Here is a 121,896-nt window from a genome sequence, read left to right as displayed (position 1 = left end):
GTCCCTTTAATGAATAAGCCGAGTTATTGCTCATCACAGCTGATTATAACAGAGACACGTAATAGGTACATGCGTGGTTGTAGAACGACAGATGTATATGATCGTGGTAAAGATCTTTGACTGACTCTTACTTATGTAGGTGAATAACACCGATGTACACTTATCACTGCATTCGTATATGTACACGAATTTGACCCCTACACCTATCGTCTTTATGGCATTCTATTTTCTATTTACTTTCGCTTCATATTGAACTAATCAAATGGATGCTAACTAATATAGATTTACACAGTGATGTTTTATTAGGATGTGTTGCACAAGGTTATTTTAATAGAGTATTTTAATAGGGTATTTTTACACTGGCGTACAGTGTCAAAATCGAAATAGCAGCAAGATAACTTCCTACGAAATTTAAGACTGAGTTAGACGTGGCTCTGAGCAGATTAAAATTTCAATTTACAATTTGTTAGAATCCGCACGAAGTACACTACCGTATGTATAAATCCCGAGGGAAATTCCTACCTCAACCGCGAGTTGTAATAACAAAATTAATTTACGTGACTAAATAATGTTAGTTTGGAACTGTGCCCAATTAAAGGCGATAGATCTTCCAATCGCTTTGGAAAATAGTGCCGGCGCTGAATCGCGACGACGAACGGCAGTCTTCAGTGCAATCTATCTAACTAGGCGGAAATACAGGATAACTTTGAATGCAATTGCTTCCTTTAACTTCGACAGTTTATGCAGGTACTAGTTACGGTAGCTTGTTTTATGAATACGAATGAAATAATTACATTTCTTGCATGGTACTTGCTGGCAGAGTATGAAATATTGTCGAAATTAATAAATGATAAAACAAGAAATAATGGCTGAAAACCAATGAAATGAGTGCGTTACTGCACAAAACAAAATAATGACTTTTTAAACGCACCACAGTCAATTTCCAAAATAAACTAAACTTTAGGTCAGTGACCTTTCAAAGAGATCTGAATACGTCAGTACTGTTTATCCCAAACTAAGTTTATAAAACTAGCTTCCCGTAACTCCAACGTTGCAAGAATTGATTAAAACTAATAGGTTTCTTTTGAACAACTTAGAGTGATACATGCTAAGAAATCGAGTTCGCTAAATAAGTAAATACATATTACTGTTTAACAAGAAATAAAACTGTACGGAAGGATTTCTGTACGGTTCAAAGGCAAGTTAAACTAAAGGCGAAAGTAGAAAACTAAGTTAGTGAAATCTACAGAGTTTTTCTAGCCTTTCAGTAACATGTTACAAAAGAAATTGAGATCATGAATATAATACTTAGGAAACGTGAATGAAAACTATATTTTATTTATCAGTTGCATTTTAAGTGGCATAGTAAATCACATCTGTGATAGGCTTATTATATTCATCAGACTAAATACACTGAAATAATATGTGTTCAAATCAGCAGCTCTTTTAATTTTTCTCATTAAATAAAGACAAATATAATCTTTGAAAAGAAGTAACGTTAAAATGCACAAACAAATTCTAGAGAATACTAAAAAGTAGTTTCAGTTGTCAGTTCAAAGACCTGTGGAAGGTGAAACACTTTTAGAATAAACCTGCATTTTAATTGATGTTTTTAGCTTTTCTAAGATTACAAAGAGAAGTAAAATATTGTTCCGAGTTAAATTCCTCAAGTACAAATGCAAGCAATGTCGTCTCAGAAGTTACTTTAATATTCCACTGTTTCATTTTCTAGACATTTTATAATAACGACATGTTTCAAGTTAACAATATTTTTAACTTTTGACCGTGGCTCGTAAATCTTAGAATGTGAACTCTTGGGAACAATATGAACTTCTCGTGGTCTCAAACGAAATTTTGGAACTTTAACCAAATGCAATCAGTCTTAAGGAGTTTTCAGACAATACACTTGATGGATAGCCATAGTTTTGGCGTTTTCACCATGTTATTCATTGTGCAAGTTTCCAAGCGCTCTGGCTTGCTTTTAAATAAAATCTTTGAAATAAGAAGTTCTGAAGTTAGGTCCGTATTAATAGACTGGTACTTATTTCAGAGCACGGTTTCAAGAACTTATTAATTCTACATACTTAAAATATTTCTTTTAAAACCGTGTTTCTAAGTTGATAAAATACTAATAGGTAATAAGAAACTTAGCTTCCGATCATGATCAGAATTTGGCAGGAACGTCAAGCATATTAAAGTGACCAATGTTTCATTGTTTTTATCCATGTTTAATAACGGATAATAGTCATGAAATGCAAAAGACTACAGTTACTAAAATTCTTAGGTTCCTAGATTTTCGTCAACTACAATTTCGGTAAAAGCATAGTTATAAATAAAAAATGCTTTCTTTGTTTTGAATTTCTGTCATGCAGATAAGTTGTAGAATGAAAATGTAACAAGAGTGGTGGAGTATAAATAATTTAAGATTTTATCATTTAATCTCACGAGACGAGTAGTGCTCATGATTTATAATGACTATGACTCTTGTCAAGTTTTAAATTTGAATTGCATTGTTTTTTACTATCTTATAGATCTCTCTTGCAAAACGGTGCCAAGAGTATTTACATAAAAGATAAAACATGAAATTAATTTGCAAAATACAATAAATAAATTCCCACGCAATTTTTGGCAGTGTTTGTGTGTTTGTAGCAGTCCCCAAAACGCTAGAGCTATTCTTGATGCGGGAGTTGTCTTTCTTTTTAATAAAAAAATGAGTATAAACTTAGGATAACAAAAAAAGTTAGTACGAACACTTTCTTGTTCAAACATCTAGAAGAAAAAAAAACACGTAACCACGTCACCTCTGTTCACCAAAAATAAATAGCTCAACACACTTAAACCCTAACATTCCAAGTAGCCAGTCTAATTTTAAAGCCGAATAGTACTTCCGTATGTTCCGCACACGTTTACAGCAGTAGCTCAAAGAGAGTGGTTCCCGAGAGAGACCGGCTTTTACACCGGTCCCTCGGCACCGGCGACTGCTGACCGTGATGTATTATGAACATTACGTGTCTAACTAACTGAACGATGTTGAATGTTCAGTGTTATAAGTTTTTTAATCTTTTGAATATATGGCAGAAGTTTTAACTTAGTTGTTGAATACAGAATAGTGCTATTAACTTTAATACTGTTTAGTACGAATGTGAACGTTGTTTTAATTTATGCTCACGTCTAACATGCCTGTTCTGAAGCAAGAACTAGCTAAGCTGACTAACTACGCGGCTATGCATCAAAAAATGTCCACACTAACTCTACTACAGCGACTTAACGGCTGTGTAATAGATAAAAACAGATTATCACGTATTATATCACAAACATTAGTTCTGTCCGCAAAATATCATAACATTGAAAATCCTGGATATTTCTAAAGACGGCCATGTTTTCGCAGAAATAATGTACTCAACTACGCTAAAGAAAATTCTACAAAAGTTTGGTAGTTTGAATACCTCTTTACAATATTAGTACACATAAAATAAATGTAGCGAACATCAGTAAGTACGTAGATGTGGCAAGATACATTTAGTATCGTGTTATCGAGCTGTTAGTTCACCTATCGCGTTTCTCAGATCATTACGCGTATACACGCATTTATACGCATTTGTGAGGTTATTGTTATGTTCCCAGTGCCGTAATGCTTTGTTTCTACCTATGTATTGTTACAAATATGTGCTTTTAAACTATGTTTCGTATTAGTTGTGTAAAAGTTTATGAACTGATAAGGCTAGATCAATATCCATTAGTATAAAAGTTATTGGACATTAGATGAACATATATGCCTTGATGTATCGTTTTCATTTTAATAAGATACCTGTATTTGTGAGTAGCAGTAAATTTGGCTTACTTATTTAGTACATATTCTTCGTATAACATACTAACGGATTTATGATCTATATTTAGAAAGCTTGTCAAAATAACGTCTCTAAATTGAGGACATCATTATTAAGTTATCATTACCAAATTTGACCGTAATTCGTTAATAGTTTATTCATTCCGAATTGGTACAATATCAAATCTCAAATTCATCCGCAAAAGCAACGTGCTCGAAAACGAAAACAAACATTTTCTTTCATCTATTACCATAAAAATTGATTGGATTATCTTCAAGTTCACAATAAATAAGCAATAAGCAGAATACTTAGAAGTTCTAAAAAAGTAAACAGAAACAAAGACATCGCCACCGTTGACTTTTAAACTTTGACTTGGCGCTACATTTCACTAATTACTCTTCGATTATCCTCACTGTAGACATTCTAATTTAAGAACAGCTTGTTTAACATAAAAAAAGGAAAACATTACCCAGATTTCAGTTACTTTGCTTGTTAGGAATCCGGTGAAAAAGCCTGAATAATTAATCTTCCTCGTTCGTAAACAAACGCGGTTGCTAATGAAGACGTTTTAAATTCAACTATCAGGTGTGTTGTGCGATTTTACTTTAACATTTCCAGGCTTTTTGGTTTCAAATATACCTCTAGAGAAACGAATCAACAAACGTTTTTTTTAACTATAGGGCATTTTCCATTTCTTTCGACACCGTCAACCGACTATTTATCAACTCTATAAAAAATTGATCAGCGCCTTTAGAGGGTGCCGTTGGAACTAATTTTTACGAACATTTTAAACCTTAAACTGTCAGTATTCGATGGACTTTTTATGCATAGTAGTATAAGTCACACAAAATGGTAAATTTGCGAATCAACATTGTGTATAATTTCGTCATATCCATGTGATTACACATTGGCCTAAACACGGGTCCATTGAGCCTTATATAACGGCGGCTATCGACAGGGTCATCTAACATTCCACGCCAAACACATTCGGTGAGTTGTCACCGACTGTCGATGCCATGTCCGAAGATTTATTCATTTGGTCGGGCATGCGATGCCAACGTGACGTCACACTGTAATCTATCAATTTTAAACGAACCGCATTTGCTGTGAAAGAATTGATGATTAATGCGCAAATCTGTGTGTGTATTTTAGAGGTTCGATCGTTAGTCTTGCTTTGTTGGTTCAGGGGTAATGTCCACATGTGAACCTGTATTTATATGGGTTTCATTTTAAAGCTGGTCATTGTTATTACATTTTTTCCATTAAGGTAATTAAGAAATGCAATATCTCACATACTAAGTGGCAATAGAAATGGGAATGCAGCTATTATTCACGACAAAGTGTCCAAAATTAATTTCAACAAAAAAGTGCGAACTATTAAATATGCAAAAGTAAATTATCGGTAAAACTCGTGAACATTCTTCTCACATTTGGGACGCCCGTAAATCTTATTTATCAATCTCCTTTGCTACTTACCGCGTGGCCGAAATCATCTCAATACACTTTCTTTGTTTCTTTTCCTACTCATGTATTGAATGAATAATTTAAAGACCCATTTACATTAAATGTAAATGTAATTCAATGAAAGGGATAGAGGCGGCAGAGGTGTCCATTCACAGTTCGACGATAACGGGGTTAGGTTTGAATTGAGAATTGTAGTCGCCTCTGAAACTGTCTAGCTCTGTGCTAGAATAAATTGAAACTCCTTTTATTTGTTTCTTTCGTAGTTGCTTTATTTAGTAAGATACACAGCGTGATATGTTATTTATCAACGGAATAGTGCTGGTAAATGGGCATAAAACTGGTTTGGTATTTATTCAATGCTTCGAATATTCGGCTTATAAAATTAGAACAGTAGGTGTGTGGGTTTTCTGCTACACTGAAGATTAATCCGTCCAGTAGTACCGTCAATGTTTTGATTGATACAGTAATTATATCACAACTCAAAAATTCTAACATACAAAAATCTAATTAGGATACCAGAAACTTATAATGATTAATAGGGTTAAAGAATATTTCAAGAAATCTGATTTTCGTGGAATCAAATCCTGTTTTCTTAAACTTTAACAATAAAACCAAATTGCAAACAAAACAAAGGCTGCCTAATGCATCGGAACACACGTAAGATGCAAGATAGTAGCAACTGAATGGACCATTCGGAACGCCCCTTGCTCAGCGGAAGCCCCGGGCGCAATCACCGGGTCCCATAATACCGGCTTGCCAATTCAGATACAAAGGTAATATATACCACGAATATGCAGGAAGGAAAGACTTTGCTATTGGGCAATGCTATCAATACGACTTTTATTGTTTGAGAATGCAACGTTCATTTTAAATCGCAATTAGAACTTTTGTTTGAAACTGTTTGAACTGTTGTTTTTCTTTGTAGCTAGTTAAAATTGTAACAAGCAATTAAACGAGAAAGAATACACATTAATGAAGTGAAAATATCTGTAGGAAATAACATCTTATATATCCTCTCCTAAAACCATGAATTTTGAAAAATATTTTGAAGACATTATTTTCAAGTTTTAAAGCAACATAGTTTTGTTTTTATGCGAAATGTTGAAAAGTAAAAACTACCTCTGCTTTCACGAGGAATGCTTTTATAATGCTAAAATTGTTTGCAGCGGGAAGCTGTGAAATACAACGGTATATTTAATCTTTCAATTGCGTATTTTACGTTTTAGCACATACCAAGTTTGTCCGTATATTTTTAGTTTAGAACCGGACGTGTGCTTTTAGACGAAAAAATAAACATTTAAATACGGTGCGCCACAAGCCCCTTTTTCGTTTCGCCGCAAACTCGACAGCTTTGAAAGAGAGGAACAAAAATTTCCACACCTACGCACGCACTCGGCGAAATAAATGTTTGTCACACGAAGTGAAATATTCAGAAACACATAACTATACTGAATAATGTTTGTAAGCGACGTTTTGTTCTTCTGCTAAAGCTGGGACCTTCACAATATTTTTATACCTTGTCTAAGCCTTTTAAAACGGCTTCCCTTCATGATTTGAAACAAATCGTACTGAAATAAACCGAAACGTTATTGGAAAACGTTTAATTTTAACCTAACGAGTAAAATTGAATAAGTAATACCAATTAGAGGGGATCGAACCAATTAAGAACATCTTGGACCGTTAGTAGATCGAGAAGAAAGGCTTTGACGATCAAGTGGTCACCGACGCGAATCTGTAGCGTCTAAGTACCTTCAATATTAAGACATCGGTACAAGGGTTTATGTAAGGCATTTTTATTGGGGCAAAAAATATAGCAAAGCGTCTGAATTTCAGTATTTTTTGTGTCATTGAAAAAAATCTGCAGCGTTTTCGTTTCTAGTGTAGCTAACGGAAAACAATTATTTCATGTACTCATTAATGCGTTCAGGAGGATTAACTTCACCTCAATGAATACACCAACACACAAAACTCCTAACTAAAACTTGAAGTCGTTAATTTAAGGAGATCTAAATACATTACAAAGATACATTGAGCACAGAAGCAAGGTAAGTTGTTTATTAACTCGAAACAAGAAAGGGGTGAGTTTCTATTAGCCATAATTCAAGGATTATTGTTCGTAATGGAAAGGAAATTGAACACAAAACTCGATTATCATAAATAATTCCCAATAGACTTGCCTCGGATGAAATCAATTGACTTGATTTGTCTGAGAGGGAGAGGATTAATTTTCAACTCAAAATACAAGCTCTACGTAAATTGACATGGATCAATTTATACAAGTTATTATAAGAACCAATTTGGTCTACGAGACGAAGTAAATAAAGTATCACAAGTAATATCGGAGTGAATATTTCTGATCTGATCTGGATATGGAAAAAGTAATCCCTCGCATAGGCAACTCGTGGAAATCTCGAGTACTAGATTCCCGTATGTTGTGTGTACAGGCTGTCCTGAAAATCAAAAGGCTTTCGGGTAAAGATTCTTGTTTATGTTTATTCTTGTTCAACAAAAATATTCCTGCTGTGTAAGCCTCATATTTTTTTTATTTATCGATAGCTAACAATTTGAAAATCAGCAAATTTACTACAGACAGGAAATAAACACGTATATGTCGGTCATTATTGGCCTTACAACAACCTGTATCTATGTTGTGTAATCATCTGGGGGCACGGAAGTGCCCCCGCAAGTCGAGCAAAAAAAAAGCGGCACGGCCGTAACATCCTTTTCTCGAAGCAATTCGGGCTATTTTTGACACCCCTATAATTTCGTTGTGGATAAAACAAGAAGCCTGGATTTTCAGCAACTAATCAGTCATTGTATAAACACAGTATATTTAAAATTTCAGTCTATTTGAACCAGTAGTTTAAGAATGACAAATTGTTAAAATTTTGAATTTTGTCACTCACTGATTCACTGACTCACTGACTCACTGACTCACCGATCATCAAAAGTCTAAGGTACTTCTAGCAGACTTAGAAGCTTAAAATTTAGAATACAAATAGGGTTTAGTGTCTTAATCATGGGAAAAATTTAATATTTTCTAATTTCGGTCCAGTTTTCTAAATACACCAACTGCAACAATAACTGTGTAATTCCATATAAATGTATAAGATTACAAGGTTACATTTGCAGTTAATGAATTATTATTACTGTAGAAAATAAAATAAATAGGTGTAAATAGGTACCTACTATATGAGGCATAACGGGAGGGGGTAAAGGGTGGGTAAGGGTGTTTAGCCCATGAAACTGAACAACATTCCCATAAGAAAATATGTTGATTTATGAAAAAAAAAACGTCTTTCCATACAAATTGGACTTATGTTCGCTCTACAAAAAGAAGTGAGATGCTATCAAAAACATTCTGTAAAAACCTCAAGTCTCGCCGTAAAAAGTTGTGAGATCTATATAATACCAAGTCGATTAATCTATTTAGTCTCTACTTAAAGGACCTTCTGTCTTAAGTTATTATGTATGTTATTATCATGCCAATTAAAAAAAAATACCTTTAAAACAAATAGATCGACTTGGTCATCGCAAGAAAACACAAATTCGCCATTATTAACATTGCAGGAGCATTAACTTCTTGTCGTGCTGTGTAGTGTGATACATACTAATAATCAAATCATGCGATGGCCAAGTCGGTCTATTTGTTTTAGAGGTATTTTTTTGAAATTGGCATGATAATAACATACGTAATAACTTAAGACAGAAGGTCCTTTAAGTAGAGACTAAATAGATTAATCGACTTGGTATTATATAGATCTCACAACTTTTTACGGCGAGACTTGAGGTTTTTACAGAATGTTTTTGATAGCATATATATATCAATAGTAAGTTGGCGACAGTATTAGGTCGCTCCGTTCGAGGAAAAGTCCATTTCCTAGATACACTTTGATCTAGAGTTTTCTTAGCCGCGGAATGTGGCAGTAAATAAAAGTGAACTTTATTATATAGTTCAATATTAACACTACGTAGCAAAAGTAGAGCTGATAATTGATAAACCTGGATAAAAAGTCGTTGGCAATATAACTTGTGTCCAGTATATGCGGACTTCTATATAATATAAGATAAAGATAAAGATAAAAGTTTTATTTCCAGAAAAAGTACAAAGTTACATAAGATTAACAATAGGTCCCAAACTAGGCTAGGCCTGTATCTTGGGCACCTGTACACAAATAAACTGACAAAATAAAATAAAAATCATTATCATAAGTATGTTATGTAAACTTAAGAATAAACAAAATAAAACGTTACAGCAAGTATTTCGTCAAGGTAAGTATAGTATACATTATTAATACACTGTGTGTGTGTGTATGTGTTTGTGTGTGTGTGTGCGTGCTTGTGTGTGCGTGTGTGTGTGTGTGAGTGTGTGTGTGTGTGTGTGTGTGTGTGTGTGTGTGCGTGTGTGTGTGTGTGTGTGTGTGTGTGTGTGTGTGTGTATGTGTGTGTGTGTGTGTGTGCGTGTGTGCGTGTGTGCGTGTGTGCGTGTGTGTGTGTGTGTGTGTGCGTGTGTGTGTGCATGTTCGTGTGCTCTATTTAATTACAGTTACAAAATCTTCCGCGTCATCGTACGATGTTTGTAGTAGGTTGGCTTTAAGTTCCTTTTTTGCTTTAGGTCTTTCAAAATTATGAATGTTGAATTTCGTTTTCTGTTTGTTATATACATGTATGTGGAGAAAGTTTGGTAACCTTTGTGCGAAAGAGGAGAGTACGGGAACTGGTGGTATTTTGTTTGTGCGACTGTTTGGCGTGAAGTCTATGAGCCTTGTCAATAACTTTAGGTGTGTTTGACATGAAACTTTGAATATATATAATTTGCGTACGCTTAGGATATCAGCTTCGATGTAGAGATGATGGGTGGGGTACTGGTAGGGTTTATGATGCATTACTTTCAAAACTACGCGCTGGGCCCTTTCTAGGGGTAGCATGAATGATTTGGCTGCTCCACCCCAGACTCCTATGCAATATGACAAAATTGACTGACAGAGAGCTATGTACACTAATTTAATTGTTTGCAGAGATGAGCATTCTCTCAGCAATTTCATCACATATATTATTTTCCTAACGCGTTTGGTTAACCCTTCTATGTGTTGTTTAAATGAGAGATGTTGGTCAATAATTACACCCAGGTATTTAATACTGTCAACTCTTTCTATCTCCTCGCATGAACACGTTAGCCTAACTGAAACGTGAGCTGTGCATGCCTCTGTATGTAATTTTACAGTAAGACCCGGTAATTTGGTGGCTAGGGTTTTGCGAAAGATGATATATTTCGTTTTTTTAATATTTAATGTAAGTAGGTTTGAGTCAAGCCAAGTAGCTACCTTGTGCATACCCAGTCGTGCTTTGGAGTAGACATCATCCCAGGTTGAGCCATTAAATATGATGGCCGTGTCGTCAGCGTAACAAATTAAATCAGCGTTATTGATAGAGGTTTTAAGGATGCCATCCATGTAAATGGTGAAAAGGGTTGGCCCTAAAATACTACCTTGTGGCACTCCGAAACATACGTTTTGTTCTTCACTAAAGTTATTATTTATCCTTACACACTGCCTTCGATTAGTGAGATAACTTTGAAACCAACTAAGTGGTATCCCCCGAAATCCTATTGACTCCATTTTGCTGAGAAGGATTGAGCTTGAGACTGTATCGAATGCTTTGGCAAGGTCTATAAAAATACCTAGGCAACGACGACCGTTGTCTACATGTCCGGACACAATATTAGTGAGTAGCTCCACGGCGTGTTCTGTGCTTCTACCCCGGCGAAACCCGTACTGTCTATCGGATAGTAGCGATTTGTTTTCTAAGTAGTCTATGACGCGTCTATTAATTACTTTCTCAAGAATTTTAGAGAGTGTGTTCAGCAAAGAAATAGGTCTATAATTGTCAGGACAGTCCTTAGGGCCAGCTTTATGAATGGGTGTAACGGATGCTAATTTCCATTTTTCTGGAAAAACTCCGGTGGTCATGCTTAAGTTGAAGATGAATGTGAGAGGGTCTAGAATTGAAAGTTTTATATATTTGATGAGACGAACATTGTAACCATCCGGTCCCGGGGCACTGTCATTTTTGAGATTGCTTATAATAGATCCGATTTCGTTAGCATCTGTTGGCGCAAAGAACATGGACTCTTTAACATTTATACTCTTGTCAACCCTGGCAGCGAGCGCTTCTTCGGTAGTGTTTAATCTTTTGAGGATTGTGTTTGAGAGATTCTTTCCAACGGTTGCAAAGTGATTGTTACAGTAGTTAAGAGAATTTTGAATAGTGTTTTGAGTGTTTAGGAGTTCATGTGAGTGACTTTTTTTACGTGACATATGAGTGATATTCTTGATGGATTCCCAGAGTTTTTTGGGGTTGTTCTGATTGTCTTGCAGCATTTTACTGTTGTAGTTGTTTTTAACTTTACGAAGTAGTTCAGAGAAAAAATTTCTATATCTTATATAGGATACCTTAAAAATCTCGTTGTCAGGGTTCCTTTTTACCTGCAAATGCAGTTTGTCACGAAACCGCATACATTTTAAAAGTCCTGGGGTAATCCACGGTTTCATAATGTTATTTTTGCGGCCACAGATAATAGTTTTTGAGTTTTTGGATATTGCCGAGTTAAGTATGTTGTTAAAGTTGTTTAACGCGTCATCTACATTTTCGCAGGAGGAAACAGGGGACCAGTTGATATTATCTAAGTCGTTTTTCAGCTGTTCAAGATCGGTTTTTACAAGTGATGTCCTATTTTTGTGTGTTATGGCCTTGTCGGTGGTGTTAAGACCTACCATAACAGCATCGTGGTCGGAGATGGCACATTTAGCGACCACACCGACTACAGTTCCCTTGCACCGAACAAATGCGTGGTCTAGACAAGAGCTACCTCGTGTCGGCACTGTGATCGTAGGTAGGAGACCGTGTTGGGCCATCAAGCATTGATATTCTTCGTTGTCTCCGTTGGGATTTTCCGTAAGAAGATCAATGTTCAGGTCGCCAGTTATTATAACAGTGGAGTTCGATGTAAATTTACTAAGATTCTCGTCCAAAGTGCACAAAAAGTTATGTAATCTAGTAAACGAGGGAGATCTATATATTCCTATAACGTTGATAGAGCCAATGTTAATTAAGAGAGAGTTTGCATCTCGTATCTCGGGCTCGGACACTGTAGCAGTTGCGTCAAGTGTTTCCTTAATATAAACAACAACGCCACCTGCTTTATTAATAAATTTGGTTGTATGATACTCATTGTATCCGTCTAGGAGTCTTATTATGGAATGTTCGTGCAGCCAACACTCTGTAAGTACGATTACGTCAAAGTCAACATCCATGCGTTTGAGAGCTAGTACTAAGCTGTCGAAGTTGTGTTGAATGCTTCGGATGTTAAGTGTCAGGATCTTAAAGTTGGGAACTGATAGATAGTTTTTACAAGTCTCTAAGTCGTCTAGCGAGTGACAATTGACAGTGAGAGATTGCTCGATATTTTCAAAAAGTTCTAGGTTATCCAGAGTAAATAAATTAACAAAAACAATAAATTATGATACTGTACGTCACTCGGACTTAGAGATCTATCATGTAAAATTAGGTGTTTAAACTTTAAGATGGATGTGATGTGTGTGTGTTTGTAGTGACTGATGTGTGTTGTGAGTGTGGTGAGTGTTGTGAGTATGCTTGGCAGTGTATGTAGATTTGGATCAGACCGATGTAGTGGTAGTTTGTGTGTGATTGATTGTGTATATTGTTTAGTATAGGAGTTCAGAGGGAGAGTCAATGGACGGAGTTGTATTATAGTTATGTAGCTTACGATTAACATATTGTATATAGAAAAAGTTGTCTTACACAAAGCTATCATACAAGTTATTGCAATACAATAGATTTGGTGTTTAAAATTATTTATTGATATTCCATTTACACACAGAAATATCGAATCAATTTTATGTGATAATTCGTGACAAGCTAAAAAATAAATGTTTTTTAAAACTAAGTTAAGGTTATAATATATGACTAAGTTATGATATTTTCTAAAAATAGTTTGAGTTAAAATAAAATTAAAATTGCACAGCAAGTAAAGTATTTGGAAAAGGGAGTAATTATTATTTTTACATTTAAAGTTCACCTTGGTATCACTAGGCGGGGCGACTGTCATGGTTGTCATCTCTCCGCGGTGACAGCGTGGCGAAGGCGGGTTTCCCTTGTGGATGACTGGCGCCCGGAGTGTTAAAGTAATGCTCCAGGTCCGAAAGATTCCTGATTGTGATAGCGGCCCTCCCTTCCAATTGACGCACGTATATGTTACCATGTTTGATCCAGCAATATTTAAAATTAGCTTCCTTTGCGCACACTCGTGCAGCTCGAAATAACTGCCTGTTGAACTTAGTAAGGTGTTCGTTTATGAAAAGTCTCCTTTTGGGCCCCTGAACCTCGATGTCGGATGAGATAAGGTCTTTCCTTGTTTTGGCAGACTTGAGAAACTCGTCACGTTTGGCACTACGCGTAAATCTCACAATTACAGGTCGTGGTAGGTTGCCGTCGTGGGATTTCTTGTTGTTGTCCGGACGGTTTCCCGGGCGTTTCACCCAGTCGATGTCGTCGTGAGTTAGCTTAACGCCGACCTTTGCCCCCGTGAGCTGCACTATATGAGTGAGGTTTTCGTTGACGTTTTCGTTGATACCGATGAGTTCGACTTCATTACGTAGCGCCGCTTGGGCCTGAGCGTGGACTAGCTCCTGCAGAGAGTTGAGTGTGGTCTTAAGCTCGTCGATGTTAGTGTTGGATTGATTGGCTTCCAAGGACAACGTTTTCTCTTCATTGCGAGTCATTCTGCTTTCGAGGGTGTCTACTCTGGTTGTGACGGCCGTTAGCTCGGAAGAAATTGTGTTTACCAAGCTTTTTACGTCGGATACCTCCTCTCTCAGGAAGCGTATTTCAGTGATCAAGGAGGTGAGGTTGATGTTCATTTGCGACAGAGAAATGTCTTGAGTGTTGAGGGTCGAAGTTGCTTCGAGCGCTTTTCTACTAGAAGATCTAGTTTTTAGGCCGGGTTTTTCGGAGCTTACTGTGTGGATAGGGGTGTTAGTAGTGTCGCTCTTGGGCTCTTTGCATAAGCAGTTAGGACATAGCCAACTCATCAAGTACTCATCAGAAAACGACTTGTATTTATCTTCATTCGTATTAACACATAGCAAATGGTATTTAGCGCAACATTTATAGCATTTCATAAAAGCTGAGAAATTATTGATGTTAGATAAGCATGCTCCACAATTGTTAGCCATGATGAAAAACAAGCTCCAACACCAGTAGTATAAGGTTCCAAATTGCCAAGCTAATTCTCAGTCCAAAAATGTAGAATTATTTTTTATTTATTTTATTTTATGATTTATCGATGCAGGTGCACCGATGACTCACGGTCGTTGACACGTACGAGTGTGTGCGTGAGCGTTCCTATTGGTCAGCCGGTCACTTCGCGCGTTGAGTGTTTGGATTTTGTACACTTTTTAGAAATTCGTTAGCACAAAGTTTTGTAATATTTTAGAAACTACAGAGTTCTTTGAGTAAAAGTAAAGTCACTATTGTAGGTTTATACGTTGCACTTATATTGGTATAAGTTTCAGTTAATGGAAATCACATTTACCACACTAAATGAATTAATAACTACACCGCGCACGGCAGCGTGTCTGCACTGTTTCGTGGTCCCGCGCGAACTTATATATGTAGGTAAGTATAGGTAATAATATATGTAGTAATAATAATAATAATATATGTAGGTAAGTATAGGTTAAAAAGCAACAGTCCATCATGTTGTCGAAAAACGCTTTTGTCGGTTTTTATCTTAGAAGTAATAAAATAAATCGCAAAAAGTAAAACGCAAGCTCGTAATAAAAATTCACCCTCAGTATAATTACACAGTTAAAATTTTAACAACACGTAACAGTCGCTGCGATAATAAAGAATAAAAAATGATGACTCGTTATCAGAATACGACGGTCAAGTAACCTAATATTGAGAGATTCCAAATAATGTCTATTGTGCATAAAATTTTCCCCTCTGTAAGATTACGCCTAAAAAATTTCACGGAACATTAAGCGTCGGCCACAAAGGAAAGCTTGCGTGTCAGATCATGTGCACCCCGCCCTACAGTAACATCAATTTATTTGACACTTTTTTGCTGTTATCACGAATGTTACCGTTTCTTTTTCATTGTGTTTTAGTATTCAACATTTAAAATTATTGTTATTTTGTTAAGTACGATGTTAGGTAAGAACATCTGTACATCATGTACTGAATATATACTTTTCTACAAAAGTGCCCATATATTTGAAGACAGTCTCTACTGAGTTAAACATACGTGTAGTTTTACGAATACATGAATAAATATGACACGTACGTTGGCGCATCTGCCAAAATTCTTAGCAACGTGCTCGTACAAGACGTAAAAGCACGCTAACCACGTGACCGACTTTGAAATAACAGCGAACATTCAGTAGATATCAATCTTCATAATACGCAAACGTTTGTACATTTTCAATTCTTTAAAAGCAATTTTGCCGACCAACTTTGTCTGCGATCCGCCCACATTGAGAACCAAAATGATTTCGGTGAAAACTGCTTAGACGTGCATGGCGGACTAAGTAAGGTAACTTTTCGGTCTGGCTAGCGGCCAATGTTTGTAAGAAGTTCTACGGAACCAGGACTCCTACAAAGGTACTATAAGTTTTACAAAACTGTCCTGCCTTTGTGTTTGTAACGCTTCGAATTTCAGACTTTATGTCACTATGTAAACTTAGACTTAACAGCTTTATGAGTTTGTTTCAGTTTAAACCCTAAACTTAGATACTTCGATGAAATGAATGTTGTACAATTTTCATATCTAGAAGTTTGCGACAAAACAAATATTAGGACTAGTAATCCGGGGTTCTGAGTATTTGGACGATTAACTCAAGCAAGATTATTTAGGCATTATAATATAGCTACTATTAACACGGACATGTACATAGTATATGCCATACGATACATATTGAAAGGCACTTGAGAGAATACGTAATGGGCACTTAGATAACACGACGTTGGCCAGGACTATTGGAGAATTATCTAGAATACAGTAGCCTCCGTTTAATGTCGCACATTAAGGCTTTCCACTACTTCCTACAAAACCCTTAATATAATTAAATCCCGATCTCCCAACTCATTATGTGTCGCAGACAACGAAAACGATATAACTCGAGACCCAAAATAATTACTCGTGGATATCTTAATATTTGTGCGCTGTGGGTATCAAACCCTATTATCAAGACTTCTGTACGCTAGTAGCAGCTAAATCAAGCATAGTGCGACGAACACAGCCATATTATAGTTTTAAAACCATAGCTGTTTTGATTCTGACTTCTTTATTCAAATTACAATAAAACTTGATTTATTTACAGCCAGTGTTCCAGCTTTCAATCACATTGGATAGTGACGTCACAATTCTTGTCAAGCACCCGTCTGCTTAAGGATTTCACGTTTACATTCCCCATAGGGACGATAAACACTGCATGGAAATCGACTGCGAAGAACAGACACATAAAATATATCGGAGATGTACTAGTGATGTAACAAATACAAAGAACGATGGTAATTGTGAGCGAATTCGTTCTAGAGAAAACGAATTAATTTTCTTAAATATTTTGAACTAAAAGTATTTTAATGACCAAGTTTCAATGATTTTTAGGGTTTCTTCCAAAAGACATAGTGAACTATAACTTTGATTTAACGATAATGTTACTAAGTTAGTGAAATATTTTATTATTAAAATTTATTATTCTATTTTTATATCCAGACTTTTTCAATTATTACCTCTTATAAAACAATATATTTTATAAAGTTTAATGATTCCATTAAACGAGTCTGATATAATTTAGATATGTAGACTGTATTTGAGTTTTTATTCACCAAATAATTTAGACATCTATCTACAAAAAAGCTGGCACATCACTTCGTCCTAGATATCGAATCTCCGGCACATATTCGGCTTATAATAAGAAACAGCGCGATTGATGCTTCACCGATACCTGTGGACGATAACAAAATGATAAATGTACGATGAAGGAAGCTGTCAACAACATATTGTATGGCTTAAGAAGATCCGAAATTGGATCAAAACATTTTGAGGATTTTTTTAGAAGATTTTTCGAGCTTTGGTACACTATACAATTGCTATTCAGGGTTTTATTTTTTATTTTATTAGAAAATTTTATGCATACAAATAAAATTATTGCAGGTAAGCGTCAAGATTACTGCCAATTGATATTATTGTTAGAATTAGACTAAAGTTGATATTTTCGGTCCGAATTTGGTAAACCAACAAGGTTGGTTGGCGCGATGCTTTTCAAAAACATAAACCTGATTCTCGTAAAATACGCTAACATTCAGTATTTTTGCGGTACTAACAATTAAATAATTCGAAGTGAGTACTATCTAAAAACAATGCTTTTTGGGAGCCTAAACATAAAAATCATAAAAACTTATGATTCCACAATGCAATTATATCCAACATTGGTATAAAAATGTCTCACCTAACAAGAGTTATATATCGTAGATCTATTCCCAAGACACCAAACAACTGTAATCGAAGTCTAAAACTTTAGCACCAATACCTCGGGGACATGAAACTTCGCTTTAAATGGATTAGCTCGCGACACAATTTCTTTAACACCTTCCGATCACACGTTTGTGTGGAAATGCTTTTGATTTTACGCGACTTTCAAATGTATTTTGAAATGTAATGTAATGTTATTTATCGTATCGTTTTGTACGGCTGTGAATGAGGCAAGGGATGTTTGGAAGGATCGCTCTTAATGGTGTTCGATGGTCGCTGCCTACCGTTATATTTGATTGTAGTCAACATTTTTTATTTTATTTATGTCTCGTTTGAGTGATATCTAATAAAATGTTTCAAAGAATTTTCGCTTTGATTAAGAGATTCATGGAACTATCTTCTGTTATTAAAGTCGTTTTTTTCAAGAATACTTAAAATGTCTAGTCTATTTAATATAATGTAAATCAATTTAGAAACAGTGACTCGAAAAAATATAATGAGGCAACTTTTATAACAAGTTTAGCGATGTATCAACAAATAGTCAAATTAATGCATCATAACGAATTAATAAAGTTTATTAACTTTTAAAGTAGTGATATACAAAACATATAAAATAAACTTATTATTATTAATATCCAAACTCATATTTCTCTGCCTATGATTAAGGCTAAACTACTGACTCGTTTTATATTAAAATTCGAGCAATCGTTTTAACGATAGATACTATAAACTTTACGGTAGCAAAGCAGCAGGCAAGAGCTATAATATAACTTCAAAATATGTCAGTAAACATACGTCGTTGTTCAAGAGAATACCGCTTTGAGATTTTAATAGCTTCGTCAGGGAAATAATGAGTGGAATGAATATTAATACGTCGACTTGAATGGCAATTCATCTTTGCATTGCAAAGAGATTCGCCTACTGTCGACAGAGGGCGGCTCGGTTCATGTATGCTTGTCGATGTGTGTGTGCCTTTGATTGTGTAAAGAATAGTCTTTCCTCCTTTCATATCAACTGTTTTAAAGTATCTTTCTTTACCCTTCTGTAATTAGAAATCTGGGGGCACGGAAGTGCCCCCGCAAGTCGAGCAAAAAAAAAGCGGCACGGCCGTAACATCCTTTTCTCGAAGCAATTCGGGCTACTTTTGACACCCCTGTAATTTCGTTGTGGATAAAACAAGAAGCCTGGATTTTCAGCAACTAATCAGTCATTGTATAAACACGGTATATTTCAAATTTCAGTCAATTTGAACCAGTAGTTTAAGAATGACAACTTGTTAAAATTTTGAATTTTGTCACTCACTGATTCACTGACTCACTGACTCACCGATCATCAAAAGTCTAAGGTACTTTTAGCAGACTTAGAAGCTTAAAATTTAGAATACAAATAGGGTTTAGTGTCTTAATCATGGGAAAAATTTAATATTTTCTAATTTCGGTCCAGTTTTCTAAATACACCAACTGCAACAATAACTTTGTAATCCCATATAAATGTATAAGATTACAAGGTTACATTTGCAGTTAATGAATTATTATTACAGTAGAAAATAAAATAAATAGGTGTAAATAGGTAACTACTATATGAGGCATAACGGGAGGGGGTATAGGGTGGGTAAGGGTGTTTAGCCCATGAAACTGAACAACATTCCCATAAGAAAATATGTTGATTTATGAAAAAAAAACGTCTTTCCATACAAATTGGACCTATGTTCGCTCTACAAAAAGAAGTGAGATGCCATCAAAAACATTCTGTAAAAACCTCAAGTCTCGCCGTAAAAAGTTGTAAGATCTATATAATACCAAGTCGATTAATCTATTTAGTCTCTACTTAAAAGACCTTCTGTCTTAAGTTATTACGTATGTTATTATCATGCCAATTAAAAAAAAAATACCTCTAAAACAAATAGATCGACTTGGTCATCGCAAGAAAATACAAATTCGCCATTAACATTTCAGGAGCATTAACTTCTCGCCATGCTGTGTAGTGTGATACATACTAATAATAATCAAATCATGCGATGGCCAGGTCGGTCTATTTGTTTTAGAGGGTTTTTTTTTAATTAGCATGATAATAACATACGTAATAACTTAAGACAGAAGGTCTTTTAAGTAGAGACTAAATAGATTAATCGACTTGGTATTATATAGATCTTACAACTTTTTACGGCGAGACTTGAGGTTTTTAAAGAATGTTTTTGATGGCATAATCCTTTTTAGGGGACTAGTCACCTGAAATTAAAATTTGTATTTCAGCTAAATCCAATCGGTCCAGAGGAATTATTCTTATTATTCGAAAAAAATGTATGAAAGTCTGATCAGCGTCTATGTATAAAGTGGGGGCTGTCGGATTTTTTAGAGTATACTCTAAATGTCAAAATATCGAAACTCGATAGCAACGCCTATAGAGGATAGCCCTACAGAATCTGTAGGGCTATCCTCTATAGGCATCTGATGCTAGTCTTTACAAGAATATCAGGAAGATAAAAGATTTAAAACTATATACTAGAATATAGACGTAAAGAAATTCAGTAACCATCTATCTTGATAAATTGATACACACACAAGTTATATAGCTACCTTTATTAATTTCCACAAATATATAATATATGTACGAAGGATATTTTTCTAAGAAAAGTAAAATAAAAATTTTCCCCGACTCAAGAGTATAATCCTTATTACATGCGGATTGCTTAATGCGTAAAATACATAACGTGAATATTTAGAATATAAAGATTAATCTCTCACACGTCTTACGGGTATTTAATTCCTCGAAACCAAATTATATGATCGATTAGGAATGGAATACATGTTTTCAGAAGACTTAGGCATATTACACAGGAACGGTTTCGAAAACTGGCTATTTATCGACAATTTTTATATGAAAGTTGATGATGGGTGCCGTAGGAATTAATATTATAGTACATTTTATGTGTCAATGTCTTAATACTCGATTGTTTCGAGTATAGGAAATCCCGTACAGTAGCTTGATTCTCTACTGCTATCGAGAAATTTGCACGAAAACTTGAAAGTTTGTTGATGAAACCAAAATAAACAAAATACATCAAATCTAAAATAAACTCTTCTTAAATTCTTATTGAAAGATCATAATATGGTTGAATTTCGAGTAGAAGATAATACGAATACATCAAGATTTATTATAAACTTAAAAGTTTCTTGATGAGACTCTAATCAAAAACTAAATGAACTCTTTTTATAGTGCCTTTACAAAATATGTACAACAAGTAAAATAAAACTAATCCAATGAAAAGATTCTCTTAAAAAGTGTAATAAATGTTAATGTAGGAGCAATAACATTATGCTGGAGCTCTTATGGCGACCACCAATTACTGTCAATCTGGTTATTATACCAGTTTACAGACATTGTTAGTGCAGACTGCATATTCTTATTAAGTCTATTACCATTTATATGCATAATAACCTTAGGAGTTAAAGCACTAAGCCGATGGCTATTAGAAATGATATTTACTGAGGTCAATGTTCGAGATATTTTGTAACTATTTTGAACAGAGCCAAGAATATTATCTTAGTTTTTTTTAATCGAAATAATACAAAGAACCAGTCATTTTTTCTACTTCACATACTTCAGTATATGTACAGTGCAGGTCCACATGTAAGTCACACAGAATGACTCTATGTGGAAATCTGACAAGTTACTCAGTGTGATATAGCAGTTTAACGACTGATAAAAAAATGTCTCTACACTCAACACATCAGAAAGAATAAAAAAGAAATTGTTGAAGGTAAATAATGACAAAATTAATGACTCTTTAAACATTTGGTTATTAGGAAACTAGATTGGGCACCAAAATGAGCTGACAATAATTTACAAGTTACCTTAAGATTACCATATGATGCTTGCATATGTAACCTCTGCATATACACCAGTGCCTCAATTCTCTACTACTATCGACTACCGACAACCGAACTGTCATCGAGAAATTTTGTATGAAAATCTGATCAGCGCCTCTGGCGGGTGTCGTAGGAAACATTGTGGCAGTACATTCTAAATGTCAAAATTTCGATAGCTAGCCGGTTGTCGGTACTCGATAGTTGTACAGAATCGAGGTACAGTTATACATAGTTATACTAAAGAGGCGGTAACTGCAGCCAGATTACGGTAACTGTCGAGATAATGATAGCTGTGGGGGCTGTTGTACGCTGCACAAAATGATATGCTAATGGACAGTCCTTCCCAACGTCTCGAGTTGCACTTGTTGGGTACAATCGCCTGTATCTACTTAAAGAAAATCCCGTGTAAGGAGTTTATAGGAGTGGAGACTTTGTTACGTAGAATGATTAAATTACTGAATTTGGTTTATCGATTTTATTATAATGTTTGATTATGTTCATAAAAATGTAAGCAACATTACTAATACAATTGAAGTGTGGTTGCTAAACCTAATTTTAAAAGGTAGCATACTTATTAAGAGTCCGCGACTTCAAACTAAAAGTCTGTGTGACAAGGTTTAAAATAACGTCATTGCTAAAGATCTAAAGAAACAGGATTTTTCTTAAACCTAGCCAGGTTTTACATAAAGCATATGAATTATCGATTCATCCATTCTAAATACAGGTGTAAAATATATCCATATTTACGATAACCATCACTCACGATAGATCACGTTTCTATTTTAGTTGGCAGCTAAAATAAACCTGTGATCCATTTCGCTGTACACCTGTAACCAGCTATCAATCTTTCACTCTATTGTTATATATTATAAGAAAACACCAGGTGTACAAAACGGAATAATAAAATTAGTGGCCAGAGACGTCTTCGCAAATAAACTAAGGCTATATTTCCGTACAAAAATCCAGTGTTTCGTTAGACAATGTTGCGAGATCATACATAATAAATGAGAACCGGCCGGTCGGCAATGAATAATGGCTGGAATAAATCCTAATTCAGTGCATTACATCAGTAAGGCTGTAACAGTCCATGATAATACAGATTTATGAACAAAATATAAACAGTTTACTGAAAATCCCCGATTTCATGCGTTGCGATTGCGATGTAATGTTTTGATTATATTGTATTCTGTGAAATATGAGCCGATTTTACATTATTTTATTTTGTACCGGCTCGTATTAAAGTTGGGTTTAAGCGTGATTCGAATATTTTGGTCTATTCAAGTTAGCGTAATGTAGTACAATACTTAAATCTTCGTAAAATGCAAAGTTCAGATAATCATCTTATGAAGACATAATACGCCAAGTACTTTTTATATAACAATATACCTTAAAAATGATTATAACAAAACTTCCAAACATTGACCCTCAGAGCAAAATCCAATTACACCAACATTTTCAACTTTGAACTATGCAGATATTGTCAAAATATTCGTAGCGAGACAGTTATCACCATCTACTTAAAACTACTTTCGAAGATCTTGGAAGATTCCTCCTGTGGTTCAGTCAGACGGCTTAGACGTAACTTGGAGTTCACAAAGTCTCAATACAAAGACATTGCTTATTAAGTTTCAAACTAAAATTACGTTGCCGATTGTAAGATTATGAATTCCGTTAGTTAAAGTTTTGAGACCTCTCAGGCTTATTAATATTAAGCCTCTTACACGTAAAGTGGTCGAGGATTTTATTTGAACAGTTTTACTACTTTGACGATCTTTGTTTTAAAAAGCTTCATTGGAGAATACTGCACACTAAAAAAGCAATTGCATCGTTTTTTTACGAGACGTTTTGGTTGTTACAGCTTTTAAAATATGTATATTGTCCACACTTTGAAAACCGGTAATATTTCATGCTAGTGTTTTAAATGGTTGGTAAACCGTCGAAATCGACCGTTATTCTTTTGACAGGAGGTGTTGTTAAGGGTACCCATGTAAAATACGTATTTATATTTTATCACCAATTATATCTAAAACTGTAACAAGATAAGTTTATAAATAAATTCGCACAGCGTGAAGGTTTAGATAAAAACCTTGAATGGTGGACTGAAACCATCCATACTCGTTAGCGCAGAGTGACGGTGACAGCGCCATCTATTGCTTTTTTCAATTTCTCGGAACTACTCGTATAAGTCGCATGAAAAATAACTAACTTTTTTTGATATTTTTTTACCTTTTATAAGGTTTTATAGTTATGAAAGTTAAACTGGTCAAGGGAATTAATTTGACCAATTATAAATAAAGATTGATTGGTATATCATTTTTTTAAAGTTTAAATAAATAAAAAAATATAAGTTAATAATACTTTAATCTTTAATTTAAACACTTCTGACTATCTTTTAGACTATTAAGACAGTGATGATAAAGATAGATTAGATTTAATAATTGAACATTATAATATTATATTATAGTTGATTTAATCTAACAAAAACATAAAAGTTAATAGTCTAACTTTATTTATTTCCTAGAGCATTTCAGTCTAATGCCCTTTAGCTGGATGTCCACAAATATATTCTCAAAGTTGTTAGTACCAACAACAGCATCAGTCAGTAACTATTCCTGACATGTCGTCAAACATGAGCGAGCTCGTGGTTTGCATTTAAACTTTATCGATCAAACTTTATCAATTGTCCGTCCGATCTTTAACGTGCTTGTACTAATAGTTGTGCTCTATGAAGACGTACTGGACAGCTCGTGTAGAGCACTGATGATAGAGAGAGAGATGGAAAGCCGGTATTTCGGAACAAATGAAAGAGATGGCATGATAGGTTTTCAGTAATGAGTAAGCGCTGTTGCATTGTGTGTTATAATTCAAAGGAATCTTCTACTTGATATTTAAATATTTATTCCATCTATAAAATATAATTTTAGACAGTTTAAATTAAGAATCTAATTATAATGTCTGCATTTAGCTCACAAATGATATCTAATTCTTCAAAGACCCTCATTTGTATTTGACAAAATGTAACTAAAATTATTTTACATTTCAGAAGAAACGTTTCAAATAAATAACGATTTATCAAGATTAAAACGCGCTTAACCGGTCTTAGGTTCCAGAAAAACATTTTGAAACTACCCACATTTAAACTAACATCGAATAAATCACTTTAAAACGGGTACCGCGATAAATAAACAAAAATAATTCCGCAGGTTATTTTGTTACCGGTGGTTATAATTCACCGTGTTTCGCCATCTAATCTCATAATACACTTTATAATCTCTACGGACCCTTATTCATAATGAGAAGATTAAAAATTCTCTGTTAGTAATTGCTTAGGCACTTAAACCAGATTCCCTTTAGGGGCATCCCAAAATTTTGTTCGGCTTTGACTGTTTGGACAGATCGTCTGATTATTAATTTATTGAATATAATATGAATACAATCATTCCGGTGGTCTTGACAAGAATGTTATTCAAAAGAAGAAATTGAAGGATAATTATTATCTTAATTACCATATAAACACTCCTCAATGTTACTTACGTCTAATTATCTTTTTTAAGGATCGCTGCACACAGGGCAACGAATACACGCCGACATCGGCATATATGTATCTTGTATTTTCATATATTTTGTATAGGCTTATCAAATGTGGTGGTCGCCACACTCTATAGATCGTAGCAAAGGAAATATACCGGTGGTGGCGTTTTGTAGTTGCAGGCCTATATGCGACGAACATTAGCTTCCTTGTTAAACTCATCATGCTCGTATAATAAATCACGAGCAATTGAGATTGCAATCCTTTCGAAATGTGATTGCAAGAGCAGTCTTTTATTATAGCAAAACATAACAGTCTATATATCAATTTGAAATATATTATTAGCTAAATAAATATCTTATCAAATAAATATCCCTTGCATTGCAATATTGCAATGTAATCTCTATTTTATCGATAGCTTTCAGAGCTTGTTAACGATATTGTGTTCAATTGTTTTTCCTTTATTCTGTGACACAAAGAGTATACTTATAATGGAATGTTTTATATGAACACTGAATATTCAGTTCGTCGAGACAGTGCAGTAGTATCGCCTCTAGGCAAGTATGAAACACTGGAAGAAAAGTTTTGTTTAATAAAGATATGTAGTAGAAATGTATTTAACACTACGAAAGGTTTATACTTATTCTACTAATATTATAACGGAAACGGGAAAGTTTGTAATTATAGATGGATGTATGTTTATTAATCTTTCACGTAGAAATTTCTGGACTTATTTGAATGAAATTTGTACTGATAGCTTGTAACATGGACTAACACAAATGATACTTTTTACCACGGGAAATCCTTTTATGCGGACGAAGTCGCGGCTAGAAGTTAGTCATTCATATTAATTCTATTTAAGTGTTTCGTGTTTCAGAAGACTCAAGTAGCAATTCTTGAATACGGATAGAAATACGCTTTACTTTTATAGAATTCCGATGCTTATCATAATTTTTTAACTCTAAGCGAGCTAAAAAATATTATAATTTAAAACATGTCTTTGTCAAATAAATAAAGGTGTTTTCATTTATAAAATGGTCTTTTTGAAAATATACAAATCACATTATATCTCTTTGATACGCCAGACGTGTTATGCAAAAGGATTTTTTTTGTTAATCTTAGAATTCATTACTTAGCAAAGTACGTGCGTAATTTAATTTTATCTAAATTTGATATCGCGTATAAAAGATATCTCAGCATTTACTTGGAATGTGAATTTATAAAACTTTCGAATAAACGTTTCTTTAAAAAGTAATGCAATTCATTGAAACGAAACATGTTTTCAAAATACGTTTTGATGTTGTAATTTAGCGTAAGCGTTGTAAAGCGTTCACGTGAATTGAAGTTTAAATTTGAATATTAGAAATGTTTTAAGACAGATTTAATTAAATTAATTCTTTAAGTATAATTTGGTATGCTTTTTACAAGGTCTTACTTAAAGATAGGTTAAAGGATTTATTTAAGATTATATTCTATCAAAAGTCTATCACCGTATTTATTCTAAAATTTCATGTTTAAAGTTTACAATTGTTAAACAAGGACTACCGAGTCTAACAAACACAGCTTAAGGCTACAGTTCAATAACCTATAAAACTTAACAAGCGAGAACATCGCGAAACGCCTAAAACATTTCAACAAGTAATTACAGTAATTGTAAACAGAAATATACATTAAAAAAAAACTGTGAGTACGAAGTTAATAGGGTAGATACTTACGACCGCAATTTCGTGGCGCCTAAAATTTAAAGTGGTGTTAAATTTAACTCATTTTCCGCCTCCAAGAGACGTCCAACTAAAATTTTGTTGAATGCCCAGTCGTGAACACATCAGGGTTTTCAAAAGTTTCACAACTAATTTGACCATCCGGTTTGTTATAAGTCTTGTTAATGTAGGTGTTCGATCGCCGTTTTGGGTGACTGCGGTGATCGTAGGAAATTAGGCAAAATGAAAAAGATAACATACAAAAAAATCTTCTCGATTTTATTGAAAAACGGGAAACATAGATGCGCAGGAAAATGGATATCAGCATTATTACTTGCTTTACATTGCTTTTACTTCCGCTGCAAGTTGTAGGTAGTATTTAGTATGAGCCACCAATCAAATGTCATTTTTTATATTTAATTATTCCCAGAGTTTATACGGAAATAAATAGGATTTTCATTTTTATTTTATCAAATTGTGAGATCTGATTTGCTGTAATTTATATGCAACTATTCCTTTGTTGTGCTTACGCTTTGTGAACATGTTCCTGAAATAATGCCTCTGCAATTTCCATTCTTTGTTGTTAGCTAACAGCAGTTCATATTATTATTGCAAATATTACATTAATAAAATGTTGATTATTCAATTATTTCCAAAGTCTCAATATAATATTGAGCATTGATATTTAGTTCCTCCTGGCAACTGATAGTAGTAGAACAATTTCGTGGAAGTGAGGATTACCTTCTCATACGACATTGGTAGTTATTGAAATTGCTAATTAGAATAGTTGTATTCAAGGAAACCGCTGATATGTTCTATATAATAAACATAGATAGTGTTAATTGGGTACGGAATATATCGTTGCTTAATTTGCCAGATAATCATATTATGCAGTGCTCATTAAATATATCATATAAAATAGGCTTTATCTACCGAATGCTTCGCGACAGATGGGCTGTTAATGCATAACATAGTGGTCGGTGGTGACCTTCTTAAAAAGATGACCAGAGAAACAAGTGAAGTCCACAGCGTAATCTTTGCAAATTCCTCACACAAAATTTATGAAAATTGGTTGCAAATACATTTTTTCTGCAACGGCTACGGACCGGTTGGGGTTTTTCGCCGAAATACCCCAACCTTCAAGTATGTAATGTCATTGCAGTGAGCAACGAGACAGGCGTCACATTACTAAAATTTACCTCACTCATTGCTAGTTCAAATTTAACGTTATTCTTTGGGAGTTTGCTTGTTTGTTTGTTCTATATAAACCTCAAAATTACTGTACGGATTTAATTGTTAAGTTTTTCATTCGAAAGAGAACTCATCTAATCATGTGTATCCGAAAACTTTACGAGCATAAAAATCACGAACACCATATACTATACGACTCTGGACATAAATCGAATTATAGATCTGATCATCATGACAGATTTGCTGTACGTTGTCAAACGAAGCAGTTTAAGCACAAGAAGAAGGAACAGTAGATCTGTGTAATAATATCGTATGTTAGTACATTCATACATTGTCAGTGTTTCCACCGGGAATAGTCACGGGTGTCAACTAGTTGTCTCATATTACTGGAGGCGCACTCGTACAAAGGCAACACAGCGCATTAATTCTGTTAATGAACTGCACTGACGCTGTTGTGGTGAGCAAACGTGAACATTACTGCGCCATCCACTTCCGTCTTATTATCGCTAATGACGTCATTTAGTCTTTTGTCGCCGCACAATAGAATGCGGTTGTCGCGACAAATGTAATGTTAATAATCAAATGTGTACTACGTAAGTACCTGATTAAGTCAGTACATTATTACACGTGCCTGTCATATATGGGGAAAGGGATAAACTTTATTAAAGTCGGTTAAAAGTGTTCGTGATATGAAGTTTTCTATTATATGTCTTGATTTAAAATGTAACTTTTTTATGTTTTAAAGCCGACTCAGACTTTTCCGCTTGTATGGAAGACACACGCCACTCGAGTGAGTGATATAGTTGAATACAAATTGTCTTAAATTTGATGTATGGGTAATGGATTTCTCCCTATTGTCAGTCGCTATTTATACAAAACTGCTTCAAACTTCATAAATAATACTAGTTCTACGAATTATTTATCTATTTCATGTACCATTCCTGACGTGAAAGGATTATATAAAACGTATTTCTTCAAATTATAGAGAGATTTAGTTATAGTCTACTCAAATTGAATAAAAATATAATGTAAAGGAAAAAATATATTTGATCTTTTATTACATGTAGACGCCTTTGTAACCGAGTGAAACCTTATTTTCAACAAACAGAATACGCGGAAGTAATAAAACGCGATTCCTAGAAGAACTAATATGCATGCCGCCGCGTCGTCATGTGATACAAACAGGCTCATCATACTAAAAGCATTCATTCAATTTGCTTCGCGAATCACTGTAGAAAGGAGTAAGGATATGATATGTACTCAAATGTACTGGTTTTTGTAACGATACGCGGGTGTATTAAAAGTGGAACGCGAGAGCGCGGGTCACTCCCCCGGCGCACAAAGTTGTGTGTCGTTGGTAAGTTTACGCGGCCTGTTCCCACAGGCGACGCCATTGAAACTTGTTATGAGATAAAATTGTTCTGTTTTATGCTCTTAGCGGTTTCGAAACGCGAAATGTGTAAATAAAACTTTAGTTTTTTGTGGAGTAGTTTTGTTGCAGTTGTGTTGCTTGGTTAAAAGTTTTATTGTGTTTTATTAACCGCTGTAACTCGATGCCCCGCCAGGGCCGCTAGATGTTAGTTTGACAGACATAGTTGTAACTTTGTTTTTTTGTTCAGTGCAGTATTATCCAGGTTAAATCTGGAACAAGTAAGAGTGGTAGAAAGCTATGATTTACTATTGTGAAAATGAGCTACAATGTTTATCATGATTGCTAGCAGGCTAGTTTTAAACGCTATTCAATACCTGTAATGTATTGAACTTGAACGCTGATGATCCGACAATCTAATTATACCACAAAATCATGGTCCACACGACCTCAAAGCTCTCATAATATCCATACATCCCACGTTTCTGCAAACTTAATTTTCAGAAGCTTTGCTTCAACCGGCGGCCAGCTCACAAAGCAATCAAAGTGGTTAATTTATGACGTAAACAGTCACAATATCCCGTTGGGAGTCCGTTTGGTGAGTTTTGCACAAACGAAGTAAATTGCTTTAGGCAACAAACAGGATTGTAACTGAGGGCTGCATGCAGGTACTATTCACTGATACTGATCGACGTGCACTGATCAACTTGTTTTGTAGTGATGAAGTGAGGAAATCCCGAACATGGAAAGTAAACTGGTTGGTAGCGTTCGTAATTGTACTGCGTATTTGGTAGATGTTTTGATAAAGTGAAAGTTGAGATGGATTTTTTTACAAGCTGCTTACAGGTGCAAAATAATCGATCTACAAACTTTTCATTATAATTCAACTGTAAACAAATGGAATTATAATATTATAAATACAATTTATATAAACTCTATCAGTAAAGCTAACAAAAATAGTAATACTATAGAGTTGCGGATCATTTTCTTTAAAGCTAGTAAGTAGCTACTAACAGATTCAAATAATGGCTAGACGTGGTTGTATTTTACACACCTTTGTCATTTTGTCTATACTTTTGTGTATAACAGTCGTTATAATATGCATGTATAAGAAACACGCACACTAATATAGCTTTGATAATAAACATATCGCCTCAACTAATTAAAAACAATGCAAACAAAACACAAAAATGTTAAACATTATAAAGTTTTTCTTACAAAAGCTTGCATTATCACAACTAATATTGGTACAAAAGTTGAGTCTAACAACGGTGTGCACGCGGGTTCTCCCGCGGGGATACCTCTAATTACTCGTTATGTCTGTTGTCAGTTCTGTATGACGAAACATTGTTTTTTGAAAACGACTTTCCCTTTTGGGAATAATCCCTGTACTGTAGCTTTGTAGATGTTAAAAATCAGGAACATTGAGGAAAAGAAGGGGAATATAAGCTGAATGATGAGAGATATTGCAAACATACTTGACTTCTTAGTAGGAAGTACTTGAAACATTTTAAAAGAAGATTTTGTTTCGATTTATTAAGTGCTTTACCATCTTCTTAAATCTGCTTTACTCAGGAATACCTAATAATAGGTATACTTAACAGCATTTATTAAGTCCAATACAATTTGGTTTAGTCATTTAGGGGGATAATTTGTTACAAACCTTGTAAAAATCTCTTAAAATTCAAATAAAATATTTGCAAGTGGTTACTATGTAATACGTTTTTATCTTGAAGATAAGTGTTTGTCGTATGGTTAGTGGTCAAAGTTGTTCAAGCCGCCCGAGGGGCCTTTGACGTGGCTTAACGACTGTTATCTTAGTAGACAACAACCGGGACCGACTTTTAACGTGCCCTCCAAAGCACGGAGACGCCCAGTTCAAATACCACTATGCGGTCACCCATCTATGGAATGAACGCGCCAATGGTTGCTTAACCCACAGATCGTTTACCGACCGGTGAGCGCAACTGGCTATGGGCGCCTCAGTGAAAGAGGTATTACATTTTTGTTGCATTAAACTAGATTAATATATTCGAACTGAACTTGTCGAACTACAGACATCTGTATACATACATAATTGAATTATGATCTTAGCGACATTTAGTACTAATTCCACTTTACAATATCATTCATTATTTGATACAAGTCTAGTTGAATGAACGCTATTACTTGGAACTTTGTCAACTTGATACCTTGCACGACTCCACTTGACAGTCATGTCACACTTCAAGTGATATCTTTGAAGTAACGATATCAATATTAACCATAAGTTTTATTCTGGGAAATTATCGGTAACCTTAGAAATGATTAATTAGATCTCAAATGCAGACAATAACCAAATAAATGATACATATGTATTTCGTGTTATTTCTATACACACAGTGTAGTACGATATATTATGATCCATGATTTATGGTTTTAGCTCATATACGTGTTTTTGTATTTGGGAAGTCAGTAATATAAAAAATAATGTTTCTTACATATTACTTATGACCGAAGAAACTTACCATAATAAGATTTTTTTGAAAACACAACATTACCGTTTTCAACCGACAATTTACAGGGAATCTTTAACTCTCGTATAAAATCATATTATCGGAAATGTCGACTTTTGCCAACCGAATTTGTTATTTATTATAAATTGCAAAAAACTTAATATATATACTAAACTTAACAGTAAACTAGATATTGTTTACTTTTATCATTAATTTGCTTTGCACTGTTAGTTCGAAGACATAAAGTCGACAAACATTTCATTCGCTCGGGAACTTTACCGATTTATTGACAGTCGTTCGATATGGATTCCGTAATGCAATATCGAAATGTACTAGGACTATAAATAGTATCTAAGCATATTAATGTATTTTAGAAAAACGATTGCTACCATGTTTAATGCTTGTGATTGTGTTAAGTTAAATGGTAAACAATTGCTTCGATTATCTATTGCTCTAAGTGGCAAGCTCAATTCTTTCACAAAACTAATAAGGAAGATATATTTTCCTGTTAAGTGAAATGTAATCTCAAATGAATAACTTACATGCATGAGTTATTTGTTTTGTGTTTATAAATAATCAGGTCAAGAAACTTTTTATAACACTGCACTTATTATGAGAACTCATTGCGTTTAAGACACGTTTAAAAAATTATGTGTACCTACAATACGCGATAGTTTAAAATCTTTAATATCAGTCATAAAGTTGGAGACTCACACTTTTTAATGTGACATATCAAATAGTAAGCTACGCACTAATATTAAATCAACATTCAGAACAACAGAAGCAGTTTCCTTAAAATCTACTTTTCTCAAAGACAGATCTAAAAAGCTTGTTCCAAGATAAATACTATCAAACAGCAAGTTACGTAAGATGCACAGTCCTTCGTTGTGTACGACCATCCATTTTCCTTTCACCTAAAACGATCTTCTCGCCTGTAACTATTGAAAAAGGAAAAGTGAAAAGGTGGCAAATAAAACGGAGACCTTTAATGTCGTAAAAGGAAGGTGCTTTAACACAACTATTTCTTAATATTGTTAGGTATTTATTGTATCATTGTGCCCTAAATAAAAAGAATAAAGTGAACTGGAAGGATATTTTGCTAAAGAATTTATTTAAGTAGCTTTATAGCTTCAATTAAACTCATGTTAATCAGATGATTTAGATTTAAATTCAATGGAGAAAGTAGAGACGATTCTCAACGTCTCTGAAGCCCGTAAAATAAACAAACATTCCTTTTCTCTGCCCGTTAACATAACTCTACAACATACTTTGAATATTACTACAACTATAGTTCGCAACGTTACTCTACATCATTAAACCATACACAACACAATAACTGCACCCAACATCTAAATGTTGAAATATCTAAGCCAAGAATATAATCTGGACAAACAAATCATTTCCATAAAGGAAGGCGGCGGCGGTGGCGGTAAGGCGAAGTGGGCCGAGCTTCGAGTTATATTGCGCTGGCTCAGTGCAACGATATGCCGGCCGCAAGCTACACAGGAATGCACAAACTATGCCCGGATGCTCACAGGAATTTCTTCGCCTTGAGAAAGATATTTTAAGTATAAAAATGTCTTTGAGACTTCTTACTGAGCGGATAATGTATGAAAAATAGGTTTTCGCTTTGAATTAAGTATTCGAATTCCTAGTGTTTTTTAATTTATTTTCTTATAGATGGTGCAAAGAGAGCTTCATTTGTAAATTTTGTGTAGTTAGTTTATAAAAAGGAAATATAATAAATTTGCACCGTTTAAATGCACTGAAAGATAAGGTAACATATTATGTCAGGTTACTTAAATAATGCTTTGTGAAGCTGACGTAGATACTGAATCAATGGTCTACAGTATATACAGTATTTTATAAATATACTAGCTAACCCGGCAAATGTTGCTTTGCCATATTAAAAAAAAAATTGTGTCACTTAGGTATATGAAAAATAGATGTTGGCCGATTCTCAGACCTAGTCAATATGCTCACAAAATTTCATGAGAATCGGTCAAGCCGTTCGGAGGAGTATGGCAACGAAAACTGTGACGCGAGAATTTTATATATTAGATTTAAATTACAATGCCAAACAATATTCTAAGCTATTCAATCTAAAAATATTAGCACACAAATTCTAGAACAGTACATCTGTCGTACAAATTAATACAGGGGCGACGAATTAGTGCGCCTTCAGACGAGACTTGCAAATAAGCTACTTACACATTAACCTAGCGAGTGTGCGTTGGCACTAATAGTGATAAAGGTGCATGCACACACATTAGTTACGAGTATTACAATGTGCAGTAGGAGCGCGTAAGGTATGCTAACTTTAAGATGGTAATAGTTTTAACAAGATTTATGAGTGAGTGGTCACGTTTATAAGTGCACTGCGCGTATTACATGAAAATGATTGCTTGATGTAATAATATAAATATATCTATCATAAATAATCTACTAATAAAAAAAAATCTTCTGGTTATAATAATAATTGGTGGCCATGTTAGCAAGATTCACGGCAAATGTACGACTAATGTATTTAACAACTTTTCTTAATGGTCATTCTCTTCGAAATACTTGCTGTGTTTTGCCAGCGACTATATATGTGTACATATACCTTTAATAGGTCTAAAGTTGTAGTGTACATAAAATGTAGCTCAGACGTTGAATGCTTTAATTCTGGGTGCTAAATAAGCTCGACGTCTTTACCAAATGACAAGCTTTCAACAACCTGCCGCACTGAGTCTTTACCGCGTTAATTAACTTTCCTTTAAAATAGGAGATAGTCATTTTCATAGAAAAGTTCATAAAACGTACAATATTAAGGAGTCGGGAGATTGTCAGGTATTCATTTTTTACGTTGCGTTTCGTGGAAGCTATTGGTACGTACTTTTTCCTAAGAAAAGTTGTTACGCTTATCAGTTTATCGCCTTTCTGACATTTAAGTTTCCATTTAAATCATAGTGACGAGTTTAATTAAAGTTTTAAGAAAAGTTCTTTTAGTGAATGAAATATGGGACAGCTGAGTCAAATGGTGATTTTAAAGTGGAGTAAAGAATCACAAACATCCTTAAACTTTCACCATTTGTTACTCAAATTCCCGCGTCTCCGATTCTTATTCTGCACTTGTTCGAACATTATGTTGATTGCATTTTCTACAAAATGAGTTTTCTCAAGAGTTTGGCTTAGTTTTCAAACAATGAGTATCGAAATTTGCTTAACAATTTAACGTCGATTTCCTTACGGCAAGCAGACATAGTGTCGGGTGAGAAGACGTTTCTTATACAAACCAGTTTAATTAATTGCTTTTCCGCTCAGGCGAGAGATTTAACTTCTGTTTCAACTGCTTTTATTGTAGCCTCGATATCAGTCGTTCTGAATTAAATTCAATATTGTGATTTAACACTGATTCGAACGTGCAAACTTCGGAAGCGTACTTCAAATTAATTTGTAAAATATTTATTAAACTCGTTGAACTTGAGTGTAATGTTGATTAATAGATTTCCTATTGTTCTCTGGTTGCTAGGGATATAATTCTGTAGAACAATTGAGACATGGTTTAATTTTGACAACTTACTTTGAGATTTACAATATGAAAGAGCGGAATATCGCAATGGTCCAAAGTAAGGAGCACTTCCATTTAATAAACCGTTTACATTCAAATTTAAAGTTTACTTGATTCGTTTTGGAAGTTTTTAGATGTCAAGGAAGGTGCCCGCGAATAAATTGGCAGATGATTGAAGGCTACAAATCCGAGGGACGTAATAATTGTGATTCGTATTTTTTACGAAAGAATTACAGAGAATCCGTGATCATTGAACTTGGAACTAGTTAAAAAGTTATTTCTTAAATAACGCATGGACGCGTAGCTTTATAGAAATTAGTTTTTCCGAGTATCTAATAGCCGTCTTTGTGTGGCAACATGAGAATCACAAAAAAATAATGTCTGGCAATAATCGACGAGAGAGCATTATACGTGGCTGTAAACAATAAAAAAAGGTAAAATTTCTTTTGTACAATCCCAATTAGCTAAATATATCATTAGAAGGTTTCATCAACGAGACGAATTGTTTCACAAAACACAAATGTTTACAATAAAAGCGGTGGTTGTTCGTTTAGCAGTTGCAATAATAGGGCGGCGGTCGGGTCGATGGGCCGTCCGTCAACACGCTGCCTCTCGACACGAGATCCACATTCAATCGATGGTTTATTCATGCCCCCGTGAGCCTCTCAAGCCTAAAGTAAGTGCAAGCCACGATCGTTCGCCTCAAACTGCCTACAACTATGTATTAGTAGTATTCTTATTTTTTATCTTTCAAACTATTGTCAGTGTTAATATTGCGTTTTATATAGGAGTTTTGATAGTTTTTTTAACTACCATTGATTTTTTTAACATCAATTCTTACAAAGAGTTCGGTTGTTATTTGTGCTAAATACGCATATAGTAATATATGAGTTTAGTAGTAATATCATCTATGTCTATGAAAAAAGCTCAGTGGAAAACATAATAAAACATTTAGTAAGTTTTATTGCCATGGCGAACCTTCAACATTCAATTAAAGCTATCAAGATACCTGAAATTTCCATGAAATCCATTTTTATTGTAAATAACAAGTTCTTTTCTCTTAAAATGTGATCTAACATTTTCTTGAAAGGCTTATTTGCGCAGGCCTTTTATTTCCAACCGGAGCTTCCGGCGTCTATTTAACCAATTAGGAAAATTACGTTACTCCGCAATATAAGGGGAAAATTAATAAATATGACAGTAGTAGGGAAAATTTAGCATTGTTTGTGGAAGCAACTAACCTCTGGCGCGAGAATGGGTAATGTTAAACATAGCTGCTAATTTGTTGATTGTTCAACGTCCAGTTACTAAATTAACTGTTATAATCAAGTGCTCTGAATTGGTTCACTGTGTGCAGAGTTGATTGGATGGACGGGATTGTATAGAATAGATTTTGGAAATCAAATAATTATATTCAGTACAAAATTTGCTTTTATTATTGCTCATTTAGTTTCACTATAGAAACCTAGTGTGTGCACTACTAGTTAAGTAGCGGTCGGAAAAAGGTTGACTGCAACGTGATTTGTCGTCACGGGGCACGGTAACCGATAACGTCTAATATATGGCTCTCCCATTTTATCGTCAAGGCAAATCGTACCATACCATGAGGTGCAATAAACCATAAAAATGCCCATCAATGTGTTAGCACCTCCTATTTGAACCGCAAAAGGCGTTAACGGAACAATACGGAACCTAAATGTATTCTGGTCAGATCATAAATCGACGCAGCGGTAATTACACAAACTGCCACATAAAGCCTCACTATCACTGGACTCTGATTCAATTGTCCGTTTGAATGGATGCTTTTTAGGGTTTCATATTAGACTACCGTAATTTAGGCCGTTTGTCCTTTGAGGCTGTTCTGCAGTTAGAGGACTGTTTAATGTTAAGCTGTAGAGTTAAGTCTTTTGTAAATTGTTAATTGATATACGTTATTTTGTTTAGGAACTTGAGAATAGTACGTGTAATCTTCGTTTATGATTATATACACAGTCAAATGTTGCACTTAAGTATGCATGTATCCACAGATACGCTATCAAAGCACAAAATAAAAAATATATGATTATGTTAGTTTGTAATCTGCTAATGTAATGTGCCTATAGTTGCAGCATTTACCGAATTAGATTTTCACTCAAAATTATTTGGTATTCATAAATGAGATTTAAACTTCCACCATAACGGTTTCAAATTGTGCCTGATTAGATTCAACGTATTTAGCATACGGTTTAATGAGTAGGATGGTCATTATGTCAGTTGATTTACCAAACTGCCTCGCGTGTGACTAACAAACCGGAGTTTTGATAAATCATTCCCTGATTAACAAACGCACATTGTCGCACATATATAAAGTCACTGTTGTTATACTCAAAGATCTGCATCTTTCACATTTACATCAGGCAAAGGTGAATGGAATACACCCCTCGAATACGTTGCCTTATACTAGGCACGTTACCAAACTAATGACTACCAGCGAGAATAATCTAATTTAGATTAGAAAAAATCTAATAGCTCTTTGTCCGATCTGGGATCCGAACACGGGACCTAGTTATTTGTATGTTTGTAACGCGACACGAATTTAGGCGTAAGTATAACAAAAAAAATCTTAAAAAGAAAACATAATGGTGTTTCTTTTATTCACTAAATTGATGTTTCATATTGTGTAAGCTTTTTGAATAGAACACAAAACACTTTTACAAAAGCACATTTGTTTAAAATAGAATACGTAAAGGAAAAATAAAAGTCACAATAAGAATGAAGGCGGAAACATTATGAACGCATAATTTTTGGGTTTACACTTTGAGATTTTGTGTTCAAAGTTGTTTGAAAGTCGTCCCGTAATGTTTATCGTCTGGCTTTTATTATTTTTGTGGCTGAGAGAAACTTCCTTGAGATATTATTTGTTAGCATACTTACAAAGGTAAACGTTGTAAACTAAGAAACTCTGAAATACACTTTTGTTGGTTCAATTTAAACCCTTAGTTATAGGAGGAAAGATGACTAGATTTTGCCACAGCGCCTTTTGTTAGTAAAGGTACTTTTATTTTTCTACATAAATCGTTTACATAATATTGAAATTGTTGAAATATTTACTACAATTTCGGCAAAAAAATGGGTACTGCGGAGACTACTACTAACTTTACTTGTTACTCATAACGCTTAAGTTTACAGTTCGATTTTATTTTTATAATACACTAGATACAACGATTTATCTTCGCAAATAGTATTAGAGTTAGCATATAAGTATTCATAAAACTTTCACATAACAACATTAATGAAACCTTCGCCCGCTTCAAATGAGTTTTAATTTATAAATTCAATTATACTTTTTGAATTAAATACTACAGCGACACCTGTGTTTAGCCACAAGTTTAATATTCTGGGACCGAAACTAGTTAACGTAGAATATTCTAACAAGTTGCTGTCCGTATATCTAGAACATCTTGTACCACAAAAATGTCGGTACCCTACATTTTCGCTTTCGATTTACACATTCCTGAGGCAGATATAAGTATTGAGGTCTAAGAATTATTTATGGATAGTAAATAATTCTTAGCTTTGAATGGGGAATACAAAATTATTATTAAAGATAAAAAAATGGAGTAGGCAATATATTTACATATAATAAATATATAAAGATAACAGAAGTTACAAAAATTTGTCTTTTTACAATTTATAAAACCTATTTTTAAACAGAACCGTCTTGGAATATCCTTTTAAAGCAATCTGAATTACTTCTCTAAGCACGAAATTAATAACGTAACTATACTTAAACGCTCATCTAATACTGTTATAAAATGAAATCATACGTACATATATTTTTGTACATTATAGTAGAATAGTTGCCTCGTAAATGCGTGTTGTATGTCCGATTGAGGCCCACAACCCTCTCGTGGTCGACGTACACTGAAATCAAATTAGCCGAATCCCTTTGACGAAGTTCAAGTTTGTCCTACTGTCTGCTACTGTGATATTATTAACTAACTAGGTGATGCTTAATTTAGATACACGTATTTATTTAGGTGTCATATGCTACGAAGGTTTTATTTTGTAAATGACTAATGAAGATTTTATTTTGTAAAAACTATGACTTTGTTTTGTAAATCAAGCGTCTACTAATAGCCAAAGGGTTAGAGCTCTAGTAAAGTTTTTTTTTATATATACATACATATTATATTATACAAAAAACCCTATGCCATTTTGCCATACGGGTAATCAGAGACCATAGAACACAAACGACAAATATAAAACTGGTATTTATTTTTATTCTAGTGATAGTAATATGAAACTTGGCTTTGCATTGCAGTTAGCAATGTTTTTTATCCTGACTACCAAAAAGTTTACATAAGTAACGGTTTGTAGCTAATGTCACAGATTTTTGCGGTCGCCATTATTCACATTCCCCTTCCAAACAAAAAGTCCTTAACGAACATAATGAAAATATGCAACACAAAGTGATATAAATAAGGGAGTAAGTGAAAAATGAATGGCACCGACCTCGTCACACTCCGTCGAGTTTGGTAGCAGTCCAGCAAACTTTTAAATTTACGTTTTGTAAATTAATTAAACTGTCTGCTGCAACTTGTACACTAATGAATTAATTTTTGTTCCCTACTGAACCCCCCTTTTAATGCAAACACTTTGTAATTAATGAGTGCTATTCATTATTTATTAATTAAAATAGTTGACTTGCGCTGATCTGCTTATTTATCAATGTTTGCTGCTTACTCATTTTGATCGTCCCTTTTTGATATTATGTTGTATTTAAAGCAAGTTTTTGGGGATATTAACATATAATAATGCTTAACTTGTTTAAGATAAAAATATTACAACGAAGTGAGATAAGATAGGCCGACTTTTATGTCACAGAATATATTAACCAATCATTCAAAATGAAGAATGCACAATGCAATCTGACGGCTGAAAGTGTCAAAATAACTTTGTGGGGTTTCGTTTATAAAAGCAGACGCTTTCACGTATCGCACTTGGACCAAGCCAAACCGTTGCAAGTTCAATAATCTTATTTAATATTTATTGTTAACGCGCGATGCAGGTACCATATTGCATTTCAAACGGCACCACAAAGTTAGTCGGGGCACGTATTAGATAGAAATGTGAAATACTTCTAATATTTCTGATTATATTATTGTCACTGTCTGAAAAATGAACATGTTTTAGATAAAAGTGGATTTAAGCTTCACTACAGTTTGAAGATTTTGCTTCTTTATGAAATGCAATTCGTTCTTAATCTTTATATAAGTGTTTTATATACATACTTTTAGATGTAAAACTGAAAAATAATAACCAAAATCAATGTAGGCTAAGTATACTGAGCAGTTGGGTCTTATTTTTTTTTATTGAGTTGTTCTGTACAGTAGCAACGTAACGGTGGGATGATTTTGTCTAGATCTAAAATGAAATCAAAGAATGTTCATAAAGGACAAGCATAACTTGCTACAATAACAAATGAAACTTTCAAACAACTAAAAGTCCATAAATACTGTTCATCATTTATTTATGAAACTTGTAATAGCCGATATCTTTACACGTTAATTGGGGCGTGCTAATTGCTACACGCAGTGACCACAGACCTCAACTCACGTAAACCATTATGTGTCTGATAAAGTATTGACGCTTGTTATACTCTCACTTTTGTTAAAGGAGCATATTACCAGACTAAAATATATATATTTTTTTATTTAAAAAAGCCCAGACTAGTGACAGACGCGGCAAACCCTACTAGACTAATAATGTCCTATGGTACGATGTACGATACAATGATATACTTTATTTTTGCATTCCAAAAGTCCCTTGGCCGAAAACACTATGGGTCTAGTAGAATAGGTCCAAAGCTGCAGTTATATAGAGTGAAACTGTACGTCTGCAAACAAACTGTACAGAGCGGCGACGTCAAAGGTCGAAAGGCGAGGACTGGCCCCACAATACGCGTTCGTGCGAGATGCCCAGTCTGGCTTGGACGTAACTACTAGTAGTTACAAGAAGAACAAGCAAACAGACTAAACGTAATATATAGTAACAAATCCTTAGCTTTAATTAACAAAGGAATTCAATAGAGCTAATAAGGCAAGAGCGTATGGAATCAAGTTGTTGTCGAGTTTCAGGTGAAACTCGCGAGCAACCGACGCGTAGACGGCAGACCAACTTGCAACTTGTTGTTACTGCGAACAAACTACTGGAGGCGAACTGTAAATTAAGATTAGAACTAACCGGGTGCACTGGTAAAGTTCTACGAAAATATTTGTCGTCTCCAACGTGTTCCTACTTCCTACAAATGTACATAGCGCGCTTGGAATTTTGCTGCACCCCAAACTTGTTACATTTGTTGAAAACTTCGTGTCATGCTTTCAAGTTTATACTTATTAATTGTTTTAGGTTCGCTTTGGGTTATTAAATTTTAAAATCAAATTAGGTTACTCGTGTACGTAGTTTGGTGTCTTTTCATCTAGATATTTCTTTGAATGAGTTGCTACTATATCAGCTATTGTCTTTACTGCTAATGTTTGTGAGAGTGAAATAGTAGTTGCAAGTATGATAATAGTTTAACGCTAGTTTAGAAAGTGATATGTCCTTAGAAATAGCGCCTTATTCAAGATATAAATAACTTTTATCTCGTTGAATTTTGATAGAAAACTATTCGCATATGTAAACAAACTAAAGTCCACCAAAACATAGAATAAAACTGAACTTTCGTTGCACAAAAACCCTTCGCAAAGAGAATCGGGAATATTCGAAACGTCGTCACATTCCAAATATTTTTATTCAATGAAAGGCAAAGTTGCAGTTTGCATAAGGCTATACATATTCATGAAGTGACAAGCATGGCGCGGCTGGTGCATGTAAATTCAATAGGGAGAGGTGGCTCACGAAAATAACACAACGGAATACAGAACTGTGACGAATCCGTTTTATATTAAACAGTTGAATGATTTCAGTGTACCTGCCAATACACGCTACACTGACACAGTTATAAATTGTTTTAAAATTTTCATTATAATACCAGAGAAAGGTGAAATTGGAAACGCTCAATTTACGATTGCAAACACGACTGGACAATTGATGCATTTCAAATTATTGAATGAAACGGTTAAAAGTTCCGAATTTTAATGACATTTACGTGTTTACGTTAATTCGTTTGTCGCTTTGACCGACTTAAATCAAGCAGAAGAGTTGGAAACAGTAAGTGGTATCGAATTATATAGTTCACTGAACATATTTAATGATGATGAAGTGAAAACCACCAATCATAATCAAAAATAAAATATTACGTCAGTGTCAATACTGAAGCTAATTAATAAACATTATTGTATTTACCAAATATTACACGTTTGACTTTAGAAAATAATAGTATGCTAATAATAAGATGGAATGTAAGAACACGAACGTTGTCTCGCCTAGGTAATATTATTATTGTCCTTCTTCAAGTGCCTCTCCAAACTACTAAATACAATTATGTATATTAAGCTCAGGTCGTAGTTAGCATTTCTAGTTTTGCGGCGCTAAAACTTACTCCCTAAAGTTATGTAGGACGACAATTTCCATACTTAATCGTCAATTGACCTCAAAATTTCAAACACATAAGCGATAAACTTTGCGCGCCCTCACTTTGTCATTTGCAGAAAAAGCCCACAGACGCAACCGACCGCTTTGTTCCTCCACAATGCCCAAATGTTTCATCTCAAAGAAAGGTTTCAGACCTTTGATGTTGCTCGTTGTGAAAATGACCTTTTTTAAGTAAATCCTTTCACGCTACGACATTGATCTGAAAATTTATACATACAGGAAAACATCAATCGCTATCTTAAATGTATGCAAAACCCTCCCGATATTGACTTTGACATATCAACCCTATACGCGCATATTTTTGAAAGACTATAATCCATTGGCTTTTCGGCTTTCGATCTGAACCTATCTGAAAAAATCAGATTAAAATACACGCCAGTTACGAATGCTGAAATAGATTCGCGTGTCCCAATCGAATGGGGACGAATGAGCCAAAACAAACCCATCAATCAAGAACTTTTACATTTTGATTTTTAACCCGCTTCGATTTCGCTTCTCGTTTTGGTTAATTGCAACGATTGAATACATAAAAAGAACATTCAGGAATTCCCAATTGGCCATTTGACAATTACATTGCAGTTTTAAAGTAATGAAGTTGGACTTTTTCGAGTTTTTTGTTAAGTTTGTTTTTGGGCCACAGTATAATGAAACACCAGTACGGTATATAGTGTCTTTAGACGAACGGTTATTCTGACGAAATTTGAGATTGAAGCCTTATTTTTCGTCTTTGATGAAAAAGTCTTGATTAGATTTTGAAAATGCGAATCTCCGTGATATTTCCATTCCATATTTCTAAAACAGGTGAGGTTACGGATTATGAGGCATGAGCTAGAGAGCCAGTATCTAGACTTTGTTAGTAAAAAATACATATGTGAAAGTCTATATAAAGTCGACGGGTATGAGCGTGCCATAATGCATCTATGTGGAGTAACGAATCGTAATACTGCTCGTATGAAGCATCGGGTAACGGAGTTAGATAGGGGTGCCGCATGCAAATGGCCGGCTGTCTGCCAACCTGTTATACAGCGTGTTGACAAATGAGCGTGGCCGTGTCACTGACAGCCCTGCGGCCGTCCGTACGCCCATTTAATTATTTATCGAACTTACATCACTGGACTAGTGCACTACTCAGAGTGTATACGACATTGTCGACATTCTTCTTTGAGTTTGAGCTTCACTTTAAATGTTACGCTACAGCATTGTACACAGTGAGATAGTCAAGAATTATAGCTTTTCGAAAATAATTTTTAGCGTCCTAACATTTTTAGTACATCCGTTCCAATGGTTCAACAAACTCATGAGCGTTTAAAACAAGTGAAAAAACTGTATTAAAATATGACAGAGAAAGTACAGTCTTTCTCAAAACAAACCTTAAATCATCTAGATCACATTTTCCCCTTGCCCTCCTCAATCACATATCAGATTTGCAAACAATCGTCTCCCGTCGCACGTTGATTACTTTCCGGTCTGTCAGACCACAACTCAGTCATGTGTTACTTCACCTATTAGTCTATTAGTCTATCAACAGGGTCCGGTAGACTCCCTATTTTCCTCCCAATATTACCAACCAAACTCGATTTCGCTAACGAATTAGTTCCTCAGTGAACAAGTTTGTCCCGAGAGTACATTCTGTTAGTACGAATGTAAGACTAACTGTTTCACCTGAATAGTTTGAGATCGTATGTTTGAATAATTAATTTATAATGTTTGGCGAATGAAAGTCTTCAAAGCACCAACGAGGTATAACACTGATGTTTGAGGCACAGGAGAGACGATATAATAGAGTCACTTAAAATTATTTTGCAACAAACAATGATTATTGTTTATTTTGAATTTTACCGGATATCATATCAATGTCCCATTATTACCATTTTATACTCTTCAGACGTATTGATCTAGACGTACCTACTAGCCACCAATTTAACTCTGGCTAAATCTGGGATAAAGTCGAAATGGCTTTTTCAGATGGATAGCACAAATGCGTACCTAAGCGATATTAGCTAGTCATAAATTCGCACGAATATCGAACTCGTACAAAACACCCTTGGGCATATCGTTTGAATATTATCGCAGTATGAGGCAGCGATTATCACTGATATTTGACCAGACGCGTACTTAGATATTTCCTCTCTTTCACACATTACTTAAGTGTTAAAGTGCGAGCAAGATAAAAAGTTGTCGTATTAAGAGTCGTTTTGACTGTTATGAAAAAGCTTCGCGAAGGGTCAGGGCCCCATTAGTGTTCCCTCGGGTGTCAAATGTTGCTTGTTCATAGTAACACCTCACCATTTGGACGTTCTCATTACTTCAGTACAGTTTCGTATATTTTAATGGGCATTTTGACCCTGAACAAACAAAGGTTCAATGTCAGAAGTAGACTTGTAATACTTAGGGAGTTTAGAACAGTTGGGCAGTATTTAGAGAAATTACGTTTATGCCTATTATGTTTATTTGTATTATTTATATGATACGTTTACGATAATTAGTAAATAATAAAATGGGAGCATATTATGTTATTGTTTTGTCGGGATAAAAAATTAAACAAGTTTATTTCTAAACAACTTTACAAAGCGTATAAAATAAACTGCAGTGCATAAATAGTTGTAAAATTGCTCTTTAAAATGTATACGGAAGCATTATAATTTAAATGTTTAAAATAACTGTAACAACATTAAAATATCGTTTATTTCAACAGCATCTCAGTCGTTAAGTCTTTAAATAAAACGTGAACACTTTAAACAGTTTTCTTCGGCTCTCGCAACATAAAATAATTGAAATGGAGTGCCTACGTACACCAGTATTTCTCCTTAAGCCTTTAGCGGCGTTCCAGCACGATTCACTCGGTAAGTCCAACGTAAATAAGGCGGTAATACACTGCAGCTAGCCGGGCTTATGTGACAATGGATATTACTGTATCACAAGCTGGTGTCATATCGCGGGAAATGGATTCGATGTGTTTCGGTGTTTATTTATATTGATAGAATAGTGAATCGGGTTCTCTTTGTATATCCGACTATAGATCAGTCGAAGTGAACGTTTTTTTCCATTCCAAATGGTTAGTTCCTTAAAAGTAATTAACTATTTATATTCGGGCAGCCTAAGACCGGAAGTTGTGGTGTTCCATGAAGAATACCTATGTTCAGCAGCGGATGATTTTGAGCAACTGATTATGGTAAAAACTGTAACAATTGATGACAGAAATGATAAAGTGTAGTTTACGATAGCACTTGTTTTGTTTCATATTTTGGCTAGAAAAGATGATCTAAGTCTTGAAACATCGACACACAAAACTTTGTAAAAAAATGCCCAAAACAAGCAAAGTTACTGTTACAAAACATCACATCTAATAATATCGTATTTTCTCATTAACCGTGCCGCTCCTACAGTTTATATCAAAAGATTATCCGACGGTCCACATGAACTGGGCGGAGGATAAGTGGAAAGATGAATCTCTCGTTAATTGTCTTTTCTTTGATTTGTTGAAAGCAAACATTAATTGTGTGAGTCTGCACCATTCTGTTACTGTTTGCAGTTGGATCTAGAAAATTAGTTAACAAGATTTAAGTAGATTGCAAGCTTAGTTAGATAACTTCTTGGTGAGCGCAAATATATCGTTTCGTTTGTCTAGATCTTATCTTTTAAGCTAAAGTTAAAAGTTACGCTTTTAATATACACTATTTTTGAACTCAACTTATATAATACGTTAACACATGTGCGGTTATTTATTTATTTTTATATTGTATCACTGTACCTACATATCTATCGTTAAACACCAATAGTTTGATACAATGTCCGTAAAAAGGTGGTTACAACTGCGTCCAGGGGTGGTAGCGTCCTAGGTTTGATTCTCACACTTGAGGAAAGGTGATTTCTGTAGTAAATATTAGTTATTTGTTATTTGCGTCTGTGTCTACAGTAAATATATCCTCTCGTCACAAGATTTCTATACATCTTTTTGTAACAAAATTGACTAGTTTTTCCCGGATATCATAAAAAAACTATTAACACGATATAAAAACTTAAAACTCCAGTTGCGAATGTGCCACGACAATATCGAAAGTTCGCAAAAGCGCTATACGCTATCGGATTTACGGTTTGTTTATTGGTCAAGCTGTTCGTAGCAACAGTATTTCTTTCACTTTAGCATTCGTATTTTCTATACATATTGAAATTGGTTGCACTCTAAGATTGCAGGAAGCGCATTGCACCTCGCCAGGGGAGGTCGAGCGTAGAGCGTCCATAGTAAAATGTGGATGCTTTGCGTATTGAATAGATTGTAAAAAGTAACTTAGCAGACCAGTAGCGCAATTTTCTATAGTCGGTGCTGTCGATTATCGATTTTTTGACATTTAAAATTTACTGCTCAAATAGTTCCTATGGAGTCCGCTAGAGGCGCTGATCTGATTTTCGAGCAAAATGTATCTTCAGCTAGCCTGCTGTCGGTAGTCGATAGCAGTAGAAATTCGGGCTACAGCGCCGAATGTATAATGTGTGCTGTTTTACCACCACAGGGTTTAGTTTATCGTGTAAGAAATAAAATGAAAGTGTTCTTCAAACATTCTTACGATTACACACAGCATTTATTTTTTTGTTTTTTATTGATAAATGTTCAATTATGTTCCAAGGGACGCACTTTACAACATTTAAGAAAAAAACATTTTAACTACCCTTCTATTGAGTCTATCGTCTACTACGAAGTAGCTGTAGTGTTTCCGAGTTACTAACACTGTTAAATTTCTTCAAATAAGCTGAAAATTGTATTTAGTGAACAGACAGAAACCACCCAAATAACAAGACTAGGCCATATTTTATCAGTTTTCAATCCAACCTGACGCAGCAAGCGATTCCTTTTACCCGTTCAACAATACTTTGATCCCTGATTGTACCAAAAACGACTCCAACTCGTAGTAAACGCAAATGGCCTCTCTTTATGACCCTCGGGACATCACAGCCGTCTGGCTGCTGACTCAGAACCTTCATAATTTCTACTATACAAGGAACATGTATGCCAGAAATAAAATTTAAATTAGATATTTCATTTCCTATCGTAAGCAGTCGGGACCGTTACGAGTGCTGGAAGTTTTAAAGGTCAAACTGATTCATTTTAATTTAAATTAAAGCTTTGTTGAGCAATATTTCTGGTCGGATGTTTAATGTATTTTTCGTTTAATTTTATTTTAATTTGCCAGAATATAAACGTCTGTGTTAGCTAGGTATAGAGACTTAGACTCTTAAAGTGAAGGGATTAAATTGACCTGAATACATAAATTTTATCACCTAAATATTTAAACGCCAATGCTTTATTATTCCTTTGGGAAAAAAACTACTTTAAAATATATGAATTAAAAAAATCATTAGAGTAGTAATTACTACTATAGAACGACAACTTAGAAGAAAGCCTTGGTAGATTTTGCTAGATTATAATAAAGAATTCTGTGTATTTCTAGAATAAAATAGCTGTAACAAACAGGCCACCGACTACTGCATAAGTATTCGGGACACCGATGTTCTTAAGTCAGAATTTTGGATACCTTCGCCAGCCGCGAACCTTGCATGCATCTCTACTAAGTTGTTAGACTATACAGGCACAGTTTTTAAGAACACTGATTTTACCTATTTAACAGAGGCGCCCATAGCCAGTTGCGCTCACCGGTCGGTAAACGATCTGTGGGTTAAGCAACCATTGGCGCGGTCATTCCATAGATGGGTGACCGCATAGTGGTATTTGAACTGGGCGTCTCCGTGCTTCGGAGGGCACGTTAAAAGTCGGTCCCGGTTGTTGTCTACTAAGATGACAGTCGTTAAGCCACGTCAAAGGCCTCTCGGGCGGCTTGAACAACTTTGACACTAGGTTGACCACTAACCATACGACAAACAAAAAAACCTATTTAACAAGTAACACTTATCAAAGATTATATTTTGTTTAATTATAATTTAAGTAAAAATTAATTACTTATTATATTCCTAAGTTCCTGTGTTAGACGTTTCGAGAAGGGTTTCTGTGCCCATAATTAATATCGTACAATTTTCACTCCCTCACAATGTGGGTCACAGAGCGTTGTAGAAGAAAACCTTGCAATTTCCTCCACATTAAGAACGCTGAGGTTTTTATTTTAAACTCAAGTTGTTTGGGAGAAACACTGGTTTTGAAAGGGAGTTAAAACTTATAGACCAAGTGAAATCGGGAACTTTCAGAAGCGTAGTCTTTTTTAGATCATTCAGTTAATTATTATTTATTTTACTTAGTTTCAGTGTAGGAAAATATCTATTGAAGCGTATAACGGTTACATCTATTTTCGTAGTTAAATATTCTTGTGATAATGTATTTTGTACTTCTTTATTATTCGTATATTCCAGTTCTACCCTTCTTGGAAAAACCCGAGTAATGTTATTCAATACAAAACTTTACCTTCAGTCCAAGTTTATAATTTCTATTATCCTATTATCCAACATTTATATACGAAACTCTTAATCCCTAATAAATAAACTTTCCACTCTAAATTAATACGATGATACTTCCATTAATTGTTCTTATAATTAATCCCGCGCGTATAAACAACACGCTGTGTATTCTCATTTATTCACAGGGTGTGTAAAAACAATATTTCAACTCATTAATTTTATCCTAACATGGTTAATTACGTTAATTAAATTTAATCACATTACCCGCCAATAAGAGGGTTCCCGCGATACATTTAATTACTCGCGACATCAGTAGGACTACGCTCAGCCCGACAGATTTATATTAATATGAACAAATGATTTAATGCATTGCGATATACTTGTGGTTGATGCTGATTGTACTTTTCGAATATGTTTTATCAATTTTACTAACATATTCCACAAACTTGTGCCCTGAACTTCATGTACGGAATCCACATTATTTATATATTACTACATAACCATAAAATAATATTCTGATTTTTGGAGGCTAATTACTTTTAGGCCCGCTAAGTATTTTTTGCGTCAACGACCTCACAAACTTAACGCATTTGATAAATAATTGTAGTCAGTAGGATTATCTTATATTATTGTTGTCTGTTTAAAGCATCTAGCTTATGGAAATTCGGATAAATAAACTAAATTCGAATTGGTCCCAGCGTTCAATGACCTATACATTGTCTGAACAAAGCGCCAGTGAAAATTTGGCTCGAGACTGCCAAATACATATTCTATCATGAAATAAATTTTGTTCAATAAAGATAAATTTCTACGCGATTTAATATTTCCGGGAACATTATAGTGTTTTCAAGTCATGATATAAATTTTTAGATTATATGTTTATGTAAAGGAAACAGATAAGTATAAAGCACAGTCATAATTCTTCTCTTTTCTTTTACACTCGTGTTACAAGATTCATAGACAATCGTCATTAATGTGAGCGATGCGTCGACGCAACGCAGTATTGTAGTCTAGCCCATAGTTTGCCACTGTAGTGTTTCTTCGGCAATGTGGTCAAGCTCTTTCCACCAACTTTAACGACGGGTTCGGAAGGGTTTCTTTATACAGTCCAACTGGATGTCCTTTTGTGGAATTCTCATTTGGAAGAATCTACTTCAGCAAGAAGAATATTAAAGATAAAAATATGGTGTCATATAATTTCATTAAGCAACAAATTGAATTATGTATCCAAATATAATAAAGCGGTTCCTTGCTTTAACAGGATATTCTTACTATCTCCTTAGTTACACAAGTCTACTAACTACTCGTCTAAGTCAAGAACATTATTAATGATAAATTATTCATATCACAACATCCCTGGCCCTTCTTGTACTGTTAATTCCGGCATAATTAGTTTTGTTGTACCCTTGGTACAATGTCTAGAATTATATTAGACTCTGTAGCCTTTACAGGGAGTTTTTCATTTGTCTAAATAAGCATATTTTAACAGAAATTGTGATAACACTAGATTTGGTTGTAAATAATTTCAAATAAATAGAAAAGTATGATACATTATGTTGAATTATTAACAATCTTCTTTTCAAGTAACCAATATTGATATGGTTACATTGAACCCGATATGTCCTTGGCCTGAAAGTAATAGGTTTTATCCGATACAATAGTAACGTTAATACTGAGAACATAAACAAATAACTGGGAAGGTATATGACAACACAAAGGGTCTTTGTTAACCAAGGATAAAAGGGAACCTAAAAGCCTGTTTTATTATTTAGGCCTCAGATAGCCATCGATTTTCCGAACCTTGTCACTACGAACGAGCTTATTTGATCTGCCGTGTTAAGGGCTCATTAGGGCGAACAAAAACGGCGAAGACTCGCAACTCGCATTCAGGAAAGGATTTCTCAAAGACAATCCCTCATCTTGTTGCGAAAAGAAGCGATAACAATAGAACATTTTATTTCGAACGCTACCGAATGATATCTGTAACAAGGTTCTTGAGAACCTATTGTGAGTTCGTGTATCGAAATTGCATTTTTGTATCGAACCTGTTTGTGTATTGCGATCTTTTTGTTAGTTGTGCACTTTCTTTGAATACATGCTTTATTGTTCCAATTTGGAAATAGATTGAAACGTTTATTGCTATTGTGTATTTGGTCTATTGAAATGTTCAAATAGCGTTATATTTTGCTGGCAACTTGCTGACGTGGGACTTTATTGCTTCATTGAGTTGATAGCGGAGAGGGTTGAGTTGTTGGTAACCGTCGCTAGCAAAACTGATAATAATTATAGAAGTTATCTATTAGCCGACGCACCGTGAGGATTAATGCTGATACACAGGCTCCAATATACGAAGAGCAAGGCAAGAGTTATTGCATTACACCGACGAAGACCAGTATGATGGAAACATTTGAGTGAGTCAATACTACGTGTATCGTAGATTTACTCACTCAGTCATGTTTAAGGAAAGGGCTGAAAAAGTTACAAACCTATGTTAACAACTCTTTTAAAAGCGTGACCAATTTTTTATAATCAGTGAGTGTCTATCCCCAAAATGTGATTATTTTTCAGTTTTGACAGCACGGCAACAAGAAAGACGGTCAGAGATTTTCGCATAATATTAGACTAAATTGCGTTTCAAATTATTCCTTACGATCTCACATATAAATCTAAGAAATCAACCTCAAAACATCACTTGCAGGGTTTGAAGAATTATTAAACTCATCGAAGCGAGTAAACGTCAAGCGGACCGAAACCAAAAGCGGGGCTGGACCGGTGAAATATTGCGATCAAAGTCTGATCATGCCGCAAGAACAAACCCGTAGCTCGTATAGTCCGCACTTGCGAGCAGGTTGCGACCCCGTTTTAATTTCTTTACAAATGATGCCAGATTTTTTTACTTCTTTTAGATATCAGTTTTCTTCAGGTTGGCAATTAGATCTTGTTGGTAGTAAGGCATTGTGAGTAGGCAGTACGTGTAGTTGTTGAATTCTACATTATTTATCTAGAAGCTCTACGCTCGCTGTATTAAACGAACTAGGGAAATGGTGTGAACCTAAGATATTGTATTAAAGGTCATAAAGACTAAAAAGGTTTTTCTATTACTGACAATACATGGAACAGTAGATTTTAAATATCCTTTAAGTAAATAAAAAACAATCGCTCCAGCCCGACTTTCACTGACAGAAACTTATTACAAAAATAATTTGACGTTAACTACTTGCTTGCATTGTTAGTTGTTTTAAATCGTCTGAATATTGATTTTTCTGAGTACATTCCATAAACAAGACTTTAGTCTGTAAAGTTCTTGAACTTATAATGATTTTAAAAGACAATGCAAGTTTTGTTATTCGCAATAGTGTCTGCCAAATTGGATGAATATAACGTTACGACATCATTTGTTTCAATTCGTTAAACTTTTGCTTTGATAAAAAATATTTTGTGCAAATATATTCTGGAATCGAGTTTATTCGCGTTCAACGATATCAAATATGACGCGATGATTAATCGTCTTAACACTTTGGATCTAAAATTCTATGCGGCTCTAAAACTCAAATACACGTTATAAGGGTCTTATCCAGTAAGTGTGAAGTTCCTTCCATTCTGTCTGTCTAATAAGCCTACTTGAGTCCACTCATGAGTTGCCTTCGCCTTATTTTCTCGTTCCTTCGGCGTTGTAATTCGGTCCTGTCTTGACTAGTGTTGTCTAATGACAATCTCAAAAGCCAATCACGAACCTAATAGAATAAGGAATAAAGTGACATAAAAAGTACGAACTTGCTGAGACGCTTAGCGACCTAATATAGTTACCTGTACAAAAACTTCAATCATAATGTAAAAGGGTAAATCAGTAAACGTTTAAAATTCACTGCCATCGCCGTACACAAGTATAGTAAAGCAATATTTTCTGTCAAAACGAAAATCGTTCCCTCAGGTAGAGAAAGAATATGATTGATTCCATTTCCGCCTCCCGGCGTTACAACTCAAACAGATGGCTCAAGCTATTTTCTCCGAACAATTGATAAGTATATCAAGGAAATTAACTATTACTGTAGGGCAGGAAATAATAGCTTTATGTTCTACTGTATTTAGTAAAAATGTACCGGAATGTTAGTAGAGTAAAACTATTTCGTTCTCTCATAACTGATCATAGTGGTATTTGGTCTTGTAATTTAGAAATCGATCTTTGGCTTAAGTTGTTATTACACTAGGCTCTCTACTTTGTTCTTAGGCTGATGTTATAAGCCAAGTCATATTTAAAGTCAATTGATAAAAATTAACCGTCAATTTTAAGGAAGGCAAATAAAAGTGTAATACTTTTGTTTATAAGCCACTTCACCTCGAGTAAGGATATACTTTGTATCCAACAAATATTCTTACGGAAACGCTAACTAAGTAAGAGCTCTTACACTAATTAGCACCTGCTTACGCTTTTAAGCACAACTATAAAAGTCTTAGTTCATAACTTCATTCATAGTTATTTATTAAAACAACGTACTTAATACATTTTTAATATGAAGTAGCAGCAAACGAGTGTTGCGCCGAGCAAGAAGCGCTAGTGGCGTGGAAATGTATCTTTATGCAGTAGTGCACTTCGTGGAAAGCATAAAGTGGTCTTAAGTCTGCCATCTTCTGTTTCAAGCGCTTCACTGGCTTACTGTATCGTGCTCTGGCTTAGAGGCGAGAGAAAATACACTCAGTAAAAATAAAAATATATAAGAAAAATATGATTCGGAAGTTTGCCGACGCTGGTTCGGATACAATGGTTTATGGCGACCGAGGGAGGTAAGTACCTGATTTTCGAACGAGGATTATTGAGCAAGCTTGTTTGAATTTCTTCTATTGCTGACGACTTGTTCAAGACTCGAGAGCCATCGCCGATAAGCCACGGTGACGCGGTGATTATCCCGCTCCGGATTACTTCGCGGCTACAAATTCTTTCTGAAGTTTGCCAATCTTGTTAAGCCCTTATCGACTTAATTATTACTTAGATATCTTGACTTTTGACGACGCTCTCGAATATTAAAGATTACTTATTCTTCAGGTATTATGAAGACTCTCGGTTCCAAAAATATTTTGGTGTGAAATGAAATTTGTAAAACTTTAACCAAGTTTGGGAAGTAGTTAAGAAACTCAAGACGTTTGAATATTTTATTAAAGTGTGTTATTCTTGTTATGGTTTATTTTATGTGTTAGTAGAAAACTTTATGTTTTCTTTGGTGTGGTTGGTGGTAAGTTGGAACTTTATTCTTTTTCTGAAAGCAAATGTAAAATGGGAATTTAAATATATTAAAGGATCAGTATTAGTAGTTATTGTATAATAACTTCTAAGAATAGAATAAGAATAAGAATTATTTATTTGTAAAACATAGGTATATAAAAAATGTGGTGTTACAATAATTTATGTTGTGCGCTATGTCTTGCCAAGTAGGCATACAAATATTCAAATGTAGTGTCAGAAGTATACATAAAAGTTTATTATTTAATCACAATTCATTACAAGTTTAAATAATTAATTAGATAATGAGATTTCATGCATTAGGTCATAAATTAAATTAACAAATAAAAACAAAATGGTACCAATTAATTATGTCAAATCATCATTTAAGAAATCATCAATATTTTAATAACATTTATCAACAAGTTTTTTTTTTAGGGTATTTTTGAGTTGGGGTAAGGGCATATTCTTTATATTATCAGGTATTTTATTAAAGACTCGTGGAGCGATACCAAAAAAACTTTTCCACATAAGAGATGTGGAAAAGTTTTTTTCTCCACTCAACAGCCGGCTTCGAATGCATAACGGTATAATTGCTAACCATTTCCTACATTAAATACTACCACTTACAAAAATATTAGTCTGTTCATTTCTACAAGTAAATACTTTTATTTGAACAAAACTTGCCATATTATAGTCCTTAACGGACAACGGTCCACTCCTATAATAACTGCGAGAAATGAAGGAGAAAAACTGGACTAAACATAAAACAAAAATAATATGCTTTCTAGAAATATAATGGCAAGGAATTTCCGTAGTTCTTGATTGTAAGATTACGGGACATGGAACAATAGGTTTGATTCCTCAGCCGTCCAACATCTAACCGATTTATTAGGTGATCCTTTAAACTTTCATTATGTATTTCGAAAAAATGTCATGAACTATCCGAAGAATCTGTTATTAAGACCTCCTGTAGTACTTTAACAAATAATTCTACGGAATTCTTAATTAAAGCCGTGTTAAATTCGGTATTTAAGGAGATTGTTCGTACAAATGTAAACAAGGTAAAGCAGATGTTTTAGTTTCGAAACAATGTTTTCTTTAACAGGTGTACCTACATTCTATCTCTTTAAGTGAATGAATTTCTTACGCGAACATTTTTTACACGATTTACATTTGTATTGTCAGTAAAAAAAGTCTCCGACGAAATTACATTGCTTTTAAAATAAATACACAAAGGTTCTGCATGTTTTCATTTCGGTTGTAGCCATAAAGTTGTAAGCAACGAGACAGAACTATCATTGTCGAGAGTGCTATTGCGCGCAAATCTCAGATTGTACCCACGAATTCGTGACTTGTACTTTTTCTCTCGGGAATATTCAGAGCAAAGCTAGATAAAGACAACGCTAATCGAGGTGGTGACAGTCTGAATATTATGAAATATTTCTTCGTCAATATGAGATAAGGCTAAGTATTTCTTGTCGAGGCTTCCTTTTACGGGCGCGTTATCAGTCCGGCGATAAGGAGTAAACGAGGCTTCTCGGAGAAAACCGCTATCATTTTTTATAACGCAATATGCCGGTCGTAAATAGTCTGTGGCCCTTCCTCGAGGTTATTTGCTTTTGTCTTAGGGGAGACGAGCGAGTGGCAAATGTATTTGATTGTTTATTCAGAAGGATTGTGTTCTGATGCTAAATGATGATGATTAGTCGTAGGGCGGTTGTAAAGATTTATGTTGCTGATAAGTGTGTATAGTTTTGTTTACGCTGAACAACACACACGTCATATGAACGAGCTTTGAATAGCGCCCAGCGCGAATTCATAAAGGTATGTACATTTTATTTCACTTAATTTTTTTGTGTTTTTTGTGAGAAATATATTGTAATTGAAACCTCATGAGTTCTGATGAAATAAACAAAACACATTTCTCAAGAAGCTTTCTTGTTTAAAATTATAATTACTAAACAATTTCGATCTTAAATTCGTGCGTAGTTTAAGTGATTAAATTTTTGTGGTATAATTTTCTGGTTTTGTCTTTTCTTTACATTACATCTAAATTTTCAATTTGTTCAGTCTTCTTACAACAGTTGCGTTATTTTAGCTTCAGTTGTTTTCTGTTTATATCTTACAGCTATAATATATTGTCCCTAGAGCCTATAAAGTACAATACATTTCTAAATAGACATACAATTGCAATTAATTGGTACAAATAACACAGCACAGTACAGTGGGTGAGTGCGCTTGATACAATTAATTAGAGCTATTATGATTACCAACAGTCAATAACAAACATTACACATTGTAATTATGTACTAATTGTTTGTTAACCAGAATTCATTGTTGGGATGCATTTGTTTTATTGTGGTACTTACTTGAACTTTCAAATTAAATCATAATATTTGATTATGGCGATTCAATAAGTCATGAAGCGTCATTTTGTTATAATTTAAATAATTTGTTAGTAATTATTTTTGTGAAATTTAAGAAAAATAATGAAATATTTATGTTAGTTTAATATATTATTTAAGTAACGTTAGTTAGTAAGTAAAGTTTCCGCAAGTACATAAAGTTCGGAGAAGTTAATCAAATATATTTCTTAACATACATTGTAAAAAAAAGTATCAAAAAATTGTGAACGGCGAATCACGAAGAAAAATAAAGTATGATATAATGTACTATTTCTACATTACGTAAATCCAGTTACACTGGACGTGCCTACGTAGGGCATTCACGGTCCGCTGACTCCTAAATAATAATCATGACCTTTACAATCCTGGTGGAAACGGAAATTGTGGTCGCCATAATAGTAATTCAAAGTCATATTTTTATTTTATTAAACAATAAATTCTTCCTTTATTTACGAGTTATATGTGCTGATGTTAAAAACATTTATAAAGAGAAAAAATATTACACGTTAATGTTTTTGCGGTGAACGTTAAAAATGTGTTCATAATAAATTATTTTATTACACAGGGCTATGTCAGGATGTTTGTGAGAAATAAAATAAAAGTTTTATTTTAGCTACTAAATATTTAAGAGCATCTTAGGAAGATCCCTGTTTTAGAGCCTTATTTTCATTCAAATTTCTTAATAATACTACTTTATTTCTTTTTGTTTTTTATTTTATTTATGGGTCCTAAAGGAATATGCTATTTAACTACGACGGATTTTTAAACATAATACATAATATCGTTACTATCATAAAAATAAGTATTTTATTCATACTATCCAATACAATAAAAGCACGTATATAAGCCAAAATCATGAACGTAGCTGTACTAACAAACCGAATTTACTATGAATACGTTATGTTGTTATTTAATAAACATCGTTACCCCACATTTTCTGGCTCACGTTGCACGCTTATTTACAAAAATATTTTTGTTCAAAATATCGTCTTTAAAATTATCCCTGCGCCATACACTAAACTTTTGTCTTGGCAGCATAAAAACCACACTTACAAACTTTGTTGACCAAGTTTCTTTGCATGAGAGCTCCGAACTTGGCCTGCGAAAGGATTTTTCCTGTATCCGGCTATATTTTAAAGCTTATATGGCACGCTCGGCTTCATCTCGAATATCCTTCCGTTTCATCTCCATTTTACTTTCGGCTTATCTGAGCTTCTAAGATTTTTTTCCTAGACAAATGAGATACGTTGCGGTCCGTGAGAAGTTAATTTTTTCCTTTCTTGTTTATCGTCTTTGTATCGTTTTTGTCCCTTAAACCTTTTTTTCTAGAATTCAGGTCATGTATTGTACGGGGAATATGAATACAGCGGTTACACTGCGCCATAAGACTTTGTTACGCGGTTTCGGTAGAATGAGAAATGAGATTGGATTTCATGTTCATGAACCACGTAACTTTCTGTCGTAATAAAATTCTGGCTTAGCAACGTAACACGTGTTATTGCTTGTTCCCTGTCGGGCTGTCATACAGTGACGGATCACATGGGTGTATGGCCCGCCTAGTTTGCGCACTTTAACAATCTTTTTGGATATTCCCCGGGCGACGTTTCTCTCGCAGATATTTTCAGGTTTGTAATAAAATTGTTCATTATTGTAGATGTGTTTTGACGCGAGGTTTTGAAATGTTCATTACGAATGTTGTTACATGTCTACGTGTTTGTCTAAGAATATATAATTTTATTCCATCCACAATTCTCGGCGTTATTCTCAGTGTTTACTCGACAAAATTTACCAAGAGATAGAATCGGTCTAGGTACTTTCTAATTACTAGGGAGTTTTAGAAGACAGTTGACAGAGACATCAGGGAATTAATAAAGTTTCTAATATTGTGCCTGGGGCGTCGGCTGCAACACAAACATCACGCTGAACGTCGATCCTCGGAGACGAAACTTGGTCGGAGCTAATATTATAACTAGTCAACTTTCCATAAAGGAATTCCGTTATTTGATTTGTCTTATTCCGTGATTGGTTTAGACGTAAATCAAATTACATTTCTCGTGTGTATGCCTGAGGGATTTAGCAGAACTCCACGTGTATCGGTTAGTTTTGTAAAATGAATAGGCGAGATATTTACATTACCGAGGTATGGAAGATAAACTAATAAAAAACTACTCTTTAGTAAGCTCAGACAAACCTCGAACAAAATCTACAACTTGCTACGAGATAGCAAAAACTCGTAGCTACTCGTAACATACGTAGCAAAATGCGTAGCAACATAATTTATCGTAGCGACAGTTAGCGTTGCTACGAGATGTTGGACAAATGGTGCAACTAATCATCGAAGGAAAGTACAAAGCTATTCAATCTTAACAGTGTCTCAAAAACCTATTCGTCAAATATCTTATAAGACGCAGTAATACTTTTTCAACAATAGCCACCATATTATTGTCGGTGTGCGAAGGCTATCGTAATCTATTTGGGAAGAAGTTAGATCCGTAGGGAAACAAGTTTTTACTTGTGAAGGTACTTTTATTAGTGTTATGAACTCCGGGGAAATCTACACTTATACTGTTCACGACCTTTTGGAGTAACATACGAGTGGATAACTATATGTAGGTGTGTTGATAAGTCACCTTCTTTAGTTTTATAAAGAGCTGATTTTATTCGAGCTTGAATTTAAGAATTTTGTGACATTAGGTGATGCTTTTCAGAAAATATAACATTAGTTATGCAGAGTGAACATGTAGAGTTGTTTTGAATTTGCCTACTTTTTCGAGCATTAGACCTAATACTATAATACTTCAACTATGGCTTTTTTATGCATGCATATGTACACGCATGTATCCCGGGGTTTGGTAACGTGCCCGGTAGATGACATTAGACTCGCCTTCTATTATATGGGAGTTGATAGCGAAACGTGGCTGTATTTTACACCTTCGAGTATAACAGGCGTAATATAACGTATGTAAGTAACCAGCAAACCGAAAGTTTCGTAATCTAAGTTCAAGTAATTTAGCAAGTAAAACAAATAATTTAGCAAGTACATGTATTGCTCATATTATTTGCAGCATGTACTACGCGTTTAATAAAGCCAATTTAGTTGCAATTTACGATTACAGCACTTTCCACTACAATTTGCGTGTGTCACAACGAACACTCAGTCTCTATTTAACAAGTCTACGAGATAACTCGCTTCTTTGGATTTTATACTTTATTAACTAAGGCATAAAGTTGATTTTGTTTTATTGGGTATAAGTAAGCGGGAGGTAAAATAACTTTGAGCACAATGGGTGGCCTTATATTGCACAGCACGCGTTGTGTTTATAGATATTCTAGTAAACGTGATGACAAGAATATTTTTGTAGAGGTAATAAGTAATATATAAGTTCGTGATGGATTGAGTAAAGGAAAAAATCTGGACTGAGAGGAAAATTGTAGCAAATAATAGTTTGTTATATAAAATAACAGTGATAAGAAGTGTCTGAAGATAAAGTCGAATTGTAAAAATACACAAACGAAATGAATTCTTAAAAATTGACTCAAGTTAAAAGTACTGAAACAAAAATAAAGCACACCAATAAAAATGCTTTACACAACTTTTATTTAATATCTTAAATACTTCAATGTTAAATGAATTGTAAAGAATATAATGATATAAAGTTTTTTTTACGTGATTAGCCCTTCTTAAATAACCCATTGTTTTATCCAGAGGAGACAAAATAAAGAAGCGAGTGTACAACGTACTACTTACGTAGAGTAAGTTTATAACACTAAAATGCATTATCATAACGTAGGTACAAAATATGCTCCTGCGGTAGCGTCTTAATTCATGGTAATTGCTTATTAGGTATATACTATTTTAATAACATATTATTAATGTTTACGAGATGTGTTTATAAAGATTATGGGACGATGTTGAGAGTTGTGTTCGGTTTGATTCCAAAAATACGTAGTGGCGTGACTATTGCTGGCACTAGATTTAATCATTACGACCTTCATAACTTTTAAACTCTCGCGTTGCATGTTTAATATATCATATACACGAAGTCCTGTCATCGCTGCTTCAGTCAGCCTGCGACCACGGCGAGTGCTACCTGCGCCGAAACGTTAGGCATTTCAAGGTAAAATTACGACCTTGAGGCTAGACTGACCCTGGTATCAAGACTTTCATTCATTTGTGATAAGATAAGCAGCCGAAATGCGACTGACACAAGCTATCTGTTTATTTTTTTATTATATAATATCATAGTCTAATAATATATTCAAGACGCTTAGGAGGAAATTTCAAGCTTAGCAAAAAAATTTAGAACGTAGTATACATTCAGTGATATTAAGTATCGCTCCTCATAAAACTACAAGCTTTATATCACAACGAACAATTATTTTAGATACAGTATACGTTTGCAAGGAGCATATAATATTTTACAAAGCTAGTTATTTGTACTGTTACTGTTGTACAGTTAGCTACTAAAAACATAACGTTAGCTGTACTTTATAGCCAGTATATTTTGTCATAGGAGCACAAAATTAAAACTTAATTAAAGCACTTTGAAAATGTAGGGATACTGCTTTTTGAATGTTTTAAGGACAGTGGCGCAGTGGCAAAAGTTGTCACGTCGCTATCATTGCGTCGGGAGGACTAAGACATAATTTTTTAGTTTTAATTTAATCTCACACATTAGAAAAGCTTTAGCCTAAATATACATACTTTTTGCTTAGTGACAAAATGGTATTTAATTACTAAAGTAATTCAGTGACGTGGAAGACATCAAATAACAAACGTAAGCGGTCAGTTCCTTTGATGATCGCCGACGTACAAGTGAGCCATTTTGCAGCTCATTGGGTTATTTTCACTCTTTAGTATCCTAACATTACTCCGTACAAAAATCGACCGTATGCGTCATATGATAAGGTTTGTTTTATAATGTTCTGTTCCCTGTGACTAAATAGCTTTAATAAATTGTTAAAATTGAACAGAAACCTGGTGGCACGAGTTACCATCTACGTTTTGGTACTTCCTGCAGAAAGTGGTATTAAAATAGTTGTTAATTAACTTACGTTGTAGAACATTGTTATGGAAGCAACTTTTCACATAATTTCTTATCATTTTTTCACACAGGTTTGGTTATGTCCCCTGTTCGCTATTAGGGAAAAAATATGTAAGTGCCTGTTTAAAAGTGAATCGGTAAACTTTTAACGTCCTAGGGGCATCGAGGCAGTCATGCAAATACGCTGCTACTTACGATGGCAGCATAAGCATCGTTATGCACCATATTAATATAAACCAAGAAACTATAGAACGTAAAGTCAATTTCACATAGAATGCAATATTCATCAGTGAGTGAGCGATTTAGTCGTTGCACGCAGACAATTTAAACTTATTCAACCGTAACTGCTGTTGGGTGTAAACGAATTAAAATAGGCGTCGTTGTTTCAGCGCGCACTAGACACGTGCATAAGTTGGCCGACTTGATGGTTTCACACAAGTTACTCGACGGAGGCGAGCGCGCACTGCATAACTAAGCGGCTCAACTAAACTTATGCCACTGAAACTTAGCTTCTTGCTTCCTGTGTCGCGCTTTCATTTGTTCCATTAAGAGCTGCCTCTGTCGCCTCGGCTCGCGGTGCACTTCGAAACGCCGTCAATTCCAACCATTGTTTAGCTTTGTTTCTTTCCCAACTCATTGTTCAGTCATAACGTTTCTATACTCCCACAACAAACACAAACTTCAACCTTCATTACGTAGCTTTCTCTTCAGATTACACAATCAAAAGTAACAAAAAGTAAAGACCGACGAGTAATGAATTGAGACACCTGCCAGCTACATTCACCACCGAAAGGAATCCATTTTATCGTGCCAAGTGTTAACATCCGGGTCGAAATTGCTCTCAAGAAAGTCTGAGTAAACATCCGGCGAAGATCAGATAGAAAATGAAAATGAAATACACTGCATAGAGGTACTTTGTGAGACGCTCAAACGTTTTCCAGTATTGGACGAAGTATAAAATTTTATTTTTACTGCCCTTTCCAATTACGATCTACGAAGTTTATGCTTTACCTGGGGTATAATAAAAACCCTTATCATCACAGATTCCCGGATTTTCAATTAAACTTTAGGTAATCACCATTTGTTTAGTACAACGGGCGAACAACTTCGTCGGGTGAAATTGCCAAGTTTCGTCAATCTAATCAAAGTCTTTTTGATGGCCGTTATAATTTGACGCTTCAACTCTGTCTGTTAATAATAAACATTATTTATTACTTTTATGTTTACACAAATTTTGTTTTCTCCAGAGTTGATTTTGTCCTTAAAATTTTGCAAGCGAGTCTTTAAATTAGGGGCTTTTTATGCGGTGACCGACACGAAATTAATGTCTGTGTAAACAGGCGTCAAGATATCCAGCCCCACCTCAGGTAACCTTTAGGAGAATTCTCGTTGTATAATAACTGAAATGTCGAGTAAATTAGATGGAACGAAAAAGGTTATAACTTGATGTTGTTGAACATTATTAAGGAGACGTAATCTAATTAAGGATTGCGCGAAGTAAATAATTGTAAGTGACGTGGTCGCTAACTGGTTGTGCCTTATTCCAAATTAGTTATGAGGTAATTTGATGTTGCGAATTTTCTCTTTTTGACATTTTAGGAACATGAGATTTGGGTTAATTTATTTGATGGGGGTGAACATTATCAACACATTTAATATTTTATTATTTTAGCTGCCATTCCGGTACTATAGTTGTTATATTTAGGATGTTAAGGTCATCTATAACTAATTTATTGGTGCAACCGTTACTCATTCTTGTCCATTGATAAATCATCTGTCACAAAAATCTGCACGTAACGCTGTCACGGATCCCTGACGATATATTACGACAAATATTGAAACGTAAAAGGCCTCCCCGAAACGAGATTTGACCAGCGTTGTAAATAATATTGCTATTGGTAAAACTCAATTTATAGCCTGAACATAAATTTTGCGAATATTAGTTTCGGTGGACGCTTAGCAATTAGACCTATTCATGGCAATCAGTATAATTTCAGATCAGATACAATTTGTTATTTATTTATCATATCAGTGTTATATGTTATTTGTATAAATTATACATATCTAACTTAATTGCTTTCTTATGTTTTCGTGCCCTAAAATATAAAAAAAACACTTTGTGCATTTTTTCCCATCGCGACTGCTAGTTCCCCCAGGCAACTTATATGAGAATATGAATTAAATCAAATCATACAATACCTTTATTAATAGCGTTCATAAATTTAAATAATAATAGAGAATTTCAACAGCATATTTTATTAGAAATTGCAAAGTGTATACCAATCTTTCTCCATTATTTATCGTTCAGTAAAAGCCAGCTTTGATCGGCTTCACTTAAAACAAAACCGATCAGGTTTAATTTAAACAAACAGCGAGGCACGTAAAAAGCGAGATCGTTGATTTACAATGTAAATTGCTGCCAATCCTTTTACGTATACAGCTCATTGGAAAGTTATAGATTGAGTTGCAACCGTGCGCCGAGTTTGACACTCGAATAAATATTATCGAGCTAAATTGACCGGCACTGAAGGGTTATAGTTTGTAAAACATTGACTGGAAAATACATTAAACGTGCTGAATTTATGACGTGTAACTGCTATCAATATCGCCGTAAAATTTTGTTGTTGATGGCGAGATGAACTGTGTGCCTATGGAAACTACTTGAGTCAATTTAATTTTACAGGAAACTATTTAGTGCATAGTTATCTTCATCGGCATTAATTCTTATTTTAATTTCACGGTTCTTTGTATATATATGTATTTATGGCATTATCAAGTAAACTTAAAAGTAGTGTCTATTAAAGTGTGTAAAAATGTGTATTATTAAAGTAAAAAAAATCTTACAAATACGAAAGCTACGCAAGACTGTCACAGATGCGAAACTTTGAGACATAAACGAAGGCCTCAACTATAACAAAAAAGAAAACACATACGAGAATTACAACAACATAGAAAAGAATAAAACGAGAAAAATGTAAGGGAATTTTGACGCGATTGCATGAAATAACATATAAATACAAATGTAGGCAAGTCTTGGTACAAAACCCAAGATATTTTCGTTAGGGTCGTCCGGATATCTCATTTGTCAGGAAAACCTCAAGAGCCAGATAAAATGGGTGGATTCTGAAGTGGTGAATGTAAGAGTTGGGTGTATAATAATTCATGCTCAGTTTTACAATAACGCCTGTGTGAAACGTTGGGGAACAATTTGTCTTGGAGATACGTTTCGTGGATTGATCAATCAAGTGGCTCGGCGTTCGACGGTGTATTGACGTATTAATGTTCGGGAATATGATATACGCTCGAACATGTCAAGTATTTTTGGGTAGTTTTCCTTACCGAATACGATAAAGGAATACTTTTTTGGTAGTGATGTTTCGAATTAGAATGTTGTAGTTACCTAATATTTTTAATCTAAGACTAAGACTTGCATTTTATTGGAGTTACAGTTTCATATAGGCCCGCAACTTACCGTAACTATTGACTATCAAATGTAAATACTCGTACTACACTAAAGTTCTTTGGACCGAAATTGCAAACGAACGAACATGTAAACGTCCCCGTTGACCATTCTCATAATATAATAAGAGCAGTATCGCACTCATCACACTGTCGTCGTTATGCTCGTATTTATTGGAAAACACTTATTCACACGCCGAAAAACATTTACGTAAAATACTTCTGTGAAGTCGATAATTTTGATATTTTCGTTTCACGTTCATACTTTTACTTTTTAATTGTACGCGCAGCGCACCCGTTTTATATGGGGCTGTAAAGTTGTAAAACAGAAGTTGTTCCTCTCAAATATAATAACTTTGTTTTTTTAATGTTTTGCGCAATCAAAATTTAACGCCACTGTGGCTACGTGCGGCAATATTGCGCTGAACTCACCAGGATTACTACAAGCGAAATTATACTTTATATTCAGTATAAAAGAGTTAGTTTTCTATTTTGTTGTTGAGGTTATTTCGAATTTCTGTTACAGCCAGAAGTTTGATCGTTTAGATCTTATAATCTAAGGTCTAAGTGCTGAGATATAGTCATTAGCTTTTTAAATTATTTTTTCAAGCGCTATACATAACACTTCTTGGACATTGTTTGCACATTATCCTGGACCCGTTACTTTTATGTTTAAGACTTGAAACATTTACATAAACTTTTTACTTTAAGTCACTACTTAATACTTTGTGATGGGTTAAGTGTGTCTTCAGTTTTAAGTACTTTTAAAGGACTATTTATTGAGTTTGTAGTTGTATTTGAAATCTAAATAAAAGCTGTCACGATACTAAGAAAGGTTTTGGAGGTCAAAATGAAAATAGAAATAAAAATATGAGTTGGATTTTTATTTACTTTTCTTATATTCTTCTGTGATTGTTAAAGGTTATAGCAATTCAATTAGTGAATACGGCGTCTTGTTGTCAATCTAGATATATCTATTACTGAATTAAGCTAAGATTGGTATGTGAATACGGGAACATATCTGATTACAGTTCACTATGATCTGTTGTTGTCTTATCCATTGTGGAGATACAGTGACTGTCTCGTTTCCAATTAGACGTCCATGTTACCAATAACGGCACATGCTGATGCTTCATCTGTAGGTATATCATAGTAGAAGACAGAAATACACATATGATTGTCAAAGTTGCCGTTGTTAAATTTATAGTGTCTAGCCCTGATGATAGAACCACAAGAAAACCCAGCTAAAAAGATTAAGGTCTCTGTTTCGAAATACCAAACAGTTATAATCTTAATGCTCTAATTATTTATGCAGAGTTTTATCACTTTCAATTAACTTTTGAAACTGTATATGAGTGAAGTTTAAGTGACTGAAAAAGAGAAGTACAGGGCTAACACAACGTTTATTAGTAAGCCAGTTAAAGTTCAACTGTGTTTGGTTATTCCAACACAGTTTAATGTTTGCCAAAATTCTCAACATTAAACAAGAACTTTTGATTTATAACAATAAGAAGGATAAAAGTTTGTAAGCATTTCTTTAGGTTTATTAGTCACGCTATAATTTCTTTCTTTCATTCACATTTCCGATCTTGTTCCTGTATTAAACGAAATGAGATCTGCTATTAGAATATTCAGCAGGTTAGATGGTAACAAATTCAATTTATATTTGCGTTTTTGTCAAAGATCGGAGGAAATTAAATCATTCGGCCCTGTCAAGTGTCTGTTCGGTATAGATGTAATCTAATTCTGAAAGAATTATTGCTTTCTTCTTATTGTTATTAATTTGGTTTAAAATGGATCTTTCGTTCAATTATTAAATATAATTATGATAGCCAATAATAACAAAAATCAAGTACTATTTTACATATTGCCCAATGAAAATTGTCTCCAGTTCGTTATATCCGACTATATGCTGGAAAAACGATTTGATAATTGAGCCACTAAAGTAGTTACATATTGACTATAATATTGTTTTGATTCTTTCTTCATAAACTGACCGATTTATATTTGTAATGATAAATTCATGAGAATTTTGATGATATAACGAACATTTTATTCGTTCTAATTGATATCTCTTTTAATTGAAAATAATTGTACAAAAACTCTTATTCATTTTTGGCACAAATTCTTTCAATTAAGATAGCAACGAATTTTAGAATTATTTAATAAAGCTCTCCAAAAATCTTTATGTTCGGTTCGAATAAATCATCAACATTAATATGAACCTTTTCTTTGTTATAAATTATCTTAATCCTAGTTATTAATTCAACAAGCCATTATATAAAGCCAATTACGCACATTCAGCATTTGCACCATGGTCGACTGTAAAAAGAGGGCTTTTGTTAATGAGGGCATAAAAAGTTCCCTTTTCTGAATTATTTGTCAGAATTTGCATTTTAATTGGAAAGAAAGCGTTACCAGTTTTTGTATTGCAATCGTTTTCATTGTGTTGTTACGTTTTCTAAACGTTTTGTTTGTTAATGTATTTAAATATTGGTTTCGAGGTCTTAATTGTTGTTGTATTTTTGCTGAAAAATACGAATAAAAATTGTTCACTCGTGTGATCAGTGATCACTCATCAGCAAATATGAGGAATTGGTGGAAAGGTGCTCATGATCAAAGACCGCTGCTAAGCCCAGCGCTTTTGTAAAGACATTCGTCACGGGAAATCAGCTCGCAATTTAAACAGTGCTTTACAAAAATCCTCCAATTGGCAATGATAAAGATAAGCAAATATAAGTATAAGGGGGAGAAATCATGAAGCTTATATTTCGTATTGAAGCAACAGAATTGTCTGGGGAATAGGTAATCGTCGCAGGCATTCCTGGTGCCATCAAAGCGTTTTATCGCGAGTCGGGGAAACATTCAACCGTCCGTTTTAATAATGATTAAAATTTTGTTTGTATACGGATTCTCAGTAGGGCTCTGAAACGAGCGTTTGAAGCGAGATACGGAAGTAATGGCTGAAATTTGTATCTGTATTTCGGAATAAATATTTAGTTTTATCTTCAAAGTATTTGGTTTCGTTCGTTAGTTAGAGTACAGATAGCAGTACGCAGAAATTATCCGGGTTTGCTTTGGTAAGCTGCAGTTTTCGTAGAAGCCAAAGTTAAAGGGAGTGGATTTAATCACAGCTTTTCAAATACTCTTGGTATATAATTATTAATGCTTATTCATTAATTAAATATTTTTCTTTTATTATTCTCATAAGAGAGTTCTCCTGGAGTTAAACTTGTAGCTTATGATTTAAATAATTTTTCTTTCGTTGAATCAAAAATAGTATAACAAACTCAATCTTTCATGATGACATGATTAGTAAGATTACTTTTGTGTTATGTATCTTATTTAGGAAAAGTATAAAGATACTACCGACATGACTTGAGGTTAGCGCACATACAGTAGTGATAGTTAGCGGTTTCTGTTTAGTGTTCTAATTGTTACCTCACACTGTGGTTGGACTTGTAATTTAAGTGATTAAGCAGATTCTTGATTACGTTCTTGTAACTGATTACGCAACGATAGGACGTCCAAACAAGAGCATAGATTTTGGAGCGGCCCAGCATACATGTGTGCAGTTTAATGCAATTATTGAATTTGAATTAATTATAAATCTACACGAGTGGCAAAAACAGTCACTGTGGCATAGTTACTGGTTTGTTCCGTAATACAAAACTTGAACTAAACAAACATAGAATTAAATATCATGCTTTAATTTTTATGAGGTAGCCTATTGCCGAATGAAAATGCTACATTGTTTCTTAATTTCATAAAATCGAAATACTATTTTGTAAAAAAGGTAATAAAAATCTCTGCAATAGTGGCCCAACCTAGCTTTAATTCCCAGGCTTTGCAAAGGTGCCGGATTATCACCACTATTTGTTTATTTAGATTCTAGATCGCAAATTATAATAGTGAAATTACTGTCATAATTGTTTAGACTGAATGGCCTATTTAGGTATTTGTTTGAGGATATAATGAGAGAATTAGTTTAATGTCAGAACTTATGCTGACAAATCGTGTCTGTGTTTTGAGGATTTCAAATTGTATTACTACTATTTATATAGTAATTACTGTTATTATTTTAAGGATATTTTTATTTATGTAACACTATGTGGCCATTGGTATTATGAGTTTTGCATCAATTTCTTCACTTTTATCGTACCTTTTGCGTAATACTGCTTTCCGACAAACAATTTTATCGATTTCCGATAGCAATGAAACTAATTTGTGAAAATATCTCGTATTTGTGCACTGCATTTGTTACTGGAGGTTAGTTCACGTATCTGTGCTTCTTTAATGTTTGTTATTTCCTTCTGTTTTACTCGAATTTTGGTATATGAAAGTCATGATTATGTAATGAGATCACACACTTTGTTTTCATGGCGGAAATTAAACACAGCCAGCGGTCAAATCTAAACGAGCTGTGAACAGAACAAAAATATCTTATCCCTTTATAAATTCATAATGAGCATACTCAACAGGCTTTTCATTTACCGTTGTTTGAACATGAAGTGCGTAATCAGCGCTCTTTATGATTTGTATGATTGCTCCGGCATTCATTTCATTATCATCTGTACGCACCCTTATTGTGTCCGTTATGTTTTGTTCGTTCAAACATGTTGTGTTTGAATGGACCAAAAACATTTTGCTTCCTGTCATTAATCGTAAGCCACGCGTCTCGTTTTGGTTAGCTTATCTTAATGGAATGGGTACACGCGACGCCATTTTCACCAACCAATCCGGATTGAGTGAGGATTCGTATTGTTGTCTGTACACCAGAGTATCAGACGTTCGGTGCTTACAACTTACGTAATGTAATTTTTGAGAAAGGTTTTTTTTAGTCGTGTAATGTTTTTGAATTGTTATTGCTGTAGTTTAGTAACGCAGAATACATTTGTAAAAGTACTCTGAATTTTATTTGTAGAAATAAACATGAATACGCAGCACGCAACAAATATGGATTAAGTGGGTGTAAGCTTGTAAGTAATGTGTAATGTCTTAAATATAGAACAAAAGCCAGGCTAAATAGATAATTCTGAGTTGTCGACTCCGCCTCGCAGTTTAGTGTTGGTGAAAACATCGCAGTATTGTGTTGAGCTCCCCTCGAGACTTCTCTAGGTAATTCATAGAGGTAGATATTAAGTAACATTACCACCTACGGTTCTACGTGTATCTCTGAAGTGCTCTGTCGGCGTCTGTGTAAAACTAAATCAACAAATAAGTATGAAGTATTCTCCGGATCATTTATTTCAAAGTGATGATGATTACCATACTTAATTAAATACTATCTTCACGTGATGCTGCTCGCGTACTATTTAAGTTGAGTAAGATAGAGATAATAGAATACATTTTACTAATTTAATAAAATTGGTTGGGCGCTTTAGCCTTAACAGCGTAACAGTCAATCAGTTACACTAATAGATTTCCACAGTTAAAGTATTGATATAGATGCACGTATGTTTTACATACACATATTACAATGCGGTGCCACAAACAATCTTGGTACTAATTATGCAATTAGACTACGTTATAATCACGTTACCGCTAATTAGAGCCGACGTACTTGTCACCCTGTGAGATATGATCAGTTGACATGATTTATGTTCATGAATAAATAAAATGTATTGTATTAGATGTCAATATAGTTTCAAAATTGCTCTATCCATCCAAAGGCAAAGAAAATCCAATCACGAAAGGCTAAATGCGTTTCATTTTAATGCTTTGTTACAGCTGGTTCCCGGTAAAAGCAAATCAAAGCTTTCGACACTCAGTTTTAATGCTGATGCAGTACATAAAACTGCCAGCCTTTAGGACTTCTAATGAATGGATGAGAGCTTGAAGCGCATATCACTAGCAGTCGTGATCTCGATCAATTTTACGATGAAAAGGTTCTATTCGCTCGTCATTGAAAACCTTTCTACACTTTTCCCAGAAAGTTTGAAACCAATTTGATGGTCTGTGCTCCTGTAATCTCTCGACAAACAAGCGTAACCCTCTCTCATAATACCAGTGCCGTGTACACTGCCAAAGACGTTATCACGAGAATTTCGGTCAATATTAAGGGAGTGAAAAACCGACGAAATTTTTCTCGGCGTTAAAAGCGAATGGAACTTTGCAAATACTTCAAGGAATTTAATGAAAAAAGTTTGTGAAATCTTCATAAAAAATTGCACCCTTTGGGCTAGAGGCTTTGATAAATTTTACTCCAGAATAATTAATTAGGAGACCCTTTATTCAGAAGTACACATTTATTGACAGTGTAATTTTCATTTGTAGATTTTTGTTTCGCCTTCGCTTTCTTAATTGGTGGTTTACCTAGTGCCAAAATTGTTCAAGTCAACATAGTCGATATCAGCCTTAAACGTGCCTTTTGAAGCACGCAGAAGTTGATTAACGCTGAAAATGCAACGTGCAAGGCGTTGTAGTTTGTTGTTCTTTGTCTCTTTCAATTACCGTACGGAACAAATATTTGTGTCAACCTCAAATAGTTGTTCCGTGTTTTCACTTTGCGTCCTAATTTTGTGTTTGTAAAGTTCCTACAACACAGAGATTATCTCCAGTGCAAGAGCTTCAACAAACAAAGCTGGTAATTTCTTCGAAATTTCAGTTTTTCAACGAACCGAATTTACAGCATTTGATGCTTGATGCAAATTGTAAATAAACAGAGCAATCAGATTCCGTTTTTCTCTGAATCCATTAGCTGAATCAAGAGTTAACGTGGAACATAGTACTGTAAAAGACGATTAGATATCGCAAACAAAATGTTTGAGTCGTTTTTAAAATAAGGTACTAGCGGTTTTTACCTTCATGGCACCTTAGCATGTCATGCAATAATCAAAGCCATTAGCATGTTGATTACATAAGTAGCTCGCTGTTCCTATTAAACTTTCCTATCACAAATTTCTCAGTAACAAACCAACTGTTTACTGTGGATGACAATAGAACCCTTTATCCCAAGGAACCTCTCACAAGTAAGGAAATGCGGTTCAGTTAACCCTTAAGGTAAATAAAGGCGGGACATAATACATACGTTTGGAATACAGTTTGCATAGTTCCGGATTGAGGTACACACAAATGAATAGAACCTATAAATTACAGTCCAAAGCCTGTGTAGATTTCTCTACACTATTCAATTGTAATAATATGTAAACTATTTAGTTACAGTGTCGATCCGATGAGGCCGGAATACCTACAGCAAAGTACTTTCTCAAAGAGAATTGTTCCCGGCTTTCGCATACGCAATTTGTCCAAAACGGGCCCAATTTCCGACCCGACTTGATTGTTAATTCATAGGCATTGTTGCCTCCTTGTTACAAGTTGGCAAGTGTAAACGTTTGACTCGTCGATTTAAATGGAATTATTAGCGACGACGGATGCTTAACGTTTCTGCTTAAATTGAGTTTTGATGAAAGGTTATTGATATTTGATAACGGTTTCAGTTGTACGTGGTTTGCCAGTTACACCAATGACGATAGATTTAAAAGTGCAACATAAAATATCATGTAAATAAAACATTTATCACATTCCATTAACTACATTTTTTTGCATCATCATCACAAGATTCTAGTTTTTCAGATCTTTCCATACACAGTTTCTAAACCAGCAGGTTTCGAAACTCTGTTTTGGCGACGTGCACAACCATATAATACAGGAAAATATAATGACAATTAAAAAAAAAACTGATACCTTTCCCTTTATTTTTATCACGCATTCCTAATAGCATTAGGACAATACTAGAAATTCTCACAGTACCGTTTTACCACTTACTAGTAGACAGCTCAATATAGGCTAACTGATTGTCTACTCAACAGACTGACTTATCCAGAGGTTGTGTGACCTACTAAAGGATTTATATAAATTGCTCTCTAGTTAGTGTCTGTACCGGCCAAGGTCACAAAGTCACTGAATCACTAAATTGATTAAGCCTACTGCTGTACACTAGGTCATTCAATGTAAGCCGAGCTGACTAAACACTCTCGACAAAGCATTGTTTGGGCACGTGTAACAATCTGACGGCACTTGATAGCTTTGAGCTTAGCGGCACTAGTAGGTACTAGTGACGCTAGTGCTGCTGGATTAGGTAATCCAGTTCCCTGTCAGTTGAATCAGTACTTTCCTCGAAAATGACCGGGTTTGCGTTGAATACTGGCCTCGGCGTTACGGGAAAGCAACGTGTCAACGTGTAATGTACCTGGCTATGAAGACGAAAAGAGTCTGTTTGTTGCATTTTTATGAAATGTGCGCCAAAGATAATTGCAGTTATTGTATATCACAGTCTATTCGATCGCAATTGCATATGCAGTGGTCGCTTGGCTTTGAGTTTCAGTATTTTGTGTCATTTCTACAAGCGGACGTGTTATACAGGTATATTATAAGATTAGAAGAAGACATTTCAGTGGGACAACAAACGAATTTAATGTGCCATTTCCGATATACTGTGACCCACGACTTATAACTTTCTCTGGTCTTTGCCTGAGAATTTCTCGACAGAAAAACAGAAACACTTTTTGCTTTTTCATTAGTTTTATTTTCATAAAACGTTTTATACACTTCAATTATTATTGTGCTCAGTTTACAGGATATTGGTAGTTGCAATCTCAGGTTTAATTTGGCTATAAACTCGGTCGGTAGCTTAAGCGATAGTGTATGAGACTGCGGAACACAATTCCTAGGCTTACCAGTGTTATTGATTTTGGGAATAAGTTTGGCAAATAGCAGCAGGCTTTCGTTCTGTTACATGGGATTTTAAATTAAACGTGTATACAAGACATGTTAGGCTTTTAATTGGTGGAATGCGCAATACATCAGTCTTATAGGTACATATTATATGTATGTCGTGACAATACCAGTATGTTTAAAGCAATATAACAGCATTGCCTTTATTTTAAATTTAGAGTAAAATCTCGCCCGCATACAATAATGTTATTTCAAGCAAAATTTATTAGAATAATGTTGAATACCACAATAATAATTTGGTTCGGTACAAAACTTAATGCGACCAACAGAGATTCATAATTGAACAATTGCAGTGGCAAATGCACTTTATGTATCCACGTCAACCTCATAATTTATATGGCATTTAGCGGTCGCCTCCAGTAAATAAATTTAAGACTCGTATTTTAGTACATTTCGAGTTGGTAGGAATTTAGTATCCGAAACTGGTTTTGGTTCTAGTAATACTATCGCAATGGAAAACGATTTTTATTTGCTCTTATTGTCATAACTTTTATTGTGTTTAAAAGTGTAAGCATGACGTATATGATTATCGACCCATGTAAAGAGAGATATTATGGATATTTACCGAGTTCCTGAGGACTGGAGTACTGAGAATTTCAGCTTATGTGGAAAACAGGAAGTGTCTATTATATCTAGCCTCAGGAAACGTGTGATAATACCGGAAAAATAAAAGATTACCCGTGAATGCTTTTAGTCTTTTTACCGCTTCGTAAAAATCAAACACGTTGTTCGATTACAAAAACAAAATGGCCATCAGTTAATACGTTAGGAAAATACATCGCTACTCAGGTACAAGGGAAATGGCACGCAGAGGCTATATCAAACTTTTCGCAGTTCACTTTAGTGCGCCGCTGAAAAAACATGTTTTTTATACCGTCGAGTATGTATACATAGCCGTTTTGGACGTGCCGTTATTCATCTTTTGTTTCACGAATTTAAAAACTGTTTCTATTTTACCACATTTTTGAAATTCTTGAAAATGGAACTTGCATTTGTGCAAAGATTTACTGCTTGAAATAAAACCACTGGCTGTTATTAAAGTGGATGCTTTTTGAGGAAGGGTATATTATGTTCGAGCACTTTATTTTATTTTTATTCTGAGTAGTTTTAGTCCAGAGGACCCATTGACAAATTTTATTTTTCAACATAATTTTCATTTACGTCGTGAGACAAGCGGTACCAAATGTGGGTACTAACATAAGTCTTAGCTCCGATTCCAGGTATAGAAGAGAGGCAGAGGAGTGCTCGGCTCTACTAACTCGTAATTAGATAGGCATATTAATGTAATTAAAATATGATTGCATTGCATTTAACCTAAATAATTGTTAGTGTATTTTCTGCGCACGAACTAAACGCTAAACTTCCAATATATAGCAATAAACAAACATAGTAGCTACTATTCTAAACTATATCTTTTATACCTTTTGATTCATAGCTTGGCATAGTCAACTTATACTTACTGTAATACTAGACGCTTGGTCGGCTCAAGGTTCCCCAATACTAACGACGTAAGGAAATAGGAAACGCGAGAATTCCGCCACTTGTTTGCTCGGAGATAATTCGACAATAAACAAAACAGAATGTATCAAGTTATCTGCCGCCCACGTCGTGAGTCATTGTTAAGTGAGGGAAATTGATGAGTACGTGAGTATATGTGACGTGTAGTGTTTCATCATTTCATTCATCATCGTTTCATTCGCTTATGAATTGTTTTTTTGAGTTGTTAATCAATGAAGTGTGGGTCATTTTGTATTATTACTTTTATATCCAATATTAAGATAGTGACATTGACGATTTGATATTTATTCATTATATTGTTAGACTGTTGTTGTTGTTAGGATTTGTCCAAATCGGTTAAATTAATTTAACGTAAAGACTCATATTTCATGTTTATTTAATGCCTTAGTTTTTTATTTAAAACGACAATCCCTGCATTAAGAAAATTAAAATAATAATTCCGTGTGGGAATCGAACCTGATGCAATGGTAGTGGCGTGGCGACCACTACGCCATGGAGTTCGTCGATTGCATTTTATCAATTATTGCTTTTGATCAGTACAATTTAACTTCGATCGTTCAATTCTAATGTTAATACTTATATATTTCTGTATTCCCTCGCGCCTCCAACGAACACACGTGTAAGAAAATTTCTAAGAAAAAATGTAGTAACACCCCTCATATGTTTCGGAATTGAATAGATCAATCATATTTTATCACTATAATAATGTTGCTTATTACACTTTTCAAACGATATATCGAAATGTAATTCCTATTAAAGTAATAATAACCAGTAATAATAAACAGGCATATGATATATGTTTTCACTAAAATAACTTTTGCAACACTATTTATTGATAATTGATAAACAGGAAACAGACCCGCATTCTTTTACATTTAGCCATGCTTTAAATGATTTGAGTTGAACAAGTTTCAAGAGTCAAGTGTTGCGCTTACAGCCTCACTTTTCAAAACAGAACAAATAACTATCATAATTTATTAAGCTGATACATACAGTAGCGCGATTTTGTACAGTCGGTACTGTCGAGTATCGAAATTTTGACATTTAGAATATACTGCCAAAACATATCTTACGACACCCGTCAGAGGCGCTGCTCAGATTTTCATACAAAATTTCTCGATGACAGGTCGGTTGTCGGTAGTCGAGAGAGATAGAGAATTGAGCTAATCGTGACGCACGAACAAGGAAGCTGTCACAATACTTGTGTTCATAATTGCTTTACAATATGCGAATGTTCCTGTAGTTACTCTATATTTCAGTAGGACCTCGAAGCGTCGCACTAAACTACATTTCAATTTATGCTAACTCGCTTATACTTCGTCTCGTATTTGAATTTCGTCTTCGATGTACCTGTGTGGTTTAAAAACTTTTATGTTTAACTAAAGTTAGGTGCGTTGATGTTGCTGACGAGAGAGCCATTTAATTTAGTGTTTTTCAATAGCAAGCGAGGAAAAAGTAAAATAAGTAGTAGAGTGCGAGTGACAGACATACTACGGTATTTCTTTTGTTTTTATTTTTATAACGGTCGTCCACCGTTGTCAGTTTTTCTAGAAAAATACCCATATACACATACACATTTATAAAACTAAGAGTTTAAAACGGTATTTCCAAAATTTTATGTGAATCGGTTCTATTCAGATCATAGTTTCTGTGAAATCGTTTTGATTCTGTAGTGTCAAATAATTTGTTTTTAGGATTTCACAAACAAAATGTTCACAATATACACAGAAATCACATGCACTTTTTGCGAGTAACATTCAGGTGGGTAGCATTCACAACGTCACATTCAAACAAGTTACACGTGGCCAGCGACGTTGGGAAAGTAGCTTTTAGGGAGTTTCCATACCAATCGTATTTGTAGCTAGTATAAGCTTGCATTTGTAGTGTACAGTAGTAGCGAATTTCTCTATGGTGCAATTACGAATTCGATATTTTGAGGCGACTTCCTATCGAGTTTGATGTTTTATACTGTTCTTCTAAACAGCGCTAGTAATGCTAATCAATCATTTGTTTCAATCAATTGATATTTACTTGACACTATACAGACGTTTTTTCGTTAACACTTGATATAATTTTTTTTTTCAATAGCACTTTTTTTCCATCGTAGGCATTTAACATTGCATGCAATATTAGACGTCGACAGCTTAAGACGCTGGAAGAATAATACGACCGTGCAGAAACAATCGTGTATAATACAGCACATAATGACGTGCCTCTAAAATACGCTTCGTGAGAGAACGTTTTCAACATGTAACTGCTGAAGTTATGACAGTATTGCCTTTGCTATTATAGACGTGCAAAGTTCTAACACTTCGGAAGGTAACTTAGTAACTTTAAACAAAGTAAGTGTGAGAAAAGTTAAGATTCACCCGCGAGCTTGATTGTAATTTATTAACAAAAGGTATAAATGAAGTGAAAACGTGTTAGAAGTTTCACGACTTTAGTAAGAATTTATGGACAGTGTAATGAAGTATTGTGTGGTGAGATGCTTAGTTGAAACATGACTTTTTCGACAGGATATTCCTTGAACGAAATGTATCTAAACATGTGAAGTCTATCAACACATACCTATTTGGCACATATGTTATGATGCCTTAATTTGAAGCTTGAAGAACCTTACCACGATTTTCTACATTCAGTACAACAGTTACACCCACGTATCAAGTATAAAATTGAATTTATTTACTAAAACATTTAGTTAAGGATATCACTGCGAATTTTTCTTATAGAGAATTCATCATAAGCCAAGATAGTAGATAAGAATCCCACTCTTATTAGCAAGAGGGAAGTCATGGATTGTCATGGCTCAGTTTATGGTTATAATCAGTTGAATAATGTTTAAAATATACCAATTTATAGGTATGTGAAATATACCCAAAATGAAAAAATCCTGTAATATATCGAAATATCAAAGTTTTATTTAAACAGACCTCATTGGTGTTTCATTCAAAAGGATTTCAATTTGAAAGAATAATTGGTTACACATTCGAGTAAAACAAATGGAGCCGGTGTAAAATGTTAATTAATTTGTGCTAATACTTGCTTTAATTATGAAATGATAATTATTTCAACACTTGAGGGTAACGAACGTAGTGCTTCATTAAATTATACATACAAATGTACAGAGTTAATTTAATATTATTAATTTTAGAGTGGGAATGTTATGTGCTGAATACTTAGTGTGGTTAGCCTATTAGAACTACGAAGTATATTTGGGCTTAGGTTTAAAAGCATGCGCGTCTAACTCCTAAAAGTAAGACAATTTTTTTTGTCTAAATTACAATTTTGAATACTAAATGTCTTCTAATTTTAACTTACTTGTATAATTCACAATAATCCACATAGTATTAGGTGTGTAGTGTCATAATCCTAAATTCTGTTGGATTATTATCACGGGCATTATACTAATTCAAAGATTAGGCCAAAAGTACAACTAAGAATCAAAAGTTCTGTCAGAAAATATTGTAGCAATACAAGTTTTAATTTAACATGTATACTAAACTTCATGAACAATAGGTTTCAAGAGCACACTGAACGCATATTTCATTACATTGTACAGACTGTTATATCGAATGACAAACGAAACGTAATTACATTGCATTCTGTACGTGACTATGAGCATAACACGACGAGTAGTTACGCAGGTACAGTTACCAACGAAAGTTTCTTGACAATTTCATAATAGTACACAAATTACAAATCAGCAAGAGAGAAATCGCTGTACATTACTGATCAAAAGATCTGAAATAAAAAAATAAATTTGCACAGTGACTTTTGTTGCTGACTGTACGTTTTAATAGTACCATCACATTTATACGAATGCAATATTATATCACGAAGGAGAGAAAATGGTTCATACGTCGGTGTATTTTCATTTAATTAAAAGAAGCTATACACCGTTCTCAAGAGAATTTCTGATAAATTTAATGCCTTTAAAACTAGTGTGATAAAAGCTCGGTGCACGTAGTAAATTAATTATTGAAGGAAATTCACTTTAGCTCATTGAATTTCATTGCGCTTGATATTGGATCCGGGTGTAAACCAATAAAACTGGTTATGAGTTCGATGCAGAGAAAAACTTTCAATGAATTTATCTGGATATGTGAAACTAATATTATGTCTTCCTTTAGGAAGTTTGGGATGAGGAACTAAATCTGAAAATTACGAACGCATCAAATAATATTTACAAAAACATGTTACGCACAAACTGTGTTAATATGTTGATATATGGGGATGAGTGCTGGCTACGCCTTCGTATGAAAATAGCCGTTAAGAAATGACTGATGATGTTATTTGAGAGATCCCTGTTTACGAACAAATGGTTTATGAACTAAAGTAACGTGATATGTCTTCATTATCGTACCTATACCTTACAACGAACGCGTATTTTGCCAAAGAGAATTGTTTCGGTCCAAACACGAGATAAGACGTGTTCCTCACTCTTCACGCAATAAATCTTCGGGGGCACCTCGGTCCTGATTTATTCAGTCGATAATCTCGACTTGTCCGGAACTTATCTTCCCCAAACTTCGATTCGAGACGAAATGTATGTGAATGAATTACTACGACAATATATTCACTTACTTACTTACTTACTCCGTTGGCTCAACGACCCAAAATGTGTCTTGGCCTCCGACACGAGAGAACGCCATTTTGCCCGATCTTTGGCCACTTCTTGCCAATCACCGGCTTGAAGCTCCCTCAGATCCGCCTCCACTACATCCTTCCAGCGGTATCTTGGGCGCCCGACAGGGCGTCGTCCTGTCGGTCGACCTAAGTACGCTCTCTTAACACTACGATCTTCTCGCATTCTCTCGACGTGGCCGAGCCAACGGAGTCTGTGAGCTTTTATTTCTCCTATGATGTTAGGATTGGCTACAAGTTCCTCGATTTCGGCATTTTTGCGAATCCGCCAGCTCCCGTCGGGTCTCTGCACGGGGCCCAAGATCTTTCGAAGGACCTTTCTTTCTGCGACCAAGAGCTTATTCTCTTCCTTTTGTGTCAGTGTCCAGGCTTCGCACCCATACATTAGAATAGGTCTTATTACGGTTTTATAAATTCGTATTTTAGTACTTCGGCTAAGAAGCCCGGACACTAACACTTTGTGCAGGGCCGCGCTACATCTTAATGTATTTTGGACGCGGATGTCGATCTCCTCCTCTCGAGTGTTCGTGTCCGTTATGGTGCAGCCCAAGTATTTGAATTTTGAAACGCCTTTGTAGGTGGTGTCTCCAACATATAGGTCATTTCTGGCGACGCGAGTATTTTTGTAACGCTTCATGTGGAGGTATTCCGTTTTCTCGTGGCTTATTCTTAGTCCCACTTTCAGAGCTTCCGTTTCCAGGACCTTTGCTGACTCCTGCACCTCACTACTGCTCTCTCCAAGAAGGGCCAGATCGTCGGCATACCCTATCACCGTATGCTTTCCATTCAGTTTTGCCCCTGCGTCTAGTGCAAGCACTTTTCTAAGGACATGCTCTAGAACTAAGTTGAAAAGCATAGGCGATAAGGCGTCTCCTTGTTTTAGTCCTGTGACAACAGTAAACTCGTCTGTTAGCTCGTTTTGGACTCGAACTCTCATCCTGCTTTCTTTTGTGGCCATTTCGACCAAGTTGACTAGCTTTTTTGGGATATTAAAATTCCTCAAGATGTTATAAAGAGCTTCCCGGTCTATGCTGTCGTAGGCCTTGGTGAAATCCACGAAAAGGGAGTGAAGACTCTGTGAAAATTCCCATTTTTTCTCCATTATCTGCTTCAGAAGAAATATTTGGTCAATTGTACTACGGTTCGGCCGAAAACCACACTGATAATCACTAAGGATTTTTTCCGCGTACGGTTCCAGCCTTTTTAGTAGTACATATGACAAAACCTTATAAGCCGTTGGTAACAGTGCTATTCCGCGGTAGTTGTTGCATTTCCTCTTGCAACCTTTTTTGTGGATTGGGCAGATTACTCCCACGTTCCATTGTCCAGGCTGTTGTTCTACCTCCCATATTTTGAGTAAGAGTTCGTAGATCTTCGTTTGAATAGCTCCCCCACCATTCTTCCAAACTTCCGCGGGTATGCCATCAATTCCTGGAGCTTTATTGTTTTTCAGCCTCATTATAGCTTCTCGGACCTCGGTAAAGGTCAAAGGTTCCATCTCCTCAAGGTTATCAGGAATGGTGCGAGACAGAGGGCTTTCGAGAGGTGGGCAGTTAAGTAATGTCTGGAAGTAATTGCGCCACAAGGTCTTTATCTCTTCGCTAGATGTTGTGAGATTTCCGTTATTGTCTTCCATGACTTGTGTTCTGGGCTGATAGCCTTTCTTGAAAGTCCGGACCTCTTGGTAGAACTTTCTCGACGCGTTAGCTCTTATGAGAGTTTCCATGTCCTGCACCATGTTATTGAGGTAATCCCGCTTTGCTCCTCTAATAACTCTTCTTGCCCTTGTTTTGATTTCCCTGTAATTTTCTTCCCACCGTAGATCTTGTTCCGAGAGTAGTTTGTATTTTCTTCTCTCTTCCACTACTTTTTCACAGTCTTCACTCCACCATTTCTTTCTCTTCTTTCTCTTTTTCCGCCCAAATACTTTAAGTGCTATGTCTTTAACTGAACTACTAATTATTTTCCAACTGTCATCTACGTTATTCTCAACTTGCAGGTCACTAAATCTATTACTAATTTCTATTTGGAATTGATGTCTTAATTCTTTATGCTGAATATTTTCTACGTTAATTTGTTCAAGATTGTCCATTAAATGTTTTACCGGAGGGGTCACTTTAATTTTTGTTTTTAATTTGATGCCTAGCAGATAGTGGTCACTGTCGCAATCGGCTCCTCTATATGTTCGGACGTGTTGGATGGTACTCTTATGTCGGTCGTCAATAAGAGCGTGATCAATTTGGTTAATCGTTCTTCCATCCGGTGACTTCCATGTACCTTTATATATGTCCTTATTTCTGTACATAGTGCTCTTAATCACCATAGCTTTCGATGTTGCAAAGCTTATGAGTCTAACGCCGTTGTCATTAGACTGACTGTGTTTGCTAAACATCCCGATGGTTGGCTTAAACACGTCCTCCCGCCCCACTTTCGCATTAAAATCACCTAGGAGAATTTTGGCATCAAAGCTAGGTAATTGATCATATACTGATTCCAGGTGGTCATAGAATTCATCCTTGGTATCTTCATCTGTTAGTTCAGTTGGGGCATAAGCGTTCACGATTGAGATGTTATAAAACTGAGTTTTAATGCGAAGTACACATAGTCGGTCTGAGATAGCATCAAACCGTATTACACTACTCACTAGGTTTTTCGACACCATAAATCCTGTGCCGTTAGTATGGTGTCCGTCGTCTCTACCACTGTAAAAGAAAATTGTCTTATTATCAACATTACATTCTCCTCTTCCCGGCCACCTTACTTCTTGAAGAGCTGCGATACCTATTCCGTATCGGTGAAGTTCGTTGTTGACTTGGTACAAGGCGCCGGGTCTATAAAGAGAGCGTACATTCCACGAAGCTAATCGGATATCCATTATGCCGTGCCGTAAGTCGTTAGAGTTGGGATCAGATCGTAATTTCTCTCGTGTTGGTTTCGTAACTTTAAGTTTTTTTACATGGGAGGGGCGTTAACCCGCCGCACAACCCCCAAAATGCTGGAGGACCACACCCGTCGAAAAACAGCGAGTCCATCGGACTTAGCCGGAAGCGTAGCAATGCTGTGCTACCGACCATCCCCTCCGTCCGTCACCCGGAGGACGCTTACGCTAGCGCACTGCACCGTGAGGGCCGATGCGACGCGTCACTGCGCTTTATGAGGAAGCAAGTGATCTGCTCCTTCCTCGTGTTGGCACTAGCAAGTTATCTGACGACAACTGCTCATGCTGTAGTGTAGAGATTAGCCAGTCAACAAGATGGATTTGAAGTTGACTGCCCAGGGTGCGCCGGACGATCAATTATGTATCGTCACTCGTGGAGGCTCTCTACTTGCCCCTACAATATATTCAGGACTGACAAAATATCGTGTCGCCGTACTTACGATGAACGGTATTATGGAAATCAAACGAGCTGTGTTTCAGACCTGTGTTCGATCGATGATCTCGGAATGCTTTTGCACTAGACAATATTCTTGTTTGTTCAACGCTTTCTGAGCATTTAAATAACGAAGTAGTTTTAATAATGTTTGTACTGCTGTTTCATAAGCTCGCTTCATAAAAAGAACAGAATGTCGTTTTAAAATGCTCACGCAGTTTTATGTTAATCTTTATAAAATAAACAGCACTATGCTAGCTGCAAAGGGCGCCATTTCGCGGCCGCTAATAATTTCACAGTTAAACCGAGTTGCCGGCAAACACGAACTTCGTCAAAGGGATTTGGTTAATTCAATTTCTGTGTTCAGCCGCCGCCTTTCCATGCTTAGGTGGAAGAAAATTTGCGTAATATTTAATTTCAATACCATCTTAGGCTCGGGAGCTTAATGAAATCTTTCCAAAGTTTGAGATTTTGCTTTTTCAACTTGATTAGGATTTAAAATGAGGTGATGGGTTTTGTGAGAATTTCGTTGGCAACTATTGAACAACAGCGATAGAAAATCGCTTTTAAATCAGAGATAGATTGATAGTAGTTGCAAAGAAGGAATGAAAAGAAAGATTTCTTGTGGTTGAAGTGGGATTAAGCTCAAGGAGACATTAAGCGCTCTTGTCCCGGCGTAATGTATTGTTATCATATTATCCGGGGCGGCTAGGCGCTCTCAGATCTCGCTAATGTAACTAATGAAACGTGGACTCATATCCACGTCCCGCGATAATCCCCTCAACAGTTTATACGTACGTTGTCTTATCTTTGTACAGTTATCACTACTAATTGTCCAGCTATTATAAAACATCGCTGGTTTGTAGTTAATTTTTAAGTTTCTTTTATTAAATAGTTGCATAATTTTTTTTCCATGTATTAAAACATTAATTATTTTATCCGAATGAAGATTTTCTTTTAAATTCTTTCTATTAAAATAAAGACCCGTTCATTGTTAATGTGCTATAATGGAAAAGATGCAAAAATTGTCAATGAATTCGATATAACTTGTTATTTATAGGTCGGCTTAAAATGAGGCGGCTGATTAGCAAGTATAAACAGGATCCTCGTTAGTGGGATTATACGGGAATAGCATCAATAAATAATTAATTTGGCTGATAGGTTAATATAAAATCTATTTAATAATAAACTTTGTTCAATATACTCAATTGAATATAACAACTCGGTCTTGAAGAACTGACTATAAGCCATTGAGCAATGACTATGGAGTGAAGTAGGTATCGAAACTGTTTATAAAGATAATTTTGCGTTATCACTAGTTTACTTCAACAGCAATGTTATTTGTACAAAATTTTGAACTTCACTCTTCATATAAAGTTGGTAAAACTTAGAAATTGATTCAATTCACGTATACAAAAAGTTTTAAATATACTTACTTGTCTAGTCAGCACCGTTTTTCGATAACAGAGTCCAAAAATTGTGAGCAAACAAAGATTAAAACTGACCACACACAACTGACTTAACAGCAGACAATAATACCAGTATCCATGTCCTCTTTCAAGGAATTGTACGCGTCGGGATATTGTACGAAACAAAAATATTTTGTACGTATACAGTGACCTAGATTTAACCAACTTTTCGCTGAATTCATTTTGTATGTAGGCAGGCGTTAGAATTTAGATCGTTTTGAGCCACGTGCCGCCAATATACAGTAAGCGTGATTACAATATCAAAATAGCAGTGAGTGGCTCCAAGCGGAACTCACTTTACTGTGCCCGACTGTACTCTTGAATATGTTACGAGTTAGGTTCTGACTTGACATTATTTAATAAACGTTTGTAAGTCCTTGAGCTGACTTCACGGTATGGAAGTGTTTCTTTAATTAAATCACCATATTGTAGGAAATTAAATTGGATTTATTTTCTATAAGTCTTTATAATTTTTTTTGGCTTTTTCGTTACAACTTCGTCAGCGTGTATAATATTCCAAAGTTTTCCAGGATGAAACGTAGCCTAAGTGTTTATTTTTACTGTTCTATTTTTTTAATATTCTATCTATAAGTACTTTTAGGCTCCAAACAACGTGATTGATTTGTTTTCTGTTTAGAAACCAATTGAGTATATAGGATTTCGGATAACATATTATTTTTGTAAATTTGCTGAACTTAATAAAAAAATCATATAAAATTAAGCTGAATTTCGAAAAATGTCAACAAACCTATTCTTCTATAAATAGCAATTTATAATAAAGAAAACAATAATACATATTATGTATTTACATATATGTGTGAGTTTAGTAACTGGCTGTTATAATTTGTTAAGGGATCACTTGTAAGCAGTTAGAAGCCGTAAATGTACGTCAAACCCCTAGTGCACGATATCATCTTCATAACTGCGTTACTTTGAACTAGTTGTGGTGAACGCGTCAAGGTTAAACTGTTACGTTTTAGAAGACTCAATTTGAGTTTACGAAAAGCGCTTGCATACTTTTAGGCCTATGTAAGCGTGGCCAATGAGAAGAGATGGCCAGGAGTTTCCTGCCAGCTCTTCTCATTGGCCCTACCTTCTGAACAGGCGGTAAATTCACTCTCTGTATCATTGACTATCATAAGTGTCAGCACTTGACCTAAATGAATAAATGATTTGATTTTGATTATGTAACACTGGCACATAAAGCCAGTGGTGATCATGACGGTGTAGTAGCTGTTATACATAGGGTAAGGGTAAGACAAGACAATGTTATTTTTAATAACGGGTACAGTTACAGCAATATTTAACCTAAAGGTATGCAAGCGCTTTTCGTAAACTCAAAATGAGCCTTCTAAAAAATATAACAACAATAACAATATTACATAAATATCTATACTAATATTATAAAGCTGAAGAGTTTATTTGTTTGTTTTTTTGAACGCGCTAATCTCAAAATCTACTGGTCCGATTTGAAAAATTCTCTCACTGTTAGATAGCCTATTTATTGAGGAAGGCTGTAGGTTATATAACATTACGCTAAGGCCATTAGGAGCGGAGTAGCAATGAAAAATTTTCAAAAAACGAGGAAAATTATGTCCCATTCTCTCCTATGTGACGCAAGCGAAGTTGCGCGGGTCAGCTACCTAGTAATATAATACAAAAAATTCAAAATTGTTACTTTTAGCTTGGCCGTACTTACTTACCTATTTTGCGTTTTCAGAAGGAGTAGAGCAGCCGTTACAAATTAAACAAAAAAGTTTTTAAACAGCTCGTTCAACACTCGATCCGAAAGCCATTCGATGGTATCGTAAGTTCGTAATCGAGCTACCACATACAATCGTAGTCGATTTGTCACTATCGATGTACCGTGTTTTGCAGAATTGGATTACCTGAGTATGTTGTGTTCACAGAAGCATTTGCTGTGATAGGATACATGTTTGCAATCTATTTGCAACAGATATGAATAATTCTGATCGTTGGCTAAGAAGATGATTTGCAATAATATGCAACAATTTAATGTGTTAATGACCGAACGATCTTTTATCTTGTAGCTAACTAGATCTCTTTCAAAGTTTTCGTTGGTGCTTTTCTGCAGCTACTATTTACTACAGGAGACATAGGCGGACAAAAATCAGGAAAAAAGAAAGAAACTGGTAGGCTAAAATTATATTCGTTTGTTAGACGTCTACGGGCTTATAAGAGCCTAGGAACTATTACAAAGCCTTGAGAAATTCTTGGGATACTTTAAGAGAGTGCTACCAAAAGTATCCATAAACGTCTATATAAAACTTTAATCAAAACAAGTAGCAGTGGAGGGATAACCCAAAATACTCCCACTAGCGGCACAAGGAATATTCATATCCCTAAGTTCAATAGTGCACGGCATCGGCTGCGGTACCCTTGCCTTTAATCTCCCTAACATTGCAAGCTGATAAGCGGTTATGGGTATAAATTGCTAATCTTCCCTAAGAAGGATGTCGCTAGCTTCACATGTGATACACATGTTCTTATGTATCTCAGTATCTTGTATATGATCCTGAACCCCTGCTTCATTATTCAAAGAGACGATTGTATTAGGATAAGCTGCAATATATTAGGATAATGCAAGAACATTTTCTATGGTTCTTAGTATATTTTAAAACATTTCACGTAGACTTATTTGATTGGTTTTAATGGTTTTTTGCTTGTAGTGATTATAATATGTCATATTAACTAGCTGCAAAAGTAAGAATACTATACAGATAACATCATAAAATATTTTTTTATAACAATGGCAACACAAGTATTAATCATTACGATGACAAATTTTATTTAAATTGGCACAGATAGAAAGTATGGCCAAATGATTAAGTTACAATGTAATATCTACATCTAAAAGTATATGTCTGTCTTCCTTTAACGCCGTTGGCAAGTAAAACCAAAAAAAATAAATGTAAATACATTCCCTCGTCAGTAGGAAACCAATCATATCCAATGCTTTGCTAACTAGCATTGGATGCATTCACAGTCGTATCGACCAGGCAATCACATGTGAGTACTACATGTTACTTGCGTAGTATTGTCCCAAGCAATGTGGAACTAGCTCTGTAAAGCCTAATTCAGTGCATATATACAAGAGATTTGTAGGAATAAAGCTCGTACATAGACATTAAATGTATGATCCATCACATTAGAACTCAAGTAGCAATATACCAAAGGCATGGGTGTAATGATTCTGAATCAAAATAATAAATAAATTAATTTAACCCATTTATATCCCACTGCTAGGCATGGGTCTCCGTCGACCTTTATTTCACCATTCTGGACAGGTGCGGATTGCTAGAATCAAAAAAGCAATAGAAATTTTTAAATACATGCACGTTAGTTATGTTCAACGGTATTGTACATTGAATTACTAAATGGGCAACAACTTGTATTATTATGTATCTATCTATCTCTCACAAAATCTGATAAAAACCAATTATTTACATATATAATTAGATAACATACCGTATTTCTACGCTAATGTTAAATTAGTGGTATGTACTGTATGTACTGATGTTAATATTCCATATTTCACTATTAAGCAAGGGAGTGAAAGTTTCCACCCTACTTTTCAAACAGATGTCACTCTCAGTAATATTACGTAAACAGAGACTTACGTCATGAACGGAAAACTTTTGTGGGTGCACGTAATATAATGTATATGAGATATTAATACATATGAATAGATTCACATTGTTGCGGCTTCGTTAATATAAGGGTTTCCTTAGTCGAAATTCCGATAATTAAATACGAATATTACTTGTGACGTAGGTAATGTCGGTAAATGATATTATTGTAAAGGTAAATCTAACATTCTCGCACTTTCTGTAGTTTATAAACACGGTGTCATAGTTGTTTTAAGCAGTCGAAAGTATTTGACATAATTTAGTGACAGCAATTATTGTGATATACGAACAATATAGTGTCATTTTTTTTCGAAGCATATTTCCACACAAACACGCTCCCTTGTTCCGCTCACATACTACTATGCAGTAGCACTCACTTGTCCGAGCTACATATTTACCCATTCACTAAAATATTGAAATACTAGGAAATTTCAGGCACCGTTGTTGTTCAATTAGTGCTATGTATTTGCTTACTACCAAAATATTTAAATGGTAGAAGGGAAATTCCAACTACTCTGAATCCATCAAAATATGCAGTTGTTTATTTTGTAATAAAACAAGTGTTGTATTCAAAACAAACTCATAGAAAAATTCTATAAATCTGAAATTACATTTCAAAGAAAAATATTACGTTTCTCTTGAAGTTTTTCTTTTCATAGCCGCGGCAATAGACTTGCATATTTCACAAATTAGTATTTATGCTCCCATAGAAAAATTCTTTCGTTTGAAAAAATATAAACGCATTTTAATATAATTCAAAGTACTCGTACTTTTGTGAAGTATTATAAGAATTTGCTCAGAGTATAAAAAGAGTTTAGTAGAATATTTTTATTGTGAAATAGTATTATTTTATGCTAAGATTGTAGTAAGATATGTAACTAAACTTCATTCCTTTGAAAGATTGTTTCTAAGGTTCGAGAGGTAACGCATACGACTGTCGACCTGTCATAAAGTGTTTGATCCCCGGTCGGGCACATTACTATGAGTTTTTTCAAATTTCGGGAAGAACTAATGCAGCTTTTTGCAATAAATAATATTCTTAACTTTAATAAAGCGTACTTAATGAGTTATTCATCTCAATGCGTCTATCGATAGTTCTAAAACACAAATATTTCCATTAACCGATAAAGGCTTGAAACAATAATCTTGACGCAGTTGCTTCTAGATTCCAATTTCCTCACAGTTGCACTAACAACCTATAGAGACGTACCCGAGACAAATGGACCTTTAGTTAAATGGCTCGAATGTTAGATTACTACGAATTTCGGGAATGGTTGTTCGACCAACATGTTGGCTATACATAATAATATACACATGCAATTTGGTCCAATATTAACCATCATTGGCAACATACATAACTTGATTATACAGAATAAAATAATATGCTTTATATAAGACAACTGTTTGCCAGATGGGTCATGATTTTCTATTAAGTATTTTTACACTGTGGTCTATTCGGCTACGTTGGTCCAATGTTTGAAGGAGGCGTAAGGTCACACAGGCAGTTTTGGCGTACTAATAAGAGTAAACATAAAGGTATCTATTTACTCAAGGGAGCCACAAATTTCTAACTGAGTTTCACAGAGAAACTAGTGGCAATTAAATTTTACATGTATTTAACTTCAAAGCGTTTTAGTATTGAATTAAATTATTACTACAGAACATTTTTATTCGAGTCAGGAGGGATTTTTTTGAGTACTGTCAAAGTTTATGTCGTAATAAATTTAATAGAGGTCCTATTCTTTAGGATGTATAATGGAATTGGATATTCTACGTTGCGAGAATAAAAGTAGGCGTAAAAATAGGTTTCGTAAGATATTATGAGACTATTTTAGTCGGGCGTTATAAAAAGGTGTAATTCTCGTAAAAATGAACTGCTAGAGCTACATTTCTCGTACCAAAAAGTTGCAGGGTTTTGATATTTTCTATTGCTCTATCAAAGTTTTTGTTCTCACCCGAATAACAATATTCAATTTACAAATTAATTAATTAATAAGTAATGTTAATAATATAATTGATTGTCTCTACGTGTGTTTAAGTAAGTATGTAGAATTTTAACCCTATTTTCAATTCCATATTAATATCACTACCTTTTAAATTTTAGCACCGTATCAAAACAACTTCATGTATTGAGTTTCAGTTAGTATCAACACCATACGGTAATGGCACTGCCGTTTGCAAAATGCTATACCAAAAACTTCTATAATAGAATAGTGGCTCGAACTACTTGAGTTCCGTCTCAAGTAGCTACTCGTGCTGCACACCACAAGGCAAAAGGTAAGCGTCTCCACAATTTTCTCTCAAACTAGGAACTTACTAACTTTATCAAAGTATTCGAAACACTTACTCGACTAACGCTGTTTTAAACATTGTTTAAAGTGGCCTTAGAAATGTGTTCTTGTTAGGTTTCAAGTTTCTATGATGAAACTATTTCGGTGTAGCCTTGGCCGTCATTTTGTTTGTTTATTAATTTAGGAACCTGGATAATAATAAATACTCACATATTGCTTGCAACATGAGTGTTATCAGAACAATGAAAAATAAAATATACCTTGTAGTCTCACATAACGCTCTCAATAGGCAAACCATTATTCAGTGAAAATGATTTTCATTTTAAGCGACTGAAAAAGTTTTTATCTAACCAGGTTTGTGTAACATTATTTACTCAAGTGTACCTAATGTATAAAGTTCAAAGATAAAAAACATAAAAGAAAAATGTAATAGCACACAAGATAAGTATTGTTCGCTGAAAAGCCAACGCAAACCGTGCAAGATAAAACGAAATAAAGTTAAACCTAATATCACCGTTACCTGAGATTTTAAACATCGATCGCATATGTAAGCAGAACGACGAACAACCAAAAAGGAAAGTCGAATGCGCGATCCCACGAGAGCACCGTTGTTGGTTAATCCCAGGCAAAATAGGCGAGACTATATAAAAAAGGAAAAAGATAAAAAAGCGCAGGAAATGTACCGAATTTCTTCGGCAAAGTGGGGTGAAAAAAACATATGTGTTTTCCTTTAGAAAATATTAGCACCCAATTCGAGAGGCGACGATTTCGTGGGTGTAGTGTACTTTCAGTGAGGCCGCATCGCAAACCAATGAGAACAATAAATTGTGGGGTGTTCTCTGCTCAACTTAGCGAGAGAGATTTAAGGCAGTCGATAAGCGAGTGCTGGTGAACACTGGTACACGAATGTTGAAGGCGTCTGCGGATTTATGCGTCTGAGAACTGCTAGCCGTTCAATGTTGCAGCAAAAATAGAACTAAGATTTCAAAGGTAGTGCAGTCCGAACGCATTATAAACTTTGATTCAGTTTTCGAACAATTTCTCGTAAATCTTAATAAAATAGGTAACATCGAATCGACAAAATCGCTTATTCACCTATCGATATTACTATATTGACTAATTACCATAAAAAGCTTTTAATGGAAGCACGACTTCAATATGCCAGTAAAAATTACAGGTTGATGATAAACATATCATAAAATATTAATGAACAAAATTATTCACCTAAAGAAGACCTAACTGTCTACTTACATTATCTACCTATCTTTATCAGGCTAGTAAACCAACTTTGTTTCAAAGAACGAACTGGGTGAAGGACTTTCATGTATGTACGCGTATTGCCGTACAAAGGGTGCATCTATGCGTTAAATGCATACTAAATCGCCTGGAAGCCGGTGCAGTTAACCAAGGACCTCTATTTTTAGACCATGGCATTTTCAGAGTATGTACGTTGTGGCCTTCTTAATATTTTGCGTCAGTGGATAATTTATAATTAGCTGTTACAAAGGGTTATGTATTATAATATAAAATTATATTAAAAGTATGATTTTGATTTTATTGTTTTCAGAAATAGCAGTAAAGAGTAATATCAGAGATACCTAAATAAATGATTGATTTGTCATATACCCTACTAAGTAAAAAAACCCCGCAAATTGCTCGAGTCATTAATTCTCTACAATCATTTATTCTTCCCATATAATCAAGCGCTATTAAGTTAATTAAAATCGTAGAATTCTCAATAATCCGTATAACAGACTTTACGATAAATGAAATGGAAACCAATACGGTTATCATATTCCATTCATAATAAAAGCTACGGGTAAATAAAAACAAACCCAGCATTTCCACTTCATAGAAATAACTCAATTAAATCCAGTACACTAAGGTTCACACGCTATTTATTACGTGGAACATTCTCGAACAAATAGCTAGAAACAGAACTATGCGCTCCATTGTTTCTGAATGTAATTTAAATACCTACATGAGAACGGGATAATAGACTTTCTACAACTTCTTTTAATGAGTATTATTATACTTTTCCCGAAGGACTGTGATGTGTATAAATGCATTAATATTTGCTTTGGTTTCAGTAGCTAATTGCTGATCTTTATAACGATGTTAAATATGTGTTTTATTAAAAATCTGTTCTACTTGGTACTAGTACAGCTCTCATAACGATTATTGTCTGTCCAAACTAAGATAGAGGTGTCTGGATTGCTCATATTATAACATTTTTGATTTTAAAAAAGAAAATGGAAAAAATCGAAGGAGATTTCAAAACATCGAATGGTTCCGAATCTTATTGTATTTGTAATTTATATGTTTGTTCATTCGAAACAAAGAATTTCATAACACATAAGGCAGTTGGTTCCAAAACTAATATTGAGAATCCATTCCCGAAGAAAAACTAAGAATTGTTTGCGCATAGATTTCGCAACCAAGACGTACAATTTATCGTTGAAAATCGAGGTAGATAAAGCAAATGTTTTCAGGTTGAAATGGAATAAAAATATCTGTTTGCAGCTCGCTCTAACTTAATGATAACATTTGAGTTGCATCTGCAACTAGTTTTAACTTGTAAAAGTTACACCGCAGGAAGTTTTTAAAAACTTTACGGTCAGTTCTACTGGAGAGTTGAAGTGTCGTTAGTCTTACAATGTTATGAAAAAGAGGGAAATGTAATTTCCGCAAATCATAATCGCGATCGCTAACATTTCACACATTTTTATTAACATTTCCTGCTTTAGTAATATCAGAAGAAGACGTAAGCCTTGACCAGTTTATCTGTTTTGTCTTTTTCAATCTAGATAAAGTTATATACGACTTTTGTTCATACGATAGTTGCTATAATATCAACGTTAATCCAATTTGAAATTTCATATAAAATTGATTTGCTTTATTATGTGTTGTTATTTGTTGGTAATTAGGTACATATGTCAAGTAAATAGCTCAGAATATAATCAAATTGAACTAAATCTTAGAAAATAGTGCTAAAAAATTTTATGAAAAAGTGTATCATAAAACTCTCCGCTACTAAAATTCGTAATAGCAATCAGAAGCCACAAAATTTGACTGCACCAAAATTGCATTTCGAAATCCAACCTCGATGTAATAACTGTACCACACTCCCAACTTTTTATTCGTTCACCGAGTAGTTGGTTGAAATACATATTTCTTATTGTAAAGCTCATTCATATAAGTTTATTAGGTACGGAACCCCTCGTGAATGTAACCACGAGTTTTAATTTCGCCGCTTGTGCTCTTAATTTAGTGTGCTACTTCCGCGCTCGCTGCCTACCAGTTTCGCACTCTCTTATGTAGTTGGTAATAAAATGTTTTGCCTATAGTCCTTGTATATGAAATGTTACCTGATTTTATGTTAAGTACCGCAATTTCCTACATTCGGTAATAGTAAGTAGAGCGTTTGATATTTAAAATTGTATCAAAAGTAAATATTAGTTCTAACACAGTACGCTAGGGGCGCTGATCAGGTTTGGATACATAAAAAAAATGTTAATAACCCTTCGGTTTTTCGTAGTGGCAGAAAATTGCGCCTACTATATTATGTTGACGGACTTTGAGGAAACCATTGTATCTATTATGCCAATTTAAATGCGAGTTCGAATCTTGCAATACATATACGACTGTAACAACTTTTTTTCGGTTTCGGGACTGTCTGTAACAAAAATTATATAATATAAATGACTTTTGAATAATATTACGAAGCGATTTCACGGTTACATGAACGTTATCTAAATCGACAGAGCGAGTAACTTATGAGTGCTACTTCTAGTATTCGATATGAGACGGGTTGGCAACTAGCCATTTCACTATACTTATTACTTACCTTATCTTATTGTCGAAGTATAATGCTTAAAAAATCGTCTTGATATTCAGAAACTCTTTACTATCCTTTAAAATGTGAAAACACCGATAACCAGGTGATAGAACATTATTAATGTATCAATCAACTATAAAACTATATCAATTGTTAAAATAAATCAAATCAAACTGCGAGTTAATTATTTCGACAATGGTCAAATTAAAAATCGATTCAAACACTAAGTGCTTCAACACAAAGTGCTCAAATGGTTCAATTAATTATATCAGTTAGTTTTCCGATAATTGCTTCGCTACTTGCCGACTCTCCGGTTTTAAAAGTACTACGTACCTACTTCCCTCGCTTTGACTTTTTCCATTGACTCCGCCTGTAAAGCTTTGTTGATTTCCCTTAATGGGAAATTTTCAATTTCTTTTCCAAGCCGTTCTCTACCAAATAAGAGTTTCTAATTTGGTTTGTACCTCGCGAGGACCAGATATTTCTTTGTCGTAATTGTAAAATGTGTGCGCTGTAATTACTAAGTGTTCCATTTTACATTTTATTCTTTACTTAGCTACTGTACTGTTTTTTGCTTCGTTCTATTTAAGATCTTTGAAATTACTCCGTAATACCGCCTTGATTGGGAAGATTTGACGAGAATTTAAAAGAGAACTTAAAGGCAAAGGCCTTTTGTTCTTATTCTAGTTTTGTATACTGTAAGTATTTATTGTACGATTGTTTAATGGAGCGTTTCAATATTTAAATGGGATGGACTAAGATTTACAGCCTGTTCAAAAACTAAACCTAAGCCATTTCGGCAATCTATTTCAGCTTTCGTAAAGTTCACTCAAAAATGTATTAGCGATTCGGCAAAAGTTATAATCGGTTTATCCCAACGAGGACGTGGAGTTCCGAAAACTATTGGGTAATTAAAGTTAGTGGATGAGCGAATAAAATTCTATATCGAGATTCTATTTGGAGATCATAAAATATGTATGAAAGCGTCAATATTTCCGAATAGAAAATAACTTATGCAATAAGGAACTGACAATCTCTTTTCAAAATATTCAAGTATACAATCGTTCAGAAACTAGGAGATATTGTAAGCTATTTATTATTTACGACACTACGGGAACCAATTGTAAGTTTTGAAAGCTTGAAACGTTCCGTTCGACTGTTTTAGGCAGAGCTCACATTGGCAGACGTGTCCGGAAATTCAAAGTATGCCAATTCCGACGGCAACAATATGCTATGCATATACCGTTTAACCGAACTACTTCTATGCGGGTGTATTAAGTTATATAGCGATGTCTGCTTCCTCGAGCTACATTTGAATTTTGATATTTTTAGTTTTGGCGAAGAGAAAATTGTATTGCAGTTCGCTTTATAATATAACTTCCGTTCTTGAAATAATATTTGTTCTAGGGGAGTTTAGAGACTAAGAAATTGCAAGGAAAAGTGAGCTTTTAGAATTAGATCGACCGATATATATTCTTTTATAGTATTGCATAGGTGTTGAAATAGATAAAACAGTAAACAACTTATCATAATGTTTGCCAGGCATGTTACTCAGGTTTCATTCATACTGTGAAAGTATTGCCATATAAGTACTTCTATTGCTATCAACTGGTCACGATCGTGCTGTTGTAAAAACGCAGCCAAAGAATTAGGGTCAATAAAATCGGAAAGCAAATAACCTCAAGACGAGCGCAACTTGTATTAACCTTGCACAATATACATGATATTTCAGTTCCTAGAACAACAAAGCCTGATATTGTGAACCCTAAATAAACGTAACCAAGTCTGGTATGTAAACGTCCTATGAATTTGTTTACGTAGGTGTGGGTTCCGTGCAAGGAGCGTCTTATTTCAATATGCAAGTAAGCACCCGCCGGATCTCGTCGACTTACATCATAAATTTGAAACCACTACACTAAAATGTTGTGTCATTTTTGAAAAGAATTTAACTTTATTTTCGTTGTTGAACGTGACTCGGGATTTTGGTTTCAAAACTTGGTTACGAGATTTCGTATTGAGCACATTTATTTACTTATATACTTTCGGTATATAGTTCCCTATTTTTATTCTGTTTGTTATTTTATGCAGCAGATAAATTAGAATTTATTTGTAGGCGCGTCAACCGTTTTGTTGGTTTTAAATGCTGATGTCGTTTCTCCTACTCTAATGCTTTTATATTTAAATATTCGCTAAAGTCGAATAGCTTATTTATCATTCCTCTTGCAATACGCCGATGCTATAGCTGTTTGTAATTGTTTTTGTTTTTTAAAAAGTTGTCTTCACCTGTTTTCATTCGTCCCATTGTTGGGCAAGGGTTGATTCATAATTATAATTATATAGAATAAGAGATATTAATAACAAAAGTTATCTTTAGATTTTAAAATAACAATGGTGCACTGACCTTATGCTATGTTAAGTAGAGCATTTTCATTAATTGAAACAAATATATAAACTTTAATATTCGGTCTACTATAATCTCTTACTGTTGCCAAGAAACCAAGCCAAGGTATAATTTTGTATAAGACGTTGAGGTTAAAATGCAGGTAAGTTGCGGAAAACATTAACTATTTGTTTTATTTAATGTAATGTTGCTTTCTGTATGCTTCGAATGTCGCAGACGGCGACTGCGACTATATAACGTTGAAATATTTTTGAAACAGTAACAATAAGGTTGAAACGTCGAAAACTTATCTAAAATACAAAGATAAAAAAAAACTGACAAAAAAAAAACTTTGAGTGGTGTGTGTTTTTTAAGCCATTAAGAAATCTTGAGTAAATATAAGCAAAAAGTGCAACGAATTGATTGGAATACATCATCAGCTGATTTTTTTCATTATCACGGCATATTATAAAACAAAATCATCCACTGCGTGTTTATGTCTGCTCGCAATAAACTCAAAATCTACTGAACGGATTTTCATACAATTTTTACCGATATATTGAGTACTTTACGAGGAAGATAAAGGTGTTTCATTTTTTAGTGGTTTTGTGTAAATTATCTCAAGTATGATTGCGATTGTTTGAGATGTCAAAAAACATTATTATAGAGCGGGTCTCAAAAAATCACTGTCGTGTCCGAAATTCGTAGTAGGTCCAAAAGCAGCTAACAATATCCGAAATGATCTGAAAACCCACCCGTCAGTTGCGTTGTCTTATTTGTGCTTTATCCAGCTTGGCACCATCGTCACGTACTCGTATATGGAGCTGTCTCGACTGTCTAGTTACTATGACTAGTATATTTGATATATTGTCGGCGAGATTCTCTTTAAGACCTTGTGGTGTGCTTTAGGATATATATTATGAATATTATGTTACTGTATGTTTCCTACTAATTTTACAAATGTGAAAGTTGGTGAGAAGGGATGTATGTCTACGATTGTCACTCTTTACGAAAAAACTATTCAACGGATTGATACACAGAAAATCGATGCTTTTGTTATACGATACTTTTTACCACGGATAATATTTTCACGTGGAGGAAATCACGGCGGAAGCTAGTAATACTTACATGTGTTGCTGTATTATATATGACAAATAAATAAAAAAAATGTGCATATTCTTTATAATCTTAAAATATATTAAGTGAATTTTGATGCAATACAAAATATTATGAAATAAAGTATATGCATATTTTAAAACTTATATCTGTCTTGATCAATGCGTCTTAGCTTGATAAAACAAGACAACATTTTTTCCATATTTTAAAACCCTATTATAATGTTATCACGCAACAGTACTCACGAACTAGAAAACAATTAGAAAGGTTAAATATATTTTCCTGATTTTCCTCTTTGAAAATCAAAACGTGCCACGCGTGTGGATAACATAACGTACAAAAAATATATTCACCATTAAAATACAAAGATAATAAAAAATAAAACGATATCGAATGCGACCGATGTCGGTGCGGTGAAATGCCTTTTCAATTCTCGTACAGCATTGGATGCGTGAAATAAAATTCACGTCTGAAGAACGTGAGCTTTGTGGCACAGATGCCTGTGAACGTCGTGACTCGGCTCTCGAACCGTTCATGCATACATGCGGGACAAAATTTGCAACTAAATATCGAAATTTTAATATATCAAAGGGGTAATAGGATACTTTGTGAATCATTGGCTTCGTTGAGAGTTTTGAAATGGTAAAGGACCTTTATAGTTGAAAAGGAAGTTTGATAGTAATGCGCGGTATTCATCTATGTCGCATTAGAATTATTTTGAAGTAAAAACTTCCATTAACTATAGCAGTGGTTTTAGCCCAGGAATATATCGTTAGCAACAAATACAGTATTCATTTCAATCAGTTTTTGGATCTTCTCATTCTAGATTCTAACCATCAAAAGAAAATAGAGAATCGCTTTTACACGGTTCCACAGAACGGCTAATGCCGCCTAGTAGTCCTTTATAACTTTATTTTTTATTCTCCGAGTAACCCAGTGCACTAAATTTGTTTTTGAAAAAACCTACTTCAATAATACGGAAAATAAATTTTCTTGCCGATATTCAAGAAATACACTCAGCGGCAGAAAAAGTGGCCCAAGCGCTTATCGTGAATTTGTAAACAAATTAAGTAATATATGAAAGATATATTGTTGTAAGTAGTTGCGAAGTGATCTGTTTAGTGTTATGAAGTGTTGAATTTCAGATTAATTTAAGTGACGGATGACTTTTTCTAACAATGTGTGTTAGAACTGAATTCAGTGTTGATTCGAGAGGTCAGTTGAATTCTGTATTTTGAAATATTGCTGCACGGAAACGATTTTTTTTATGATTTTTATTGATTATTGGTCTATTTAGATTTTAGAAAAGATTTGAAGATGCCACTTACTGCTGAACAAGTGGCTTAGGTGGTCTTGTTGTCCGATCAGGGCCATTACCATTGAGAGGTGGCTGCATTTTTCAATGTATCGCGTACCACTTTAAGGTCTGCAATTAGGAGGTATCGTGAGACTGGTCTCTACACGCGGCGACTAGGAATTGGACGAACACGATGTACATCCGCAAGAGATGACCGATTTGTTAACCTCGAGGTGCTGAGAAACCGCTTTCTGACAGCGTTTGAGATTCACTAGAGGCTTCAAGCGGCACGCGGAGTCATTCTTAGTGAACGGAACATGAGGCGAAGGATAAAAGAACGTAATTTACAGGCAGGAAGACCAACCCGAGTACCAGAACTCGAGAGACACCATCGAGTTGCGCGATAACGATTTGCTCGTAAACATGTGAATTGGCTATCGACCAATGGAGCAAGTTCTTGTTAACCGATGAGTGCTGAGTAGCATTAAGAGCACCAAATGGTCGTGAGAGAGTGTAAAGACGCCATTAAGGACGGTTTTTTTCCCAACACAACACGTCAGACGGTCAGTTACAAAGGTAGGTCTGTTATGGTATGGAGAGGTGTATGTTTGGAGGCACGTACGGAGCTTATCATCGTAGATCAGCGCCTAACAGCAGCCGGGTACATTGAAGAAATCTTCCAAGACCATGTTGTACCACTTATGGATTTCATTGGTCGGGAGGATTAACTCTAATGCAGTTTAATGCGCGCGCTCATAGCGCCCGCGTTGTGGAATCGCACCTTGCTGATATCGGGATTCAAAAACTGGCTTAGCCTGCTCACAGTCCAGACATCAACCCCATAGAACATGTCTGGCACATGCTAAAAAACAGTGTATGCGCACTGCCCAACCCACCAGAATCACTTGGTGAGCGAAGAACCGCTCTAGTCAGAGTGTGGGATAAAGTTCTTCAAGAAGTGATTAAAACATCCTCCAAAGCATGCCAGAATGCATGCAGGTCACCATAAATGCTAGAAGAGGTAACACGCGGTATAAACTAGATTTTTTCTTTGGTGCAGAATTAGGTTTTTGCAAAAACTTTCAGTAAGCGATTTCGACAAAAGCTGTATTTTTTAATTTTTCCCATTTTTGATTAAAAATTACGACTATTTAGTGTAAATTGTAACTAAACTTGTGTATAAACTGTTTAACTAATAGTTATAGCCAAAATAGTAACCATATATTGATATTCTAAAAAGTTTTATCGTAGTTTTGCTTTGGGCCACTTTTTCTGCCGCTGAGTGTATAAAACAGTATTCTACTAGTTTTACGCAGATACCGTTTTACGTCCCTTCAAGTATTCTCTCACTACGACGTCTGAACCAATGCAACTGAAATGCCAGAAAGGCGAGGTAAACAAAACAGTTACTCGAGTTATCAAATGAACGTATTTTCTTTAAACTTAAAACTGAACAAAAACGGAATTTAAAACTAAAATACGAATTTGTTTTTTTAGAACGTATAATATTTAATATTTAACCTTTAGTTAGTCTACATCAGACATGCAACACGTTGATAAAGTTCAATTTTAGTGTTTTGTATTTGTTTTAAAAAACTACTTTCAGAGATGCAAAATTACTTTACCGTATTAGCTAGTATATAACATGATATATTTTGTAAAAACAATGTGTGGCTAAAATAATAAACTTTGTATGATTACAAGGCAGTGGAAAAGTTAAGTCTATTATTAAGTTTACTTGTAGGCCACATGTGTGTACAAGGAACTTTTGTAATTAATTGAAGCTCAAAATAGACCACACGGTGCTATTTATAGAAATTCCAATCTCAACCTTTTTACGCTAAGAATAGAAAGCTCTTACGTTTATTACCTATCGATATTATGTGAAATCAATGCCTTGAGCTAACACTAAAACTAACACATTTCGAAGACCGTAACAACACCTACACACTTTTAAACGGAGAGCGTAGGAACATTCTCGTAACCTGCTCGTATAAGTAACTCGGAGCTTTGGTTAGACAATCTAGGTGTCAATTTTGCTCCCGACACCCGGGAATAGCGCTGACGGTGTTGACAGCGAAGAAATAACAAGCTGTTTTATTGCACACTAATATTATATCAGTGTAGCATATAACAATACCAAACATTAATACTGGTATCGTAAAATAATAAACCACAATTTTATTCAATAACACTCCATCTAACCTCAACTTCAATAGTTTCTCTCAAAGGATTATAACTATGACGTTTACTTATTTATTATATTCAAAAACAAATTTGCAGTTCGTGTCACAGCTTTTAGTGCTAATGATAAATGTTTGTTTGCACAACTAACAAGTGAGTAATCCTTTAATCTTGCTAGGCGCTAAGTCGCTCCGGCGAATTGCATTTCGCATTGTTACAAGTCTAGTGAAGCCATCCAAAGTTTGCTATTATTGTCCCGAGATCAAAGGTTTCAAATTTAGGTATTAGTTTGCCCGTGAACGTAGTTGGTATTGTCTAGACTTCGAGTTTGCAGGCAATTTAAGTTAAATAAATTGGAGAGGTAATTGAAATGCCATTATTTTTGTTTATTTTATTGTTACTACTTACAGCCAGTTCTAATTCTGGCTCTCTCCTTCTATTTTGTAGTTAATTCCATTATCCGACGTAGGCCGCCACGAGCCAGTCTTTACTGAAGTTATCAAAAAATCGTGAAACGATCTTTTTTGTGATATCCTGTTAACATTTCGTGAGGCTCATGGTAAAGTAAAGTAATTACTCTAATGTCATAGAGCAGATGTCACTGGTATATTATATTTCTATTTTGCAGTATTTTGGGTAATACTACGGTTTCGTTTATTTAAGCGAAGCATTATGCTTAGTTTCGAATAGTTTGTACATGGGACTATCAAGATCTTTAAATTGCAATATAAAATTCCATTTTCATTTATTTTTATATATCTGACTAAACAAATGGCTATCCTGTAGGATTCCATATAATCTGACAGACCAATCTGAACTGTGACGGACGTTTACCCGCAATATATTACTTCGCACTCAACCAACTTATTTCATTTTATCCACCAGAGAAACCTTACTTGTTATTACAAGAAAGTTTTAAACTAATCCAACATGAAAGTTTTTCTTCCACTCGGTACCTAGTAATAAAAGAAAAATGTAGTCTATCAATCTTACAGCGAGCGCTCGCGAAGATCGATGAAGATAGTTATTTCGGTATTTATAAGTAATAAGTTGGCCACTTCTAATATTTTATTTAAAAGCTCAAGTTTTGTATGACGTGTAGAGTGTTCGTGTAATATTGTTATGAACTCTTCAAATATATTTTGAAATTCTGTATGAGATATTATTAAGAGAAATAGGCTCCTGTCTGTCTATATGAGTTGTCATTGGATAATGATTCTCATTGATCAATAGTTTGGGATAATCTCCTAAACTGTATCAATAAAAATACAAAAACTAAAGGCAGTATTTTCGGTAGATTAGTTGAAACATTTCTCTACCTACCTAAAACCGTTAAATATTCAATGAGACGTTTTAACCCCTGGTTTCTTAGTACATTTAGCGGTAGTTTATCTATTCAATAGCGTTTTTTTATTTGAGTTTAGGCGCTATTGAATAGATAAACTATTGCTAAATGTACCACAGAAACCGGGAGTTAATCAAGTTTCTAAGTTACTATAAAATCTAACCGTAGACGCTTGATATTATGTTAACTAAGAAATTATTACATCCATACATCTATGTTAATATTCCATTAACTTAAGAAATTCGAGCTAACTTTGATATTTTTGTAGCTGAAATGTTTTGTATAAGTTAGGTCTTCGTTATAGTCCTGTTATCATTAAGTACATAATAAATTCTTGGAGAACTTAATATAATAATATTAAATGTTATAATATGGTATAGAGAAATACAAAAAAGATCTATTATAAGATCCAATCAATAATCCGTTTATACACTAACCTAACAACAGTAGTCGGAAAAACTATGATAGTAGTTTTCTTTCATCCTATTCCCAAACATTTTTTTCACAATTTTAATGTTTATCGAGGCAATATTACTGCACATCAACAGTTAAGTAAACGCAGTTATGTTATTGCAAGCGACTGGCAAGTGTAAAGTTACCAATACACCGGGGATCAAACCACGCTGCCTCCACGTGAACTGGGTACACAGATTGTGCATAACCAGAAAAGTTAGCTTTGGAAATATGTTTGTGCATCAGTTTTGATTCGTATTTTACTAGTACGACTGAAAATGCTATCAGAAAATATTTATTTACAAGAATAAGTGTTGGTTTTCGTAGCACAAGACAGCTTTATATGCTGATATATTTCGAAGGTTCATCAAATCAAAATAATGAAAAGTCATAGTCATATTCCTATCGACAAATACGCTAAAAGGTAACGGTAAAAAGTTTCTATTTTTTTTCCTAATAATCAAGATGTTTAATTTACTTTGTGGTGCAAAATAATGTAACTATGGAGTTGAAGTTATTATAAAACATCTCGCATTACTTACTTACGTCATGTGGAGAACAGATATGTGTGGGCTAATCATTTTATATTCAGAAACTCAATGCTAGCAATAAACGTCGATCTGGATATGAATAAAAATTCATGAGTGTTAAAATAAAACTGACAATATAACATTCTCAATAAATTATACTTTTATTTCTAAAGACATTATCAAATTTTCTCCTTATCAAATAACGTAACGAAGAAAATATTACTTAAGATAAGTTAACACCTACCTGGATTTTAGCAGAATTAATGAAATCCATACCGATGAAGCGAAATTGTCGGCTCCGGACATTGACACGACAAATTAACGTTAATGGACATCCATTAGAAACGGTTTCTTATTACTTTTTCTTTCAGCATTCTTCCTCCATTTCGCTTTTTATTACGCGCTAATATTCTATCGATTTGAGCGTAAAGATTTGCGCTGAAGTACGAAGGTCGATGGTAATGAGACTTGTGCAAGACGGTAATGGAACGATCGCACTTTTATAGTTTTAAACCAATAATGAAACGCTGTAATGACTATCATATTTTTTCTAAATAACGATGAGCGATATTGACCCTTAACTTCTTTTTAATCGTTTTTATACAGGTTCAACATCAAGGACGACTTTCAACACCAAATAAGACACTTCGAAAATCATAAGTCCAACAAAATATGAAAAACCTAAGTAAAATCTTTCGTAACTATTTAAATTAGTCATAGCTTTTACAAAATTCAAAATTCTTATTCCGCCAACAAAATACAAAGTTGTAATAAAATATATCAGTGCTGAACGTTCGCTCTTTGCGCTCGCTTGGCAGAAGCGCATCTGATAAAATTGATGTCAGTAGCGCGCCGTGACGCTCGCGCTGCGCCACGACAGCCACGACTCTGACTAAAGTGACAAATCCTGCTACGCTGTTGCTTGCTCTTTTCTTCAGGAAATATTATTTAAGAACATTTTTGAGATCCTTTAAATGTTTTAGAAAATAGTTCTTAAACAGACAGTGTAGAGAAGAAAACATGTTGTGCATAACCCATCTCTCGGTGTAGATTGAGGATTAGGTGATGATCCAAAGAAATTGGCAAATTTAAAAAAAATAACTGTTCAAAGATTTCAATCCAAACTTTTATAACTATAGAGACTGTACTGGGTCTGTAACTTTTGTACCACATGTTTTCAAACAATCAAACCTAAGTGTTTGTACGTGCATTGTGCTTATGCTTGTTTCTTGTAAATCAAACTCACGATACCCGGAGTAAAGTTACTATCGTGAGTCAAAAATGATTTTGTGAAAACAATTCTTAATTATACGAAATATAGCTTTTAAGACAAAATAATAAATAGTCTTAAGAAGTGGGTCAAGAAGCTGTTCCTAAAATAGAGCGAACTTGTGTCACTTAGGATAAATAGCGCAGCTTCCTACATCGTTAACTTGATATAAATGGACTTCTACTAAAAGCAACTTCGAGAGTACATCAAAACTTGTCCTAGCTACTTAATAGGGTCAAACAATATTTTATTATTTACTTTTTTAGTTGCCTGTATCGAGTAAAAGTGAAACCAGAAATGTTGATGCCGATAGAGCGCAGTTTTAAATTATAATACTAGTATATCCGATATTTAATCATCATTAGGCATGGCATTATTTCCGTATGAATCAAACTTGCATATCAAGGTTCCACAAACAGCGAGCTACTGTTCAAGGACTACTGACAGTTGGTAACGTTGAACCGCGGTCACAGAATATCACGGCACGCTAAACTGTTTCTTATGAAAAATCTCGGTGTATTGCCCAGCATTATAGCCGAGGATATAGACCGACACTTAGTATGCGTTCATTCCTGTTACCCTATAGTGAAAATCTGTTAAATGTATCGGAATGTTTAAATATTTGAGATTTCAACATTCAAATAAAATAAATTTTCTGTTGCCTGTAAAACCTTTTCACTTGGTTTGTATAGTAAATGTACAATCTATTTACAACTCAACATAATCTACGTTAGCAACTTCCTCTAAACAAATCCCGCGTAACACAATTACAACATCCATATTTTTAGTTGAATCAACATTGATGTTTATTTGACCTCTGTAACACAAGGCGTTAACATGTGAGGTAGATTCTGTTCCCGAGTATTGTTTATCTTTCAAATTGGATACGGCAATAGCATTATATCTATTGAGGGATACTCCGGGCGAAAATTTAATTACATCTTTGCTGTCTTGGAACTATGTACATATTGTAACTTGTTTATCAAGTACCTAGTTCGTTGAAGAAATAGGGTTTCTAGAGTATATATTTGGGGTAATTTATTGAAAACATTTTGCTGAACTACATTTATACAGCCGCACTGATTTCGGTATGTTTAAACGAAATTTATTGTAGGATTTGCTTCCGCGCTTAGTCCTGATTCACAATATAATTTTTATATTCAACCATCTGTTTTGTTGCATCTATTTATCAATCAACTCTACCTAGTTATACATTTCTATTTTTGAAAGATAACAGGAAACCTCATATTTAAGTCATAACTTAAATAGTATTTCGCTATAACACTGATCAAAATAGTGTCAAGTCTAACAATCAAATAAAGAACTGTATAATTATTATTCTCTATTCTATCTCCAATTCAAGGCAACTATCTTTATAAATATCTGATTAAGCAGTCCACACTCAGACAGCCTTGAGACCCACACCTAGAGTGCACCATTAAAATGTAAGAGAGATTTGATCCCGTTTCTCAGTTCCATCCGTCTTGTTACTGAAACTTTTCGAATATGTATGCGGGGACAACGTAAACTAAAAGTATTTGAATACGATTTTACTGCACTAAGGCTGCTTTCTCATTTGACGATGAAGTGTCTGTGGTATTGTTAAGATCGGCACCGGAACGCATGTTTCGAATTTACTTACGGAATATTAACCGCACATTATACCTAATTATTTAACTTATATCAATAAAAAGTAGGAAAATCTTTTTTACCATCATAACGAATAATAATGATATATTTTCGGTAACGGTGTCTACTGTCTCCACGTTCTCAGCACCCATATCATACATATACATAAAAAGCAATTTTCGACTACGGTCAGTGCAATCTGCGCTAAAATGTGTGCCAATAACCCAGGCAAATGTGCTCGATCACGTAATTCTTCATGCTTTATAATACATAGTAAATCTAAAAATGTTGCCATCATTACCCCGGAACAATCATCAAACGTGAAGATCAAGCGTTTGTTATAAAATCTGTTCTAACATCAGTATACATAGTAACAACGTAACGTCCAATGAGGAAGGAGCCTTACAGCGGTGAGAAACTACGATTAACTTATGTATAAAACATCATTGTGATACTAAGCTTCAGCGATCTGGTCTGAGCACTAAAGAATTGTGTAAAGTTATTTTATCACGGTTTTTGAACGACAATATTCTTCAGGAGACGTACCATGAGAATATGACTATTGGCAGCATAGTTTATGTTGTGTATTTACTATACTGCATTTTCTCTCGCTACATTGATCTCCTACTAGTGTAATCGACTTAATAATGGTTGCTTGTGGTTAAGTTGTTAGATATTATATACAAAATGGTTATTTTACCGTGGTATTAGGATTAAGAGTCTTCGTTCTGCCATAGAGGTTTAATAGTTCTTTTTTTTGGCAATTATATACGGGAATGTTAGCATTGCCGCGTTGTAACTGATTTGTATGTCGTCAAAAGACTTAAACTAATGTAAAAAATACACGTGTATTTTCGAGTTCTCTCTCACAATAATCATGAATAAGCTTTTCACCTGTAACACATAGTAGGGGCACAGCAGCACAATCATGCATTGCCTTCCTGAGGATGCATAGAGTTTATGACGTCACGACAAAGTTATGGCGGGTGTACATGACGTAGAGTGTGGCCATAAACATGCGGCCGTAAAACCGACCATGTCCGGACAGTAACGATGTTTCATTACAATGGCTATCTGCACTTTTATGAAGTAAAAGAGGTTTTATTTTTTAAATATTTATATTATGTTCACACTTTAAAGTATGTAGGATGTTATGAACAAATTACTTTGTGGCTTTTAATCGTTTGATGGTCATAGATGGATTTAATTTTGAGGTTAAGTGCAGGTCACGTAGGGTTGAAAGTGTCATTAGTAGATTGATGACGGTCACTAGTTTGCTGACATTTTACAGCAAAGGTAAAACATACGTTTTGAAAAAAGGCAGTTGGCGGGACAAATATTTTTACTCATTTTTATTTTGTTGTTGTCGTTCACAACTCACGTTTTAGACCAACGATAGCATAAATTCCCGGACGATAAGTAGATAGCAATAAGACAAATTAAACTGATTATGAGGATTCAGAAAGCGTTACGTAATTTACGTAACAGTGTAAGGCACAACGCGATTATGTAAGCAAGAATCAATAATAGTTATATGACACAGATTCGTAAGTTGTTGATCATGATCTCTGATTAAACAGGGAGCATTACAAGTTGGGTGATCGTACGGGACAAAATAAATATTTGATTGGCCTTCAGACATTCGCGCCAAGTTTGGCTGTTTGCACAATTAATTTGTGTTTGTTTCTCGTGTTTCTTGGTACCATGTAGGTGTGTATTCAAATATTGTGATGACCTATTCAATTATTTAGTGTTATTGTATTCAGTTATGTTGGTTATGTAAGTATTCGAATTAACTTCGATAAATTAAGATATTTCCAGTGTAGTCTAGACATAGATAAGACTTAAACGTAGTGATCATTAAGTACACTTTTAAAATGATATAAGATAATTTGTTATTAAAAAATGTTAGTGAATTTTAATACAGTTTCAAAAATACTTAATTTTTCACTATACGTATTAACTTTGATTTCCATTAATTTTAAGTTGTTCTAAGTATAACCCTTAAGTCGGTCTGGTCGAAACAGTGGTTACATTGCTAACCTCTGTATGCAGAAACTTAAAACAAAAAATGTTTCAAGTAATAAAACGAAAATCTGCCACTATTTTAATCTAGAAATGGCACAACTCACCATTAGGTCTAAAAGTTTCATAAAACACATGTTACCCGACCATTTACAATAGTTATTCAAGCATTAGGTATTCAATACACGTACAATACCTACACAAGCTGATAGTTAATGCCTATCGCGACAGGTAGCCTCAGTAGGTAAACACGTTCGTTTTATTATGAACGTGAGCTTCCTTCGTGTTTGTTCAATGTTCACCCTTTGAAGGTATTTGGAGAAGGTATATATTTTTTATTTATTTATATTAAATTTAGTTATTTGTTAGTGTCCGTTTACTTGGAATAATACCAACGTATAGTTGTTACTTTTAAATTAAAGGTTGGTTGGTCCGAAAAAAAGGTTAGATAATTACGGGAATTTATATTATAGTAAAAGTTTATAATATATATGTGATCCTCTTAGATTTTTAGTAAATTAAAAATTTGTCTTAGTTATAACATTTTAAAGGTAGATAGGGAAAAGTAAAGGCGACACGACGGAATAATGAGAGTTTTGTAACACGCTTAGAAAATGAAACCGTGAAAAATCATAAAATGTCAAAACAATGTAATTATTAAAATTAGTCTCCGCATATTCATAAATTATAATTTATAAAAGCCGTTCCGTATTTTTCTCACGGAACGTCCATAATTTATCACAGGGTTTTTTCGAATCGTCTTCTAGAGAAATTCTTATCTTTATTTGATCATTTCCTCTCGCTCAAGAAGTACGGTAATGAAATTCGGGGAGTAATAGAAATCTTATTGACGCGAATGAGATGTCAGGAAACAAACTGAATCAGACAAAGTATATAAATATTTATTGATTGTTTCTATTAGAGAGGCGGAGACAAAAGAACGGTATTTGTATGCTAAAGACCTTTGGAATTAATGGAACGTTTTACGGCATACTAGTCATTTACATGAAGATATTCTATAGAGATAGTTTTAATATTCAATTTGCATAGTAATATGCTGCGACAGGATCTCTATTTGTATAATAATATACATTGAACGATACTCAATGGTTTTGTCGGCTATTATAATTTATTATTATCATTATCACCGAGAGGACTTGGCTATGTCTCTTCCGCGCACAAGTTAGAAGGTAATTGTTTAACTACTATTGTTAGGTACTATTTGTGTGTCTTGTGACACAATTGTTTAAGTATTTACAAGGCTCATTTTGGCTTTGAATATACACACATATAATCACACCATTTTCTATAGAGCTAGATGGAGATCAAAGAACACCACTTGCTGCAATCCAATCAATCCTACCATTTTTTCTTACTTCATAAACATGTAAACTATGCTGTTTTAAGGCTTCTGCAACACGTGTGAAGCTTGTCGGTACTATTCCCATACTAAAAAAAAGTTAGTAAAAATCTCTGCGAGAAATATTAAATTATACTGTTTGAGATGTCTGTAGTTTTAAATCAGGTTATCTATGTATGAGTAACATTCAAATGAAGTGACAACACAATAAGAATTAGCGAAACAAATTAATCAAATCTTAAATTTCAATACATTCTTTCTCGTTCATTAAGCAATGTTTGCAATCAATTAAAGTCGGTGTTTTACCGTTCAAAAGGTTTCCTGTTCATTAAAACTTTACAATATAATTCAATCAAACGTATTAAGTGGCCCAGCGTCAAAGTTACAGGGACCTCGGGCTTATTCAGCCATTCAGCAATAAAACGCTTTTGAAGGTGTAATTAATTAACCCTAGTCTAATTCAGTGACGGACTAGAAATAGGGTTATTCAGGTATCAATACACGGTTTGGTGTGTGTAGGTTGTTTGTTTCGCCTACGCATATTGTTCTTACGACAGACTATAATAATAATGTTCTAATTCAAGTGTAAGTAGTTCTAAATGTTATTAGTTGAATGATTAGTTAATACAACTTAAGAATGACAACTCGTTAAGCGGGTCACAATTGAAGCGAGAAATTTGAAGCCTAAAATCAAAGAGTTTAAAAGAATCATTGCTATTATATATCAATAAAAAAGGGTTATTTATCTTTAAGTACTGTTTTTTTGGGTTTTTAGGCGTTGGGGACTACTGCCAAATAAGGTTGGCAAAGATTTCTAAAAATTTTTAGTTATATTAACATAGAAAGACTTTGTTTACATTATTATATAAAATAATTAGGCAAAACTAATATCAAAGTTTACGCTAAGAAGTTAGGCTTAGTAAGATTGAATCGAATTAGTATCCGTTTCCAAATTACGTGTATAAAGTTTTAGGTGTTTAATCAAGTTTGTTTTGGAGCAAATATTAGTCATAAGATTAATATATTAACTACAGTACTTGTAATTACAGTGATTGATAAAACAGATTGGCTTCATAAATTTCATATTATATCTTGTTAGGTACTTCTTAATAATAGCTAGATAATTCCGTTAAGTAAGTATTTTTGAGGAAAACGTCTTACGCATTTCCTTTTCGCTTTTATATGAAAATAAATTCTTTAATAGTCTAGAATTTAATACTCATTTTACAAGTACCACGGTTTTCCTTGCCATAAAAAGGTACATAACATAGTAATATACACAAAAATTCCAATCTACTTAAGTAACAATACACATTTTAAAAGTAACGCAATTCTTTTATCACGCGTCGGATATAATATAATAATGAACATTTCCTTTTTTATCGCATCTAATCTAATTCAATCGTTCGTAGATGAGAGCCCAATTTGCGCAATATCGGCATGGCATATCTCGAGTATTCCTTACAATTTGACTTGCCAGCATTGTACGCTATATTCGTTAGAATCGAGTGGATGATTCTTTTATTATCCAAAATACCCTTGATTCAAATGGCCTTTCCAGGGCTCTTGTCACAAAAGAACGAGGGCATTCGAAAAGCAAATAAAACGTGCTCCGTCTTCACGAATTGTGATTTACATAATGTTTTTTTGCTTAGAAGCGCGATTTCGATGGAAAAGTATATTTCATATAATGTGTAACGTTGACGTTTACCTTCCTTTCGTGCTGAGATTTTTAAAATCCTTGTTACAATGTTTTACTAAGTATGAAAACACGTGTAAGCAGATCAACTCGTTGAATTCTATTTGATAAAGCTGGCACGATATTTTATCAAACTGCTGTGACGTAGCTATCTCTAGACGCCTTTTCTACACCGATAGCGTAGGCAGAAGCCTATAAATATCCAGCAATTCCCTTCGATAAAAATTTATATAAGAATCGCATTTGTTTAAACATTAGACCTATTCTAGACGTCTGTAGCAATGAAAGTTCTTCGATTAACTTTACTCCAAGTATTTCAAATTAATACACAATCTAGTTAAAACGTATGCTCAAATGATCAACGTTTTCGTCTAGTTTATTAAAATTAGCTAAATTTAAATTTATTGCAGTAAGAAAATATAAAATATTCAACTGATTAAACGCAACATGTGTTCAAATGAAACAGATTACGTAAATTCGATTCACACTTTTGTTTGAGTTAATGTTTCGCGTTGATTGTAATGAAATTTGTTTCTGTGCTCGAACTAAAATGTTTAGCATTCACATTCGTCTTTGTTCGAGCGAGTGAGTGTGTAAATAAGATGAATGTTTGGAGATAAGAATTGTAACGAATATATGGCCGGGAGCCACGTGGAGAATAGAAACGGACTAATTTTACTAGTTTGTTCTCCGTTTATGGCTATTATTCGTGGTGATAACAATTATGAGTGTAATTATATTGATATCTGTGAGTAATTTAGAACAAAATTCTGAATAATATTTTATCTACATTTCAGTTGCATTGTATACAGTGCCTTGTGTTTATTCCTGAGGTTAGGCAAGTTGCGTTGATAAAGAAAGTCTTGATGCTATATCTGCGTCTTGATGATAAGTACAATTATATTTACTTGTATGTTTAAAATACACAGTAAGTTCCAACAAGTTTGTCAATGAAACAAAGTCTATTAGTTAATCAGTGTATAATAACTTGTTATTACATCTGCTAGTACACTCTCATAAAAAGGCAAAATACAGTTTACCACATTGATTGCCAAGGATATTCTTCTGAATTTAACTGCAGCTTACTTTCCAATAAAATGTAGCGTTCAATATTGGATAAAAATAAAAACAAAAAACTTAACAAAATTCGTTCCACATTAATCCAACACGGGTAACATTGTTCGCTCATTGTTTTCATCTAAGCGAGGTAACCGGCATTAGTGCAACGGAACCCTAAGCCAGGATACCGCGAGCACAACGGAACACCGCTTGTTCGCTGGAACATTCATCAATGTCAACCGGCTAAACAGATAACTAACAAAGTGATGTATGGAGTGAATCTACTGTGAAACAACGCCGGTACGATTGACGTGAGGACTGTATACAGTTTTAAATTTTGCTGTAAAGTGAACATGTGTTTTAGTAGCAATTTAAAAACTGTACAGTGATACGGGTACATTATTCTTGGAACAAGGACGCTGATGCAAAACTGCTTTGGTATCGATGATAAATATTTCTCCAACAGATATTGTGATTTTTGTGACAGTCACGGGTTTAAGGGTTACAATTAATGGTCAAATAAATACCTAAAAAGTGGATCCATCATATTTACTGTAGACTTTAAGTTGTCATTGAAATACTAATAAAAATATAAGTATTTACGTAGCTCAATATAACATACACATTTTGACAGCAATTTTTTTCGAACAAAATATCTGTCCGTAGTTCTGTATTAGTGAGACACATATAAAAACAAATTATAAATTAAATAAAAACCGTACTACACTGAAAATCAAACTCTAATACTTCAACGAAACGATGTCTCACGAAAACGTAACAAGTTTTCTAACCAAATCTAATGTTATCTAAACTTGATACTATCAGGATCGATATGCTATTTTAGAAGCTTTAGGCCAGGTGCGTCTGTACGAACTCCGAGGAAAGTGAGTTAGGTTCAGTCGAAAGTGAAGTTAATCGAATGGCTTTGATGCAGTTATTGAATCATACGTCGCTTGAACTTGCAGCTCTGGGCGTGGGGCCGTCACAAAATATTATTTTATGTAAAAATACGGATAGAAATTGTTGGACGCCGATCAATTTTATTGAAAACTTTGTTGTGTTTCTGGTTTTTATTTGCAGAAAAATTTCTTTGCGGTAGAAAAGTAATCATATCAATTACGTTTATTTTAACTTATTCATTGAAGGTTGCCTCCCCAGATTGTCTCACTGCAATAATGCCAAAATGTACCTTTATTTCAGAATCGTTTGTAGTTTTTTTATTCAGCGTACAATCAAGAGCGTACATAGGAACGTTTCATTTCAAGAAAATAAGCTGACTAAAAACCAACTCACTGTTTTGCACCATCCGTCATGTTAAACATATCAATCATACTCTATCATATACTGCATATCTTTATATATATAATTCTTCTGTAAGTGTGTATGTCACTGAACTTCTTTTAAACGACTGGACTGGAAATTTTTTGTGTGTGTTCAAGGGAATCTGAGAATGGCTTAGATTCACAATTTTGTCCGCTGGACAATGTTTTTTTCACGTCTAGACAGGACAACGTCTGTTGGGTCCGCTAGTCTACTATATAATTAGTTAGAGTTATCTTAATAATAAGACCCGAAAGTGATACATTTTAGAGGCACTAGTGAAGTAAAAGCCTAAGGTTCCGTAATTTTTCATCTTGTTCATTAATTTATCATGTAATTTGTTCAGGTGACCATAATTCTGTGTAGGTGGAATGTCACCAACTGTAGTCATTTGTGAAGATCCATTGGGAATCCATTAGCGGATACATTAGAACTCTTATTATAGACTTGAGATTGTTGGATGGATATAGAAATAATATGATACTGTCATGATGAACTAATATTATTATTAATGTACTATGTAAAAATTACAATGAAGATGGTTTATTTCTATCTAGACCATAGACTTATTCATGAAAAGTATTTACAGAATATTAGAGTCGCTTTAGCGAAATAACATATATTTCAAACCGATATAAGTGAAATTATGATCAATTTAATTATATATTTCAAGCACTATGTATAATTGAAAAAAGCCTAATGATGAGTATGTTATATCTGTCATTTTTATTACACACTCAAATTGATCTTGCGACTTTCTTAACGGTATTAAATAATATTTCTTGGAAGCAGGAGGTAATATTTCATAAACATCAACTTAATCATGAAATACGTTACTGAGATCCCAAATACAGTACTTAACCTCGTTCAGTTATCAAGAATAATAATAACGATATATCGAAAAACCAAGTTCCAGAAATATCGTATTTAGGCAGCTATTTGTTTAGATACTAAATTGTCTAAGTACTTCAGGTGTCAATGAACTGTTCTAATGGGTTCATTGTAAGGGTTAATGACCCTTTTTGTTTGAAAACATACGAAATGTCTTAGTACTTAGTTACTTACACTGTACTATTTAATGATAATGAAGGAAATTACAGACAATGGCTAACGTCTAGACGGTTTATAATAAATCTTAAGTTCAGTGTCTTTAGTATCTTTACTTTAGTTACTTAGTGTCCTAGATTTTATATTAATATCTCTATTACATTAAGTAAAGAGTAAACACGCCACTAATTATTGCCTGCAAATTATTTTAAGATTTTTTTTTTGTATCAAACCTTTTGCTTACAATACACTTTTTTATGTGTTTTTTTCTGAAATATACCACTACGTAAACATACTATGGATGTTTAAAATTTGAATGACACTACGGGTTACCACACATACTGCAATTGACAAGGCTCTATTGCAGGAATTCAGTTAAAAATGATGATAAAAAAATGTCATCCACAAACTCCAGCTTTTATAATGTGTGGCTGTAAACAAGCTGTCAATCAAATACTGCGACACCAAAAAAAATATACATATTTTATGAAAATATCCACAGTACCCTTACTTATTGTATCGATTTCATTCTCAGAGGTGCAGTTTGTTCATAATCCTGTAACTATACATTTATTGTACTACAAGTTTTTCAAGTGCGTTGATATTGAGAACAGAATCGAAAAAAATAAAATCTACGTTTAAACTTTACATAAACAGTGTGCACAGACTTCATTTCATAACAGTAATACTGTATTATTTTTCATACTAACATTAAACTACAAAACTTTTGTTGCAAATCAGAATTTCTTTCACCAAAGGCTATCTCGTAAACACATCACCTTGTATTTATCGTCTAAATACTTGGGACTTAAGAGTTTACGTATCCACATTAACCCAAATGTGTATAATAGAATGTGTTTATTAGCGCGTTGTAGAACTGACCCCTGTCATGGCGCATTTGCCCACTACATAACAAGGGTGCATACAACAGCGGGTCGCGTTCCTCTATTGCTATGTATGTATGTAACGCGCTTGTTATCATTCTGTAGGAAATGGAATATAAATAATAATATACGTTTTAAAAGAATATGGTTTGGGCAGTTTTAAAAGTAGTACTTTCAAGAGTCATGAAATAAGGGAATTGTTGTACTTGTTTAAGAAAAACCTTTACATTATTAGGGCACGTTACTAAACTCCGAGGTACTGTTAAGAAATAGTCTTATACAAATGAGAAAAAAATCGACAATTACTTGTCTGGTCTAGAAATCGAGCCCAAGACCGCATTCATGATTGGCGGCCGGATACACTATCAATATAACCAAAATAAGTCCAATATCACGACGTATAGATATTAATATTCCCTATAATTATTTTGTTGGCAGGTTCAACCATTCCCTAGTCTCAACTCAAAATCAGTTAATGATCACAAACATGATTACAAACAAACCAATTCAATAACATATTGTCCTGTCACAAACGTTACCACCAAATCATTATATGATTGAATGCCTATTGATTAATTACTTATGACGTCACGGTTGAGAGGGTAAATTTGAAGCCAATTAGTTCCCCGTTCAACCGCTTGTGGCTAATTGGGTGAGCGCAGGTCTGTCGTAGTTTTGTGAAGCAAACATCAGAATGTCAGTGGGACTGTCCCTTAAGTCGCAGTAATTACGGTCGATTCGATTATGCTATTTGTGTACAGGTTATGGTTTTGTTTATTTAATTATTTTTGGTAATATTTCGTGATTGTTTAGTGCAAGGATGGTATTATTATATAAATTGAGTTTATTTTTATGTGCAATTATGTTTTGTTTTTTTTTTAGTTGCTTGACGTTTCGGCACCAATAATACTAAATATGTTTACACAGCTGTCACATCTATTGTATGGGGACTTTTCTGTTGACTTCAATTTCAATGCGAGTGATATAATAACAAAGAGTGATTAAGGTATTGGATAGGATTAAGTATATAAGTATCTGACTTCACTGCAATAAAATTCCATACTGGATTTATTTCATTAGCGCAGCCTTTAAAATTAGGCATAACAATCTCCTACACGGCTAGGTATATTAAATTTAATACAACAATATGAAAATTAATTACTATTTATATAAAGAAACGTAAGCCACGGCTCATAAATGTTTATGAATAAAATAAACAATAATACTTTCACCTCTGGGAACAATAATGCCTTCATAACGATTATGATCTTTATCATCACATTACTTTAATAAAAACCTCAAAAGAAAGTAAAAATTGAAATTTGAAAAACGTCGTCAACTTAGAAGTGAGATTATTCATATTTAGAGCTAAAATATTTGAACGAGACAGTTTTAATGTTACCTTTGATATAATAAAGTGTATTTGCGTGTTCGTACATTTAAATCGTCTAGCTGAATAGAATCCCTCGTCGACTTTTCAATTTATTTGTGACAGCACTCTTGTGGAACATAAAGAATTGAATTATTTGGAGGGGGTAATGGTGGAGGGGATGTTGTGACGGAAATTATTCAAGCTCGAAGCGTCGGCGATCGCACGCCATCTGTTGCCGTTAGAAATTTGAATCGGGGGCATTTATTAAATAGCTCGCCCATTGTTCCTTTGATTTCGCGTCAAATTGAAAGACTTGCGTCGATTTATACGCATGCCTCTGAATCGGCACCCACTTGGCCCTGAAACTTGGGACCCGTTCGACGGAAATTAAACTGTTCCGTCCGATATACCTTTATAAAGTGTATCCTATAAACTTGTGTAATAAACAGATTAAAGTTGTTTAGAAGATGAATGAATTCGAATTACATTCAAGCAGCTACGTCATTTGTGAGTCGCTTTTCTTCGATAGGGCTGAATTCTTACAGTCTGGAAGTAGTTTTAATTGTACACTCGCAGATACTCCTAACAAACGTGCATCATTCATGCGGATTTCAAGAATAGCTAATTGTTGTTCATTTAATTTTTTACTGCTCATGCTGAAAGTGTATCAGTACAAAAATATAATTTTGTTAGAACGATAAAATAAACACGTAAACACTCGTTACGGTACTATAGTAACGGTTTAATACCTCTAAAACATCGTGTGTCACCCCAACCCGTTACCATTCATGTAACAACACTACTTACATAACTCCTAATCTATCTGGCTTACAAATTTAATATCCGTCCTTACTGAATAATTTCAGTATCCATCAAAAAAGTGACGCGTATTACAATGTTACAGCTGTTTCTTACTCCCACTAAAGTATTCTGGAGTTGCGTTATTGTAACGGTTTTTCCTGGACCGTAATAAAACGTTTCACATGTCGGGTACACTCCCGGTTACCGCGTGCGGTGGGCGTAAGGCTAAATTGATGGGTCACTCCATCGCCAATGTAATGGTCCTTCAAAACGAACGACCTCTGGCCAGTAAGTGAAATTCACGTTTGATTAACTTTTACTCAAGAGCGGTGTTTTAGAGAAAGTGCCGGTGCTCGAGTTGGGATACTGTGGATTTGTGGCTACCTGACTCTTCGAAGGTGACTTACTTTCTCAATCGGTGACTTTATTTAACAAGGACTCACCGCTGATAACATTGTGTTGCTTTTAAAATATAAAATACACTAGCTGACCCGCGCAACTTCGCTTGCGCCACATAAAAGAGAGAATGGGTCAAAATTTTCCCCGTTTTTGTAACATTTTTCACTGGTACTTTGTTCCTATTGGTAGTAGCGTGATGATATATAGCCTATAACCTTCCTCGATAAATGGACTATCAAACACTGAAATAATTTTTCAAATCGGACCAGTAGTTCCTGAGATTAGCGCGTTCAAACAAACAAACAAACAAACTCTTCAGCTTTATAATATTAGTATAGATTTATTTCTTTAAGAAGTAAGTATATGAAAGAATAACACAACTGACCTAACACAACTTTACAAAAAAATAGCCTTAAAGCTGTTCAAATTCTTAAAGTAATATTATTCTCAGAATTTTAAAATTATTAAGGTAGCAGTCAAATCATAGTCAATGTTTTCACCGCTATATTTCAGAGCTTCAAATAAAGTAATTCACGCTTTAAAAAGCCGGCAGCGAAAAAAGAGGTGAAACATTTAAAGCGAATGGACTATGACGAATTAAATATAACAGTGTAGGCACGTAAAACGTAGAGGACTCACGTGGGGGCGGCTCGTAAACAGGAAGCTGAGCCTCGATGAGCTTTTGAAATTTATGCACAAACATTTATCGCCCGCTTTTCGCCAAAGGAAAACATCACAGCCAAAGCTGTATATCTAGGGAGCAATTTTCGGGGCACGGATAAAATATTGCGATGAAACGATAAGAAACTGATGGTCCATTATATTGGCGCTGGAAGAAGATTAAAGAATTATGTGCATATTTAAATTATCGGAATTTTGACGGAAGAATTATGGGAGCGAGTTGCTCGGTTCATAAATTAAAAGTGAACCACTTTAGCGGTAAATTTTTCAACGTTGCCAGAAATGTGCAAGCAGCGTTCTCAATAATAGATCCCATGTCGTAAACCTAATCATTCGTGAAACATTTTATCATGTGTTTGTAATAATTCTTTGCACACAAGCCAAAATAAATAAAACACAAAAATATTGTCATATATCCAACGGCTTCGTGCGTCGTTTGACAGTTTGCACATACTAGTTTCCAGTTTATGGATCTCAACGCTTCGCACCGTCAAACAACATGTTCACGCATTCGCATCAGATCGTATGTGACAAAAGTCCGCTAGGATCTACAATTTCGTTCGGCTGTCAACACATGCACGTAATATCCGAAACACGATAGGCCAAGGCAACAGTGCCAATTTTGGTCGCCTAACCTTTGTACTGCTCTCGATATGCCCCAGTAATTTACTCGCAGGGTACTGTGACGGGAGAGCACTAAGCTTTGTGCGAAATCTGTTGGCAACTAAATAAATTCTAACTGCGATCTATGTGAATACAAAGTTGAACGAAATCAAAGCTACGACTATTGTTTGATTGAAAAGTTAAAGTTCTAGCAATTCTCTTACAATATAGTCTGTTTATTCAGAGTTAGTTTTGGGTAGTAAAATAAGTCAGTATTTTAATATGACATCATTGAGACGAGATAAGCGATTGTTTTATTAATTAATTCTGACTTAAGTCGTAATACATTGTGGAATGATTTTGTAGAATAAAATGGAAGCACTGTCTAACTGAATTTGCATTAGCAACAAAAGAGCGAACTAATTTGACTTCTGTTTAAAGTAAAACTGTGTAGTTGATCACTAAGATTGATTTGCAACGAAACTATTTGATCGGATATAATAAAGGGTTGGTAAAAAGACACCTCTGTAAACAATGTTGGTCTATTTTCTTCATACTGTGTTGACAAAATATAGCGGGGAAACGACAAATTTTATATTGATGTCATTGGAAAACCAATATAAGTTCAGTAAAACGATTCAGTACATCGTATTCATGGGAAATTAGGACTCGGTTGCAGTGAAATTCGTCCAATAAAAACAATTATTGCTTGTATAAACGCGAACGATACGGGTAGTAAACACGGATTATTAGTACTTTCCAAGACAAAGGAGATTGTATAATAAGTACATTTACATCGGTTGGGTGACCGCATCTATACTTTATTGTCCAATTACGATGCTATAGGAATATAAAAGCGATTGTCGCGAAATGTTCAAGTTTACGAACTGTGAATCTTTGGCTGCCAAAATATTTTTTTGTAGTCTTATGTTCTTAAGACTTGGGTTTGGCAGTGATAAGAAGTACTTTTTAGCTTTTGTGTTTTCAAGGTCAAGGTCAGAGTCAAGGTCAATGTCACCATCAGTTTGAAATAAAGCGATTACATAAGTTTCTGTGCATAAAGGAGAATGGTGAAATAAATTAGTTTTAGTCTTCACTTTAAGATGCATTCAGTGCTTACAGAGTTTTGAATATTTATCAGATGTCGTAAAATGTTCACAGCGTAGTTAAAGTTATGATCGTAAGTTTAATATTTATAAAGCAATCTTATGTCGATGGTTCTAAATGTTATGAGCAAAAATATTGTGTATAAAAGTGGTATGTTG

At 34.5% G+C, this 121,896-nt stretch overlaps 1 protein-coding gene across 1 annotated transcript; it reads right to left on the bottom strand.

The window, feature by feature from the left end:
- Window positions 1-13,399: 13,399 nt before the first annotated feature.
- Window positions 13,400-83,408, bottom strand: LOC142979060 (uncharacterized). The gene is made up of 3 exons (XM_076123820.1): window positions 83,371-83,408; window positions 80,601-83,260; window positions 13,400-14,367 (listed from the first exon to the last, which is right to left on the bottom strand). The coding sequence occupies exons 1-3, from the start codon at window positions 83,406-83,408 to the stop codon at window positions 13,400-13,402; spliced, it is 3,666 nt and encodes a 1,221-aa protein (XP_075979935.1).
- Between the last annotated feature and the right edge of the window lie 38,488 nt (window positions 83,409-121,896).

Source organism: Anticarsia gemmatalis, chromosome 15 (assembly GCF_050436995.1).
Source record: "Anticarsia gemmatalis isolate Benzon Research Colony breed Stoneville strain chromosome 15, ilAntGemm2 primary, whole genome shotgun sequence".
In the NCBI taxonomy this organism is placed as follows: Eukaryota; Metazoa; Arthropoda; class Insecta; order Lepidoptera; family Erebidae; genus Anticarsia; species Anticarsia gemmatalis.
This window is presented reverse-complemented; position numbering and strand designations above follow the sequence as displayed.

Bases quoted from the DNA above. Each gene is read 5' to 3' on its own strand.
- LOC142979060 (XM_076123820.1), bottom strand. From the start codon at position 83,408: ATGTACGCTCTCTTTATAGACCCGGCGCCTTGTACCAA. The intron at 83,261-83,370 runs GTCAACAACGAA...TTTCTTTTACAG, and splicing joins GACCCGGCGCCTTGTACCAA to TGGTAGAGACGACGGACACC. The intron at 14,368-80,600 runs GTGATTGGCAAG...GCTTATGCAAAG, and splicing joins TCTGAGGGAGCTTCAAGCCG to AGCCCAAGAGCGACACTACT.